The sequence below is a fragment of the Phalacrocorax aristotelis genome, chromosome 6 (genome assembly GCF_949628215.1).
Source record: "Phalacrocorax aristotelis chromosome 6, bGulAri2.1, whole genome shotgun sequence".
Lineage (NCBI taxonomy): Eukaryota > Metazoa > Chordata > Aves > Suliformes > Phalacrocoracidae > Phalacrocorax > Phalacrocorax aristotelis.
In genome coordinates, this window is record NC_134281.1 from 27,289,126 (window position 1) to 27,433,304 (window position 144,179).

Sequence of the window (144,179 nt, forward strand, 5' to 3'; positions counted from 1 at the left end):
TGGACAAGAACAAGTGCACAGACATTGTGGAAATACTCATATTCCAAGAAAATTTCACAACTGAGGGAAAGAGTACAGTGGTCTGCTATCTGAGAAAAGAATTAAAACAGTCAAAGCATTACTGCACACATGATAAACAACACACAAGTCTTCAGATAATGCCTTTGCTCTCTGTTTAACAGGCAGCTTTCCTTAAATCTTGGTCAAAGTATACTGGCTGAAGAGAATTAATTGAAAGCTTAAGTGTGGACAAAGACTGATACGCTCAAAATCTTAATATAAGGACGCAAAGATAAAGCTGAATCCTACTTGAAGTAACCACTTAGTGGGCAAACCTTTTTCACCAATCCTTAATACCAAACACTCCAAAACCCAAACAGAAATCAAAATGCAAATATCTCAGTGAAACCCATATATTTTTCTTTGGATGAAAAAAAATAAATTCAGATGGCTTTCTCAAACAATATAATTCTGTTCTGCCTATCAGTTTACTAAACAATCAATCTGCAGTCCAGAAACTATATGTATTACTTTATCTGAGAATTTGGGACTTGGTGGAAAAAGTCATGATCCATGTTTTATGAACATAAAGTATCCTGGACTGCAGAAAAGTCAACAGAATTGTGTGCAAGAGTGGATCAAAAGAGCTACAGATACATTTGACCTTACATGATATGTTAAGATCTACCCAGCCTACAGCTTGGATCAGGATATGGAGCTAAAATCTCTTTATGACACTGGTGGATGATCTGCCTCCCACCTGTCCCTAGAAAGGAGACAGACATTCAGCCTCATAATCAGAAGGAACTTTTGAACTTTTTCTGCTTTTACAGACACCCTATTGCATTGGCTTTCAAAACCATATGATACAAAGCCTGTAACTCCATAAAAACTCTTTCTTTGGCCCAGTGAAGTACATTAGAGAATTTTTATGTAGACTCATTTGGGCCAGTGGAGCCTTCCCAAGGAATCCAAGATGGTAGAAAACCTTACCATTTTATGCTCTAAACCACATCACTTTGAATCTGTCTTCTGAAGAATCAGCACTCCATCTTTATACAAATATCTAGAAGGCCTTGATTTTAAAAAGACACACACACAAACACATACACAAAGACAGAAATTTTTCTTCTTCCTCCTCCCACCAGAAAAAAGTCTTGTTAAAAATATGACTTCTCCAGACAAAGAAGTATTTCATTGCTCAGAGATCTCCACAGGAAAGGGGAAGGAAAAAACAGCCTGTAACAATTAGTTGCTTCTGTTAACATTAAGATATTGTTATAGACAACAATAAAACACACATTATACGTAAAACCAAGAACTTATCAGCCTATTAAGAACCTTACCAGTATAATCAGTGTTAATATTAGTTCAGATCAAATTATTAGAATAAAAACACAGAGTAGAATACTGCTTGACAGAAAAAAAATGACAACAACAACAATAATAGCTAAACTTATTATTTGGCTTCAGGCAAATGTATGTAGTGAGAAGTATAGCAAGTTATCAGCATCCCAAATCCTTTTCTGGGAGGAATAGGATGTGATTTTTCACACAGACAAACACACACGCACACACACACACCAGGGATATGCGTGGTATTTTCACATTTTCTAACTACCTAATACACGTTGCTCTTCCTTCACTGGTGTGAAAGTTTATATTATATGGGAATTCACTGCATGTACTACATTTTTCATAGGTTAGATACTTTGGTTTTGTTCTCTTCATTACCTCTAAACTATATTAGTCCAACTCCAGGTCTTTGTTTTTTCATTGACTATAGATGAATTGGCCAGTGCCAAGCCTGTGCCCCATCTCTTTTTATCCTGTGCTGACCTGCTCTATACTGCAGCCTGTGTCTCCCTGCCTCAAGGGTTCTGCTGCTATACTGAGTCCGTAGTTCTCCATGCTACATCATTATGTTCAAGGCATGTTCTGCTACACAAAATAACTACTCAATACTATTTATATAAAAACTCTGGTTGTACCATAGAAAAATAAGCAAAATAAAAACAAATTAGCCATAGCCACCTAGTTCCTAGGAAAAAATGTTACAGCTAAACTGAGTAAAATCAAAGCTACTGTCAGTAAGTCAAGAAAGTTCAGACAGAGGAAGCCTGATAAGGCTCAGTGTTAAGCCTTTGCAAACTCAGTACAAAGTTTGTGACCCATTACTATCGTTAGCAATACCTTATTGCAGCGTTACACTTCCTACTTGTCTAGAAAATCACTAAGAATACACAATGCAGTGTAAATACCTATATCTGACTGAAGCTTTTAGAGATTTTAATAATACAAAAAAATTTACTGTAACAGGATTTTCAGTGATACTCTGGTCTACCCTATTAACCCCAAAGGACACATGAAAAGCTTAGCACAATTTCAGTTATTCCAGTGGTGCTAGTATGACAGCCTAGTTTCCATTCAGAAGGACATTGGCTTGTCTTTGTTTTAATTTCTAGAGTGCTTCATTAAGTTTACAAATGTTTCATTAAGTTTTATTAAATTCATTAAGTTGAGAGTAAGGATCTGCACTTTGCACACTGGGTGAAATGGACTCCACAGAAAAAGCCTATTATCAAGACTGATCAAGAGTGATCTATGAATGCTTTGGATAATTTCTGTCTTGAGGAAGGGTGATTTTTACTTGATGTTTATTTAAGAAAATTAATTAATATTTTACCAAATAGATCTTGCAAATAAATAAAACACCATTTTGATTAGCTGTTTTATATTTTTTCTTTTCTTTCTTTTTTTCTTTTTAATTTCCCTGTAACAAATGTATATTCTCCCTGCTAGCAGGCAGGCTGACCTGACTAATTTAGGAAGTACTGATGTTTTACCAAGTCGGGGATTTTACTGTAAGTCTGATGATACCTGCTATATGTTTTAAAGTCCAGGTCTTGGAAAGCTGTCATTAAATGAGTCTTCACTGTGCACACACAAAAAGCTTCTAGTCCTCAAGCTTGACTAGAAATAATTTATAATATAATGGGAATATAGTGGAGAATAGCTTTCCAGGTGGCATATTCCATACCAGGCTCAAGCTAAAAGGAAAATCTGAAGTTTTCCAAGATGCCAAAGCCATCAATGTTTCTGATATGTAATGTCTTCCTTTTCTGTGGTAGATAAAAATCTTCTCACTGTCCTTGCTCTGAGTACAAATGATATCTGTGGCTGAAACTCCCTGGTGTGAAAAATCAAAAACAATACAGTAAACAAGTCCTCAAATTTAAAATGCAGTCTCATGATTTTTAAGCCTGATTAGGAGGTTCAAATGCTTGTTGTTTTTGTTTTATTATGCTAAATGTATGTAGTTAATGCTAATATAGCTCTCTAATTACTGGTGGGTTTTTTTGGTTTGGGTTTTTTTGGTTTGATTTGGTCTGTGTTTTTTTTTTTTTTACTTGGAAGCTCACAACAAATCAAAAGACTCTTTCTATCCTTGGCTGAACTTTAATTTTATATTCAAATTCTTTCACATGCTACAATGTTCTTGGCTCCTTAGGAAGATACTCTTTCTGGAGGACTAAACTCTTTATTCAACATATCCAGCATTTTTGTCTTATGTCATATATACTTTGCGCTAAATAGGACAGAACCTTAAATAGAATTATTATACCAATGGACCACCTAATCTGCACCACACAGAGAAACTATTTCATTTGTTAATGAAACTTTACCATACTACTATTCTGAAAATAAACAGACTGAGGAATAAAGGGTTGCTAACAGCCCTGTGACACCCAGTTTAGAGAAGGAGGGAGAAGAGGTGCTCCAGGCCCTGAAGCAGAGATTCCCCTGCAGCCCATGGAAAAACCACAGTGGGACAAATATCTACCCTGCAGCCTGTGCAGAGGACCCCTGTCACGGTTTTGACTTAGACAGAGTTAATTTTCTTCACTGTAGCAGGTATAGTGCTGTGTTTTGTATTTAGTATGAAAATAATGTTGATAACACATTGATATTTTAGTTGTTGCTAAGTAGTGCTTATACTAGTCAAGGACTTTTCCAACCTCCCATGCTCTTGCCAGGTGCACAAGAAGCAGGGAGGGGAGGGGACACAGCCAAGACAGGTGACCTAAACTGGCCAAAGGGATATTCCGTATCATATGATGTCATGCCCAGTATATTAACCGGGGGGAGCTGGCTGGGGGAAGCAGTGATCGTGGCTCAGGGACTGGCAGTGTTGGTCGGCAGGTGGTGAGTTGTTGCATCACTTGCTATTATTCCTTGGGTTTCACCTCTCTCTCTTTATTATATTTTTTTTACTACTACTACTGCTACTATTGCTATTTGACTTTTAATTATTGAACTGTTATTATCTCTACCCATGAATTTTCTTACTTTTGCTCTTCCATTTCTTTCCCCAATCCCACTTGGGTGGGGGGAATAAGCGAGCAGCTGTGTGGTGCTTAGCTGCTGACTGGGGCTGAACCATGACACCCCACACTAGAACAGGTTTTCCCTGAAGGACTGCAGCCTGTGGAGAGGACTCATGCTGAAGCAGAGGAAAAGTTGGAGGAGGAAAGAACTGCAGAGGAGAACTGTTATGGACTAAGTGCAACTCCCCCATTCCCTCTTCACTGCTCTTGTAGGGAGGAGGTATAGAAGTTTGCAGTGAAGGACTGAAGTTGAGCCTGGGAAGAAGGGAGGTATGGAGGAAGGTGGAAGCTGTTGTTTTAATTTTTCTTTGTTTTGTACTGCCCAACTTTAATTGACCATAGATAGTGTTCCCCAAAGAGTTTTAAAATCAGGAATATACAATCTGACTTCAACAGGGAGAGCAAAGGTCTGGGATTATCTGTGTTTGCTAAATCAAGGTAAAATTCACTAGTAGGTCAATTTGCCAGAAAACTTAATCTTAGTCATAGAATCATTTAGGTTGGAAGATACCCATTCCTTAAACCTTGTTGTCAAATCGCACACAGCTTACAGATAGCACAGACGTGGCTATTATTTACTGTAATGAATTACAGTTCAATGTGAAAGCTTTTTGCAATGGGAGATGTGTGTCTAAGCAAAGTGAAGTGTGAATCATTTAAAATAACTCCATGGCCCATTCAGAACTTCCTCACAAGACATGCTTTTCATCTTCCAGAATGTTAAAAGTTCAAAGAATCTTAAAGGCAGGACATGACTGAGCACTTTTCATCTAGTGGAAGTGTGTGGTGAAGCAGTGCATTTGCATTGGTTTTAACTGTTATGAGAATGGGTAAGAAGTTATCCTTGGAATAGCTGCAGCTTGGCAAGAGCTAAATAAGAACCAGGGAAGAGCTGAGCTGTTACCTCCCCTGATATCAGTGGGGCTATGTTTTAACCATTTATGTAATGCGTACATTGTATATTAAGACTGTAAAGCCCATCTGTAATGTAAAATATGTCTTTTTTGGTTTCTAGATTGTTATTAATTACAGTATCCATACGTTGAAAGGATCAACACTACAACAAATAATAAAGATATTTGTGGTCTTTTACGTTGTGCTTACAAAGCTTATAAACATTTTTATGGTATGACAGATTGTTTGACCACAATAAGCCCCACTGTTACACAGTGTACCTCCATCTAAAATTTGGCAAATTACATAAGATAGAAGATATATGGTTCTTATACATAAAATATCTATATCTATCATATCCTGTATCTTACATCTCACACCTTACACCATGCATCTTATTAAGATGTATTTCTCCAGGCAGTTGGCACTTGAGCTAAATGGAAGGTATTAAATTAGTACTATTCAATCATTGTCATCCATGTCAACTTTTTCTGTCATTCATTCTTAGACAAACACATATTTAACTCATAAACACCTGCAGTGATCTTAGTATGAGGACTATGAATACCAAGGAATGAGCCAGAGAACTGAAAGTTTCCATCAGGTTCTAAGTTACCCTCAGATCTGAAGTGTGTAAGAGAGTAAGAATGTATTAGGTTCACTCCTAATTGTGAATGCTCTTGTATTTAAAGCCTCCTGCAATTTAAGCAAACACACAGAATCACTTCTTCATTGCTTCTGAAGGTTATGAAACCTGTGTACCATCACTTTCAGACTTCCACAGGGAGTAAATTCAAATTCAAAGTGAGAGCCTTTCTCTCTCACTTTCCTCTTCCTCTATGAATCACTAAGCACCATTTGAGCTTGCAAGTCTTACTTGAAAGAATCTGCATTAATTAGTACTCATCAGCCTTAAATACAGTGACAGCTCCTGTTAGCAGTACCGCTTATTTTGTGACTACCTTTTCAGCTCTGCTGCCAAAAGGAGATTTTTTTCACATTCCCAAGAAAACAAGCTTTCTCTGTGCCAGCTGGTGAGAAAAATCTATCCCTCCCCCTTCCAATTCTGAATTCACCACCCTTATTTCCTTGCCAATGAAATTATATCCTTACAGATAGGGGCCAGTCTGGAGGTGTAGGTACAATTCTAGGCTGCTGAAAGGAGAGGAGCTATATACTGCTTCTCAGCTGACATAAAACCAAGAGTAATTCTGCTGAAATCAAAACTCCTTGATGATACATAAGACAGAATCTAAACTCAACTAGGCCTTCCAGATAAATAGTGGGGTTTATTGACAAATATTCCTGTTAGAAATATTCAGTGCTTGCTAGAACAGAAACATTTTAACTCTCTTTTTAAAATACCTGTATGTTTTAAGCCTTACCTAATGAAAAGATCTCTACTGCTTTGATCTCTTGCATTATGTGTTCCCAAGATCAATTTACTTTCTCGCAGTATCCTGTCTGATCTGTAGGTATCTCCATCTCTACAAAAGAGTATCTGCCTTCTCCTTTAGGCTGTCCAGGCAGTTGGAGAGCCAACAGTGCTGGCAATTAGGCACTGTATTTTTAGCAAATGTAACCAAGGTGTGGATGAAACCAGACTGCTATGTATATGTCACACTTAGACATCATTCCCACATGGGAAACCAGTATTAATTTAATTTTAGTAGGTAAACAGAAATCTAAACAGGAGCTCAGGGAATGGCCTCTATTTCTGCTTAGCATTTAAATCACAAATTAGTTGTTTAATACCATCAGATTTATAATAGGTTACTAATAACCACAGATACAGGAGAGATTATAGCTGTCTGCAGTTCATCCGCTCCTGCTGCAAGGGAAGTTTCTGAAACATCTGACTAGTTCACCTTCTGCAGCGGACACTGTGCTTGATTTTCATGTCAGTGTTAAGCCATGACTTACACCATATATTACTGCCTAAATCTCCTGTAAGCTCTTGATAGGTATTGTGATCCAATTGTCAAAAAGTTCTTAATTTTCTGTGACCATCTAGAGTTTACTTTCTACAGAAATATTTCTTATTGTAAAAGTTTGTTCGGAACTCTTTCTACCAACCTACTCATGTGAAAATCCTTTCTGACGGAGAGGCTATTCAGTAACTTCTTACTATTTCTTGAGTAAACTAAATCTGGAAGAAGAGTGCCTGAAAAGCTATAAAACAAAACATTTTTTTACCATCCTTTTTCTGCATATTCCTCATTAAAAAATCTTAACTCTCCTAATTTTCAAATATTAACATCCAAAAAGCTTCAACATTAACTGAAGAACTGTAAATAACATTACAAATATTACCTAAAGTGGAACTCTATTTCTAGATTTCTGTAAGACATAGAAGTTTTTGTATTAGAAATTTCTTAGCATTATTCTTTGCACAGGACTACTCTTAGCACTTGAAATACAGTTACGGATGACAGCAGTTCATAACAGTTTCCCTTGGTCAAACTTTGTCAAAGAAAGAGTCAACTTGACTCTTTGGGGCACCTGTTGTTCCTAGTGTAGGTGTTTTTCCTGGTCTGAGATCCATCAAAAGGCTTAATCCCAAATATAACATCGGGTAATTATTCTCTGAGGAAAAAATCCAGTCCCTGAATGAGACACCTCTGAAAGAGAAGAAGCAAAGATTATGAGGGAATTTAAAGGTCTCAGAAATTAAACAACAGAACCTGCAACCCTAAACACTATTTCATATATGTCTTTTCACTTAAATGATGTAACATGATTCACAAAATAAGAGAAGACTTAGAGTATAAAACATAAGCTCTTGGCCAGCTCCGGGGCGGGGGGATGGGGAGGGAGGGAGGAAGGAAGGAAGGAAGGAAGGAAGGAAGGAAGGAAGGAAGGAAGGAAGGAAGGAAGGAAGGAAGGAAGGAAGGAAGGAAGGAAGGAAGGAAGGAAGGAAGGAAGGAAGGAAGGAAGGAAAAAATAAAAATAAAAGAAAGCTCTTTTAAAATAAAACAAGGGCATATTAATTCTTTATTCCTATATTTATTTGCATGGCTATAGTGAAAGATGGTTCAAAACAAAATTATATTATTTTCCATTTTCAACCTTAAGCCTCTGTCCTAACAACACCACACAATTAAGGTACACTTTAGTAGAACTTCCATTGATTCAAACCACTTAGGTAATTATATTTAGGTTACTAAATAATGATGTAGAGTACGAAAGTTATATGAAAAGGTAACTGGTCTCATATAAGTATCCTTCGTTGTCCAGATTGCTTCTGTCAGTATGATTAGCCTATGAGTGCATCAAATGTATAATATAGGTTGCACCTAAAAAGAAAAGAAAGTGCATTGGTTAAAATCAATCAAGAACATAAAATTGAACAAATCTGTTGAAGATTAATATTTGTTAAGCTGAAAATAAAACTTTTATTATCTATTAAAAAAAGACTTCATAACCTAAATAATCAAGATGAAAAAATAAGGTAATCATTTCTAGCTCTTTTTAATACATGATACAGGGTGTTAGTCAACAGGACTTCCAAGTCCTGAAATTACTAAGTAGCTGGTGGTTGGCAGCTAGTATTGGTTATCCTAATGGATATGAAAAGATATTTTCTATGTGGTGTTTTTGCTGTTATAAGACTTTAAAGGGCTTTTCTTTCAGTGGCAAGAAATATAGAATGAGGCTGTAGACGGCAAATTCTATTAAGCTGTTGCAGTGTGTAGGGAACAACCTGGGCACAGACCACTCTCAGCATGCAGGGAGATCTGGATCCTATAAACATATGATACATGAAATCTTTGGTGGTAGTAGTTTAGCCATAATTAACTTTTTATTGTAAGGGTGGGGGGGTGGGGGGGGGAGATGGGGTGAAGAGAGCAATACTGAGTTCATATATCTGTGTGGTTGCAGCCCACTCAAATAACTTAAATTATTCTTATATCAATGTCAATGTACAGCACAAAGTCAATGACTATATGTAAGCACAATTGTTTCAGCTTTTTCACAGCAGCAATGAGTATGGCACTAGAATTATATCATCCCTATCTACGATATGTTTGTCCTTTCTTTATTCTGCACAAATATAAAGTATGAGATATCTATAGAATAAGAGGTTATGATATCTAATGTAATTATGTAATAACTTTTAATGAGTAATTTGTTATAAAGAATTATATACTATATTATGCAAAGAATCTTATCAATCATTGTAAGATTCTTTTTCTCAAGTTGTGTCAAGTATATTTTGAAATTAGAAAATTTATTTCTATTTTTCACATTTCTTTGGCTCACTAGAAGGTACAAGACAGGTTTATTGTTCTGTATTCTGATTTGTTTGAGTTGGTACTATTGTCTTGAGACACTACTTCACTAAAGAACATGTGAAGAAATACCTGAGACAGAACAGTATACTTGCTGTATTTTAGGACATCTTGACATTGGTGCTATAAATATATTGTTGTTACTCAAATCAGTAACATGTTTTCCATGTGTATTTCTTGCATAAAGGGAGATAGAACTTTAAATATTTAACATTTTTAACATTAATGTTGTTGGCTGTAAGCATCTCTTCTCATGAGGACGCCACAATCCTATCTTTAAGGTACTTTCTGATCTGGATTTTGTGGGGAAAATTATAAAATTAGCTGCTTTTCAGAAATGAATAATTATGAATCTTTGGGGTTTCTAACTACCCTAAGTGGAACTCTAAATTAGATGGGTCAAAGGGAAGAAAGCATTTCTGCACAGAACCACAACAATTAAATGGACTCTAAAAATCATAATCCTGAAAGTTGAAGAGAATGTTGCAGAAAACAGGAGCCTGAGAAACTGTGGGTTGCTTGGCTTTTTGGTGCTGTGGTTTTGGTTTGTTTGGCTTTTTATTTTCTGTCCATGATTTCAGGCAGATATAGCAAATAATTTGACAAATTATTCTATATTCAATTTTCATCACTGTATTCACCAAAGTTTCTACACTTACTTCATATTTGCAATCAGAACTCTATCCTGAAATTTCAGTTAGCTGTATGAGCAGGAAAAAACTCCAAACATCTTGTCATTCCTTGGAAGTGAAAAAAAGAAAGCAGAACAATTAGGAGGAATAATACACCAAGCAGCATGAGACAGCCTTATTCTGCAGTACTTTAGTTTTAATGTGTTTTTGCAATGAGAACTGAGAATTTAATTTGGGCTTTACTACAATGCTGCCTCATTAACTTCCAAACACCTCTAGAACTTTTCAATTTCCCTGGCTTCATTGTCAAATGTTCATTACACTGTGTTAGCCTTTAGTTCAGGTGCAGTATCTACCTCAGTTTACACAGCTGTTCTCTTCCTTTAAAGAAATGCCCTATTTCTCCTCTCTTCTTCCTGACATTTTTTTCTTTCTTGAATGTTTGAGATAAAATTGTCTGTACTAATCCTTACTTTTATATCTAAAAACTAAGTTAACAAAGGACTGCAGGAAGATCCTGTTCAACAGCTATGTGAATAACAGATGGTTAACAGATACAAGAATTACAATTTTTTAATGTTTTAGATTCTTTTTTCATTCTACCTTGGAGAAAATGTTAAACCTTAAAAGGCTTTCAAAAAAACATAATTTTGCAAATATCTAGATTTTGCTCAGAGACATTTGGGTTTCATTTCATCTTCTCAGCCAATGGATTTAGCAGGACCTCATAAAACTTTCTATAAGAAAGGCTGTCAAAACAGACAAAATTCCATGAGATATTTAATTTTCAATAAAATTGAATCTTGTTCTGAAAAAACCTTCTGACTGGCCTCAGCAACTGATAACAACTCTAACAGATATCTCTTACATGGGAAGATATAAAAGAATCTATATACATTCACCTCAGTAACTCTTTGTTCTTGTAGTAACAAAATCTTTCTTATTCCCTCACCAGGCTCTACATCATCACTTGCAAGGAAAGCAAGGTGTCAGTGCCAAACTCAAATCAATAAAGAGCTGAAGTACCTGTAATGGTGCCAAAGGTAATGTTGCAATTAATCTTTCTTAATTAATGTTTGCTTCATTTCCAGGAAGTCCAGAGGCATACGTAATGGATCTATTTTGCACTATTAAAATACTATGAGAAAAATGTTGCTTTTCTAATTTGGATTACGGATCTGCAAGAGGCATTATGTAGGAAGAACACCACCATGAACCAGTTTGATTCTGGGAAAAAAACAGAGAAAAGTGCAGTCTCTTTTTATTCTCTTTTGCAACTAGGTGCAAAAGCAAAAAGGAATATTGTTCCTGTGCTGTACTTTCACCAGGAGCACACAAATTTGCTGCCAATTCAGTCTAAAAGTAATCGCAGACCCTGGCGACTAGTGGATTTGTGGCATTGCAGAGACCTCTCCAGCTGAGCTCCTCTTGAGGTCCTGAAATATTTGAAGTGGTCAATTAGCATCCAAATCAATTGGAGAGAGTGAATGTTGCTCAAAACTGCTGGACACATGCAAGTTCATGACGGTGATTGCAAGAGCCTCATCCCCATGAGCTCTGTATTCTCTTCAGGGAGAATGAGCGACTTGTGCTCTCTTCTCTAAACACAGGGCACAGGCACCTGCTGCCTTTCTCTCCTACACTCTCCTTTATAATAGTTAAGCTATTACAATCTGGCTGTATTTAACGGTGCTGAAGCTTTGTAACAGCACTGTTGATAATGCTGTTATTTATTGGTAATTTCTTCCATTGTGAACATGGGAATGCAATGATTGTTTGCCTGATGCTTGATTGTGATTTGTCAATATGGAGCTCTCACTTGCCAACAACCAAGAAAGTATCTGATTAACTCTTTTTTCTGTGCTGTTAAACATATTTGAGTCTCTCTGTTCTCCTGCGAGGCCAACTAGAAGGAGGGCTCCTCACTACTTCATTCATTGCTTAGAAACAAAACAGCTGTAGGAGTTCAAATGAATGGTTGAATGGCAGAAACACTGCCATGTTGTTCCAGCACAACACCTTTTGCACCTTGTCATAGCAAAATATGCTTGTATGATGCCTGTAAGCAGCATACTGAAGTTACCACTGTGCAATTTAGCTCCATTGGCTGTCAGAGCTCAGTAATTCAATACAACTCATTGTAAAGCTGCCACAAAGAGAGGCAAACGGATCTGAAATGAAAGACCACCTCTGTAATTTCTTATTGATTCATAATGAAAACTTTCCATTAACATAAGAAAAGTGTGCTTTTCTTAAAATATTTAGAGCTTCATTCTTTATGGTCCTGTGTACTTCTGGAGAAGTCGCGAAGAATTTAAGTGCTACAGGCATCCCTTAGTGTCTCTCAGCATCTCATTGTTTGGGGCCTAATAACAGTACAAATGGTGCAAAATTATTCTCTTCTCAGCTATTTCTATTAAGAAGAAGAAAAAAAGCAGGGAAATTATTCGATATGATATGAAAATGCATTCAGAAGGTAATAGAATCTTACCATTTGAAACTGTAAGAATACTTACGTAGTCAGAATATTCTTACTTAAAATTAGTTTCCCTTATAAAGCTGTATGGAAAAGATACCAAAGTCCAGCATACTAATTACTGATGGGGGGAGCTCGCAGAACACACAAAGACATTTATTAATAGGATTATTTTGTGTGAAGCATTTCCATGGTCTCTGAAACCTTTATTAAGGACCAAATCTATGCCAAGGTTTCCTTTCAAGACCATGTACTTCTAGAGGGACAACTCTGGGTCCTCATATTTTCTACCTGATAATCTCAGGATCTCTGTCAGAAGTAAGTAACTGTATTTTAAGTGGTGACATTCTTGTAGAGTAGAGAGAACCTTGTAGAAATAACAGTTCACGAAAGCTGGTTTTTTTTTGTGTGTGTGTGTGTGGTGTAATTGGTTGGGGTTTTTTAAACATCTGTGGAACTTCAGTGGATATTTTTCTAAGGCTCTGTGCAATACTAACAACTTCTGTTCAAGGTACTGATATTTATGAACACTCTATAAATGAAGTTCTCTAACTCAAACTCACTTTAACAGGAATCTGAGCAGGGTTAGGAACAGGATCAGATATTTTCTTATTGATAAAGAATAGTATTTAAAATATAGAAAAAATCACTCATTACTTACAGCCCAGACTGAGCATTATGTGTAATTCTGAGATTTTCTTATGCATTTTTCTTAATTTATCTTATCAAAATTTGGAAAATTATATATAAATAGAAAAATAATTTGAGAGTGGCAGCATTACTACATCTAGAAGATAATTTCCTTTTGTTAGTCCCATTAATCAAGGTGGGATGCAAACCTAAGCCTACAAATGATCAGTAGAAAAAAAAATACAACAGAAAGCAGACATCAGCTTTAATACAGTGTGTTCAAAAATATATTTATAACTTACCAATATGTTAGTCACTCAACAACTATCCCTCTGTGTCTTTTTGTATATAGAGCTGATAAAAGTATCTAATGAATAATTAATTGAAAATTACCTGCAGCACATAGAAGATTTGGAAATGAAATCAATCAATTGGCACCTGAAACTCATGTTATTAAGTTTCAACATCCAATGATGAAGAAGAAAATGGTTTGTGTGTTCCTCACTCAATGACAACTGAATGTACAACCTAGGTTGGTATTCAGCTCAGTCCTAAAACAGCTTCAAACTCAGAATTAGCATAAGGCCAGTATAATTTCTTCACATTTATGATGTTGCCATTGATACCAGAATCTGGCCATAAGAACACATAGAAAACTCAGATACGATATAGCTCCACTGTAGTCTGCAACCCATAAGGCAATAAATGTTTCCTCCAGAACAGCTTCTAAATTCTCTCACAAATAACATTATCACTGTTTGATGAAGGAAGGCTAATAAATTTTAACAATAACCAAAGCAAAAATAATGCCTTAAAACCCAAGCGAATGAACTGTTTCAACAGGGCTGGATGAAAACCAAGGAAACATTAAGCATAAATATAGTACAGTGCAGTACTTAAAAATTTGTGTTACTTCAATCCTCCAAGAACCAATAAGCTTCCACGTTGTCTCCCCTTTATGGGAACAGAAACTCTCATCAGATCTCATCATATACATGCAAATGCATGATAGAACAATAATATTGACAGTTAAGTACAAAGGATATAAAATTGTATTGTCAGAAAGAATGATTTGGTGGTTTGAAAGCTTTAAATACAATTTCGTCATTCAAAAGCTCTAAATATACACAATTCTTTATGCTACATTAAACCAAAACCAGTGCCCCACCCCCCAAAAATATTGAGGCTTATGTCTTGTGAGGGGTAAGTCTTATCCAAAATCAGTAAGAAAACAGGCATTAATTCTTCAGTTGAGTTTGCAATTTCAAACAGGTCATATTGTTATTATAATGAAATGCATCAAGGGACAAATAAAATTTTTTGGCTCCATCTTGTCCATAAAGATTTATCTTCTTGCTTGCACATTTTTTTTTTCATTGTACAGTATCATAAAAAATGACTAGCACATACAGAATCACAGAAAACAGGCTGGCTGAAACATCATTTAGTCCATATTCTTACAGCAAGGCGGCACTAACTGTCCAAATGCAGTTCCTGGCAGATGGTGGTCTATTTTGTTCTCAAAGAACTTCAGTAACTGGACCTCCACAACCCTCCCTTGCAGTTTGTTCCAGTGTTTCACAACTCTTACATTAGCCAGCAGAACATGTTTTAAATATCAAATTCTAGCAAGAAAAGATCATGGTTTAAGCCATATGTTTTTACTTTCTTCACAATGGAGAGGACAAGTGGATAATTTCCTTTCCCTTTGAAGTTTATTATAAAGACCATAATTTTCTTTTCAGAGTGAATATGCAGAAAAAAGTTACAGAATTAATGATCTTATAGTCCCTCTAAGGACTTAGAAATAACCCAGGTAGCTCTCACTAAATTAATTATTGAACTTTTTCTAATTAAAAATTGTTTGTAAGAATGTTTCCTAACAACATAAAGGAAGCTTGACATGACTAGTGAAAAACTGTGCTTCCACCTTCAGTGTTTGATTACCAAAGTTAGATGAACATTTAAAGGCCTCACAAAAGCCAAAACAAAGTGTGCTGGTTTTGGCTGGGAAGGGGTTAATTCTTTTCACTGTTGGGGTCGGATACCTTTCCAGCTTCCTGCGCTCTGCCACATGGCGGGGGGCTGGGAGGGGCAGGGCCATGGTGGGGGCGGCTGACCCTGACTGGCCAATGGCAGGTTCATTCCATACCATGTGACACCATGACCAGTATATTGAGGGGGTGCAGTTTTGCGGCTTAGGGGCGGTGCGGCATTGGGTTGGTGGGTGGTGAGTGGCTGTGTCGTGTGCGGTTTGTTTTGGTGGATAATTACCCTCCCCCCTCCCCTGGGGTTTTGCACCTCTTGTTTTTCTCCTTTACATTGCATTTCTGTTGTTGTTTCTTTTAATTTTAATTATTAAACTGTTCTTATCCCAACCCATGAGCGTTACCCTTCTGATTCTCTTCCCCCATCTACCGGTGGGGGAGTGAGTGAGCAACTGTGTGGGGCTGAGCTGCCGGCTAAACCACGACACAAAGTTTCTCTGCAGATATAATGCAGTACTTTCTCATATTTATTGATCTCAGTGATTCCAAGAGAGATTTCCCTACCTGGTCATTAAAAAAGCTACTCTTTCTTCCCATTGCTAGTCCTGCAAATGATTTGCACCTTCTATAGGCCCATATCCCTGCATTCTCTCAGCCGCGTTTCAGATTTTGTTTTTCCTAGCACAGTTCCTCTAGGAATTATTGATTTTACATGTGGTCAGCATCAACTGTGTCATGTAACACAGAAGGGCTGGGGACAGAGTGGGAAAGGGGAGATTTAATTTTTTAATTATCTCAAGTTCCAAAAGAGGTGCTGTGCTGAAGCTTTCTGGATTTGTAACTACTGCTTATGCTGCTGAATTCTCTAAATTATGGGCAGTATGAAGGCTCAGCTCCCACCAAAAATAAGAATGCACTCTCAAAATTATTGTTCAGCCTTAATCAAGGCTAGAGTAGTATGGCCTGGCCTGGAAATGGAGCAATGCTTTCCTTAGGCACTACCATAGTGCAAGCAGTAAATTTTTATTTATTTATTTTTGGTCATTACTGGTTCAAGTATAGCCAGGACTATGCTAGTTGCACAGATTTGGAGAAGGAAGAAATTTTGGTCTTGTAATTTTTTCAGAATTTTTTTTATTATTAAGCCACATAGAGAATAATACAGAGTTCCTATCCTCATCGATAGAGCAATTTATAGAGATGACTGAGATTTAGACACCTTTTCCTTTTTTTGTTTTTATTAGTCTAATGCTGTAGTACATTGACACACTGGGAAGTCAAGAGAAGGTCTCAGCTGAAACACTGTGATTGGGTATAAATTGCAAGTCAGTACTTTGAAATGTTGCAAAGAATGCCACTACCTGTATATTTAAAGAGTAGGTGGGTGACAAGTCTTATTTAGGGATGACTGATGTGTACATTTGACTGTTCTACTTTATACTTATTGGAGAAAAGGTTAAAAATACAGATAAAGATTAAACTGAATGGAAGCTGGTAGTTTCCCTGTAGTAGCCACAATAGACACATTTATTGAAAGAGCACACTATCTTTTTAAGAAGTTGTCCACATCCCTAAAAACTTTTACTTAGGAACAATTTACATGAAGAAAACTTTTAGTTATCCTATCTTCACCATCAGTTTGGCTACTTGGCTTATAAATGCTGTATAACTGAGAAATAATTGACAAAACGTCATTTTGCTATTTTAGCTACACAATTATTCCTGTAATACACTACAAAAGGTGTTTAACAACACAGCTAAAAAGCCATTGTATTCAAGAATTGCATTTCTTCTTCAATTTCAGGAGAATTACAGTTTTTCCATATGTCTAAGACTGACATCTTCTAGGCTAACATTAGTGATGAGATATATATATATCATTGGTTATAAGAAGGTGGTAAAGAGACCAAAAACAAATGCAAAAAACCCCACATTAGCAAGCACCAGAATATTCAGTTTTACTTTCTAAGTTGAATTTCTTTTCACTACCTTAAAATGCAATTTCTCCTGAAGGAGGGATCTAAAATTCTGCAGTGATTTTATTCCTGAGCAACATAACTCGCACAGTCTCAGCAGTACTCTAGTCTCTTTCTATATACAATGAATGGAAACCTCAGGCAGCAATGGTTTCAATGTATTGTATAAATCATTCTTTTGGTTTATTATCCGTATCTTCAATAGAAAAAGATTGAACCTATTCACACCAGAAATCCCATCTTTTATATTATAAACACTCTAGTCTCCCTTGGGGAGAAGATGTAGCTTCTGAACCTGTTTGCCAAGTCTTCTAAAGACATGAGGTACAGTCACAATTTAGATACTCGTGATTATTGTTGTGACTGAATTAATCAAAATTTAGGCTTACTACCTGTATCAACTAGAGAAAACCTTTGTGAATCAACATGGAATTACAAGAGCATTATCAGCACAAAGGTAAGCTCTCCCTGCTATCCCATTTAGCTGATTTCCTCCTCTGCAAAGAAAATTTTTAATTTTTTTCATACAAATTATTTGATCCAACAATATCATTAACATTTAACAAAATAGCATCTGTAATCGTTTTTTTTTCTGCAAATACTCTATATATATTAAATATGTTTATTAATAGCTCAGATGAAAAAAACAGAGTACAAGTACTCAGTCTGCAATGCTACACTACTAAAAATAATTCAGCTATTTTAATAGGGTTAGTAAAAGAAGTACAAGTAGCACTACACAATTATGTAAACCTTTGTTTGATTGTTCAAAATTTTCCTGAATTATTTCCATCTAAAACACACTGTCAGATTTGGTCAAGCTGAATGTCAAATTAAAGTAGGTTGTGACTTCCCTAAAAGTCATTGGTTACCAGTTCATTCAGGACCTTCCCTGGTAACTAGTGAACAGTTCAATGTTTACTACAGAAATAAGAAATTATTGTCTTTTGGAGGGAGAGGCTGTTTGTTGAGCAAAATATTTCTGTTCAAGTATGCCTGTATTAAAAGAAAAATCATAATAAAAAAAACCATACCCTTGAAAGAGAATGTATATTTTCTACAAATCTCCCTCCTCTTCTAATAAGAATATGATGAAAAGATATATGACAGCTATTAAAAGACTTTTCCACAGAACTGAGGAAGGTGTAGTTTGTTTATGCACCATCAAATTTCCAAATTTGTCACTGCAGGAAAATGTTGGTTTTAACCATTGACACTTCATTTTCAACTGGTTTAAGCAATGGGTTTAGAAAAACATTTATAAAAATATTGTGATTTTTCATATACACTTTATATTTTTTCATGATTGTTAAGCAAGTAATAAGATAGTAAAAATGACATATCAGAATAATATCATAATGGTGTTGGAATGAATGAATTAGACTCTGATATATTTAATATTATGTATTTCAGATAAACCTTGATACAAAAAGATGGTTTTTTTCAGCAAAACAGCAGCTTTTTTCTATTTTAAAAAATATATATTTTGACTCATTATATCATACTATCCCATTAAGTTATAGTATGCACCATTACTATTTTATCACATAATGAAAAAAAATCATTAAATTACAGAATACTAAAAAAATACCCTGGTTTAAACCACAACTTATTCATAGGTACCTAACCATGGTAGTTTCATTTTCAATATGCCATTTTAGCAAGATTTTAATCTGATCCAAAGTAATTTCATTTCCAGTGAGAAGTTGAGTGAAATGCCATTCTGAGAAGTGTCTGTCATTCCTATGCACAAGTGATCTCCAGGAGCTGGTGAATTTTTTTTTGGTAGCTTTCAATATACCTTAGGGTATTGCTTTGCAGAGCTGCCACTGTGTGCTTTGGTTTAGACATATCCTGAAGTATATAAAATGCATTTGTAACTTTTAGGTTTCTTGATAAAGAAAGAACCTTTTAACTTCATTAAATTGTGCACTTCTGTATTAACAAGACTTACTGGTATTATGGTTTAGGCCTGACTGAAAATATTTCAGAGTCAATAGGAGTAATTTCATTGACTTTAAGTGGGATTGTATCACACACTGGGCAAAACCAATGGACTTGAATTCAATATGGTCATTTCTTCTTATGGCTTTTTTTTTAGATTTTAGCTATTCACTTACTACATTTTCTTATGTGTGCTGAAAAGACAAAGACATAGTATTTTTTATTAATTCCCGTGTGTTCCATGATTGCATCCTAAGTCTTCTGTTGGGCTTCCATTCTTCAAGGATTCATTAGTATTTGTACTGAAGCATGACTGGCATGCTTTTTGGGATTTTTTGGTTTTGTTTTGTTTTGTTTTTCAGTCATAGGATTTTGTGATGGAAAGGTTGTGAATAGTATGGAAAAGTTTTCTTACCCTTTATAATTAATATCCTATGATTTATGAGTAACTCACAGGAAAGCATAAGAATAAAGGAGACAGAATTTTATGGAAATTTCACACTCTGGCTTTCCTGATTTAGAATGATGTTAAGGGTATATAAAGAAGAATATTGCATGATAGGTAACATAAACCTGCTGTGAATTGAAAAGTGTGCACATTTATGTAATTAATATAACTAAGTTAGTTTGTCTCAGTATATAGTTATTTATTAACTGACTCAATACAAAGTTATCTTATTGAAAATGGAAATGAACAGAAAAATGTTTAATTGCAGAAGAAAATATTTAGTTCCTTGAGTGAGAAATATGATGGGGGTTTACTTTTTTCCTTCATTTTTCTTCGGGCCTTTATGTTGAGGGGACATTCATATTGTAACTGCTCAACAGTGGTAACTTGTGAACAAAGAATGATCTGGCATGAAGGGCAATAAGGCCCAATTGTAGAAGGGGTTAAACTGGCTTGAAGCAGGAATGCCAGAGACGTTCCTGTAAGGGAGTAAAGTTTCCCTTGGTGATGTGATAAGAAACAGCTTCAGCAATGTGTTGTAACCATCCTGGAACATGTGCCCTCAGGGGCCACCTTTGGGCAGCAGAGCTGGGCTGGGGGATGGACCCAAGGCCAGGCTGAGGCACGCCATAGTGACAGAATTGGTACTGGTGCAAGTGTGTATAAGCTATTGGCTTATGGTTTATCTTTGAATTACCTTGTTGAATCACTTATGGTGGTAGTAATCTGTTCAGTGCATCATTCCTTCCCTTTTCCCTTTTCCCTTTTCCCTTTTCCCTTTTCCCTTTTCCCTTTTCTCTCACAAACACGTGTTTAATTTGCCTCAAGGGTTACAATAAAAATTCCCCAACAGTGTATGCAGAGACTCTCATTAGATTTAGAAAGAGTGAAATTAACAGTAAAGAAAAGAAGATGGAATGTTTTCTCCTGCTTGGAGCTTAAAAATCTCTCCTCAGAAACAAGTGAAAAAGAATTCTAGATACTCTGCCTTCACCTAAGACAGTCTCCTGCCTTCCAGATAACTTTTCTACCTCAGTTAATTAATGGTTCTAATATTTTCTCTCATACTTCCCATTCTAAAGAAACCAAAATAGACTCTTCAGAAAAACAAAGAAATTAGAATTCTGTTCACTGGTATAAAAGGCTCACTTGGGGTAGTGATTTTTCAAAGTAATTTGGAATGTATGCGTAATAACCAAAGCTCACTGTAAAGGCTCAGAAATTAAAGATGAAAATGATCAGATACATACCATATACTTGGGTTTTTCCTTGAACCTCAGATTTGCAGGATGAAATACACTTAATGTGAATGCAGGTTGAGTTCATGACTACTTCAGTGGATTTTTTCAAAATATATAATCCATTTAGTGATCACAGAATCACAGAATCACAGGATGGTAGGGGTTGGAAGGGACCTCTGGAGATCATCTTGTCCAACCCCACTGCTTCAGCAGGGACACCTAGAGCAGGGGGCACAGGAACTGTCCAGGCAGGTTTCGAATGTCTCCAGGGGAGGAGAATCCGCAACCTCCATGGGCAGCCTGCTCCACTGCTCTGTCACCCTCACAGGAAAAGTTTTTTTCATATTTAGGGGAATTTCCTCTGTTCCAACTTGTGCCCATTGTCCCTTGTCCTGTCATTGGGCACTACCGAAAAGAGCCTAGTCCATCATCCTGACACTCACCCATTAGTTATTTATAGGTATTGATGAAATCCCTCCTCAGTCTTCTCTTCTTGAGGCTGAACAAACCCAGGTGTCTCAGCCTTTCCTCATAAGAGAGATGCTCCAGTCCCCTGATCATCTTGGTAGCTCTCTGCTGGACTTGCTTGAGCAGTTCCCCATCCTTCTGAAACTGGGGGGCCCAAAACTGGCCACAGTACTCCAGCTGTGGTCTCACTAGGGCAGAGTAGAGGGGGAGGATAACCTCTCTCGATCTACTGGCCACACTCCTTTGAATCCATCCCAGGGTATTGTTGGCCTCCTTTGACACAAGGGCACATTGCTGGCTCATGGTTAACTTGTCCACCAGCGCTCACAGGTCCTTCTCAACAGAGCCATTTTCCAGTAGTTCAACACCCAACCTGACTGTTCCTCCCCAGGTGCAGGACCTTGCAGGAGCTTGCACTTGCTTTTGTTGAATTTCATGAGGTTCCCCTTGGCCCAGCTGTCCAGCCTGTCCAGGTCTCGCTGGATGGCAGCACAGCCTTCCAGCATATCAGCCACTCCTCCCAGCTTGGGATCATCAGCAAACTTGCTGAGGTTACATTCTATCCCATTATCCAGGTCATTGATGAATATGTTGAACTGGACTGGACCCAGTACAGACCGCTGGAGGACACCACTAGTGACAGGCCTCCAACCAGGCTCTGCTCCATTGATCACAACCCTCTGAGTTCTGTTGTTGAGCCACGTCTCTATCCACATCACTGTCCACTCATCCAACGCACACTTCCTTAACTTGCCTGTGAGGATGTTATAGAAGATGGTGTCAAATGCCTTACTGAAGTCAAGACAGATAACATCCACTGCTCTCCCTTCATCAACCCAGCCAGTCACACCATCGTAGAAGGCTATCAGGTTGGTCAAGCATGATCTTCCCTTGGTGAATCCATGTTGACTATTTCTGATAACCTTCTTGTCCTCTACATGCCTGGAGATGACCTCCAGAATGAACTGTTCCATCACCTTTCTGGGGATGGAGGTGAGGTTGATTGGCCTATAGTTTCCCAGGCCCTCCTTCTTGCCCTTTCTGAAGATTAGGGTGACATTTGCTTTCCTCCAGTCCTTACGCACCTCTCCTGCCTTCCATGACCTTTCAAAGATGATGGAGAGTGGCTTGACAAGAACATCCACCAGCTCCCTCAGCACTCATGGGTGCATCCCATCGGGGCCCATGAATTTGTGAAGATCCATTTTGCATAGGTGATCTCTGACCCAGTCCTTCTTGACCGATGGCAAGTCTTCCTTTCTCCAGATTTGTCCTCTCTCCTCTGGGTGCTGAGATGCCTGAGGCCCAGCCTTAGCAGTAAAGACCGAGGTAAAGAAGGCATTCAATAACTCTGCCTTCTCTGCATCCTGTGTCACCAGGGCCCCTTCCTTGTTCAGCAGTGGGCCCACTGCATCCCCAGCCTTCCTTGTACTGCTGCCGTATTTAAAGAAGCTCTTCTTGTTATCTTTGACATTGTCACGGTTCAGCCTCAGCTGGCAACTAAACACCACGCAGCCTCTTGCTCACTCCCCCAACCCCATGGGATGGGGGAGAGAATTGGAAGAGCAAAAGAACTCGTGGGTTGAGATAAGCGCAGTTTAATAATTACAATAAAATTATCATTATAATAATTATTATTATTATAATAATGACAATAATGATAATATAATAAAATGGAAAAGGAAAAAAAAACAGAAAAACAAATTATACAGCCACTCACCACCCGCTGACTGACACTGCCTGTCCCTGAGCTGCGATTGCTGCTTCCCTCCCCCGGCCAGCCCCTCCCAGGTAACCTACTGGGCATGACGTTACATAATATGGAATACCCCTTTGGGCAGTTTGAATCCGCTCTCTTAGCTGTGCCCCCTCCCCCCCCGGCTTCTTGTGCACCCAGCAAAGCATGGGAAGCTAGAAAAGTCCTTGACTAGTACAAGCACTACCCAGCAAGAGCCAAAACATCTGTGTGTTATCTCAACATTGTTTTCATGCTAAGTCCAAAGCATAGCACTATGCCAGTTGCAGTGAAGAAAAATAACTCTGTCTCAGCTAAAACCATGACAGACATCCCTTGCCAGATATAATTCCAAGTGGGCCTTGGCCTTCCTCGTCATATCTCTGCGTACCCTGAAAACATTCCTATGTCCCTCCCAAGTGGCAGTCCCTTTCTCCACATACTGTCAACCTCCCTCTTCCATTTGAGTTTCTCCAGAAGCTCTTTGCTCATCTATGCGGGTCTCCTGGCTCCTCTGCCTGACATCTTCCTCCTGGGGATGCACGGTCTTGAGCTTGGAGCAGGTGGTCCTTGAATACCATCCATCTTTCTTGGACCCCACTGCCTTCCAGAGCCCTAGCCCATGGGATTCCTCCCAGCAGGTCTTTGAAGAAGCCAAAGTTGGCCCTCTTGAAGTCCAAGGTTGTAACCCGACTTATAGCTCTGTTTCTACCTCACAGTATCCTAAACTTGGCCACCTCATGGTCACTACAACCAAGGCTACCCCTAACTCTCACAGCCTCAACCAGCCCTTCCTTGTTTGTTAGGATAAGGTCAAACAGCACATCTCGCCTCGTTGGCTCCTCTACCACTTGCATCAAAAAGTTTTCCTTGATGCTCTGCAGGAACCTTCTGGATCGTGCATGGCTCACCGTGTTGCTTTTCCAGAAAATATCAGGGTGGTTGAAGCCCACCGTTGAGGACCAGGGTCTGTGATTGCAAGGCTACTTCCAGCTGTCTGTAGAAGGCCTCATTGACTTCGTCTTCTTGATCAGGTGGCCTGTAGCAAACACCCACAAGAGTGTCACCCATTTTTGGCTGTCCCTCAGTTTTTACCCACCAGCTCTCAACTTTTTCTCCTTCCACTGCAAGGCAGAGCTCGACGCATTCCAGTTGCTCCCTCACTTAAAGAGCAACTCCCCTACCTTGCCTTGCTGGTCTGCCTTTCCTGAAAAGCCTGTAGCCATTCACGACCCCATTCCAGTTGTGTGAGCTATCCCACCATGTCTCTGTGATTGCAATGAGATCATGGCCCTGTGACCACACACAGACTTCTAGTTCCTCTGGTTTATTCCTCATGCTGCGTGCATTGGTGTACAGCCATTTCAGAAAGGTACTTGAGCACGTAGGTTTCCCCAGCGGTGTGTATGAGGACCCACTATAGCCATGCACACCTTTGAGGTGGATGGTCTCCTGGTTGCTATTGCATGAGGCCGCTATGGCACCTTTATCACTGCTCAGGTTGTCCTGTCTTATTTCCCCATTGTACATGATGGCATTAGCATTGTCACTTTGGCCCCCTCGCCCTACGTTCATCAGTTTAAAGCCCTCCTCACCAAGTTTGCCAGCCTGCTGCCAAATATTCCCTTGCCCCTTCCCAACAGGTGGAGTCCATCCCTCCCTAGCAGCCTATGGTTGTTGAAGAACGTTGCATTGTCATAAAAGCCAAAACCCTCATGCTGACACCAGCCATGTAACCAGGAGTTGGTTTGCATTATTTGCCTATTTCTGGTCACCCATTTTTCTCCAACACATAGTATGGAGGAGAAGATAAGTTGGGCACCAATATTTTTCACGTGCTTTCCCAGAGCTTTATAGTTTTGCTTAGTTCTACCCAGACTCTGGCTTGCAGCGTCATTTGTGCCCACATGGAAAAATAGCAGAGGATAATAATCAGTGCACTTGACAAGTTGTGGCATGCTCTCAGTGATGTCTCAGATCTTAGCTCCTGGAAGGGAGCAAAACTCTCGTGACTCCCTGTCTGGTTGGCAGATGGGTGCCTTTATTTCTAGGAAAGAGTTCTAGTCTCTATTCTTAGGATCACTCACACTAATCTTTGTGAATGTAATTTTTAGTAATTTTATTTTGACTGTATATTCATGTCATATGTCATGTCACATGTATATATGTGTACAATATAATGTACATAGACATATCAGCACATGATTTCTTTAAGCAATCAATTCAGAGAATACAGAACATAGGTTATTTTAAAAAAAAAAGTTATTTAAACTAAGAGAAAATAGTCTGGAAAAATAAAGATAAGTGTGTGATTTGGTTAGGTTCTTATTAATTTATAACTTTAAAGTTCTAACATTAGCATGTATTCCTTTCGCAGGATTTCGTTTTGACACATTTAAAAAGAAAATTGTTTTTTATTTCAGATTTTTTATTAAAAAGAATATTTTAAAGTAAAACCATTATTCTCATTTCAGCTATAATACAGGTGGTTGTCTCATATTACAATTAGCAAAGTTTTCATTTATTCTGGCTTTTTTTTGTATGATTAGATTTCCCAGTATCGACTGATGGTGTAACCTTGGAGTGAAACTTATTAGGATGAAAATTCCTCATATAATTATTTTATATGGATTCTTTGGTATCTAATACAGTGGTCTTCTTCAATAAGGCAGTACTTAATTTTCTGTCTTCTGTCTTGCCATCTATTTTAGCAAGAATTTAATACTCCATTCTTTCTGCCAAAAACTACTTAAGGTTGGCCAACAGATTGCAATATTTAATGGACAAGGGAAGTCATAAACACCTACATGCAAAGGGACAATACAGTCAAAAGTTACATCTCCTGAGAGAAGAAACAACAACACTAATTTAAGATTTGATAACGCTTCTCTACCTTCACCTCTTGATCCCTACTGGAAAGCATATGAGGATTTAAATGAGTAAGAAAAAACCCCAGAAGAACAAAATATGAAGCTTTCTTTTAGCTGTCTCTCATTTAAAAAAAAACAAAACACAACCTACCATTTTTCCCCTCTAATAAGTAGAAGCAGAGGGGTTTTTTATTTAGTTTTGTTTTGTTTTCTTCAGCTTTGACAGGCTCGCTATTAATGTGTTTCAATAAAATTCTAAATGAAAAAGCAAAAAAAAGATTCCTACACTAATGCTTATACCATAGCATTATGGTGACATCTAGGCACCTACAAGGTCTGTATGTATGAACACAACAAGGGTCCTTAGTGCTCAGAGGTTAAATCCGTAAAGCATACATGTATTACCTTTTAATTTCATATTAGTTTATCTTAGGTAATGAGAGGAACAATAGATGCAGTAGTTAATAAATTATAAATGGGAAAATTCTTACATTTTTCTCATTCAGCTATGTCTCCTGGGAAAAGTTTGTGCTATAGTAGTGTAGAACCACCATGACACTGATTAGGATTGGTTGTCTTGTGGACTGAGTAGATGCCCTATCATTTTAACTTGAGTCACTGTGCAAACAGGTTACAGGAAGGAAAGTGGGAAGACCTACAGACCAAACCTTCCTGCTTGCTGGCAAGGATGAAACAGTTGAAGTTAAGACACATTAGAATCCAGAAATTAACCATTCCTATGCTCAAGGCTACCACTTCAGTCCCACTGGGTACATTAGAAATAAGAGGACAACACTTGTCCTAATACTGTCCAAAGACTAGAAAACCTAGATTCTGTATTCTCCTTGAGGGTCCACATACTTCTTGGTTGGACATAGTGCTCTAGTTCTGTTGGGGAATTAAGTTTTTTGCTTGATTTAGATGCTCCTGCTTATTTTCCATTTAACACAGAGCTTCTATCCTTTTTAGCGGAGTAATTACTCTTTTTTTAATAGGAATAACACTTTCAGTTGCTCTTATAATATTTAATACTTGTATGCAAAGGTTATACAGACTTTATGCAAAATGGTCCACAAAGAAAGATGTTTAAAATTACAGGATGTTTTTGAAGTTAAGCATTTGAATTCCATTCCTGATTTCATACTTCTGCAAAAGAGGAACTTGTGGTTACCTGGCTTTTTAGTACTTTAGTTTGTGTTTCTCTGTTTCTCTTATTGTAGTACCAGTCTGCTTTTCTCAAAATCAGAATCTTTACCAAATCCATACTGAACAAATTCGAAATAAAATTTCTGTTACAGGAAAAAAATAATATAGAATATTTGCTTGCCTGGGGCACTGTTCAACAATGTTAGCACCTTACCTAATACATATGGACAACTGCATTTTCTAAGGCAGTACCAGGCAAATATTGATCTCTCACCATAAACAATGTTCAGTGAAATTTTCGTCAACTGGAACACATATAAACTAAGATAGTACCACTGTATAAAGTCTCTGACTTTATTAAACTCATTTTAAGAAAAAAGACATCCAATAATCCATGATGGTTGCAGTAGGAGCCATTTCTGGGTTCCATCAATACAGAACTTGTCTCCTTTTGGATGCTGCATATATGTGCTTTAATCACTATTATCAACATCACTGTTGCCTCGCCCTGCTGCCTTAATTTAGTCCTCGATTCAGAACTTTGAAAATATATGTGGACTCGAATGCAGTGTCTCAACATCTTACCACATCTCAGACATATCTACCACATCTCAACATCAACACACTTGTACTTTGGCTTCATATCACTTCTGTGAAGGAACATTTTTCTTCCATTTAAGGCATCTCATTTATGACACACTGAGTCAGAACGTCATCCTGGTCTCATGTAGTACGCACATGCTTCCCACTAGTTCCAGTGCTTGTATTTGGCCTTGAATAGCGCCTCCCATGTCATACTGCTTACTTTTGTCTGAGTATCATCTACATCATAACTGATTCAACAGGTATTTGGCAAGGTGCTTCAGGCCCAGGGGAGACTGCCAGAAGTCCATACCTCATTTTTCCAGGCAACTGAAGTGTAACAAATCAAGTCTACAGCTAATAGCAGAAAAGGCATAGGGAACTTGACAGGAAACCCAAAAGCAACCTTCAAAAACGCCTGCTTTCTCTTGTAAACAGAGTAAAAACCCATATCAGGTTGAATTTATTACAACAAAGTAACAAAACAAAACAACAGGCAGACAACTGGTTAGGAGACCTGGGAAGAGTAGAAACAATACTTTACTTTTATTAGAGAGTGATTGTTAACTGACATAACAACAAACCTGATCATCAAAGGAATATATTTGTTAGCATAGCTTATTCTAGCTCCCTGTACAAATTTGGTTAACTGCTAAAAATTCACTCTTTTTTCAGTCACGTACTTTACTCATGCTGTTTATTTCTAGCAAAGATGCGATTGACAGGGAAATGATTTTTCACACTCTTGTTTGACATACTTATACTGGCAAAACCTTCAAGCATAGCTCAAGCCAGAAGAGCACTGAGGAATATTCCCTAAGCAAAGAGTAACTGAAAAGAAAATTAATAACCCTTCTTCAGATAAATTCAACAGAGGACAAGAATTAAATGTTTTTCAGTGGAACGGCTAAAGGAGAGATTCAATGCTTTTATACTATTCAAGGAACATTAAAATAGCCAATTTATTTATTGTTTAGTAAAAGCCAATGCAAGTAGCTCACTGCCTTTAAAGAACATCTTCACATGTACTGGCAGAAACTGAAATTCCCTTACAGCCTAACCCTATCGTTCCAGTTCAGACAAAGTGCCAATTGACTTAAAAGGCAAATTAGAAATACTCTTACCCCTATGTTTGGTGTAAGAAGGAGCAATATTTTACAAGGTCTCTTAAAGCAGCTCCCAGCGCCTTGTGCAATATTTCTGACATGCTATTTCAATGTGATGTTTTCACTGGCACTCTAACCCTTCAGTCAGCCATGAAAAACCAAAAAAATGACTTTGTGCAATTGAAATGACAAATACACATCTACAGGATCAGCCTTCAGCAAGAGTCAATGACCACAAATTCCATGTTTCCATTGTCTCCTTGAAAAATTTATGATGTAGTTTGGCTTACTTTTTAAATGAATTCTGAACACATATCATCAGCAGGATTCCACAACTCTTTAAGCTATAAGACCTTTTTTTTTAGATCCTGAAGATTTGTCCCAGTGGGAAGGTTTGCAGTTTTACATAAGCTGGTTGGACAGCAATTTGTTACTTTAGTTAGGCTATCTATTGATTTTTTTATTGTATTTTAGTTACTTATGATTTATTCTATACCATCTGGAGATGTGCTTCTAAAAGACCAAAGCAATGCTGCTAGACCAAAGCAGTGCTGTGCAAAGCAGCGTGGAAGTTTTAAATCCCCCATATCTTAAGAACTTTGCACTATAAAGATAAAATAATAAGCAGGAAGGGAATACATACAAAAATAGGATAAGATTTTCCATTGATAGGAAAAGGGGAAAAAACCCCAAACCCAAACAAAACCAGGAACGGTCCTAGATCTCACTTCCCATCTCTTCTATAATCATATTCATAATCTATCTGAATCAAATCACTTAGCCCCTTCATGCTTTAGTTCTCTATCTAAGAAACAGGAATAATGGATTTTCTTCTGTCCCAACTGTGTATTTACTGGAGGGAGGAAGGAAGCTTTAAGGATTCTGGTCTTCTTTACTAACACTCCATTTCTCTTCCTTTGCAGTGACACAGGAAACTCACTCATTCCCTCTAACTCCTCTAATATCACACATGAGACAAGGGGAAGCTGGGAAGAATTTGTAAGATGCTCAAAAACCAGAGAGTATGTGCTTTTCCCCATCAGCAGGTCTGCAATATTGAGGCATACTGCCATCACCATAATCAAGTGGAAGATAAGGCTCTGCTTCTCACAGACTGTGGGTTGGCTGTAGGTCTTGGTCTTTTCTGACCTCACCAATTAACTTCTCATCTGCCTCATAGGTTTTGCCCTATAACTACTACCTTGACTGAGCCTATTAGGGACTGTAAGTATAAAAGTACACAATTATTTATACTTTCATGTTCACATCTTCTTTGCCATCATCATCACACTCATTGCCTGATTTCTTCCCTAGTCATTAATTTTAATTTCTGCTTGTAATCCAGGACGGCGCCATTTTGTTTTGTTCTGCAGTCTGGTAAACTGGAGGATTCTGACCCAAACCTTTATTTTTTTTTACATTTAAACATTTTGTTTACATTTTTGTTCACATTTAAATTTTAATTATTCCATTAGTTCTTATTAAATAATGTTTTACCCATTTTATACCTATGCTCTTATGGTATATGTATTTCATTTCTATAGCTCTATAAAAGTACATATAAAATATACACATACATGCATATTAATATTTAAATAAGTTTATAAAATAGTGTATCTATATATAAATGAAATATTACATATTATATATTATATATTATAGATTATAGATTATAGAGTATAGACTATAGATTTATAGTCAATATTAAATTTTAAATATATTATATTTAAATATATTTTAAATATATATTTATACATATTGGTACACTCCTTTATTTCTATATAAACACATACTGTATATAAATCTATGTGTATAAATAAATTTATCTACATATAAAAACCTATTTATGTACGGTTTGTGTATATGAATGTATATATTTTATAGCTTAGTCCTTCCAGGTCTGAAGGAGGTTGGCAGCCAATCAAAGGGCTGCCTCAGAATATGTGTGCTTTTGATGATATCAAGAAATGACCATCATCCTGTCACAGAGCAGTATCATGTTCAACAAAATGGCAGCTCCCTGCTATAAAATGATGAACAAAACAAAAAGGCATCCTCTGTAGGAGTAGGAGTATGTAGGAGAAGGGCCTGGCGTACTTTTGGGTAAACTGGTGGGTGCAGTGGGTCCTGCAGCCAATCGCAACTGACCACATGACTGGAAGAGTGGAGAGACTTCTGGGAATTAGCCCCTGAGGCTGCTGGGAGGGGGTGTGGTTTCTGCTGGAAGCTGGGGATGGGTCACCTTTCACGTCATGGCTTGTGTATCAGTAGTAACTGTACTATGTAAAGTCTTACAACATTTTCCAAACTTGCCAAAGATGCTCAAACCATTTCTTTCTGTATTTCATGCTTTTTCTTTGTTCTTGATTCATAAAGCAATTTATGTCTTTAGAAAGGCTTCTTCTATAATGATTTCCTTTGATTTAAAACAAATCTGGTCATGACCTTCCCTTTATGTCTGTGTGTTTTTTGATAAAAAGCAGCAGTTCAGAGTGTGCTGGAACGTGTCCAGAGAAGGGCAACGAAGCTGGGGAAGGGTCTAGAAAACAAGTCTTGTGAGGAGCAGCTGAGGGAGCTGGGGTTGTTTAGCCTGGAGAAGAGGAGGCTGAGGGGAGACCTTATAGCCCTCTACAACTACCTGAAAGGGGGTTGTAGTGAGGTGGGTGTTGGTCTCTTCTCCCAAGTAACAAGTGACAGGATGAGAGGAAACAGCTTCAGGCTGCATCAGGGAAGGTTGAGATTGGATATTAGGAAAAATTTCTTCACTGAAAGAGTGGTCAAGCATTGGAAGAGGCTGCCCAGAGAGGTGGTGGACTCACCATCCCTGGAAGTATTTAAAAGACGTGTAGACATGACATTTCGGAATACGGTTTAGTAGTAGATTTGACAGTGTTAGGTTTACAGTTGGACTCGATGATCTTAAAAGCCTTTTTCAACCTAAATGATTCTGTGATTCTGTGTTTGTATGTTCATAGAAGATTTCCAGAACATTGACATTTTGGTTTAGTTCTTAAGACAGCACAGCCACATGTAAACATATCATTGTTCTCTTTTGATATGGGGACATGATAATCCCATAGAGACATTTATACCAAAAAAAATTAAACATTTCCAGAAGACATTTCTTGGCATTAGAACTCAATCCTTAATGTTGTTACACTGGTAGAACTGCTTGTTACCAATGTGGTATGGACCTCATAGCAGTAGCACAAATAAATCCTGACCACTGTGAGTTAGCATACACAAAGGATCCTTACTCAGTTAAGACAAATTCAACTTATTTTACAGCATGGAGTTCTACTACCAAGCATGCAAGCAAATCCAGCAAATTTCCCTGAACTTGTCTAATCTACTAGTGTAGACTATTTTTCAAATAGTTACCCAAACATTTGCAGATATTTAAAAAATTCCATTAATTAGAATTTTTTTCCTAGTTCTCCCTTCAGGGAGCTCAAGCTGCCCTTGAGGTTGTTTGTAACATCTCATTTGACTTGATAATGACTATCAGTATAACTGGATTCACGCACATCAACTTTAAAAAAAATAATCCTCAGTTCATTGAAACATGATATAAACTAGAGAGGTAAAATTTAAAACTTTAGAAACAATATTGCAACCATCACTTCCAAGCATCCTCATTTGCAGTATAGTTGCTTCTGCAACTGTAACTTTAGTATGTTTGTTTCCTTCTATTTCAATTTAACTGGCATACACAGATGAGAAATTGAATTTACTAGTAATTTTCCAACAGACGCTCATGATCTTTAGTAGAAAAGACTTATTTAATTTAGAAGAAGATTATATAGATATTGTTTTTTATATATATATGGTATTACTAAAAAAAAATGTACTGATTATTTCTGTGAACTAGAATAATTCCACAAAATTGATTTGAAGAGGATATTTTGAGATCTGATCTTCATGGAAGTTGTTTCTGTAAGACTCCTGACTAAGATTTCTCTTGCTGACACTACATCTTTGGCCTCAACTCAGGAGGACAACCAAACTTGCTTAACTTTAAATATTACTACTAGCACCACTGATGGTACTGTTGGTATTTAGACCTTGGTAAATCAGGTGTTCTGGGCAACAGAATGGAACTGTCTGTAGGTTTTAGACATATAAGCACTTAAGGCTGACCCAAGAAACCTCAAGGAGATAAATTCTGTGTCAAGGTAACTGTATCATGTCAGTTTCTCAAGCCCATAGAGAAGTTGGGGAATCCTTCAAAGTCATCACACATGAAAAAAGTAGATAAGAGTAACAGGGGGTCTTACATATTTGCTTATTTGCTGCTGCCTTTCTGCTCATTGTCAATACAATTCCTTTTCTCATGAAGTGTCGGTCTCACTAAATGCAAAAGACTACAAAAACTGGAATAGCTTAGCAGGTTTGATAATTTTATCCTCTCCTTTTTGTAGTACAGTTGTGTACAGCAGCAGCTGAAAAACCATAGACTGCTGATAATTTTGGGGAGTGGGAGGAGAGCAATATGTTAGTGTAACATAAGTGAGAAAAACTGGTTACCTTATTTTCTTATTTTAAATACAAAAGAAGGCAAAGAAAAACTGATATATGGCACATTCTGCCCTTGCCATATGTTCACTTCTCGTATGAGCATTGCCATTATCAGTGTCTTTGGTCCTCTACTTGCTTCTTTGGTAAAAATATAGAGAGAATGAGGAGGTGCCGATATTGCTGTAGCAATAATTTTCTTACTCTTTTAAGTTTATGAAGGAAAAGTGAAATATTGAGAGGTTTTGATATTTTTAATTCTTCCCTGGCTTATAAGTTAGGTTTTTTCCCCTGGTTATTTATTTGATTATTTATTTATTTTCTCCTTACAAATAGAATTTTTTAGCACTATTCTAATAATTCCCATTTTTTCTTATCTCAGAAATAATGGTTCATAATGACAATAAATTATAGGGTTTTGCCACGTTGTCCCCTATGTCTAAGGAAGTTCATTAATAACTCATCAGAGCAGTCAATGAAGGGTATCATAAAAAGCTGGGCAAGTGTCTTTAAAAAAGTCCTCTGATGTTTCTTGAAATGATTCTGTGTTTGAAAAGAGAGGATAAAGCAGAAAGGACAGACCTCATAAAAGCAAGACAATTTTTTTGTGACTTGGCACTACTTGTAAGCGTGTTATAAATTAAAAAACATATCTCTATTTAACTCACTTGTTTTAATGGGCTGCTAATGTCTATCACTTCTGAAAGTGATGCATAATAGGATATTTGACTTTGCTGTTACAAGTTTTAAATCAAAAAAGCCAACACATGACATTTGAAAAAGCAGGTAACATACTAAATTTGGAAGGGATTTCTAGGGAAATGAATTCTGTGTGGTGCTTATGTGTAGATGGACCAACAAATTAGGAACCTGGAAACGTAAAAATTAACACATTAAGATTACTGAAAATATGTGACAATTCTAACACTAGAATGTAAACTTTCCAGCTGATTATCATTTAAGCTCTTAAAATGAAGTTTGATGCTTTTTACTCTGTTTTGCCTTGCATAATTTTTATGAAATGTGGAAGAATGAAACTTAGAGGAATTCCTCTACAGGGAGTCCTTCAGAAGTTTTCTCTATTATAGGACAGGATGCTAAATACATTTTCTCTTAATTTTTTCCTTTTATAATATTTAACAATATCTAATATGCAATAAATCTATAACACAATACATTATGTTATATTATAATACTAATTTTTGGCATGTATATTATTGCAAATGTATTTTAGAAATACCTATGTAAGTTTTTCTTATTTAATTCAATGTAAATTAGGAATGCAAAGGATTTTCCTAGGTGAGAATGTTTACAGTTAATATAAATATTTAATGGAACTCTTAATCAAACCTTTTCTTTTTAACTTGCTGATGCATACTGCAGATAGCATTTTACGTAACAGTTTATGTGACCTTTGATTCCCCCACTGTTTCTGTAAACACATAGCTAAAAGAAACTCTTTTCATATCTTGCATAGATGTTCCCTGTGTACATGTGTGCAAAACAATTGTCTCAGTGAATGATTAGGGGTGTACACATTTTAATGACATTCACTAACATGTAGCAGGAGATATAAGATATTACTGAGTTAAATGCTGCTGAACTGCATGTTGCAGTTAGTATGCAATAACCAAAGGAATTGTATTATAGTCATGTCATTAGCAAGATAATTTTTTTAAGTACTTGCAAGGTAGTAACTCTATTTTAAAAATGTACAACGAAAAACAAATACATTTGTAAAGAGTGAGATAAGAGCAACACAGAGGAAAAGCTGGCTACATAAAATAGTGATGGGCTTTCATATCAAACATGCTGAACATACTTTAATTAGGTGCTGAGACTAAAAACTATAACCTTTGAAGAATTTGTGCGTTGCATGCTCACAGCTGCTTGGAGGAGTGCACAGATGGACATACAGACTGTTTTCCATCTAGGCTGTGGGAAAATCTGCAAATTAAGCATTTGGTTACTGTTTCTAAATATGGAATATGCCTGTCAATGTTTATTTTAATGGGCCTTTACGTTCAGATCCCATTGGTGCTTATGAATGGGGATGAGCTGAGGAAAGGTTGGGATGTCAGCCTGTGGATGGTGGCCAGGATCCGACCCTGTGAGGAGTGCCAGGGTCAGACACAGACTCAGGACAGCTGGCCAGGGCCATAGCAGGACGTCAACCTGTGGTTGGGACCTGGTTCAGCAGGTCCATGGACAGGCAGGGCAGGGCGGTGACAGGGCTGGAGATCAATAACACTTTTGGACAGTCCAGAGAGGCTGGCATGTGGTCTTGGGCCCAGGGGTGGGTTTTGTGAGGCACAAGTGGGGATGATCAGGGCTGATGAGGCTTATTAGTGCTCTCATGTCCCTGACAGTAGCCTCTCAATGCAGCAGTCATATTTCTTCCATTAATTGGAGAAAAGAGAAAAAACCCTCTGAACAGAGCAGTCATCAGAACAAAACATCCCTCCCTGACAGGTTTGCCCTTCATTCTCAGCCTAATGGCCTTTTCCATCTTCAAGGTCTTTGTTATTCTCAGGCGCTTACAAGTGAAATAAAAATTCCAGTTAATTTCTGCTAGTTGCACGACATCTCAGTAGTTTATGAAATTATCTTTCTCTTTTTCATTATAGTATTAATCAGAATACTCTTTTCCTATTTGATGTTTCTGCCTGATCTAGCATATATTGCCAACATCGATTGCTAAAAGCCTTATATTGTCATTATTATTACATATTTCAACCATGGTGAAATCTAAACCCTCATACTAGGGTAGGAATCTTGTATAGTGGCTGCTGTGAAAATACAGAAGAGGATTTCTGGAGTTTCCTTTAAAGTTTCCTCTGTGCTGATTATCTAGACCCTTCATCCAGTCAAAAATAATATTGCTGTTTGAAAGTGGAAGTAGTTTTGATGACAATAATAACCCACCTGAAAAACCTGAGAAGGGATTCTGTAATAATTAGTGTGCTTCCTTATAGCTGATCATATTCACGGTTTTTATATACTCTACTGTAACAAACACAGCTCTTAAGAACACTTTAACAGCATGACATTTCCCTTAAGATGATGATATAGCTGAAGAAGAGAAAACTTGTCTTGCATAGACTATAGCTTATACGGTCTCCCTAGAAGATATTTGAAACATTTTGTTGCTTCTTCATATTACTATCTCAAAATCAGGTACACAATACTTTTTAAATAATAGTGGCTGTTAAGACTAACTTACTTTCAGAGATCAGTTCTGCAGTCTGACATAAGGAGTATGCAGTCCTCTTTGCAGCAGAAAGCTGCCCTGCAGATGTTTTGAATGATCACTGAAAGATTCATAGAAGAGAGATTCCTTTGAAGATTAACATTTGGCAAGTGAAGGCACCCTGGTAGGTACCTTTGGAATCTCACTAGTTCTTACCTACTGGCACAGTCCACAAAAGCTCTTGACAATTACTATGAATTAAAATAATCAGTTTTCCCTTACCAGTGCTGTAGAAGGGACCAGTTCCTGAACACATGCTGTGCTGGAATGAACTTAAAACTGCCATTACAGATTTCTCCTCAAGGTACACAGAAATTACAGTTTAAATACACAGCACAATAGATGAAGTTTAACACTCAACATATTTAAAATAATTAAAGAGAGAAGAAGAAAATTATTTCAAATTTTAAACATTCAGGAACTCTGTGTTCTTTTTGTAGTAACAGGAGAAAGACAGGCTTCCCCATAGTGTAAACCAGATCAGGAAGCTAACTTGTGTATTTTAACATGAAAACTTCTTAACTGAGTTATTTATGCTAGGAGTCTAAAATTTGACAATATGAATGTCTGCGCTATACCATCTTGCTATAGACCATTGGAGAAATGGTTAAAAAAGTACATTAAAAAACTTCCTGTGACTGAGGATATGTGTGAGTAGCTCTCAGCTTTAGCCTACTATTCTCAAGCCAATGATAACATTATAGAATTAATGCTTCTATAATACAACATATTAGTTGCATTAAAAACAACAGTCCCAGAACAATGTATCATTTTTATTTGCATTTCCTGCAGCCTTCTGGCATCTTATTATTCCCCTAGACACAAGGTCAGTAACCTTAATGAAATACCAGAAGTTATGTTTTATATACAATTCTAGCACTTCTAGTTTAAGAAAAAAATGCTGTAAACTTCTTACTGCAGAACAGATTATTAACCATCTGTAAAGAATTCCACTTGGGAAAGCAGCTGATGCATCAGTGAACCCAGTGTCCTTGACTTTGTGTGTAACCTATTATTTTGAGATGCTGTTCTGAGATACAAATAAAGAGCAGACACTTTTTGGAATTACGACCAGGATTAATAATCACTAACAGAGTCTCAACAGTTATCCAAATATTTCACATGTATTGCTCAAAATATTTCCTCCACCTACTGTACACATATACATGAAATCACAAATAATCATATTTGCTAGGTCAATACCAACTTTGGTCATGTGCAGCTTGCCTGGGGGAGCAGACCCTGGCTGAGATACTCTGCTTGTGCTTCTGAAAAGACAGCGTGAGTGGCATGGCATATAGGGTGAAGGCAGCTGCTGTAGGAAGAAGCTGGGGAGAACAGTTTTAAGTACGGTAATCCTGGTTCCCACAGTCTCCCACCAGGTCTCCCATCCAGCTCTGATCTCTTACCCTGTCCTTTGATGTTCTATGCCTAGTGCTTGCTCCTCACACTTTCAAAGTGTTCAGAATTAATTAGATTTAATTATGGCAGCGACTACTAACTGACTCAGACCTGGTCTGGGAATAGTAAAAGTTTCAAGCCCTAAATAAGGTGAAAGCTAACAGATAGAGAAGTGACACTGTCTCCCACACTATTCATCTAGAGAAGCTGGAGGCTCATGCTTAGACAGGTGTACTCTTTGTTGTGTAAAAAAGCTGGCTAAATGGCTGAGCCCAGAGAGTTGTGGTGAATGGAGCTAAATCCAGTTGGTGGCCGGTCACGAGTGGTGTTCCCCAGGGCTCACTGTTGGGGCCAGTCTTGTTTAATATCTTCATCAATGATCTGGATGAGGGGATCAAGTGCACCCTCAAACTGCCCCCTCTTAATATACTGGTCATGGTGTCACATGGTATGGAATGAACCTGCCATTGGCCAGTCGGGGTCAGCCGCCCCCACCATGGCCCTGGCCCTCCCAGCCTCCCACCAATGCGGCAGAGCACGGGAAGCTGGAAAGGTAACCAACCCCCCACAGTGAGGAGAATTAACCCCTTCCCAGCCACAACCAGCACAGGGTGTTGATCTGCTCAAGGGTAGGAAGGCTCTGCAGAGAGATCTGAACATGTTGGATCCATGGGACAAGGTCAACTGTATGAGATTCAAGAAGGCCAACTGCTGGGTCCTGCACTTGGGTCACAACAACCCCATGCAATTCTACAGGCTTGGGGAAGAGTGGCTGGAGAGCTGCCTGGCAGAAAAGAACCTGTGGTGTTGGTCGACAGCTGGCTGAACATGAGCCAGCAGTGTGCCCAGGTGGCCAAGGTGGCCAACAGCATCCTGGCTTGTATCAGAAATTGTGTGGGCAGCAGGAGTAGGGACGTGATCGTGCCCCTGTACTTGGCACTTGTGAGGCCACACCTTGAATATTGTGTTCAGTTTTGGGCCCCTCAGTACAAGAAGGACATTGAGTTGCTGGAGCATGTCCAGAGAAGGGCAACGAAGCTGGGGAAGGGTCTAGAAAACAAGTCTTGTGAGGAGCAGCTGAGGGAGCTGGGGTTGTTTAGCCTGGAGAAGAGGAGGCTGAGGGGAGACCTTATAGCCCTCTACAACTACCTGAAACGGGGTTGTAGTGAGGTGGGTGTTGGTCTCTTCTCCCAAGTAACAAGTGACAGGATGAGAGGAAACAGCTTCAGGCTGCATCAGGGAAGGTTGAGATTGGATATTAGGAAAAATTTCTTCACTGAAAGAGTGGTCAAGCATTGGAAGAGGCTGCCCAGAGAGGTGGTGGACTCACCATCCCTGGAGGTATTTAAAAGACGTGTAGATGTGGCACTTCAGAACATCGTTTAGGAGGCATAGAATCATAGAGTCATAGAGTGGTTTAGGTTGGGAGGGACTTTTAGAGGTCCTCTAGTCCTACCCCCCTGAGTGATGTCCCCCTGAAATGGGACATCTTCAACAAGATCAGGTTGCTCACAGCCCCGTCCAACCTCACCTTGAACGTTTCTAGGGGTGGGGCATTACCACCTCTTTGGGCAACCTGTTCCAGTGTTTCACCACCCTCATTATAAAAACCTTTTTCCTTATATCCGGTCTAAATCTACCCCTCTTTACTTTAAAACCATTAACCCTTGTCCTGTCACAACAGGTCTTGCTAAAGAGATTATCCCCATCCATGGTGGTGTTGGTTTGATAGGTGGACTTGATGATCTTAGAGGTCTTTCCAACCTTAATGATTCTATGATTCTATTATTCTATGATTCTATGATTCTATGACAAGGCAAAATATGAGAACTTGCAAATGTTTTGCTATTAGTCATGCCACAGTCCACTGGAGCTACTATGCATATTGCATAGAGAAATGTAATTTATGCTGTGCTTCATTTCTTTTTTTAAAATTTTGTCTTAGAGACTGTAATCAAATGCAGCATCTCAATGACCTATGCAAACACACTGTAAATGCAATCTCTACCCTTAAAGTGTCTCACATATTAGAAGAACTTCCATTGAGCTGCTTGTGAGTTATTACAATTTTGTAGCTGAACATTTCAAGTAAGTAACTCTCTAACTTTATGGACAAATGATCTCATATTTCTAAAATGAACTCTTTATTCATTATGAATGATTTACCAAGCTCTGTTCCTGATTACCAGCGCCCTGAAAGTCACAGCAAGCAAACTGTGACACAGCTTCATTCTTTTGATGAAATCTTTCAATAATCACCTTTGCCACTGGAAATTTTTTCCCCACACATACTCCATTCTCCCATTAGTTTCTGGATTAAGACCAGATTCTTTGTCAGACAGTATTTTCCAGGATCTCATCTGTAATACTCTGAATTGGCAGACTTCTTTGATACCAAATGAGGTCCTTGATACTAGTAGTCTCCTAAGAACATTGTCATACCCTTCTCTAACAAATTTCGACAGGCATTTTGTTACCTTATTGCACAACGAAGGGAAGCCCAACAGATTTTAACACATATAGAAATTTTTTAATTATGTTTTCCATTTTATAACCTTTTGCATGAGAAAATTTTTGTAATGGAAATGCACATCTTGGGTTTTTGGCAGTCTGTTAAATAGATAGGTGCTGAATTTTGAAAGGTCCTGGAGAAGAAAAGTGTCCTTTTTTAAAACTGTAAACCACCTTTTGGAAAATTAAAATCAACAATGGATTTTTCAAATAATTAATTATATTTTGGAAAGGCTTTAAAGCTGATTTGTTATTCAGAATGACTGACCTGCTGCACTTATTCAAACTGAGCATAGAAAATAATATAACTGGGCTTCTTAACAATGGTATTTAGCATCAATATACAGTTAGAGTCTTCATTTCTTAAGCTATGGGTAGAAGTGACATTGTAGTACTCTATCACCATACTACAGTTCTACAGAACATTTTAAAGTTTAACTGCAAAATAACAAAAAACAGTGTATAGAAAATCCATTAAGGCTATACAATACGTTAATGAAAATCTGTTTACAAAGGTGCTACTAAGAATGTGGAAATACTTCCCTTTATTCACAATTCAGAACCCAGAGTCAGTGCATTTCCGCACTGCCTCTTAGCCCCTAACCTTACAAACATCAAAATAGATTTTCCTCTTATGTCCTTGACTCTGCAGTCTGCTTATAACTGTGCCTTCAAAATGCAGCAGTGAATTTCACTGTTTAAAAGAGTATATAACTGCTGGTTCTAGCATTTAGCCTTGTTCATAAAGCACACAGTCTATAACCTATCCTGCAATTTAAATGCAAATAATATTTAAACAAGGCTAATCTGGAGGGCTTTTGTGTATAGAGTGATATATGGGAAGGAGCTGTCTAAGGTGCAGTAGTTTACCACTATGGTTTCCTTTTCACATCAATCATCTCTCCACATGGTTCAATTTTTAAAATGGTTCATGACTGCAGGGACTATGACAAACTAACTTCATCACTTAAATACCCATGATAGTACCTTCGAGCATAAGAAGCAGAATAGAGAATGAGAAAATGTTAATTATAAATTGTAAGCAGAATTAAATACCTCTATTAATCAGCAACCTGCTCATTATAAATAGAGTTTGCTTATACACCCAACATACATAAAGCAAAATATTCCTGTGATGGAGGTTGTTCTTATTTATTAATTTTCAGTATAAATCATACATGGCCGTATCCACTCGTTGCTGGGAGAAATCCATTTTTACTTTTCTTTCTCATCTTGGTAGAAGGATAAGGTAGAATAACTGTCACTCCACCCAGAGAAGATATCAAAAAGTTTATCATGAAAGTGGGATTTTCATCCTTTCATAAAACAGTATTACAATGGATATGATCAGCCATTTCTGTGAAATGCGCTTCATGCTTTCATCCAGTTCAAAAGGGAGTGCTGACACTTACTTTTCTATCTTCCCAGGTGGATTCTTAGCTTTGCAGTGTCAATTTAAATTGATGCTGGCACAATCCAAAGAGGGTGGTTTTTCCCTGTCCTGCAATCAGGATAGTGATTCTGAATTGTGTTTAAAATGATTCTTCACTTTCATTTCCCTTGGCTGTAAACCAATTCTCATTATTTTAGAGTACACTGTGACCATGTTCTGAAAAATATCATGAGTCACTTGGATGGTCTATTTATCTGAACTGTAGAAATTAACAGTAATATTATAACAGGAATTAGAGGTCTACAAAATTACTTTTTTAGAGTTTAGAATTGTAATATTTTTTTTTAAGGTAAAAATGTAGACCTTATTGTAAACACATTTATATTATTATTCTATAAATACAACCTTATTTGCTACAGGAGTATTTCCCTGGTGCATATTTTCATGTTCAGTTACATAAATTGATATTTAATCTATAAAACAAAGTGACTTTTTTCTCCCAAGCAACACCTTTGAGCTATATAACTTTGCCTTATTTCTCAACTGCTTTTTTAACTTTTACCTCTACTCTTTTTTTTTTTAAATGAAACTCATCACACTTTGCTCACAAAAGCACCGTTCTGCCTATGATCACTTTCATTTTCCAGTTCTCCCTTTTTCTTTCTATAACTGCTTTCCCACAAACTAATCAATTCATGGAATATAAGCATTAACATTTCCATGCTGCCAAATCCAAGAGTTGTAAGCTACCTGTGAATCTTTGTTTCTTACAAGCAAGATGATAAACCAATATACAGCAGTAGGAGTTTTCAGGCATATACCCTTACATTTGAAACCAGTACAATAGCAGAGGGAGTTCGGAGAAGAATAGTAACAATGAATAAGCAAGAAAAATCACTCTACAGCAAAACACTATTTCAGGACAGTATAAAAAGGAAATGAGAGCTCAGAACAAAATGGAGGACAAGCATTTCCTTGCTTTGCGCTCAAAAACCTTTTTGTTCAAATGAAGAAAAAAGTCAAAAAACATAGAAAATCTGATTATGAAATGTAGTCTGTTCATTATAGAGTTTTTTTAAAATCATCAATCATTTCTGAAGATAATTACTTTTATTAAGGAGTACATTTCATATTAAAACTACCTATTTGATGCTGCCAAGGTTTTTACCTTAAGTGTTTTGAGATGACAAATCCTCTAAGTTGTTTGGCTGTTGGATTCTTTGGGAAAGGAAGTGAGATTGGTATGTTGGATTCTTGTTCCTTCATTACTGCCTCTTACATGTTGGTCTGATATTGTTATAAACCTGGTAGCAGCAACTTGTTCAAAATATCTGTGGAATCCATTGACATCACAGCTAATCACAAACTTACTGTCCTAAAAAATAGACAGAAAAGTCACTTCTGCAAGTCATCATTCCTACTTTTAGCAGTAACTGAGAACAGATGCATTCACTAATGTGAACTCAAATGTAAGAAATATGCATAAAAATGCCAAGTTTTGCAAACAGGGAAAATTTGATCACAGAAATATGTTGGGATACATCCAGTATCATGTAAATTGTTTAGTGTCCAGCTAATATAGCTGGATAGTAAGGCAGTTGTCTAACATATGTAATCAGTTGTTATTTAGGCTGTTAAGACACATAACCTTGGACGAATACTACTAACAGAAAGTCCATAGCACTAACCCACTGGTCTTCCTGAAGTAGAAAGGAAAACCAGAACAGGTGAGAGAATCTGGCTGTCTTTGGAGATTAATACTAACCTACATATTATGAACGATCAACACTACCAAGATTTTGAGAACTGAGTTGATGTGGACCTGGGCAGAGGAATTAGGATTCTCCCTCCTGCACATAACAAATACTGTCTGCAAAACATGTGCTTTCTGAACAAAGATTATTGTTTAGACATGGAATCATGAATCTGGTCCTGTGTCATTAGTCATTATTCATGGAACATTTAGTTTGGGGAAGGTTATTTTGAATACATTAGGTGAGCCGCCTTGTCTAGTATCAATATAGAATTAATATGGTGTTTTTGCAGGTAAGCTGAGAATGAAGAAATGGATAATTTAAAACACATTTTACTTAAAGCACAGCAGGCTTCTTTTTTTATTATTTTTCAAGGAGCTCTGAAAACAAAGAGGATCACATGGATTCTGTTTGGATATGGTTCACTTGCAGAGCAGCAGCTTTTCCATCCTTGTTTTTTTTTTTAATACTCAAAAAATAAAAGATGTTCTTATATTCCCATCTGATTCCGAACTTCTGCAACAGAGGATTGATAATTACATCATCTAGCAGTGGATGCACCTACCAGTGAAATAATTAAAGGAAATCACTTATCTTTTAGTGTTACTGAATTAGGCACAACAGAGAGAGACTAACCTTAAGTATCAGTGCAACAGGTGCTTCAAACTGTGTCCTCAGAAATGAAATGTTTATTACCTTCACATTTAACATATTGACAAAACCAAGTTAACTGTAGATATGATCTAATAACTACCTTCTGGAATATTCACTTTTAATCAAGTAACTTTGCTGGTGTCCTCTAAATAGCCATAGAATCATAGAATCAGTTAGGTTGGAAAAGACCCTTAAGATAATCTAGTCCAACCATTAACCTAACATCAGTAAACCATGTCCCTAAATGCCATGTCTACATGTCTTTTAAATACCTCCAGGGATGGTGACTCAACCACTTCCATGGGCAGCCTCTTCCAATGCTTGACAACCCTTTCCCCTTTCTACTCCAGACAGAGCTGTAACATCATGGGCATCCGGCACAAGTATAATAAGCCTCCTGTAATCTACCAGGTTAGTTTCTGAAAAGATTATATGTACTTATCAAAAGGAAAATGTTCTGGTTTCAGCTGGATGGAGTTAATTTTCTTCATAGTAGCTGGTATAGTGCTGTGTTTTGGATTTAGTATGAGAATAATGTTGATAACACACTGATATTTTAGTTGTTGCTAAGTAGTGTTTACACTAGTCAAGGGCATTTCAGCTTCCCATGCTCTGCCAGGTGCATGAGAAGATGGGAGGGAATATAGCCGGGACAGCTGACCCTGACTGACCAAAGGGATATTCTATACCATCTGACATCATGCTCAGCATATAAACTGGGGGGACTTGGCTGGTGGGGCAGTGTTCACTGCTCAGGGATGAGAGGCATTAGTCAGTGCGTGGTAAGCAGTTGCATTGTGCATCACTTATTTTGTGTATTCCTTTATCATTATAATTATTATTATTTTCTCTTCCTTTGCTGTCCTATTAAACTGTCCTTATTTCAAACCATGGGTTTTACTTCTTTTTTCCTACTCTCCCCCTCATCTCATCCCAGGCGGAGTGGAGAAGTTGAGCGAGTGGCTGTGTGGTACTTAGTTGCCGATTGGGGTGAAACCACAACAGGAAGATAGAAAAATCCAGGTAATTATTTTCTGCAAGTTTTATCTTTGCAGTTTCATCTGCCAGTTTTAGCCTGTTACAGAAAATATATTTTTGGTCATCATCTTCTGGCATCTGTTATGTTCAGAATCTCGAAATAGCTAATTGACAACTATTCATTCCCTTTTGTTCTTGGCAATTTGAGCATAAGTGTCTAAGCACGTTTAGGATCTTGTTCAAACTGAACAGCGAAATCTAGTGTCTCAAGATTTCCAGTGGGGCCACCTTGATAATGAAAGGAAATGAAGAATTAGAGAAAAGTAGTTCAGAAATGGGGCACATGTCTGGTCATAATATGATAACAAAACCAGTCTGCTAAGTAACCAAGAACTCCACTAGATGTATAGAGAACATCTGTCAAGAGCAAGTGGGAAGCCAAAGGAAAGCTCTCATTTGCCCTGAGTTTGCTTAAATTAGCAACATTTTAGGGTGCTTTGAATTAATACAGTCTTCAGGTGTATACAGTTGCATCTGAAATCAATGATTAAATACCATATTTAATACATTTTCTCTGCTTCACAGAACCACACAGAACCACCTAACGTTTGAGGTTGGAAGTGACTTCTGGAGGTCATCTAGTTCAACACTCCCCTGCTCAAGAAGAGCCACCTAGAGCCAGTTGCCCAGGACTATGTCCAGACAGCTCTTGAATACTTCCAAAGATGGGGAATTCACAACCTCCCTGGGTAACCTGTGCCAGTGTGCGGTCACCCTCACAGGAAAAAAGTGTTTCCTGATGCTCAGCTGGAATCTTCTGTGTTTCATTTTGTGCCCATTGCCTCTGGTCCTGCCACTGGGCATTACTGAAAAGAGCCTGGCTCCACACTCTTTGCACCCTCTCTTCAGGTATTTGCATACATTGATAAGATCGCCTGGAGCCCTCTCTTTTCCAGGCTGAACAGTCCCAGGTCTCTCAGTCTTTCCTCAAAGGAGAGAGATGGTCCAAACCCTTAATCACCTTCGTGGCCCTTCATTGGATTCTCTTCAGTATGTCTGTGTCTCTCTTGTACTGAGAAGCCCAGAACTGGGCACCGCACTACAAGTGTGACGTCACCAGGGCTGAGTAGAGCAGAAGGATCCTCTCCTTCAACTTGCTGTCAGTGTCACTCCTAGTGCAGCCCAGGTTACCATCAGCCTTCTTTGCTGCAAGGGCATGCTGCTGGCTGATGGTCAACCTGGTGTCCACCAGGACCCCCAGGTCCTTTTCTGCCAAGCTGTGTTCCATCTGGGTAGCCCCTAGCATAAGTGCCTGGGGTTGTTCTTCCCCAGGTGCAGGACTTTGCATTTCTCCTTGTTGAATTTAGTGAGTTTACTGTCAGCCCATTTCTCCAAGATGTCACGATCCCTCTGGATAGCAGCACAAGCCTCTGGCATATTAGCCACTCCTCCCAGTTTTGTGTCATCTGCAAACTTGCTGAGAGTACATAATCTTCCCCATCATCCAGACCATTAATGAAGATATTAAACAAGATCAGACCCAGTATTGACCCCTGGAGTACAGTGCTAGTTACTGGCCTCTAACTACACTTCATGCCACTGATCACCACAAAAGTTGGTTGGCTTTCAGTGCAAAGTTCTTCATAAACACAAACTTTGTTGGAGGTCAGGGAAGAGATTTAAGCAACATTTGCCTTTGTAAGAGTAATGACGAAAAAAGGGAGCAGTATTTTCCTATATAACCATACATGTCATGAGACATCTGGAAAGTGTTGGGAGAAGAGTATTTTCCCTTGAGTAACCTTTTATGATAGTCACGACATGCTGTTTCCATTGTTACACTAAGTCAATGATAAAATATTCAAATTCAGAAAGTTCTAAAACATTAAGAGAAAGCACGTCATATCAATTATTTACAGTCTATTGGGGAAAAAATTCTTTTTAAACTGAGAAGGGTCTATGGCATAAATATAGAAATCAATATACTGTAGTCATGAGGAACAGTCAGTATGCAGTATGTTGAATATTTATGAGCTTTCCAGAATGAATGAATTCTACAAAAAGTGAATGAATTCTACAAAGAGTGGCTGTGATCCATGAGTGATCCTGTGATTTGTTCTTGTAATCACAATGTTTGAACATGAAAGTATGTGCTGTTATAACTCAATATTCATCAAACTTGACAAAAAGCAGTAACTGAGGGAAATTTTTTATCTGAAATGCATTCTTCTTAAACTACCTTTTCATAAATGGCTTTGTGCCCCACTATTACTTGTAAGCCAACTTGATGTTTTCTTCAAAATGAAAGCATTTTCATATGATGAAGTTTTTCTGACTTGGGACAAATGCCTCTTGATCTAGGGCACCTGCAGATGTAGTTATTCCATATTCACGTTCCTTCAAAACTGACAAAAGAACTTAGTTGAGATTTGGCTGCTACTGTCTTCCTCCACCATTTTGCTTCCCAAGACAATGATGCTCTAAGAACCTCTGCTTTGGCCATACTTCAGTGAGCTGGAGATGTGTAGGTATTGACAGTGAGAGGTATCTTTTTGACACTAATCCAGCAAGCTAGAGATGAGAAGCTGGTGAAATGGCCTTTGGCTTAGCAGAACATCAGAAAGATGGAATTTCTGAAATGTAACATTGTACTCCAGTGTTACAAGTGCTGACCTGGTAGTAACTGGTCAGAAAGACCTAGCCTTACCTCACTCTCAGAATGTCATAGTTATGTTTTTGACCTAACAGAAGATTCTGTCATGACATCAGGTCTCCAGAATGAATGAGAGAGACACAGAAATTTTAAATAAGCCTAATTTGACATTATGTTTTTAAAAGCCTGTGACAATAGGCCATCACAGAACTGTGATTCATAATCCCAATTTTCCTGCACTAGGGAAATATCAATAAGCCTGTATAAATTACCTTCCCCCCATATAATTTCCACCAATCCTCTCTAGCCATCAAACACATGCAAAATGGGAGATTAGATGTTAAGTGCAGCATTATATTTCTATGAAACTTTCTTTTTTTTATTATTTCATCCACATCATCTTCCAGAGGATGTGCATCTGTGGTTGGGAGGAGTGAAGAAGGACTGCCTTTTTGAGCCCTTTCTCCCAGGAATTTTCAGTAAAACTGAGAATTTATGAACAATTTACTGAGCAGTGAACAGAGTAAATGTTTCTCACATTCATCTACATTTTAAGTGTGTTGGAAATTCAAAAGAAAAACAAGAAGGAAACAAACAAATCAGCAATTTCATTAAGTCCCTAACTTTTGCAAAATAAGCTTTGAAAAGGTAGAGTACTGTTCAAAAACGTTTGACTAAGTCTGATCTTGTGGTTTTCTTTGTCTTCTACCCTCCTCCACGCTTTTCCCCCATTTATTTTAAACTACACAATGCTCCATTAGTAAAAATTCACAAGATTTTCAGTGAAAGATCTAATATAAAAATGGGAAGTATGCATCTTTTGGAAACGAAATGTAATTGTTAGGTTGTGTGATTGAAGGCAAATCACCATAAACATAAATCCCATCAAGGATCAGAGGAACAATGGCAGGCAGGGGAACCCTAGCATTACTGCCTTTCTCCACTCCTCTGGGGCTATCTGGAGAGAATGACCCCTTGTCACTGCTGGGAAACACACCAAGATAAGCCAACCAAAGAAACCCCCAGAATGTGTTGCAGGCACAAATGGGTTATTGCCAACAGGCTTCAATATGGGATACAGGAGAAGAGCATTTGGGGGTGTACAAAATTTACCGTGGAATTTATTACAGGTTTTGTGGGAATGTAGAATATAGTATGGGATATCCAGAACAACAAAAGCCAAGGAAGTGGAAAGATCAAGATGTACTGGGGGATGTGTGGGGGACAACAAGCATGGGAAAACTGCTGAGAAATTTCTTATACTACTTGCTGTGTGGGTGCCCTTTGTTCTGAATGGGTGTGGGTGAGTGCTAGTTAACATCAAGCAGAAACAGGCAAAGAGTAGGACAGGAGGTCTGAGTGCAACCAGAGTGTGGCAACAAACACTGGAAGCTCATGTACTCACATACTAGGAACTGGGAAGTTTATGGGGTCAGTTCAGGGCCTGAATCCAGCTACTGGAATGTTACCAGTTTTGTGCAGGTACATGTATATCCCACAAGTGGACTTCAGTGCTGATTAGTTAGAGGGAAGGAACAGGGTCAGGCCATCCATGCTGCATGTAAGCAGGGTGTGCGTTTACATCAGTGCCAATTAAGGCACAGTTTTCTGTCAGTGTTGATCAGCGTGGCTAGCCATTTGTGTGTGTGTGTGTGTATGCACCAGTGGAGAACCTTCTCAGCCTTGCCAGAGGCTTCAGCTGGAGGCACTGAGCCACTACAACTCCACATCTATCATGCTACCAGACTGAGCAACCCCTAACAATAATCAATATAGCCTTATCTAGAGCTTGCTCTTGTTGCCAATGCTAGCCAGCAGAGATGTGGTAAAATAGCTTACCTAACCCCAAGGTAACTGCAACAACGCATACTGTTATAAAATGTATGCAAAGACCTATTCATCATACATGGAGCACACCACAATGATTCCTTTGTTATATCTCTGCTTAGAAATTAAGAGTGATGGTAATTCAGCACATAGCAGTGATCTGCTCGTGCCTGGTTTAACATCAAACTGTCTCACCAGCACTCAGAAGTTTCCTTTTAGCAGCTCTTAAACCCTTTTTAGCTTTACTGAATGGACCCCAACAGCAGCATGAGGAAGCCTCAGAAACCTTTTGTTCCTCTAGCCATCTGCCTATTCTTGAAACCAGTTTCTTCAAATCCCTACAGTTATTGCCTTTTGTTACTGTTGTGGGTTGTCACAGGTCCTAGAGTCTTCTATGAAAGTTCTTCTATAGGGTATGTTAAATCAGTTTCTGGTTTTGTACACCTGCTGGATGTCTTCCCCCATCACAGAAGAGTTGAAAATTAAATAGGTAATCAAGTATCTTTAAGACATATGTGCCAGACTAGTTTACAACTTCTATTGAACTCATTTCTTTTTATGAAGCAAGTCTTTGAAATTACTCTCAGCTACTTCTATAAGAGTAATGACAAGCCTATTAAGCGATTAATGTGATCATTTAGCTAGAAAGTAAAAGTTTACCAGGTAAGGGGACATAGAATACTGTATTGTAAGAGAGATCTCAAGATTACAAAGGTGAATGTTTCTATGCTGCCACTGTTTAGAAACATGCAGCTTTAAATTTAGACAAAAATAAGGTAAAAATATCTTTTGTAGAACAGTTAATCCCAGCGTGGATGAATAAACAACTTTCAATTAATAAATGTGAAAAGAATTTTATTTAGAGCCATGATCTATTCTTGAAAATATTAGAACTATTTTACAAAGTACTTTATTTGCTATGCCGTAGACACAATTTTTAAAATGGCTTTCTTCAGATAGAAGCAGTTTTCCACCCAGCTCTTAGTAATTTGATTTTCTCAGATGAGGACTTCCTTTGTAGGCTGGACTTTACCAAGGAAGAAAAATAAGTAGGAATCATGCTACATAAAAATGTCCATCAATTTTAGTAGAACTGGTGGTTTTTTCCAGTTGTCTGTAGCAATCCCTAAATATAGCAGTCCAGTGCAGTTTAAAAATCATGTTTCTATTAGAAAAATATTATAAATTATCAGAGATACAGAAATAGCTTTGAGAAAGATGCTTCAGGAGGTCATATTCTTGCATCCTAGGCAGACTCCTGGTGTACAGACTTCCAATGTAGCTGCATTAGAAACGGATGTGTTCCTAAACAAGGATCTCTGGTTGCTTATTCACCCTTCATAAATCCAGAGTCATATTATTACCCTTTCCCATTAAACCTTCCAGATCCTGGTATGGCAAAACATAACCTTTGAGTTGCAATGCCAGGAAATAAAGACAAAATCTCTGATACTTCATTAATGTTTTGACCTGAGGGTTCTAAAATCACATCACTCAAGATTTCTTCCGTAAAATCTCTTTGAACTATTTAGCATAAAAGGGATGATTTGAAAGAATCCTGGAGATGGTATTGACACTTAGCTTCTTGTGTGTATTTGATAGGTACTTTCGAAAACCAGATTAACTTTCTCTCACTCTTGGAAATGACAATTTTCACTTGTTTAGAAAAAAACCCTTAGCTTTCTTAGTCAGTAAGCATAAAACTGGCCTTTTATAATTAAATTTATTTGCTATTAAATACACAGAGAAAAACACATTACCCATTTGGCAGACAGCTTATAAACATGTAGACTGGTAGAGAGCTGCACAGTGCTAGAATAAGGTTATTAGCAAAACCAACTATTTTCACCCTTGGCTCCTTTTGTTCTGTATACTCATAAGACATGTTAACGAGAAAACCAGAATTTTTATTTTCTTCAACACACTGAAATTCCATAGGCAGTTTAAAAAACTTTCAGTCAAGTAATTTGCTGAGCTCTTTTTCCTGTGTATTTATCAAAAGTAAAAAATGTCTGAGACTAATCTGTACACCTCTGCTTCTCAGGATAATATTGACAAATGAGATTTACTATAATGTGATATAACATGTTAAATCAGACAAAGATTCAAAAAATCAGTTTGCAGCAACTATTGGCTATAGCTGAGAGGGTATGGGTTTTCTTTTAATTTTTTTTAAAAACCTCTAGAATTCTTTTGAATATTTTCTACAGTTTCTGCAGTAACTTAACAGTTCAGTAAGACTTCTGAGCTTCAGATATGCACAATCGTCATTAGACTTTCCATATGAGTTATCATGTTACTTAAAACTACGAACAGAAAAAGAAAAGTTGAACTTACATTCAATCTAACAAAGAAAGTGAATTTTAAATAAATCTATTAGCTTATTGCTTTTTTTCTCTAGCTCATATCTGCCTTTTTCTTTCCTGTTAAAGGTCTGCTCCAAAGCCTGTTCCAGTCAATAATAACCTTTCCACTAATGTCGGTAGACAATGCTTCAGCAGTTAAGAGTGTTGTTGATGCATTTGCATTTTCTGATCTAAATTAATTGCTTACAGCTAATTTATTGCAGTCATGAAAAACCAACAACTTTCCAATTGTTGGCTTTTATAGACCAGCTATTTTGGATTGAGAAGATAATAGCTGTTAAAGAATCAATTGGCTGAAAAAGTAGAATGAATGGAAAAAACATTAGGAAAGCTCAATCATCTACTATGTTACCATTAAACATCAATAAGAACAAAGAGGCAAAGTACACACAGATTTCTCTTATACTAAGGAAGGAAGAGGATAAAACCCAAGAATATAAGAGACATGGTTTAAACACCTTAAGTCTGAAAACAAACAAGTAAGGAATCTTTTACACACTTTGAGTAACCATTTTTTCTTCCTGCTTGTATAAGAAAAAAAGATTATAAATTTAAAAGCTTCTTTTAAATATTGTTTCTAAATATTATTACTATATTTGTGAATCTTCCTGACCTTACAGCTAGCTACACATTCACCATCCTATGCATGCTGATACTACCTATTTTCAATTTAGGGCAAGACAAACTTTTTTACATTCCTTAATTAGCTGTAATGAGCTAATGGCAATAGCCATCCGCTCTGTGTAAGTGAATCAGTTACAAGAGCTGCATGTATGCACCTCATGTTTGCTCAGTGATCTTAGGTGTTGCGTTGTAAAAGACCTTATCAGAGAACTATTTCAATCTGTCCTGGTTGAAAACATCTAGTACAAGAGCTTTTCAGTGAGAAGTTAAGTGGCCTTGCACTTCCACTTGGGATTAAGTTTGAAGGAATAGGGGAGCTGCTCAGCATCAAAATCATAGCTGCCTTACCTTGCCTTTTCATAGCTATTTAAGAACCAAAACTCCCGGTAGTTCCTTAAAAATCTTTGAGAATCTGTACTTAAATCAATTTTGTAAATAGACTTCAGAGCCTAAAACTACCTTTTTCGGTACCAGTGAGAAAAGTTAGGACAATGGAGTTTCAAAAGTCTTTTTCAAAATTTGTCATGCTGTTTTCTTTGTAGGTAGGTAATAACAGAATAAACCTGTTAATTCACACTGAGTGGTCAAATTTACACTTTGGTTAATTCTTTTTCAGTTATTTCCATATATTATATACTTAGGATTTCATTTTGTAAAGATTACAATTTTTACATGTTTGTATATAAAGCATATGTAAATTTTACAAGTTTTATTCTCAGTAGGAAAAAGATACCTGCCAGGTGCAATTACATAGGAAATGGAGATGAAGTCTAAAAGGTTTCATTTTATTCCTGTCTCTGTTAGTGGCCTACAAAATGTTACATGAGTTGCTTTCTATACCTTAGTTTTCATTCTATAGTAAACTGGGAAAACATTTAATTCCTGTATAAGCACTTCACCATTTATAGAAGCTAATACTTCTTGTCAAGAAACTGTTAGGAAAATGTCTTAGTTGCATTTCTTTTCTGTGCAGCCTTACATTTCTTATGTATCCGGAATGCTGGAGAAATGGAAAGATGACTAGACCCTGGAAAATCAAGGCAATATGTGAGTTACTCTTGGATGTGCTTATTTTGGTGAAGAAGGTGGAAACTAATCTTAATCTTCCCCAGAAAGTATAATTTCTTGGTAATTCTTGATTCTTATTGCTCCAAGATTAGGATGATAACTACCAATTAATACATCACCAGTGACAGTTTGGAGCTTTCCAGTGTGCTGTAGTGATTTACAGAGTGGCAGATATTAAGACTCTAGAACTGTATTTCTAATAAATAAATAAATAAAATTGTTAGAAAGTCTAAAAGGAGTACAGAGATTAATGCAATTTTTTTTTTTTGACAAAGCATGTTCAACAGGAAAAATAAGAGGTGACACTAACAACTGATTCTTATTACGTTATTCAAAATGTGTTTCTCTGGGCATTAGCATCTGTAGTCTGGGTTGCTGTTACTGCATATAAATTATTAATTTATCTTTACTGAATAAGACCATTTAAGACTTTAAATTACACATGTATAATACATATGCAACCATACTCAAATGGCATATTTATTGCCTGCATTACGTAAGAGAAATTAGGTTCATGGACTGTGTGCACTGAAATTGTAACAAGCAATATTCTGCTTCAGGGCAGTTAATGTAAAGTCAGATCTTAATAGGGAGGAAATTCTTGGTTGTCTCAGTTCGTCACCTGTAAAATATGAAATTAGGAATGTTCCTTTTTAATATCTTTGTTTTCATATTTGATTAGGCTACAAATAATTTGGGACACACTTTATCTGTAACATTCACAGTACAACTGATTTTAGGTGGAATTAGTAGATGCTACCATGGAAAACATAATTCATAGAATAGTTTGGCTTGGAAGGGACCTTTAAAGATCATCTAGTCCAACCTTTCTGCCATGGGCAGGGACATCTTCCACTGGATAAAGTTGCTCAAAGTCCTGTCCAACCTGACCTTGAACACTTATAGTGTTTGGACATCCACAACTTCTCCAGGAAACCTGTCCCATTGTCTCACTACCCTCATTGAAAAAAATGTCTTCCTTACGTTCAGTCTAAATTTACCTTCTTTGGGCTTAAAACTGTTGCCCCTTACCCTGTCACTCAGGCCCTGATAAAAATTCTCTCTCCACCTTTCTTAAAGCCCCCTTTATAGATTGAAAGGCTGCATAAAGGTCTCCTTGAAGCCTTCTCTTTTCGAAGTTAAGGAACCTCAACTCTCTCAGCCTTTCTGCATAAGAAAGGTGTTCTTGCTTTCTGATTATTTCATTGTTTTAGATGACCCTTAAAAATAACATCAGTGTATGGAAACAAACTCAAATTCTATATTTCACCCTGGTCTAATACAAACCAGCCAGTTAATCTTTCCACTCCTAACAAGATGCTTTTTCTCAGCTGAGGTCTTGAAAACATTAATTGCTGAAGAGTTTGCACCTGCCTTTGGTGAGATAGACATTTTTCTATAGGAAGGCAGCTACAAAAAGCAGGGTCATATAAATAACTCAAAACAGAAGTGTACAATAAAAACTCCTCTGTTTTCATAACTGTACTAACCAGCTTCTCTCGTATTGCTATAAAAAAGAATGTGCACAAAGACAGAGAGTTATCCATTTACCTTATTAAAATTGAGGTGTTTTGGACATAATTCATAATTAGGAACCCATCTGAAAAAAAATCATGCATTCACATTTTTAGAAATTGACATTAAACCACTGAAACATTGTCTTGTTGATTATTACTTATTTTTTAAAATAGTAAACACTGAATCTATTAAATGCAGCAAAAGACAAAGATTTAATTATATTTCTCTGACAGTAATTAAGCTGGTGACAACTGATTTTTGGAGCCCTATTGGACATTAAATGAGTGGATACAATTTTGTGCAAAATTTTTGTAGGCGGGGTCTGGATTTGGCCCTAGAATATTTACTATACTAAGGCAAGAAGGAATCTGTTTATCAGGTGATATTTCATTAGACCCAGCAGCAACTCTGTTTCTACAGAACACTTAAATTGTAAATGATCATGTATTTCAGAGATTACATATTTCAAACAACAAAACAGTTAATTTCAGTGTGACATAAAAGCTTCACTTAGTTACACGATTACAGAATCTCTGAGAGAGAATAATAAGTGGAGATACTAAACAGAAATACTTATTAAAGAAAATACTTGTAGAAATAGGTCAGTATACAAAGGTGGCCTTCATTTAAGGAAACACCAGTCCTCCAGCATGATATCAAAACCCACATCTTCAACTCATTGTAGAAAATAGCAAAGCAAAAGAGAGATAAGAGATTTTTTTTCCTCTAAGTATTATGTCTTCAAAAGACAAAAAGATTTCCCTAATGGTTTATCATTAAGAACACGTCAATTGCTAAATAATTCTTATCTTAATACACTCTCTGAAATTCAGGCAGAAATAACACTCCCTTGTGGAAATGGAGGAAGGAAATCTGAAATCAAGTAAACCCCCATGATTAAGTAATTGGGTAGAAATAAGTTTCTGATTTCAGATGGCTACAAGGCAAATTATAACCTCCGAAAGAGTTTGGATAAATTAATTAAAATAAACATCTTTAATATCCATTGAATACTATTCTGCTGACTTTGCTCTAGTATTCTCTTGGCAAAAAACTTGAGTAATTAAGACTAAAGCCAAATATCACTTCCTCCTTTATTTGACATATCATTTTGGGCACTATGTGTACTGGATGTTCAATATCAAGTAAAAGCAGGAGTAAGGACAGAGGGTGGAATTGCTTCAGGTTTAAGATGGGCTTAGACAGAATGTTAGCACCTGTACTTAAAACTGAGATCCTAAGTGTTCCCCCTTCACCTGTAACAAAAACTACTGCATGCATAAATAAGTTTAACATCTATGTTTTGTATTACAGAGTTCTCTGTTTACTTATATTTAGGTTTCTATGCATGTTAGCTCTGATCTAAATTCCTTCACAAATCAGGCATCAGGATGATTTGTGCCCATCCTCTATTTGTATCCCTAAGAGCAATGTTCAAGGCATGTCCAACACAAAGACACTGTCCCTTTCACTGAAAACACAGCCCATGATGGGTTATACTTTTCTGAAAAAGTTTCTCTCTGGAAACCCTCAATTTCTGGATCCTTTGAAACCTATGAACACCTTACCCTTCAGAAAAATGACATGGTGACCAAACTATCAAGTGATCTGTGTAGAGAGAAACTAGACCACTGTGCCACCAAGAGTGTGAGAAGGACAGGAAGGAAAAGGGAATCAGACTATGGTTTAGTGATTACGGCAGTTAGGACAAAGTTAGTCTTGTCTTCTGGTTCTAGATTCTTAGGATTACTTTTTAATCTGACTGCCTACAGCTCAGAAGTCTGGAAAGCAATGGAAGACTTCAAATACATGTAGAAAAGGAATATTAGGGGGCTTCAAAACTGTAAAAGTGACTCACATTTTATGAGATTTTAAATTTCCCAAATGTTCATGAGAAAAGTGATGTGTTGATGTCACAATATTATTGTTTGCGGTATGGTATCCCATAGTAAAATGAATACTACAGAAATGCTGTAAGCCCTTGAAAAAAAGATCTTGAATCTTTGGAACAAAATATAAATTTAAGGAGTGAAAGCTGTTTTTTTCAAAGAGTTTCAGAGAAATTATTTTGCTGTGCATACATTATATTTATTTAAATTGGTAAGAAAAGGCTTTCATATGAACATACAAAATGAGTTTTTCCTTTTTAATTTTTTTTTATAGAAAGAAACTTAATGTTCTACACTATTCCTGAATTGGCTGCAACATTAAAACACAGTAATCAACTGAAGGAAGATACTGTCAGGGTACTAAACACAGGAAGAGAAATGAAGCAGCTGCTATAGTGACCAACAGTATTTACATTTTTGTCCCAAAACAGATCACAAATGAGATAACCTTAGCGAAAGGAAGACAAACTGGTAAAGTTAAACCAGTTTTCTAAAGTTTAATATAAAACTTTTTAATACAACATCACACTGGCATGTTAGTATGTGAAATTTAGTGTAAAAAATCAGCATCTTTGTGATACTAAAAAGAAATTGAAAATATTGGTTAAATGTTTTTCCAATATCTGACTTCACCAGTGGTCTGATAGTGTAGTGCTCATGATGTTTTAGACATGAGATGTCCTCCGTGACTTCTTTACACTCCAGTCAGATATTTGAGTCCAACTATTATATCTGACAAATTACACCTTTTAGGATTCTGTAAATGTTAGAGGCTGCAGAAATAAGAGTTTATTTGTTTTCATGAAAAAAAGGAGTCACAATTATTTTACTCACAAAGGCTATTAATATTCGCTCAAGATAGTCATGTGACTTTTTTAATACTAAGAAAAATCTTCATAAAGTTGAAGCACTATTTGGATTTCAGGACAGCAAAGCATTACAAGAGATGATTCACTTAGAGCTTTCAGAGAATTTTGATTTGTACTGCAAAAATCCTCCTTTTAGGAGGTTAGACACTATGCTTTTCCTCTATGACAGACACAGTGCCATAGAATCATGGAATATTCAGACAGTATTGTGTCAGAGTCATAAATTTATAACTACCTTTATAGGTTTGCTGGTTAAGATGAAGAATACATCCCGTAGAATCTAAAGATACAACATATTATTAATTTAAGTACATTCAAAGGTGAAACAATGCTGGTACCAAGTCTTCTGAAACTTCACTTAAATGAGGAAAGATTTGCTTTTGTAGACTAAGTATTTAAACTGTATAAAATTGAAATCTTGATTTAGGGAAGGGCAGATGTCATCATTAAATGTGCATAGTCAGAAATGCTTGCAAGGATCTGCACATTTGCATAGTCCACACTATCTGGGTAGATATTGACACACTAGAAGTGATTTCCTTTAATTATTTAGCTTTCATAGGACTGAGCACTGTTTGTTCAGAGTTAAAATATTTCAAATTGAAGCTTTGCCTAAACTCTGTTCCCATGCCTGGATGAGCATCCTGGCGTTCACAAAAAAGCATACAATCCAAACAAAGTCTTAATGCTTTTTTCTGGAACTTTAATGTGAACATTTAAGGGATTAGGACCAGTAAGCATGCTGTGTCTCATATTTTTTATGTTGCATGCATGACCCTGTCATTATGTCTAGATGAGCTAATTATTTGGTGCTGGCTTCAGACTTGTGGGGTTATGATTTTGAATTGACAATTTGGCATCAGTGAAATGTACTAGTTCAGAAGTAGAGGATTGTGAGTCCCTGACACAGCTTTGAGCATACCCACATGCCCTGTCAAGGAGAAGAAATCAGCATCTCCCTCTCCACTTCCACATTTGTTCTTGTTAAATTTCATCCCATTGATAATTGCCCAATGCTCCAATCTGTCTAGATCCTTCTGCAAGGCCATGACACCCACTACAATGTTACCTGTTAAAAATTTCTAGTCTGTCCTTGGAGTTTCCAAGCACTGCAACAATTAGTGGCATAGAGAAACATAGTTCTTCCTTTTGTAATCCACTCCATCCCTAGAAACCTTCAAGGTGAGGTTGGATGGGGCTGTGAGCAACCTGATCTAGTTGAAGGTGTCCCACTTAAGGGGAACATCACTCAGGGGGGTTGGACTAGATGACCTCTGAAGGTCTTTCCCAACCTAAACCATTCTATGATTCTATGATTCTAAGGTGTTTCTCACATATACATCTTTCACTGAGTCCTTCTTTGGCTTTTCTCTACCTAAAGCCATCAAATATTTTGATTTTGTGTGATGGCTTTACTGTCCTTAAAAGACAAAAACAAAACCTTAAATATTCTGTGTGCTGTTTGTCAAAGTGAGTTGGTCTTCACAGGCCTGTTTATAGGAAATGTTTTTGCTCTCTGCAAGTTGGTGATTTCTCTCATTAAAGTGTATATTTTTAAATGTATATTCTATCACATTGAAAACACAAGGCAAAAATGGCTTACATTGCAAAAGTTTTGGAAAATACTGAATCTGCTTGTGAAATGCAATGTACATCTAGCAAGAACCCTAAAGATTACTTCAATAAACCTGATTGTATCAGTTTGAAGGGAATCAGCATCTAACAACGTCGTTTACACAGAGCACAGGATTTATCATTTATATCTTGACCAGAAAGACGTTACAATGATATTAGGCAGATTGTTAAAGTCCTTATAAAGAACAGGTATTATAACCTTTGCAGGAAATTTTACTTGAAACAAAAGAATTTGGTTACTAATAAAGGCAATTTTTTAAAAAAAACTAAAAAAGCCCCCAAAAAATGGCTGCTATAGAAAATTCTTAAATAAAATTTGTAAAACCTTTTGTAAGAATACCCAATAGCCAGGAAAATTTGGCTTTATTAAGAATTCACTAGAAGTCTAAGCACTTAAAAATGTTTTATTATTAGGCATGGCTCAGCCCTCTGAAACCTTGAATACTAAAGATACTGTACATAATGATGTAGTAGGTGGCCAGCTGAAAATTTCAAACAATCCAAAACTTCTACAAAAAAACCTTAAGCATCTGAGGAGGATTTTGAGCAGAATAGAAGCCCCTAAATCTAAAACATATATTTTACATGTATATATACCTGTGACATAAATCTCAACTCCTCCAAGGATGCAAAGTTCCAAATCTTCAAAATCTTAGTCAGACATGTTGGCTAGCTCTGGTAGAGCTATATAGAGTTAGAATTGTCTATATAAGTGTGTTTTCTGTGGTTTAGACACATGCTAATATTGAACTAAATCATAACTCTTATGTCATCTACAAAGTGCTTCAAGCAAAAACTAAATCTCAGGACTCAGTCTTCCAAAGCAAAGCTTATTCTTACTCATTCCTAGTCTTTTTAGGTGCTTGGGTTTTTTTCTTGGGGGTAGTGTGGGGGTGTGTGTTTGCTTTTTGTTTGTTTTGTTTTATTTCTTTGTTTGGTTTTCTTCTTTCCTCTGAACAGGAGGAGCTAATTGTGCTTATCATATACACAACGAAATCAGCTGGAGGCTAAAGCCTGGTGAGTTCCTGTGGCAGTCACACTCTTGAAACTCTTCAGACAGTGAAAAATTTACCCAAGTTCCACCAGCTCCTGAGTAAGAAGTCTAAATGCTTACTTACAATATAATGGTATATTCATTGGACCTCCTCTGACCATGTTATTCAAATAAGAGTAGTCTCCAGTGTGTTTCTGAGAGGCTTGAGTTAAATATTTACTTGAGGGAGGGAGATTTAGGATATGGAGGTGCCTTTTTATTGTGCTCAGGTACCAACGATGGGACATGTCAGCAAGCAGGGATAGAATATTTGAGGGGCTTAGCTTTTTTTGTGCACAGTGATTTAGAAATGTTTAAGGGGCAAAGATATCTGCACAAGAAGATGATCTTGTTTTAGTGGAAATAGATGTGCAATTGTAACACTGCTCAGCTACACTGAATACATACCAGTTTTTACCCTCACTTCCGCATTGTTCTGTGCTGAGGACTGCATGAAATGTATGGATTTTTCTTTACAGAAAAAAAATAAGAAAGGAAAAATATTGAAGGGAAGAGCCTAATTTCTTTGTCCTGTCTTGGTGTCCTGGTAGTTTTCATGTTAATATAACCACCTGATAATTGGAGTGAAAATGATCCTTTCTATGACTCATAGCTTTTCTAAGAATGAAGTTCTGCTGTGCAGTAGTGACACAGTTAAAGCAAGTCACAATATAAAAAGCTATCAGTTTTCCTCAGATGACTTAAGGTCCACTTGATACTTAGTTACACCAGAAAGCAGATTATCAATTATATTGATTTATCTGTCAACTTGATATAATGCCAAGATAGCTTAGAACTGAACACAGATTGTTATCTTATCTTAAAATTCTTATAAAATTGATAAAATATTAACAATAATGAAATATTAAATATGAAGGTAAATATTCCTTTCTCTCTTTACTATATAAACATTAACAAGTTAATGGCATTTTGAGCTATTACTAAGAGCATTTATGTTTGGATAGGGCAATCAAAAAACTGTGGTCATATGTAGAACATGAAAATTCCTTGTACTGTAAAGAATTAAACATACTAAGACAATTTTGTCCATATAATTATTTCCTCGTGGGAGAGATCTAGCCTACTTTACTCCCATTTGAATGATCTCTAAATTAGAATCAAAACAGAATGATTTGTAAGTTCTGATAGCATTTTTCTTCTCTGATCATGTATTTAAAATGAAAATATCAAGCTTTGCACGAATATTATTGGACAGTAAAACTAATTCTCAATTTAGTAAGAAATTTCCATAACTGATCTGATTTTTACAACAAGCTGAAATATATTAAAATAAATAAAATAAAAACATAAGAATGTTTTCATCTCTCAAACTATGACAAAATTTGTACATATTCCTTAGTAAAGTCATAAAGGAATGAAGTAACTTATCATATATGTTATTCAGAACAAAGTGTATCTTGTAAGATCTGCATGAAGGAGACTGATTTTTAAATTGTTTTTGTTCTGAAAAAAGGACTTGTAACATCTATAATGTTTTTATCCTGGAAACTTAATATGTAACTATGTTCATATGCTGAAACATGGAAGTAGTTTAATTCTTTAGTTACACCTGAGAAATATCTTGCACTTTTGTCAGATCAATGTAGCTAATGAGTAGTATCAGCAATAAAGTCAATTTTTTTGTGATACGTGAATATTGAATGATCCATGATCCTTGGAGTTCAGTTTCTCAGTAGGGACCATCAACAGCATTTATGGTAGAAGCTATGGTTAAAACATTATTTCATATAATCTGTAATGTGTTTATAACCAGTATTAGGCAGATTTTTCACAGAATTATGGAAACATTATTTTGATCCTTATAATCCTTTCTCTAAAAAGCAAGTACTGGAGTAGATTTCATATAAAAATTGTACTAACTCCTGTCAGTGTTGAAGCCTGAGAAAACAGATTTCTTGCTGCTTGCCAGAAAAATGTCTTTACCATCAAACACAATGTTAATAATCCTGTATGTATTTATATTTACATAAATATTTATTGAATACAGCTCATTTAAGCTATTTCCTGTTATGCTTCTGTTCATAAATCCTCTTTTGCCCTTGCAAATTGTAGGAGGATAAGTACGAAGCTAAAATGTACTTGCCCTGTGTCTTCTGAGTCTTAAGACAGTTTTCTGTAAGGGTTATGAATAAGTCTCATATATGCACATGATTATTAAATTTAACTCAATTTATCTTATGCTTGTATTGTTTGTTGCCATTTCTCAAACTTACTTGGAAATATGTAACAATTATTAGAAATCTGTTAACATTTTCACAATGTACTTATTGGATGTAGGGAATGTGGTATTTCTCTAAACAGAGCCACTGTTCGATTCTAAAGTAAATATTTAGTAAAGTCAGTTTGAGTAAAAACTGTTGCTAAAACTGGACTTTCTTAACAGCTGACATATCAACTTTAATTTCCCTGTTCCTGCTTGCATTTTTAATGGTTGAGAATTGCATTACTGAAATAGGCTGAGATTAGTAAATTCAGTTAAATTCTTCTTTTAGAAAAATTCCCAAATTCTCACTAGAATTATTTTTTGAGACATTAGAAGAAAAGAATTTGCAAAAGATTTCTACAGTTCTCTTTGTGTACTTTTACTACTACATCAGAAAAATATAGTAAAAAACAGACTTCCTTGTTGTGTCATATCAGACACTAAATTATTCTAATTTCCATACTGGGATCTGGCAAGGCAATAACTCTGGTTGATATCTTGAATTGTGATAGGCCTAGGGGAAAAAATGAAAAAAAAAATGCAAACAAAAGCAACAAAAACTATTTACAAAAAAAGAAAAAAGAAAAAATATTTTTTTGACTGTTCTCTGGGAAAACAAAAAACCAGGCTTATGAGTGTTAGATAATAATTTGCCTGTGGAGTTAGGACAGTTAAAAAAGTGTCATCCTGCTTTCATCTCAGTTCTTTTAATTTTGACCTAAGATCATTTACATTAGTTCCTTTTTTTTTTTTTTTTTTTTTCTCTTTTTTGGGTATCTTTTGGTATATGTAACATAATTTTACAGAACTACCATGTTTCTGATAAAAACAGCCAAATGAAAAGTGAAAAATAATAAAAAAACTTGTGAGAAATCTGATTAATTTTGTGTGCTGTAAAAAAACAAGCTACTGTCAGATTCTCATATAGACCCCACTAATAAAGAACAAAAGCATTCAGGAAGAACATTTCTGCTCAGTTGCAATGAAAGCTTAAATTTTTTTTTTCAGTAAAACTAAAGAAGCTGTCAGACTAAATACATATTTATTCATGTAAGCATATAAAGGTTAGACTGAGTGATGAATACATTAAATACAAAGTTATATTTCTTACAGAAAAGAAAACAGGACTCAGAAGTTTAATTCTATGAGTCTTTTGCTTTACTAGCTTGTTTATGATTTTTTCCCTCATCCTCTCTTCTCTGCACGCAGCTCCCAGTGCAATTAATTAAAAGAATTAAAAGCAAACAAAAAAATACCTGTAACCTATAAAGGGAGTAGAATAAATGAATCTCTTCCTCTGATTTTTTATTCTTCTAATTTTAAAAGTTAAGGATATATGAACAAGTACTGAATAGTTTGTACATGTGAAAAAATCAACAATAGTGTGTAGAAAACTACAAAAAAATGTCAACAGGTTAATGAAAGATAAATTTAAAGTTCTAAAACACTTTTTCTCTTTTTTTGGGAGGAGATCTCTCTGCTCAATCTCCCCTTTCATGTAGTGGATAATTAATTATATGGTAATAACTAAGCAGAAGTGCAGAACAAGCAGCTTATAAATCCTAATAATGCATATTGTTTTTCTAAAGATTCCCTCTCTCCATGTTGTCATTAGGAATTTTAACTAATTCAATGTGAATAGGGAGTAGGATTTCATTATTTGTTGTGCACATAACTGCTGCGTTTTGGCAGGTAGTAAAGTAAATTAAAAAAAACCCAACACCCAAACAAAATCAAAACCCTGACACACTACACCACAGGCTTTCTTAAAGTCACAATGAGATTGAATAGCAACAGTATTTTCCACATTACTTATTTTGATAGGATGAAACAAAATGAAATTATGTTTAATGTTGTTCAGTTATTGTTCTTTATTTCTTAAAATTCTGTTTTACAGGTGTTGAGGTGCTTTTCTGATAAAATTTGGAAATCCCACAATAGACTTTATAAAATCTGATTATAAAGCATGATTATCCTATTTAACATGCACAGTGTGTGCTCCCAGTAGGGTCATTTATTCTATAAACAGGATCTTAATTACTATCTTTATGCTGATGACATCCAAATATAATAGGTATATCAAACAGTTCACAATGACTTAGATAAATCTGTCTCTCGTCTGGAAGGATACTTATTAGACGTTAAGTGTTGAGTGTCTGCTAACATTTGGTGCTTAAAAGAGAATTGATTTTATTTGGCCCATTGCCTGCCAAATAGCAGTTCCTCATTTATGGTACCATTTGCTGGGAATATAAAATTGCCTCCTCACTGAATAATTTTGGTGTTATATTTGACCCTGAAACTTGTTCTGAGGGCCATATTGTTAAGCCTTCATATTTACACATCAGGAATTTAGCAAGGTTAAGGACATTGCTGTTTCAGCAGGATCAACAGCTCTTGATTAATGTCCTACTACATCAAGGTTGCAATGCTATAAATTATTTTTTGCAGGCTTTTCCTAGCTGTTTGTTGTACACAATTCAGCTGTATAGAATTAAACACCTACAGCATTTGCTAGATATCAGCTACAAGAGAATATCTGATGGGTATGTTGGCTGTCTGTTAAAATGATTCCGAGATATTTGTCCACATTTAGAAATCATACCGCTGTCCTGGTTTCAGCTGGGGTAGAGTTAATTTCCTTCCTAGTAGTTGCTATAGTGCTGTGTTTTGGATTTACCATGAGATTTATGTGGTACCACACTGATGTTTTAGTTGTTGCTATGTGGTGTTTATACTAACTCAAGGACTTTTTAGCTTCCCATACTCTGCCAGCAAGGAGGTGCACAAGAAACTGAGATGGAGTATAGGCAGGACAGCTGACCCAAACTGGCCAAAGGGATATTCCATACCATATGACATCATGCTCAGTATATAAGCTGGGGGGAGTTGGCTGGGGGGCAATGATCACTGGTCAGGGACTGTCTGGGCATCAGTCAGTGGGTGAAGAGTGGCTGCATCACTTGTTTTTCCTGAGTTTTGTTCTTCTCTCTCTCTTGTTTTAATTATTGTTATTATTATTACTATTACTACTACTACTACAACAATATCTTAATTATTAAACTTTTCTTATCTCAACCCACAAATTTTCTCACTTTTATGCTTCTGATACTCTCTCTCTTCCCACTGGGGGACAGTGAGCGAGCAGCTGTGTGGTGCTTAGTTGCTGGCTGGGGTTAAACCACACCAGCCACTCAGAATTTATCTTGTTTAGAAAGTAGAGGCAGTTGATGTCATCTAAATACCTAAAGCAGATTCTTTATAGAAGCTTGATAATTTTTAAAAGAGTGAATCTGTATGAATTTTCAATGTTTCTCTGCATGAATTCTCCAGAATTCCCTATTCTTTTCTATAATATTTTTTTAGTTATTTTGAGGAATTGCTTATTTAATAGTTTATTTAATTCCTTCAGAAATCTTTCACTTGTGCTGATAGGAATTGCTAAACCCCTTGAACTACTACTTGGAAAAGCATTTATTTAATCTGACTTAGATCCGAGTATGTAATCTGAATTTCCTTTAGTTTTTGTGAAATCCCACGGTGTTAGGGAATGAGCAATGGAGTTGAAGAATGATCAGCTGATATTCAGCCTTGAAATTCAGGAGAGATAAAGATTGATAGTGGTTCTCAGTGTCATTATTGATCACAAAATGGTGATAAATTATGCAGTGTTATACTTTCCAGCAGTCAAGATTTACTGCTCAGAATGCTTTCCAATTTTCTATTTATTTTCTAGTAAACTGAATGGATAGACTCCTGCCATTATTCCTATTGGGCCTATTTATGCTAAATTTTTATAAAACCATGTCCTACTGTCAGCATTGTTCACTGTTGGGTATGTGATAGAAAGTAATTTTGTGGTATTTTGATAAAGGATGGGGCATATGTTTCTGATGCTGTGTGAATCAGGCCACGACCACGTCTCCCCTACACTCTCCAGAGTCATGGTACCCACCAAATGACAGGCTGGCAAATGTTGATGACTTTGCTAATCAAGCTGCACATTGTCACAATCCTGTGACAGGCAAAGGTGAACTTACATTTGGAGCTAAGAAATTACTTTTAGTGCAGCTAATGTTTTAACAGTGTAATTAAACACAAATAGTTATTGTCCAGTATAATACTAAAAATACCCTTATCCCAACTCAGTATAGAGAGGCCTCATTAGTTGTACGCTTATAATTGTTATACATTAAAATCTACCTACACCTACACCTTTATCCTGATATTATACTCATCCCTCCAGTGTCCCTGTGGGTCCTGAGGCTGAAACTGAAGGCATCCTCCAGAAGAAGAGAGGAGCAGGGAAACATGAAGAGTTATCAGCATCCTGATATCTTTGCCAGGAGGAATGTGATGTTCATGGTGATGGGAGTGCCTTCTTCCTCAGTCCTGGGTCCACTGGGATTACTTTTATATATTCTTAACTCAGTCTTTTTCTTTCACATTAATGCCAAGCTGAAATGACTAGCTTCCCTCAACTTTAGCTGACATCAAGGATTGTTGTTCATTAGAGTGGCTCCCTGTCTTCATCAGGCCATTTTCCTAGATGACATTCACAATGCTTACACTTAGAGAGTTATAAAGTCAGTCATTCGATCATTAGACAATTGTTACAATAAACAAAATCAATTATGTTCAAGACAAGCCCAGAGAATCTTGAGGTCTTGTATGATCAGGTCAACGCAGAGCCCACAGCCTTCTACTAAATAAAACAAAGGTTGTATTTATAGGACTACAACAGACAAGAGAGGAGACGATGGCTGCAGCTTTCTTTCTGAACAGTCTTGAATGGAATACTGGTTGCATAATAAGGGAAATTCATTCTTTCATGGGAGTCAAAACTTTCAGAGCGAGACCTCAGAAAGAAAGTACTACAGCAAAGTTGGACTTCTTTCTTGGCATTCCTTTTGATGGTATACAACCAAAAGCAAGGGCTGTGCTTCCTACTTAAAGACTAGAAATATGATAAATTGAAATAAACTGAAGCCATTCTAGCAATGTTTTCTCTATGAGATTTTGCTATTAATATTGAACAAAACCTTTGAAATAATGAAGTGAAATAGTTAATTTGAAACCTTGCTTATATAAAGAAAATTTGATCTAAATTACATCCTTGAAATGTTTTCAACTGCTAACATTATTTCTTAAGGGCTATTGGAAAGAATGTGTCTAATTCAAATGTGTTCTCTTTCTTGTTGAGTGCAACTAGCCACTGAAACAAAACAACTAACAATGACAATATCAATATTAATTAATGTTTATCTGATTTTAAAAGTTTCCTTTTTACTGCCATTGAAAAGAATAAGAGATTTCCTCATTTATACACGTTACATCAGTCTTTGATTCAATAAGGTGTGCTTATGTAGAATAGATGTCGCATGTCTATTCATAAGTTAAGCATGTGCTTTATTTTGACATATTTTGAATTCTTTTGAATTATATATGAATTATATATCCACTTTGTACATAAATAGATTAAAGAAAGTGTTCGATTTCTTTCCTGAGCTAGGATATCAATATATATGATTTTCTTAGCAGATACTCTGTGACCTAAATAGAAAACAATCAATCTTTAAATGTTTTAAATGTCATGTGTAATATTGTCTAGAACATTGTTCCAATGAGTCAATACGCAAGCTATATTTTTTTAAGAAAATGTATTACATTACACTTAACATGAACATGTAAACACTCGACAATGTATTTAATGCCAAAAAGTTTAAATGAGGTCTATACTCTTTTTATTTCCAGAAATACTGGTAGCATACTAAAATAAGTTAAAAAATTTTCTTGCATCCTTTTTCATTACCCAGGCGATAGAGCACTAACCTGTCTGTAAATGAACACAATCCTTTTCTTTAGAAGAACTTAAAGAAAGAACATTAGTACTTTGCTATTCAGCAATGCCAGAAGCAACTCCATGGGAGCACTGTTAAACAGTAGAGACATGTTGTCCTTAACATTACACAGAAGATTAATTTTACTGGCATTATATTCCATACTGAGTATAAAATCTTTGGGAACCCAGAATCAGGTACATTCACAGAGGTATTTTTAAAATAAAGGTGAATATTACATCTATGTTTAGCTTAATATTGAGAATACCATATGAACATTATAATGAAGGTAACACATATTACTGAAGGTAATTTATTAGAAATGAGACAAAATTAATATTTAGGTCTCCCACATCTTTCTATATTGTGGCTTATAGAAATAGTTAAAAAAATATCCTAGAAGACAGACCTAGCTATTGCATTAATTAAGTTCCTTCTGCTATGGAATGGGAAATAACATGCCTAAAATTTGGCTTTCTCAAAACACAAGAGACTTGAAGTGCAATAACTGTTTGTCAGTAAATCACTGCATGGAAGTTATCCACTCACCTTCATTCTTTGAAAAGTTGCAGTCAATTTGAAGATGTTTTTCAAACATACAGGAGTTAAATATGGGCATGGAAATTGCAAGAAGTCTAATAAATATATGAGAAGAATATTTATGCCCCCTATGTAATTTTTGGCCACTGAATGCAACTGCAGTTGAAAATCAGTACTTTAGCAACTATAGCTATGCTAAACTGACTGACAGGGGTGACATTGTAAATATAGCAGCCACAGTATCTCTTTAAGGCAAAATAGCCTCAAGACATCCAGAAATTTGGGTATCTCTGACTTCCACTATCAAAAGGAAAAAAAAGTCTCAACGTCATCGAAAACCAGTCACATGTTCATGGTGACTTCTAAATCTTACCATAAACATGTGCCACATTTTCAATAAAAATATTGGCAATGAGCTGTATTACTTGTTAATAGTAACCCCACAAAAACTGATCTGACATATTTTCATTTCCTGAATCAGCACCATTAGCAGCACAGACTTCACATTAACTAATCAATATGTAAGGACCCTCAGTTGTCCTCAAATAACACAATGAATTTAATGAGTGAGGCTTAGTTTTTCTGATGCTGATTTTTGTTGGTTAACTCATTGAAGAAATAAATAATTTCTGGAACTAACTGAACATGGGAATTCATCATGGAAATCCAAGGGAACCTTGCATTTAATTCATTAATTGACATTTGATTTTAATTTTTCTTAATTAACTATAGCAACATTACTACCAGTGCAAGAAATGGACACCAATCACCAGAACATGATGTTGTTAGTTATTGACCCAAAATAAAAATTTGATATTTTTCTAAGATGCATCAGAGATGACCTAGGAAAAATACATCATGATTTTTTACATTTGGAGAAGAACGTGAGACTGACATATTCAGGGCTATGGCAGAAAGTGCTCAGGTATGTAAGAAAAAGACACTTCCTAAGAGTAGTTAAGAATTCCTGCTAGGTTCTTCAGATTTACTGATCCCCATGCCTCCTGTTTTGTGCTGACACCTTTTCCGATGAATGCTGTCCACAAGAAGGCCATGTCACTAGTAAACCCTGTGTCACTGTCAGGGACAGGGGCCTCTGCAGGTGATTCTTGTATAAACCTTATCCAGGATTACACAGCTGAGCACGAGCACGGACAGCTAAATGTTCAGGAAAGTAAAGAGCTGCAAAGCCTTTAGGTGCACACAGTGTCCTCACTCTACCAACCCTCTAAACAGTCCATGCAGGTAATGGGGTCTTTACGTTGCTCTCCTTTTAATGTGTCAATTAAAAAAGAGAACTTTGAGACCTTGTGCTCAGAAACCAAATAATCCCTTAATGCAATTTACATTCTAGGCAAGAAGAAATCTTTGTTGAGGTTTTCAGATGTTATCTTCAGCTATTGACTCTTCCATGTGTCAGCTTATATAGATTACCATAATATTTACCTACTGCAGATATCTACCTTTGCTAACAACTTTTCCAACAGTATTCCTCGAGAATCTTTAGGAACAATTTCCCTGTACTTCATCTTTCTGAAAAACTTTCTGGGCTAGCACTCAGTCTAGTCTAAAACGAATAAATACACAAACATTTCCTACTTAGCCCAGCATTTTTTATTTAACATCCTATTGACATATAGAACTAAATCATAACATCATATAGGAAATAGTGAGAATTATATAATCAAGTCATGCATCTTGGCAGTAGTTCTTGCATGTTTTCTGTAGTTCTCATTCTCTTATCTCAAAGAGGATGCAATCGAACAGAGAAAAAAAGGTTCTGAAGACATACTGAAGGTCTACAAGCTAAGAAGTGTCACAAAAAGGATAAACAGAAAACAATTCTTCACTGTCTCTGCTAAAACAAAAATTGAGGAGCAGGAAATTGAGGATGCAGAAGGTAATCTTGCCACGAAAGATGAGGAGAAGGCCAAGGTACTTAATGCTTTCTTTGCCTCAGTCTTTAATAGCCAGACTGGTCATCCTCGGGGTTGTCAGGCCCCTATGCTGGGAGATGGAGCTAGTATGCAGAATGAAGTCCCAGTTGTTGAAGAGGTGGTAGTCACTGACCTGCTCCTTCACCTGGATGTTCACAAGTCCATGGTGCTGGATGGGATCCACCCAAGGATACTGAGGGAGCTGGCAGAGGAGCTCGCCAAGACGCTCTCCATCATTTATCAGCAGTCCTGGTCAACCGGGGAGGACCCAGACGACTGGAAACTAGCGAATGTGATGCCCCTCTACAAGAAGGGTCAGAAGGAGGATCCAGGGCACTACAGGCCTCTCAGCCTGACCTCGGTGCTGGGAAAGGTCATGGAGCAGATCATCTTGAATGCCATTATGCAGCACATGTGGGACACCCAGGGGATCGGGCTCAGCCAGCATGGGTTTATGAAAGGGAGGGCCTGCCTCACTAACCTGGTCTCCTTCTATGATAAGGTGAGCCACTTAGTGGATGAGGGGAAGGCTGTGGACATTGTCTGCTTGGACTTTAGTAAGGCCTTTGACACTGTCTCCTACAGCATTCTACTGGAGAAGCTGGCTGCTCACGGCTTGGACAAAAACGGCTGGGTCAAAAAACTGGCTGGATGGCTAAGCCCATAGAGTACTAGTGAATGGAGTCAAATCCAGTTGGTGGCCGGTCACTAGTGGTTTTCCCCAGGGCTCAGTGTTGGGGCAGGTCCTGTTCAGTATCTTCATTGATGATCTGGATGAGGGGATTGAGTGCACCCTCAGTAAGTCTGCAGATGACACCAAGCTGGGTATAAACGTCGATCTGCTGGAGGGCAGGAAGGCCCTACAGAGGGACCTGGACAGGCTGGATCATTGGGCCGGAGCCAACAGTATAAGTGTCGGGTCCTGTACTTTGGTCACAACAGCCCCACACAATGCTACAGGCTTGGGGAGAAATGGCTGGAGAGCTGCCTGGCGGAAAAGGACCTGGGGGCGGTAGTTGACAGCCGGCTGAACATGAGCCAGCAGTGTGCTCAGGCGGCCAAGAAGTCCAGTGGCATCCTGGCTTGTATCAGGAATAGTGTGGCCAGCAGGAGCAGGGAGGTGATAATGCCCTTGTTCTTGGCACTGGTGAGGCCGCACCTCGAGTACTGTGTTCAGTTTTGGGCCCCTCAGTACAAGAAGGACATTGAGGTGCTGGAGCATGTCCAGAGAAGGGCAACAAAGTTGGTGAAGGGTCCAGCGAAGAAGTCTTATGAGGATCAGCTGAGGGAACTGAGGTTGTTTAGCCTGGAGAAGAGGAGGCTGAGGGGAGACCTTATTGCTCTCTACAACTACCTGAAAGGAGGTTGTAGTGAGGCAGGGGTCGGTCTCTTCTCCTTAGTAACAAGCAATAGGATGAGAGGAAAGCTGCACCAGGGGAAGTTTAGGTTGGATATTAGGAAAAGCTTCTTCACCGAGAGGGTTGTCAAGCATTGGAACAGGCTGCCCAGGGAGGTGGTTGAGTCTCCATCCCTGGAGGTATTTAAAAGAAGGGTAGACGTGGTGCTTGAGGATATGGTTTAGTGGTGGACTTGGCAGTGATAGGTTAGCGGTTGGACTCAAAGATCTTAAGGGTCTTTTCCAACCTTAACAATTCTATGATTCTATGAAATGGTGCTAGAAGATATATCAATATACAAAAAGAGAAGGTTCTTCAGTTCAAAACTATGATTAAGCTTCATAATTCCTTGTACCAGGATTTTATAGATGCTAAGACTTTATACAGGGAAGTCTAAAGAAGTAAATGAAAAATAAACCTTTTGAAGAGAACTGAAACACATATCTTCAACTGTTCAGGAAGTCACTGCAGAGCACTGTAGGTTGGGAGAGTACTTGACAAAGTTTCACTGTGTGCTTTCACTAGGCTTATGAAGTTTCTGAAGCTTCTAGGTTTTGGACACTGTTTAGAAAATTTCATCAGACTGTTTTTATGGCTGTCCTTTTGTTCTTACTGAGATTTCCATTTTGCCTTTTTCCTGCTCCTGAGTGCTAGACTCCAAATATATCACAGTTTCCATCTGTAAATCCATCTCAGAAGCTACTTCCCCAAGGCTTCTGAGAACTTTATTGCAAACAACCTCTTCTATTACCTTCTCACAAATGTTTTGGAATTGTACAGTATTACCAAATGAACAATTGTGTCTTCTCTTATTGCCTCTGACCTTTTATCCATATACTAGCATAGTTTGGAAGTTTAGGCAGAGGCTTTTGTCAGAGTCCTTCATTATCCATGGGCTAATTCTTGCAGTGGATCTTCTGCCACTTTTTTTCTGGAGTGAGTCAAAACTTCCTAAGTGTCACGATCCACTGTTGGGTTGCACAATTTGGCAGAAGTTGAGCCCCCTTGCTTTCTAACCAACCTCAGATAATTCTGGGTGGCTAGAGGCGGCTGGGCTTAACTTCGGAGTGATGTTCAATTGGATGTGTTATCGTGACCAGGTTTGTTGTGTTCTCGGGAACAGAATTAAGACTCAAACCGGAGTCAAGTGCCAAGTCCCTTTATTTGGCCGCCAACAAGTACGCAAGAGAAAAGGAGAGAAAGAGGAGAAAAAAATGAAAAAGAGAGACAGAGAGCTACAATGTCTCTGCAGCGTCCCGTCAGTCCGATGTATCTTCAGTCTGGTGGGGGAACATTCCAACTGGTCTCCGCTGGCTCTGCCTTTTATAGCATTGTCCCGTTGCATAATCAATAAGCTGGTTTGCATGACCACACCTCCCACTCGGCAGTGGGGCGCATAAGCAGTATCGTCACTAGAGGGTGCTCGACAGTTCCAGAGGGTTCCAGGGGGTCCAAGCCCCGCTCCCATATGTTGTAAGATGACCCTGGGGACAGGTGAATGTGCAGAGGATTGGGCCTATGTGCTCCAAGACAACAAGATATAGCCTGTTGGGTAGAACTTCCTCAGTTGTCATCGTGGTGAAGCCTTGGTAGTCAAGCCATTCTGCCGACAATGTTGAGACAAGTTTCTAGTCCCTTACACTAAGGAAAGACTTTCTTAAGTACTCCCCTTCCTCCCTAAACTGAAAACTAACAGGACTTCACTGTCCAGATTGAGGTGTAAAGAGAAATCTTGAAGCCTGCTGCAGCTCTGTGCATGCTCAGATACTGTATGACTGATGAAGGGGGCAAGGTGCCAAATTCAGAGCCTGTCACAATGAGACAATCCTAAAATGATAGTCTAGGTCACTTTGAGTTCACTCATCAGTTTGTTGCGACTCCCATTTCTGATATGCCTTGTAATTTCAGTGCATCTTTTTCTTCTTTCTCATCTGCTGTGGTTTTATTTTAGCTTTTATACTTTATTTTTTAATCAAACTGGAATTCTTCCCATAGACTAGCTGCGTTTAGCTGGGCTGTATCTAAGGACCAAAACTATTCTGACTGACTGTTCCAAAAGGAAAATGGACTGCTGGCTGGAGGAAATTAACTACCCAATAATCTTTTCATAGTAATGCTCTTTGAACAGTGCTCTGAATTCTGTTGCCTTTCCTAGTGTCATATGCCTCTCTCAAAGCAAAGATTTTATACTCATGTCTGTCAAACTCAGTCTTTGCTCCAGACTGATTCATCAATGACTTCTTCAGCTCTTTCTACAAGCATTTAGTTGCTTTCCAATTTTTGTAATCCTGCAGTGTCCCAGGCTTCCTCTAACAATTTTCCATAGGAAAAACAATGCTTTCCTGAGGGCAGTCCTTTCTATTCTGTAGACATTTTGCTCCTGAGAGAAGTGTTTCTGGTATATACATATATGTGTGTGTATAAAAATTTCTTAATTTAAAAAATCAACCCTATTGACCTACAGATTTTATTATTGCTTGGAATAACTTATGGACTGGAAAACTGCTACAACCTCTGACTCAGTTGTGCCTCTAAATTCTATAAGCATGCTGTCTCATGTTACATGGTTGGTGCTAGGCATGTGCAAAGGCCTCCAACAGGTTCCAGAGTTACTGGTTTGCCAACTGGGTCATGCAGTAAATTGGAAGGACATAGCCTCTAGGTACCCTGGAGACTTAGTATTGGGATACTGATTACTTTGAAGGGGCTTCCATTTTTAAAGATTACCGCCACTGGAGGAAAAGATGACTTTGATGTTAGTGTATTATATCAAAACAGTTGGAGATACAATAACAGCCTATCAGAAAACAGCATCGATACATGGCAACCTATACATCATCAGGTCTCAAGACAACATTTAGCCAAGAACCAGACAAGCCCAAGGCTTCTTTTTCCTTAATTAAACTTAAAATTAGATTGTCTTTCTGAAGTTTCTTCACAAAGGAATGATTGGAGCTGATGGAATAGTGAGTGGAATTTTCACCGAGTTGTTTTCAGAAAAACTGCACTTACAGCAGGTGGGTAAAACTGTTTCCAGAGTCATTCGTTCCCACAGGGGGTGTAGTTGCTCAGATGTAGGGTGGTTTTGGGATGTCTTGCACTTGCACATATCTTTGTGAACATACACAAAAGCAAAACAGATTGTTTCACTTAAAAGTAAACTCAGAATTTCTTACTATCTCAACATCTCTGTCACTGACAGAATTACTATTCTGATGATTTATCCCTTACCAATCAAATGTTAATTTCTGATACTTGTGCCATATTCAGATGGCTTTCATACATATTCAAGAAAGGAGTTTGTTTTGGCATACCTCCTGATTGCCATCTCTCAATAAACATCATGATGTTTCCATTATTAGGTCACAATTACCTTTCCTCCATCGTAAAAGTCTTCTATTTGCTTAAATGAAAATGAGAGCGCAATTATGTGTATATATAACTATGCATAATACAAATTTTAACAGATAATCATGGAAACATAATGATGAATTTTGTCTTCTGGCGATCCAAATGTATGGCTTGCTAAAAATACTAGCATTCTATTCATGTACCCTTGTATACTAATATGATAATTCAGTCATTGGGCATTGTAAGAAACAGCTTCTGCTGTTATCAGATGATAAATGTTTAACACAATAGACATTAGTACAGATTGAATAGCTTTAATCTGATAAAAAATCTGTAAGTAACTTATTTATGGTTTCTTTATGTTTTCACTTATCTAAAATAAAGTCAACATTAGGAAGCTACTTTCTGTAGGTTTTATCCAATTTTATGAATAATTCAAATTTGTTACACAGTAAATGTGAATGATATATTTGATTGCTTGAAACTGTTAGTACAGCAATTCTAAAAGCCCAAGAAGCAAATAATATACACAGTAGAAATAGGAAAATTTTATACATTTGCAAAATTTCTTTTCTCAGTGTTTCACAAATAACTTCAGGATTATTGATGATAAAACTTTTATGTTCAAGTGATAAACTGCATGATATAATGATAAGTAATTTGTATTGCCCTTTTTTTGGTAGTACGTTTAAGAAAAGAAGTAGGTAAAAAAGTAGAATTTCCCATTTGAAGTCCAACAGAAAAATTGCAGGTGTGTTTTCTATTCTGCAAAAAACTGGGGAATAAATCAATTTTGAATGGCTCTACTTTTTTTTCCCTCAGAATATTTTGGCACAGATCTGGAATGAATAAAGAGGAATGAAAGCAAAGGAGGTGATCACAGATAACCTGTAGGGTTTTGTTCTTAATTTTCCTTTTTATTCAGTGAAACCTTTCTGTCACTTTTTTTCCCTTTTAGTTTAATTCTGAAAGAGCCTTTGAAAGCTTTAATGACTAAGTAGAAACTCTATGCAGTTAGCTATCTTCTATTACATAGAATGATTCTTTTCCCTTTCTTTTGGGGTTTATTTTGAGCATCACACTTTTTCAGAAGTACAAACAAAATTTTGTATATGTTAAAGAAAGTCTGATATGGAAAATGGTCTCAGCAATCAATAGAATCAATGTAAGGTTGCAGATTAAAACAAACAAACAAAAAATTTCATCTGATCAAGGTACCTGCTATTTCTAGAACATACTTTGGTCCATGAAATGTTACAGTGAAAATATATAAAGGGAGAATGGTCTATGTTGTTTCACACCATGACATTATTCAGTAGCCAAACTCAGTATTTGGAAATTAACTTACACTACAAATAAGTGTCATTCTAACCATAGGAAGAGAAAATGACTTTGCCTTCCCTTTTGTTTCAGAGGTTGTTGCTCATTGTCTGCACATTTGAAAGTAAGGTCATAACCTTTCTGAATTTGACTATACAGTACATCGTAACCTTCAGCTTCGCTCTGTTTTCAGGGTGGATCCTGGGGTCACAGCTTATCCAAAACCAATAATTTTCTCTCTACTTTTAAGGCAGTTGTTTGTATCCACAGCTACCATCTATGCCCAAGTTTAGACTAATGTCTTGCATGAAACTGTAATACATGATCTCTTCAGCAGCGTAAGTCTAATTGCAGCTTCAGTACTAAAAAAAATATCTATAACTGTATCTATTACTCATTCCCACAACCCTCCTCTCCTCCCCTGCCTCCTTTATCATGCAACTCTTGCTTCTGTTTGGAGCTTCATCATTTCAAATTATATATTTGAATGGTGAAATACCAGAGGCAATTTCACACCCTGTTTCATTGCACTTGTTTTCATTATTGTTTTTACTAACAAATAGTCATACAATTTCCAATTAGAGTTCTTCTTTCAGAAATTTACTGGGTCTGTAACTGCGGCTAAAATAACAGAAAAGGCTATTTGATTTATGAGCTATTCTTAGCTCATACTACTGGGTCCATTATACTTCAGCTTATAGTTTAAAAAATTTAAATATTGTATTGATGGATGATAGCCATAATATAATTATGCTACCCTTTGAAAATCAAGGAATGGTTGGATGAGACACAATCCACATTACTAAGTGGAGAAAACCCATATGCAGCATGAGGAACACACAGGAGGATTTTGACATCTCTGTGCAGTTACAGGGCATGATCTCATTGGGACAATGGACATATGGTGGGATAGCTCACATGTTTAGGGTGTCACAACAGATGGATCAAGGCTTTTCAGGAAAGACAGACTGGGTAGCTGAGGAGGTACCAGTAAGGTGAGAGAGCAGTAGGAATATCTGGACATGGCTGATAAGCCAGGTGAGAGTTTATGGGTTGGGATTAGAGGGCAGACCAACATGGACAATATTATGACTGTGACAGACCCCCTGATCAGGAAGATTTAGGTGAGATCTTCTTTAGACAACTGGAAGAAGGCGGATGTTCACAGGCCCTGCTTGGGCTGAGGGACCACTCTAATGGCTGCTGGAGGGATAGCAGAGCACCAGCAATCCAGGAGATTACTGGAGTGCATTAATGATAACTTCAAAACACAGGTGATTGAGAAGCCAATGACGAGAGTTATTCTGCTGGACCTCATGACTTTCAATAAGGAAACACTAGCTGGGGATGTGACGGTCAGGGGCATCCTTAGTGACAGTGAAGTTCAGGATTCTGAGAGGATGGAACAAGGCAAAAAGGAGAACCACAATCCTGGGCTTCAGAAAAGCAGACTTAGGCCTGTCTAGGGATCTGGTTGGAAGAATCCCATGGGAAACAGTCCTGGAGAGAAAAGGGTTCCAGGAGAGGTGGTTGATTTTCAAATATCTCCTCCTCCAAGCTCAAGAATGGACCATGTCAACAATCAGGAAATCAAGCAAAGATGTCAGGAAGCCTGCATGGATGAAAAGAAGCTCCTGATAAAACTCATATATGAAAAGGAAGCATATAAGAGGTAGAAGAAGGGTCAGATGACATGGAAGGTGTATGGAGACACTGTCCAAGTCAGGGATGGGGTTAGGAAAACCAAAACCTACCCGTACTTGAATCTGGTCAGGGACATGAAAGGCAACAAGGAAGGCTTCCACTGGTACATCAGTAACAAGAGAAAAACTAGGGAAGATGTTTGTTCACTTCTGAATGGGGCTAGGAAACTGGTGATAAAGGATATCAAAAGGGCAGGGGTACTCAATGGCTTCTTCACCTTGGTCTTTTCTGGTAAAACCTGCCTTCAGGAAACTGAGACCCCTGAGACAAGAGGGAATGTATGTACTAAGGAAAACTTACCCTTGGTGAAGAAATATCAGGTTAGAGAATATTTAAACAATCTGGACATGTACAAGACCGTGAGCTCTGATGGGATATTGCCAGGAGTGCTGAGGGAGCTGGTTGATGTCATTGCAAGGCCACTCTTAGTTGTCTTTGAAAAGCCATGGTGTTCAGGGGAGGTTTCTAAGGCCTGGAAGAAGCCTGCTACAACAAGATCACTTGCTTGATGGATGGGGGCAGAACAGTAGATGCTGCTTATCTCAACTTTAGTAAGGCTTTGAGCACTGTCTCTCATAACACTCTCATTGACAAATTGATGAAGTACAGGCTAGGTAACTGGATAGTGGTATGGACTGTAAACAGCCCAAATTGCTAGTCTTAAAGGGTTCTGATCAGTGACACAAAGTCCAATTGCAGGCCAGTCACTGGTAGAGCAGTCCAGGGATCAGTCCCGGGGCCAATATTTTCAACATCTTCACTTATGACCCAGGTGACAGAAAAGTTCACAGATAATACAAAATTGGAACAAATGGTTGATAAACCAGATGGGTGTGCTGCCATTCTGAGGGGTCACATCAGGCAAGGGAAATGGGCCAGAAATTATCTTATACAGTGCAAAAGAGGGAAACGCAAAATCCTCCACCTGGGGAAGAATAACCCCAGGCACCAGTACAGGCTAGAGGGTGACCAGTTGGAAGTCAGGTTGGCAGAAAAAGACCTGGGGGTCCTCACTGACATCAAGCTGACTGTGAACCAGCAATGTGTCCTCACAGCAAAGAAAGCCAACAGCCTCTGGGGCAACATTAGATAGAGCTTTTCCAGCAGGTAGAGGGAGGTGATCCTTCCTCTCTGCTCAGCAATGGTGAGGTCACATCTGGAATAGTGTCCAGATCTGGGCTTCCCAGTCTGAGACAGGCATGGACGTACTATATAGAGTCCAGCAAAGGTCAACAAAGAATTTTAAGGGTTTGCAGCACCTGTCATACAAGGAGAGGCTGAGATAGCTGGGACTGTTCAGCCTGGAGAAGATAATGCTTGGGGGGATCTTATCTATGTGTATAAATACCTGATGGGAGGGTGGCAGTACAGAAGTAGCCAAACTTTTCTCAGTAGTTCCCACTTTCAGGACTGGAGGCAATCTGCACAAACTGAAGCACAGGAAATTCCATTTAAATGTAAGAAAAAGGTTTTGGTTTGGGTTGAGCTTTTTTTTTTTTCTTCTTAACCTGTGAGGATGTTTGAACACAGAAACAGGCTGTCCAGAGAAGTTGTGGATTCTCTGTTCAGCGGGAGGGTTGGTTTATATGATATCCACAGGTGCCTTTCAAACTCAGCTCTTCTAGGATTCTGTGTCATAGATGATACTTTCCAGTTCACAGAATCACAGAATCACAGAATCACAAAATCACAGAATGGTAGGGGTTGGAAGGGACCTCTGGAGATCATCTTGTCCAACCCCACTGCTTCAGCAGGCACACCTAGAGCAGGGGGCAATGGAATGCATCCAGGTGAGTTTTGCATGTCTCCAGGGAAGGAGACTCCACAACCTCCCTGGGCAGATTGTTCCACTGCTCTGTCACCCTCACAGGAGAAACGTTTTTTCTCATATTTAGGGGAACTTCCTGTGTTCCAACTTGTGCCGATTGTCCCTTGTCCTGTCATTGGGCACTATTGAAAAGAGCCTAGTCCCACCATCCTGACACCTACATTTTAGATATTTATAGGTATTGATGAAATCCCTCCTCAGTCTTCTCTTCTTGAGGCTGAACAAACCCAAGTCTCTCAGCCTTTTCTCATATGGGAGATGCTCCAGTCCCCTGATCATCTTGATAGCTCTCTGCTGGACTTTCTCAAGCAGTTCCCTGTCCTTCTTAAACTGGGGGGCCCAAAACTGGACAGAGTTCAAAGTGAAATCACAATTTAAAAGACTTCATATATCTACAAAATTTAAAAACACAAAAAAAAAGTATGGTAAGTGATTAAAAAAACCCCAAACTTTCTGAGATTCTTTTAACTTTCAATTGGATTAACATGTACTTTGCTAGGAAGTCCTTTATGCTATTCCCTTCTGATATAAGGCCAATCTAATTCCTGCAACTGACCAACACAACATATACCCCTAAAAATGACTTTTGTATTTAGTGTTCCAATTTGGTAGCTATCAAATGTCATGTTTTTGTTTACATATACAGAATCGTAAGGGCTGCACCAAGCTGTATGTAGGTGTAATTTTCCATAGGTACATAGCCCCTCATACAGTTAGGCTAATCAATACTTTCAGAGAAACTACCTTTTTTGTTTGGTTTTTTTAGAACCAGTGTTTTTATTGTAGAATTGTTGAATTATCATTCAACTTCCACCTCCTAATATAACCTAACCTTTCAAAGGTCTCTGAATGAACTAATTCAACTGAAGTTCAAAGCATCTTATTGTCATGTATTGCTGTGTCAAATTGATTTTCATTAGGTAATGTTTACAAGCACCTGAAGTTCTTAATATAACAAAAGATTATTAAAATTAAGGGTTACTTAGTGGCAAGTGAGAAACTTTAAGTTCCAAAATATATATGCTAACATTACTTATTCAAAATGGATACTCCGTTAGCTCAAGCCTTTAATTTCAGTTTCACATAGATTTTGGCAGGATACCAAAGTTATTTGAATTCAACAGAAGACTTACATTGACTATGACAGATAATGATTCAAAATGCAAAAGATTCATCCTGAACAGCACAGAGTGCCTATAATCCTTAGTACTGTAATGGCATTTAACAATGTTATCCTTTTTTCTTTTTTTAATGTCTTCCAGAATGCAAGAGTTCTTTTTCAACTCAGTGACTTAGTACAAATTTTCTGCAAGTCCACAGGTGGACAACAAAAGAACTGGTTCAAAGCTTTTACTATCACTACAAGTAAGGTCAGGTTCTCTTCTGTAAATCTGGTTTGTAGGCTGAAATCAATTTCCAACATATCCAGGAAAGAGTTCTTCAAAATGACAAAAACCTACAGAGCAGTTCCCATAATGATCAGTGTAATATTAAAGGGTATGCCAGATATTTAACCTGTTTGAGTTCCAAGCTTCAAAATATTTGCATTAGATTAAACTTAATATTTTTCCCATTTTCCTTGATTTAATAATTTTTCCTCTTTCCACCTGATTTCTATATGTATTTTGGTTCACAATGGAGATAGCTAAGAATATTTATTGAGTATCTCAGAAAGACACAGAATTCAGTTTTCTGTATATTTTGTTTTAATCTTATTTCTCAGACCAGACCTTATCAGTGCACTTAATGCATCTGTTCCATTGTAAAGAAATAGGAGATAAGGAAAGGTGAAAGTGACGCTGGAATGGGGGCCTGGACACAATTTGCTTGCAACCAGGGGAATGAAAAGTGGTTTTGTGATGCCAGCTAAGGAGGGCTACTTACCTCACTGAATGTTGCTCTGTACATTGCTTGCAACGTCATCTGCAGATGTGCCTTTCTGGGATCAAACTATAAGGAAAATAAATAGGAACCAAAATGAGGAATATAGAAATATACTGATAAACAGCTGTTGTATTGTGTTTTGTTATTTTTGTTTTTCATTTTCTTTTAAAATCATCTTGCAGTTTTAATTAATAAACAGTATATGCCTATTGATATACCATAGTGGATGTAGTCCAGATTTCTATCTGGCACCGATATTGAATAACTTGCAGAAAGTTGAAGGCTACTCAGCTCTGAAGATTTGATTCAGCCCTACTTGTAGATATCTGTAATAAGAAAGCTGGAAAAAAAATAGTATTGTACTACCTTACCAAAAATAAAAATAAAAGTGAAATCTGATCCTTAGTATTGTAAATATGTGAGGATCCTGCCTCCCAGGAAACCAAAGGAAAGATTCTACTTATTTTTAGCAGAGCGTGGTGTAGGTTGTCTGCTAGCTAAGATGAAGAGTAAATTTAAAAATTACAGCTAGAATCTGAAATAATTTGAATAAAATATAAGATTCTCATTCAGAAACACATTAATGAAAATAAATAGTAACTAAATAAAATAAAAAACCCCATCATTGTGCATTTGTAATGGCCTGACAGAGGTTTCAGTTCTCCTTTCTATCTGTGCTGACAAAGTCACACCAATTTCAAATTGATTGCCTTTTCCTTTGTGTCTCCACAAGGCCAAGAAAAATTGTCTTTGGCTTCCACAAATTGCCATCTTTAGATACATTTGAGACAGAGTTAAAACTCAAAGTACAAGTTGTTTTGTCAGGTACATTGCCTGATACAGGTGTAGCTGCAAAGTCTCTCTGGCAAGGACTAAGGACAAGAGTCCCAGCTAAAACACAGCTTCTGAAAAAAATGGGGTGGAGGGGATGTGGACTGCTCACAGACTCTCCTCTCACACTAGTCTGATTCAAGGCTACCCATTTGTACCACATCAGAGTGGGCCTTAAGAACCAGCAGCTGAAGATGAGGGTTAGGATGAGGATGAAGTAGAACTGCATTGCTGAAGACCCTGACAGAAGGTAGGTGTTACATTACATTTAATTTCATTACATTACATTTCAAAATCTGTGAAAGATTTGCATCCAATGGTATTAGAACTTCAGCCAAGGAGAAATTTATATCATTCATGTTTATTACTATGAAGTCTTAGAAAACTGGAGCAACTGAAGGCTTAGGAAGTTAATGTCACACAGTATTTAAAAAGGGAGGGAGAGAAATTATATATCTGTCAATTTTAAGTCAGTTACTTGATGCTAATCACAGGGAAAACAATGCAAATAATATGGAATGCACTGTACAAAAGAATGAGTAGTTTCATCATGAAAGTCAATCACATGGTTTTGTATAACACAGCTCTTACACAGTATACATATATAATCATACTTAACATGTGTTAGTGCATGTATACCTAAGTGTTATGCTTTAGATTGTAAATTGGTTTGTTTAATTTGTTTAAATATCAAAATTTGTTTGATGCCCACAGAAACGTGTAAAAAGAAGTTAAGTACAGCTCAGAAACTAGTTGAAGATGGTAGATCTTCAGATCTGGGAATTACTAGTGGCAGGGCTATGGTGAGGACAGGGGGATCTGTTCCCACTAGCACTTCATCAAGGGTCACCTTGGTTGAGTCTTTCTATCCTTCTCTTTTGCCAAGCAGGAACTGCAGAAGTGGATGGACAATAGAGGATATTATTAGGGAAATCATAGTCCCAAGCCCAATGCTATACCATGCATTCTTCTCCCAAGTTACTAGTGATAGAATGAGAGCAAACAGCTTCACGCTGCATCAGGGGAGGTTTAGATTGGATATTAGGAAAAATTTCTTCACTGAAAGAGTGGTCAGACATTGGAACAGGCTTCCCAGAGAGGTGATGGAGTCACCATCACTGGAGGTATTTAAAAGATGTGTAGACATGGCACTTCAGGGCATGGTTTAGGAGACATGGTAGTGTTGGGTTGACAGTTGGACTCAATGATCCTAGAGGTCTTTTCCAACCTTAATGATTCTATTACTGTATGATTCTATAAGAAGTCTATTTTGTACTAAGTGTCACATCAGGTTAAAAAGATCAGAGCTCTTGTCTGAGCAGTAGGATCACATAAGGGTCTGAGTTGTGCCAAAAATATTCAGTACAATTTTAGCAGCCCTGAAGGAGGTAAGATCTTAGAATAAATCATCTTGGAGAGGATTTCTTAAATTCACACAGTCATAGGAAAAAATAAGGCTAATGTAAATATTGATTACTATGAGCACAAGTGGTGTTGAGTAACAACAGGGGAGTGGTATTCTCTTGATAATCCAGTCAGATTGTTACCGGAATATCTTTAATTTAGATTCCCAACCTTCAGAAATAATGCTGAAAAAGTGGCTCACCTGAGAGTGATTCCAAAGCCTAAAGAACCAGAGATGTAAAACTCCTGAAGAGCATGCCGTAAGTTTTAAGAAACCAAAGCTGTGTCATTTAATTTACAGACAGTTATAAAGTAGCTATTTCATGTTCTATAAATTTGAACCATAAAATACAAGTATATAACCCATTTCTGAAAATAAGATTATTCGAAATTTAGAAGAAAAAGATACAAAAATTCGTTGGGTAGATATTGAAATGAGATCTATCAAGTCACTTTATAGAAGATAAAATACTGGAAAAAGTAAACAAGGAACTCATTCATAGAAGTGAAAGCTTTCCATGTCTCCAGACTAACAGAACACCTTTCTTAATAAAGTATGCTATCTGACACTATCAAGTGTTTCCTTAGTGTCACTCTTATGCAAGTGTCACGAATGGCATTAAATTTGATGACTGTTGATGGTGAAAACTCGACAAATTCTGAAATACCAGTTCCATGGGAAATGTCAGGTACAGATGTGATTTTCATCTAGCATCAGAAAAAACCCTTCAAAATAAGAGCTTTGAAGCTTTTATTTCATGTAGCAACCAAAATGCCAGCTTTAGTTATAAGTAATGGAAAAGCAACCAATAAAAAAAATCCTGTCTGTTTCAAGAATTAACTTCTTTTTTTTTTTGATTACTGAAACTCTTGGCTATTTTTTCTCTTTTGTAAAACTGAATTGTCAAAACAGCTATTTTTTCAAGAAGTATGTACTGTTTTATGGTGTGGCATTTTTGGCTATTTTTTAGCCTTTTCTGAATATCAATAATAACATCTTAGGTTTATGTTTGATGATGGGTTTAAATATTATTTAATTATTAAATTATTTTCAAATATTACAGAAACTGAGTATGATTACAAGTTTTAGATGGAAATTCTTTGTATATAAAATTCTATATTTCCGTGTCAAAATGAAAACATGTATCCAGAAATTAAGATGCAGTCACTGTAGCCTTTCAGAATTCTGATATAGATTTGCCTATCTATATGCTTAATTGTTTTTAGTTTTGTTTGTTTGGATTTTTTTAGAAAAGAACTTTGCATTTGCTTGTGTTATTTCTGTCGATCATATCTCAGGATCAGTTTGAGAAAAATTTGTTATTTCCCATGTTATTCTTCTTAGTGCAAATAACATTTAGAATTATTTTTTGTCATGACCAGAAGGTTTCCTATGTCACAACAAACTTAATATAATAAAAATACATTTTTACTTGTCTACATGCTAATTTTACTCTAACCAGTCAAAATGTGATATGACAGAAGATTCAAGCTTCAACTTTATCATTGTTAGACTTGTTTTCTGCAAAAGGTTAGTTTTTCCATAAAATTTTCCCCAAAGGCATTTGTTCTTCCCATAGAAAACTCAGCATTTAAAGGCTAAAAGAAACTAGTCCTAGATTGGTTTACACAAGTGCAATGCACCTTTTTGTGGTGTATTTTATATATATATACCAACCGAGGATTGCAATAGTTTAATTCTAAGTAGTCGTGATTTAGCCCCAGCCAGCAACTAAGCCGCACTACACAGCTGCTTGCTTACTCCCCCCCAGTGGGATGATGGAGAGAATCAGAAGGGTAAAAGTGAGAAAACTCGCGGGTTGAGATAAAGACGGTTTAATAGGTAAAGCAAAACAGTAACAGTGCTGGTGATAGTGGTAGTGATAGTGATAGTAATAGTAACAATAATAACAATAACAATAATAACAATAACAATAATAATATAATGAAAAGGAAAAGGAAAAGCCACATGCACAAGCAAAACAAAACAAGAAATTCGTTCACTCCTTCCCATCAGCAGACAAGTGTTCAGCCATCTCCAGGAAAGCAGGGCTCTATCATGCATAACGGTTACTTGGGAAGACAAATGCCGTCACTCCAAACGTCCCCCCCTTCCTTCTTCCCCCAGCTTTATATACTGAGCATGATGTCATATGGTATGGAATATCCCTTCAGTCAGTTTGGATCCGCTGCCTTGGCGGTGTCCCCTCCCATCCTGGCTTCTTGTGCCCCAAGCAGAATATGGGAAGCTGCAAAAGTCTTGACTAGTATAGGCACTATTTAGGCACTTAGCCACTACTTAACAACTAAAACATCAATGTTCCATCAGCACTATTCTCATATCAAATCCAAAACACAGCACTATATCAGCTACAGTGAAGAAAATTAACTCTACCCCAGCCAAAACCAGCACAGAAATAAAGCCAGAACTTAAAGACAGAAGTACTGGATTATTTTGGCACATTTTATTTCAAAGACGACCTTAATTTTGTAATTATACATTAAACAGAGAGAAAAACAAAGTGAAAGCATTACAAAACCACAAACCCCTCTTTGCTTTAATATAATTTCAAAATAAAATAATAAATTCATCAGTCTCGTGGTTAAAGAATAAAATGACCTATCAGGTGTTGGTATCTTGAACTTCTCTGCTAAGCTTACTATTTTCCTCTTGAAATGGCTTTCTGCTTCCTAAACATTCTCCCTGTTTACAGACATGATGTGCTATTAGTATAATTTAAGTATTAATTATAGATCCATTAAATCTGAGATAGTTCATTATTATCAAATGGCATATCATTATGATGATTCAAAAATGCTATCAAAGTTACAGTTTCACACTTGGAAACTGATGTATAGAATTAAAGAAGAAAAACCCACTTTCTTGTTTTTATACAAAACACACGCTGGATCTGTATTAAAATACCCAGTGTACATACTGTGAATATAAACCACCTGTATTTTTTCTATTTTTAAAACACAGTCTGACGGACGGAACTCTTCTCAGAAAAAAAACAAAAGCAAATATGCTGAGGGACAACAACAACAAAAAAGAACTATACAAGATGAAAGTTTACCATTTCAAAACAGAGTTTGATAAATAATTTCAGTTAAAGAAGGATTATTTGCAGATTAATTAGAGAAGTATTATTTGGCTTCGGTTAGTATCTGCAGGAGTGCACATTATTTGCAGATACACTACATATTAGAAAGGCAAACCTTATCTCTGTAAAATACATATCAGCCAAAACATTCTCATGATTCACTGATTCACTGTCAAAAGCTGGATATCCTAATATGGTGATATATTTGGTTTTGATATCTTTATTAAGCCCAACATTTCATATACAGATAGCATATTTTGAAACACAATTTTGTACAATTCAGAGTTCACTAGACTGTATAGACATGACTCAGCAGATATGATAGTTCTATGTTGAATCATGTCTGAATAAACATCGCAAAAGCAGAAGTGCCACACAGGGGATGACATGGCTTAAGGAATTAAGGAAATGTAATGTGTGTCATAATATGTGAGAAGGAAGAGAAACAGCTTGGCTTTGAGAACACAGGATAAATTTGAAAGAAATTAGTATATATTGTTATTTGTAATTTGGCCATATTCTGTATTGTATCACTGTAAAAATAGAAGCACAGAATACGGTAAGGCCATCTTTAAATCCAGCCTTTAGAGTAAAACTACCTTAAAATATATTCAATTTCAGTGATGTGTGGGTTATCAGATATACTATGGCACATTATATCAGCCTCTGAGACAGACTATATATTATGTAACCTGTGGTCACCTATTCAATGAAAGAGAAAGGGCACATTGAAGAAAGAAAGAAAGAAACAAAAAAATAATGTCAAAGGATTTTTAAGAGGACAAAGCCAAATAATAATAAAAAAGATTGACACTAGACACAGAAAGAAGAAGGCAAAGGGTCTGCGATCCAGCATGTCTATACATGCCAATATGACTTTCAGTCTTCTCAGTCTGGTACACTTAATGCATTTTCTATTTGTTATTCTATTGGCAGCCCAGCTCCTACACCATACATTTGTCAGCATTGAATTGCATTTGCTTCATGTCACAAAACCATATATAAAGGCCTTCTGCTATTTTTTGTTGTCATTGCTTGCCACAGCTCTGAACCTTAGAGTATTGAGTGTGCAGGGAATATGGGAATAAGAATGGTATATTTTAAAGCTTCATCAAAGTGAGAAATGTTGCCTTTGAATTCATTAATGAGTGATTTGTGTGGGGCATTTCCAGAAAGCTGGTTTGTTGGATCTTTTTTGCTTTCCTGTACAACTTCATCTTTTCCAATATTTCTGCAAAAAATAAAAGGCTACCTATAAAGCAGATACCCTTAACTTTCTAAAAGCTCCTTTTGCTTCAGAGGATTCTCTCTGCACAGAGTATCACCTTCTAACATTACCATATTACTGAGATTTAGTGGAAAATGCTTTAGTTCTGGATTTGAAAAACAGCAGGGATTTAAAAGGTTCCAAAGACTGTCAGGTCACCAGACATTGTCTTCCGTGTACATGTTTGATAATAGGTCTAATAATGAGCTAGTCTGTTATAAAGAAGAATCAAGACAGTGAGTTAAATCCTGCCTTCACTGCTGTCAAGGAGAATTTGGTTATTGTCTTCAGCAGGCACAGGTTCTTCATCCAATTACATTTCTCATAGGAAAAAAAGACTGCATTTTTCTATTACTGAATGAAAAGAGGTTTGTTTATAGTGTGTAGAGCGAGGCCTGTGTTTCCAGCCCATGCTTAGGAATGATCAAAACTGTCAGAGAAAACAAAATAATAACAAAACAAAAACTATACCCTCAGCCACTGAATCTACCCAATATTCAGGAACCAAGGTAAATTAATTTACATGAAGTTACTCACTATTCAGACTACTGCCTATATTGGAGCTAATTCAAGTATCTCCATGTGCTACCGCAGACTTAATGTAGAGATTATGTCAACAAGCTTGACATAGCATTTGATATCAGGTATCTTGATCCTGAATATGCTGCAGTACCCTCTACCTTCAGAAGAAACTTGATGTGCAGAAACTGCAGAGAATCAAGCAAACTCCTGCTTTCTCTTTGGTTGTAAGAAATATGTCAGTGGCTGTCATATACAGCCTCCACTGCAAATTTTAGTTTCCGATTTAGCAAACTTATAGTGATTAGCTTAGAAGTTGATTATTCCTGTGTAAAATAGGTAAAATCAATCAATGATGTAATTGGGATGATTGAGTTGATGCAGCCATCAAACAGAACCACCACATTCCTCAAAGGATTACATTACAGCAGAAAAAACTACTTTGAAATTAAACTGACTTCTTTAATCTTCACTAAACTGGCCCAGTATTTCAGGTGTCTGAAAATATCTATGCAGACAGTTTAATAAATTAGATCTAACAAATCTTTTTATGATAATAAATTGTATCCATTCTATCAGAAGATTTCCAAATAGTCTTTTTTCACTGCATTTCCTAAATTTTGGTGTTTTCTTTAAGAATGAGGATTTTTTGCTACCTGATTGTATGGAAGAATAGAAATATTGATTTTAATAACTCTAGGATTTGAAAGTTTGCCCACATTCAATTTACTAAACTCAGATTTCGTAGCAACACTGAGCAGACAGTAAAAATATGTTTCTGTTTCTAGGAGTAATATTAATATTTAATGAAAAATAGATATAGTTTTTATTGAAAATATTGCAATTATTTATTGCAAATATTTGGTAATGTAGTCAGTAGATGAATTTATGTAAGTATATACATACATAGAATGTGAATATGGATCATAGACTCAAATCGTGGTTTGGATTGGAAGGTACCTTTAAAGATCATCTAGTTCAGTCCCCCTGTCATGGGCAGGGACATCTTCCACTAGATCAGATTGCTCAAAGCCCTGTCCAACCTGGCCTTGAACACTTCCAGTAGTGGGGCATCCACAGCTTTTCTGGGTCATCAGTCCCAGTGTCTCACCGTCCTCACTGTAAAAAATGTCTTCCCTATATGCAAACTAAATCTACCTTCTTTTGGTTTAAAAATATTCCCCCTTGTCCTGTCACTGCAGGCCTTGGTAAAAAGTTTCTCTATATCTTTCTTATAAGCCCCCTTTATTAAGTCCCCTTTTTTATTAACATTGTGCGCATCTTTAAAAAGGGTAAAAAGGAGGACCTGGGAATCTACCATCCTGTCAGCCTCACCTCTGTACCTGGGAAGATTGTGGAACAGATCCTCCTAGAAGCTCTGCTAAGGCACATCGAGGACAGGGAGGTGATTCAAGGCAGCCGCTTGGGGGTACTGGTGGATGAAAAGATGGACATGAGCCAACAATGTGCGCTTGCAACCCAGAAGGCCAACCGTGTCCTGGGCTGCATCAGAAGAAGCGCGGCCAGCAGGTTCAGGGAGGTGATTCTGCCGCTCTACTCTGCTCTGGTGTGACCCCACCTGGAGTGCTGCATCCAGCTCTGGAGTCCTCAGCACAAGGAGGACATGGAACTGTTGGAGCAGGTCCAGAGGAGGGCCACAAAAGTGATCTGATGGCTGGAGCACCTCTCCTGTAAGGACAGGCTGAGAGAGCTGGGGTTGTTCAGCCTGGAGAAGAGAAAGCTGCAGGGACACCTTATTGCTGCCTTTCAGTACTTAAAGGGGGACTACAGGAAACATGGAGGCAATCTCTTTAGTAAGGCCTGTAGTAACAGGATGAGGGTTAATGGTTTTAAACTAAAGGAGGGTAGATTTAGACTGGATATAAGGAAAAAATTTTAACAGTGAGAGTGGTGAAATACTGGAAAGTGCTGCCCAGAGAGGTGGTGGATGCCCCATCCCTAGGAACATTCAAGGTGAGGTTGGACGGGGCTGTGAGCAACCTGATCTGGTTGAAGATGTCCCTGCTTACTGCAGGGGGTGTAGGACTAGATGAACTCTAAAGTTCCCTTCCAACCTAAATCATTCTATGATTCTATGATTTATACATTGAAAGGTTGCAATAAGGTCTCTCCAGAGCCCTCTTTTTTCCAGGCTGAATACCAACTCTCTCAGCCTTTCTTCATAGCAGAGGTGTTCCAGCCCTCTGACAATTTTCATGGCCCTCCTCTGGACCTGCTCCAATAGGTCCATATCTTTCTTGTACTGTGTACCGCTGAGCTAGATTCAGACATGCACAATATATAAAAATACATGGAAGCAAATATAGATCAGAGAAAAATATTTGTGATATGTATAATGTGCAATAAATTAAGCATAATATATTTTCTTCATGATTAAGACATTTGAAGAAAATGTGTGCTTGCTTCTAGGACTAAATATGTTAAGTAACAGGCATAAAACTAAAATGTAAGAAATGAACACCTCTCCCCCCTTATACTTAGTACAAAAAGTAAAAACAGTAACAGCATTTTTAACATTCATTAGGTAGAAAAGGTTTTAAAGTGTCCTTTTCACCTGGGTTCTCATTAGTTTAAGAGGTATCAATATGTTATTAACTCATAAGATACCACTATTTTTCAAACTGGCTAAGTAGCATTTTCTTAATTCCTCCACATCATGTCATAGGAAATATATGCAATACTTTTATAAGAAATATTTGCATTGATGACAATGTTTAAACAGCATGGGGTCCTGAAGCCCACATCGTCAAAGATGTTTATGTACCTAACTTCCACAAAAGCACATAATACTCACTGAAATCAGTCTCTCACAGTAGATACTACAAATGAATGGGATTGTAAAGAACTAAGGGATTTATCTAATTTCCTTATAAATTAATCTCCGTATAACAATTATTTAGATTTAAACTCATTTATGAAATGAAGGGTCTCCTTATTTTCCCCTAAAATAAAGCTAACATATATAAGAAGTTTGTGATTCACACTGTAAGTGGCATTTTCTAGAAACTCTAGCAACTTGTACTTTAAATGCTTTATTATCTGTCGTCTTCTCTCTTCACCCATTCATTTTGCTTTCTGGAGTCATGCTATTTACTCATTGAAGAAAGAGAGAAAATGAGCATAAGGAATGCAGATTTCCTCATTTCAGTAAACACTGTCCACCTTCTGCTGCCTGTCCCCTGAGTAAACTTTTGCATGAAACCACTTGCTGTGTAACATCAGTAACGATACAGACTAAATATAACTCTAACATCAGATTGCACATCCTGTCAGTAGTTTACTAATATGTGAAGTCTTAATTTTCCTTTTGTCCAATTCCAGCTTACTATGGAGGAAGAAGAGAGACATCCCCCTCCCCCCTCCCCCGAATCAAAACCCTAAATCAATCAAACAAACAAATCAGCAACAAAAATCCACCCATGATTTTACACCTTTCCATTTGTTTGTCCTGCTGTCATGGAGACATCACTTCACAACCATCTTGGACTTATTCCTCTTTATAGCATCCATATGAAAAATACTGCAAATACTTGCAGTGGTAAAAAAAAATGTTGCAATCACATAAAATCAATGCATAGGTACAGCAGATACTAAGCTGTGTAAGTAAGAATTAGTTGAGTAATGTAGGAAATATGCCATGTTTGCATAAGCAACTTAAGAAATTAAGTGAATCAAATAAGAAATGTATAGATTTGTAGTTTGAAAAAAAAAAAAAAGTATTCCACTGTCTGGTAAGATCTCTTACATTACATAAATATTAAAACTAGTGGTAGTACACCCTAAACCATCAAGCCTGTGTTGTGTTGCTAAATCAGAACAGCTTATTTTAGAAGGTCATACTAATTTAAGCTTTCAAAGTGACTAAGAATATGCCTGACACCTTGGTTAGGATTTATCACATTGCTAAAGAAGCCAAACCCATATTTTTCTTCTAGTGTTGATTTTTTTTCTAGGTAAAAACACCCTGCTCAGGAAGCATTCAGTGGAAAAATATGTTTATCAGTACATTATTTTTGTTAGTAGTGAAAAGGTGATACAAACATGTAAGAATGAGTCCTTCTTTTGGCTTCATCAGGGTTTGTAAGCTCAAGAATGCACAGCAACAACAGCACTCGAAATTTAAGACTGGAAATTACTTTTTCATTTTTGGCTTCTTACATGGCAATGCAAAAGAACCCTTATGGATGCTAAAATAGATAAAAAGAAAAATGTATGCATGTGTACAGACACAGAGAAACACACACACAAACACACACACACACGTGTTGTAAACTGTCAGGAAATAGGGTCAGTTTTTGCAGCATAACATAGATTACTTCTGAGATATATATGTAGAATTTGCCAGTCCTTAACTAGAAAATTCACAAAAGTCTTTAATTGTCTGTTTAGTGCTGTACTAAAATAGTAGTCCACGGAAGAAGTTCAAACATTCAGCATTCCTGACTCATCTGCCCGCAACAAAACAAGAGCAGATTTCCCACTGACTATCAGACAGTTACCCACCTCCAGTCTATAGTTATTTCATCTGTCCTCAATGAGTCAACAACAAACTTGGTATTTTAAAAACAGTTACATCCATGTGATAATAACATTCAGCAGCTCTCTGGTCCTTAGAAAATGAAACACTGGGTACAGGCAGATGCTACCAGTGCAGAAATAAATGAAGAAAAAATATAAGTAAATCTTTAAAAATAATTATTTGAAATAGATGTTCTTTTTAATTATTTCTGTTTTAGTAAGCCTTTTTAGAATGCTTAGTGTTAGCATAAACTGTTGGAAACAAATTGCAATTTGTATTAATACTCAGCTTGGAAGATTTTATCAAGATGATGGCACAATTTGATATAAATTTCAAACCTGGAGGCAATTTGCTAGAAACAAAACTAAAACAAATGAACAAACTAACAAAACCCCCTCTAAAATGCTGCTCTGGCAGGAAACCACCACTTGATAAGCCTTTAAATACAGGAACATGACTATAGCATAAGTATGATCTTTTGCTCTGATAAACAATACATTTGAGAATCAGCAAAGCACTTGCAAAAGTAATGAAGATGCAGTGATTGATGAGGATGTGTGCTTAGAGTGTGCTAATGAACAGCAATCCATTAGTGTAAACATATAATTTCTCAGTCATTACCTGTACATTAACATTTGATTTCACATCTTGTCAACATCAAGTGGAAACTAACGCATAGCTGAGGAAAATTTCATTTGGATGACTTCGTAGAAGAAAAAACAGCTTATGTCTCAAAAGAGCATAAAAGGACACGTTGATTTTCACCCTTCCAAGAGCTGTTCTGCTGAAGGTTTGGTAGTTGCCTGGTATATTGGTAGGGCAGCTTGAACTGTGTCCGCCTTCCACATGATTGCCAAACCTTATTTTCTGTTGTTGAGCCTCTTTTAACCTCTGGAAATGCCAATTCCTTTACAATATCTGTAAAGCAAAAGTGACAGAGGCAAAAAATGCTGTCTAAAACCAGTAGATATTGAAACTGTGAAGATGAATATATACCCTAAGACCCTTTATTCGTGGGAAATAATACTAGCAGCAATGAAAGTGAGTAACAGATGGGATTACAAGTACTGAAATTCAGCTACTGACAATAGATGTTCATAATAAATGCTGTAAAGAAGATATGAACAACCAAACATGGGACTAGATTGTACAGTACATTTTACAGCATAAAAAGAGCATTAATATCCCGAAGACTCCAGATTTCTTTCTTTCTGATGCTGCTATGTAGTAAAGCGGAACAATTTTAATAAAAATTTACTCGTCACTGTTAATATCCTCTGTTTCCTGGGTGGCAGGATCATGGCCTTTACTAACATTACATACAAGTGATTTTTCCTGCAAGTCACTATTACAGATTTGAACAAGGCTAGATATCCTGGGAATGAATGACTGAAACACTTAGTGACTCCAAATAATGAATTTTTAGTTGTTAAAACACAAATTTTGAGATGCTGAATATATAAGAAAATCAGTAATTGTATTATATATACAACGTCCAAAAGAACTTTAAAAGGGAATACTTACTATGTTGTATACAGTCCTGTACAGAGGACTGCATTTGTCTGGTTTTAAACTGGTTTTAAGCACCCAGAATTTTAACAGTGATCCAAGAAATCCCAAAATTTGCACTGTTAGGTAATGATTGGTACATTGCTGTCATGCTTTTAGCTGGGATAGAGTTAATTTACTTCACTGCAGCTGGCATAGTGCTGTGCTTTGGACTTAGTATGAAAATAATGTTGAGATAACACACCAATGTTTTAGTTGTTGCTGGGTAGTGCTTGTACTAGTCAAGGACTTTTCTAGCTTCCCATGCTCTTCCGGGTGCACAAGAAGCTGAGAGGGGAGGGGGCACAGCTAAGAGAGCGGATCCAAACTGTCCAAAGGGATATTCCATATGACGTCATGCTCAGTATATTAACTGGGGGAAGCTGGCTGGGGGAGGCAGTGATTACAGCTTGGTGTGTGAGGGATTTTAGATGATGGTCCATGTAAGGCCACTACAGAAAATTACAAGCTGAACACAGCTGTGAGAACGTGACCTTGAAGAAGGGAACTGGGAGGATTGTTATTGAACAATATGTTTTTGCAATCCGGGACCAGCTGTTAGCCGCAAAGCAAACACCTGGTAAGCCTTGGTGCATGCGCTGGCCATGTGTGCAGCAACACCTAGTCAGTACTTTTGCATTGAATCTGCTGAGGGTATAAAAAGGGGTGGCTCAAAGCAGAGAGAGAGAGGACACAGAGCATGTTCTACGAACCACAGGGGACACCCCGAAGGTGCCGTGCCTACCTCCCTCCTCCCTGATAACCCCACTAATGGTCACTTTCCTGCTCAGCTGTGTCTCAGGCATAGCTGGGTCAGTAAGACTCTCATAAAGAGAAAATAATATGCCAGTAACTGCACTGGGTGTGTCGGCGAATTTTGTGCATAGGAATCCTGCGAACCTGTTATACTAAGGGATTGGCAGTGTCGCTTGGCGGGTGGTGAGTGGTTGCATCGATTCTTTTTTCTTTTTCCCTTTTATTCCAGGGTTCATTTCCCTCTCTCATTATTTTCCTTTTTATATAATTATATATAATAATAGATAAATAATATTATATATTATTATTATTACTACCATTATTACTATTACAATTTTATTTTAATTATTAAACTGTTCTTATATCAACCCATGAGTTTTGTTGCTTTTGCTCTTCGGATTCTCTCCCCCATCTCCCACAGGGGTGGGGGGAAGTGAACGAGCGGCTGCGTGGTGTTTAGTTGCCAACTGGGGCTAAACCATGACAGTCATTTTTGGTCCCCACCGTGGGGCACAAAGGGTTTGAGATAATAACAGTTGCTGGCCACAACATAGACTCTGTTCTTAATATTAGTTTATCCGATCTGCACCATGGTTTTGTATTTGCTGTGTCTGTTAAAGATTGGTGTTGGTTTTTGTAGTCTCCTGTGCTCTGTAATGATTAGTGATGTTTTGCCTGGGAGAGTTGTTTTTAAAACACTGGCCTTGAGTTTTATTTGGTATTTGAAGTTCATATTGAAGTCATTACTGTACTTCAGGTACCACCTCACAGAGATAATTAGCAATTATACCTCCTCCTCTGAGAGGTTTTTTATGGAGGAAATACAGAATGGCACCTTAGCTACCATCTTCTATTATGTCTCCTCCTTCATTACAACTTTTCAGTATTTTGAACATCCTTGGGTAGTTAAGATACATCTATTAGTATTTCTTTGGCAGATTGTTTATGTTTTGTCTAAGGTTAATACGCAATTTAAGAATATCATCCAGAGATCTGCCCCAAGGCTCGATAGGTATGAGTGGCAGGGCATGTGGGATAGTATGGGCAAACAGCTAGGATGGTGGGCATCTCCAGTGTTCTAGAACCTCACCCCTGAACAAGTGTAGAATCCTGAAAAACTATAGTAGAGTATTCAGAGAAAGTATGTTGTCAACCCAGCAACTCGAGAGAGACACAAATTACTGCAATGGGCTGGGGACTGGCCCATGCCTACCGAGCCTTGTTCAACAGTATTCAGTTCTCCCAAGGGGAATAGAAAACCTCTGGACCTAAGATGACAAAGTAAAAGAAAACAACAGGCACTGAGGCTATTCCAACCCCCAAGCACAGCTAAGAGAGCAGATCCAAACTGGCCAAAGGGATATTCCATACCATTTGACATCATTCTTGGTATATTAATTGGGGGGGAGCTGGCAGGGGGAGACAGCGATTGCAGCTCAGGGACTGGCAGTGTCACTCGGCAGGTGGTGAGTGGTTGCATCACTTCTGTTTTCTTTTTTCCAGGCTTCATTTCCCTCTCATTATTTTATTTATTTTATTTTATTTTATTTTATTTTATTTTATTTTATTTTATTTTATTTTATTTTATTTTATTTTATATCATCATCATCGTTATCATTATCATTATTACTATCATTACCATTATTACTATTACTGTTTTATTTTAATTATTAAACTGTTTTTATATCAACCCATGAGTTTTGTTGCTTTTGCTCTTCCGATTCTCTCCCCCATCCCACAGGGGTGGGAGGAGTGAGCAAGTGGCTTTGTGGTGTTTAGTTGCCGACTGGGGCTAAACCACAACTGTTGCAAAATAATTTCTTCATAAAATAGAACTTTGTGAACAACACCATCATAAGGATATTTTAATTTTCAAAGAAATTTACTCTTTTGGGTATTTGCTTTATTTCCTTTCTGATGCTAACCTGGTTTCTTAGTAAATGCTCTTCAAAATCAACCCTCTTTTTGTAGCCTCTGTTGGTAATTACTAGATCCCTAGTGATCTCTAGACCTCTAGAATTATTTATATTTTAAAAAACAAAAAAATCAATTAAAAAACCCAGCCTTTTTCTGAATTCTTTTCTAATTCTTTTTATACTATCTTATTTTTTAATCTAATTTTGTTGTGTTGCAAAACCTGCCTTTTAGGCTGGAACTTTATTAGTGAACCTCTGTACTTACAACTCCAGAAAGAAAATGTAAAGACCATGATTAAGCATATTCTTTCCAAATTCACCATCATTAATTGCTGAAAAGATTTTTTTACAAATGGAATTAAATGTCTTATTTATTTATCTATATTTGTAGAATGCCATGGAAAACATTTATTTTGGGGACAGTTATTAAATACATTACTGCAACTATATCAGATGGAGAATCAGCAATAGTTAAAATCAAAGTTAATGACACTGTGTGAAAACAGTTTTCTTAACAGGTCATTGCAGCCATAAAATTAAATCCTTTTTTTTAAGCAAAGATATTTTTTGGAAAAAAAGAAGGAAAAAAATACCTCACCAAATCTGACTAGAACATCATTTTGGGGGCATTGGAATTCCTTTGCAGATATTACAGTTCCAAGAATCATGTGGCTGAGATTTGGAATCAAATATGCTTAATTTTTCACAGATGGTTTCTTGAGCAAAGAACTTAAGTCACAATTTGGATTATGGCTGATTTATTGTTTTGTAAAGGTTTTATAAACTATTTGGATTAAAGATCTTTTATATAACTAGAAGGAGGGGATTCCAGAGAAATATGGATTACAATGAGATGTGTGCTGTATCAGTTGTTGAATTCTTCTTCAGTGGGACAGTTGGTGGACAAGTGGAACACTGGGCTTGTTTGAGGGAGAAAAAAAAAGTGATACAAGACAGAAAGGAAAGAAAGGAAAATGCAACTGAAGTGATTTCTTATGTGAAGTATTAAGAACAGAAAATCCTTGAATTGCTAGAGCAGCTGGAGGAATATATCAATAAAAATAAAACCAGTCCATATTTTAAGGCTTTATGTAGTGTATTTGTAATGTTTTCAAAGATTTTTCTAAAGGAAAACTTCTTTACCACAAAAGTTAGATTATAATTTAATACAGTACATACAGAAATTTTATTAACAATTTGAATTAATTTGACCTAGCTATATTGTAAATTGAATCAAAAACTATCATATGAGAAAACAGTGATAGGTCTACATGCATGGAACTATCCAGAGTAAGTAGCATTTGTAGCAAAAATCCTCATGTTACATATTGACTTTTTAACTTTTCTGTTGGCAATACTATGAGAAGAAACAAAAACTCTACTAATTGAACAGGCAGTGTTTACTATAACGCAGAGAGTCATGAATCCACGGATTAACTTAAAAAATTAAAAAACAGTTGGCAAGAGTTGATGTGTAAAAAAATCATTTAACAATGCAGTATATGGAAGATGATACAGCAGATAATAAATAACTGCTATTAAGACTTTTGAAACAATGACCATAGGAAAACATGGATTTTAAGTGCAACTAATTAGTATACAAGGAGCTTAGAAGAAAAGAAAATAGGCTGTCTCAACTGTAATGCATACAGTGCAATTGTGTGTGTGTATACACTGCAACACAATGCAATATAAACACCTTCAAAAGATAATGACCATTCTGAAGACATTTTTTGGACTACCTTAAATTGTCATTTTAATATTCTGCTTCAAAAAGAGACTATGAAATTAGAAGGAAGATAAGAAAACTAAGTATCACTTAGGGCTCAAACAGAAATACCCATGTGGAAAAAAATTATACAGAAAGCCTTCTTTCCAACCAACTTTGTTCCCACACCCCACTGTGACAGCAAAGTGAGGTACTTCAGACTGACAAAAACATAATGTGAAATGGAGATCTGGAAGTTAAAGAACACTATGTAAAGAAAAGAAAGTGTGTCATACACATGGCAGAAAAAACCACTAGGTTAAATGAAAAAGGAAAGCTGAAATCAGAAGTCAAAATACCATGAAATACTGACAACAAAGGGGAAAAATGTATGTAGACTTGTTCTGGTTACAAAGAGAAAGCTGGCAACTCTACTTGCATATAATTCCATATCCAGACTCAAAATCCAGTTAAAGTTTCCTGCAAGTTTTCAGTGACACTGTGTCACAAAGAGTAGCAGCAGTGTAAGACTTGAAGTGTCTGGCTCAACCAATAAAGAAAACATTCCAAATACAGCAGACAGAAATTATGCTGAATTGAAAGCTTGTTATTTATAGTACCTAGTAACAGATGGTCAAACAAACAAACAAAAATAATAATAAAAAAAAAAAAACAAAACAAACCCAACCTACTGACAAATTTTTGTAAATGCCAGTAGTGGCTTGACCTTAAAAACCTGACAAACTTTTCTTTTTATAGATTAGCTACTTTTCTATCTTTATTCAAAACCAATTTTTATTATTTTAGAAAGTAAAATTAAAGATTAAATAACTCCTGGAATTAGTATTCAGGAATTAATAGTTTGAGCTGGCCAACATGTTTTATTTAATATATTGCAGCCCTCAGAATGATTCTGTTCTGGTTTGAACTAAGTCAATCTTTTTCTGATGAGACCTCTGAATAAAAAAATCTATCAGATATTCTTCCACCTCAAAAGAGTTGAGGGGTTTTTACTCATCAGAAGGTAGTATTTTCCAGGAACAATTTCCTAATGGTCCTTCTTTTAAAAGAAGTGTTTTTCCATCATGTGAAATGATGCAGGAGATAGCAGGCATGATGTACCTTCTGTGTAAAAAATTTCATTCCATTTGAAGACTAAGAGAGTGCCACTTGCCATAAAAAAAATAGTTCAAATATAATTAAATATTTTAATTTATATCTTGGAAATAAAAGAAGTTCCTGTGTGAATTTTGATATTAATTTAATATCTATTTGTAGTAAGACATTAGAAAGACCTAAACTGGATATCCACAGGGGAATAAATTATTTGGTTTACAGTGTTTAATGATTGTTTTTCTCCTTAACAAGATACATGGAAGAAAATAGTACTTTCACTTTTGAATGCATGATTTATATAAAAAGTTTATTTTGTTCACTTTTTTTCAGTACTGCTAACAAATATTTATTGTATTTGTTGTAGTTTTTTTTCAAGCTCCTATGCACATACTGTGGCAAATTGTATAAGTTGTATATTCTGATCTTGTACCTAGTAAAATAACCTTAGGACTTTCTTGTCAAAGAGGAAAGATTAAAGCAAAGACACATTTTAGATTTATGGATGTATTTTTCAATGTGATAAGAATTCACAATAAAAGCATGGCAGGTGAAGCCTCTAAATTTCTTCAATTAACACAAACATTTCCAGTTAATTGTTAATACAGAACAGCTGGTCATCGGAAACATGGGAAAAAAGGCATTGAAAATAAGCCCCATTCTCTGTGAAAAAATGTGAAAGAGGAAGGCAGTGGATTTATACAGCAAGAAAAATATATTAGGAAAATACAAAAAGTAAAAACAAGTGAAGATATTGCTTGTCATTAATAAACTATTAATGAGTAAGATCATAGGCTTGACAAATTTTTTTTTATGTTGAATGGAAAAAGCATATGCTACTATTGGCAAGCGGAGATTCTAAGGTTTAATCTGCTTATAGATACTCATGTGAAATAATTTAATGTAAATTATCACATGAAACAGCATCACTGGAAATACTTGAAGTGAAGGCATCAAAGAAATAAAACCCCAAGAAACAGGACCTCTTAAGTTGCATAAAACTCTTTACAAATAAATTATCTCTTGAACAAGAATGTCACTCCAGAGCCTGTGATTCACTCCATGAAAGAAATTCTGTGACCTCTTAATAGAAATAACTAAAATATTTTAAAAAAGAATTTAAAGATGTAAAAAGAACTCACTTCTAGTACTTTAAGGAATGATCCTTATGCGCAAGAACGTGAAACTAATAGTGAAACACCACTTTAGCCACGTACCCATCCATTTAGTATCACTTTCACAGTCACCTTTCTTAAAACATGGCTCTCTGGAGTCTGAGAACATCAAAATATAGTGTCAAAGAATCATGACTAGCAAGTTGGCATTCTTCTTCCCTATTTTAAACCTGGTCTCGTCACATTGCAGCATGCAACAAATTAATGGGGGAGTACTACCTTGTGACATCTGAGAATTTGTCTTTTTATGTCATTACTACTATATTTTTGGCACTTTTCTGTGTTTGGATTAATGTTTAAGCTGTTTCATCCTTTGTTTTCTTACTCTTAAAAACCTTAACCTACTTATTAGTGAACATTAGCTGTTTATAGAGTCCTATAGAAATTGACTTTGAAACTGTAGGAAACTGAGAATATCTATGACTTACATGGGATTTAATAAGAACTCATTGCAAATGTACAAGCTATTATCCAAGTATTCCCCACTACTGTGCAAATATTAATAAATGAAGCTTTGTGACATTCAAATGTCATACAGACGGTGGTACAGGAATGTTCAAGCGAATGAGTAATCTCAGATTGTGATTCTGCACAGTTCTAATTATGAAATGTCCTTATTATTTTCTGTAACATTTTATGATATGGTAGTATTTGGAAAATGACTGTATTGAGAGCATGATATTTACAGAAGTAAATAAGCTTTTCATATGTGAAGTAATTTCACTGCAGGTTATTGTGCAAAATAGAAACTTCAGAAGCAGAGATTAGTCAACTTCTTTGACGCACTACCAAGCTAAAGCTATTTTTATTAATTTATTATATTTTCACATCGATCTATTCAAATGGGAAATAAAATATACAACTTCCTTCTACAATCTTATGTTTTTTCCCCTTTATGTTATGGTCTTATGTGGGTTTCAGTCCTTGAACACCATTTTACTTTGTCTGTGTCACGAGTGGTTTGTCAGGTTATGTTTGTTTTTATGTCACTCAGCCCTGTTGATTAATGTGTAATTTGTTAAGGATACATATCGTATGACTTTAAGGAATTAACAGAATGATGTTAGTGAGAATTTTTGTTTAGTTGTGGTGAGTTGATCATGGCCAGCTGTCAGACGCTCACCCAGCTGATCTTTTAGTCCTCCCCTCCCCCCAGCAAGACAAGGGGAGGAAATAAGATGAACAAGCTCATGAGTCAAGATAAAGACATGGAGATCATGTACCAATTACCATCATGGGCTAAACAACACAACGTGGGGAAAATTAATCTAGTTTATTAAAATTATAATTGGATGGTAAGAAACAAACAAAAACTAAATCACCTTCCTCCCACACCCCAGGTTCAACTTCAGTCCTTCACTCCTAGCTCTTCTACCTCTTACTCCTGTGCAGGGGTGATGGGGAATGAAGGTTTGCAATCCATCCATAACAGCTCCTCTCTGCTGCTCCTTCCTCCTCACACTTTTCCCTTCCTTAAGTGTGTGACCTTTCCATAGGTTGCAGTCTTACTAGATAAACCTGCTCCAGTGTGAGCTCTTTCCAGGATGCAGTTTCTTTCTAAATGTATACAGTTTAACCCGTGTCTTCTGAAATACCTATAGCATAGAAATACTTATACATAGAAATACTTATACAGTTGCATTTGGACTAGATAATCATTGTAGGTCCCTTCCAACTGAACTATCCTATTCTATTCTCCAGGTATTGCTCTGATGTACTGTTGTTCCTTAATTTTTTTAGAGTCAATTTCTGGCATGCTTATTCACAATAAATAACATTTTGCTGTATAATATAAGAAGAAACTAAATACAGTTGCATGAAATCTTACAGAAACAAAGAGCATATTAGTCTCCCTTGAAAAGCATAGCCAGCTCTCCTAAGTTGTTAGTAATGGTTTCAATGAAGTTAAATCTTACTGAGATTCTTTTTCTCTTTTGATAATTTTCATTTCTAATCTCTCACGAAAGTAGGAATCTAAGCTATCTGAAGGACTAATATAGCTATATAATATTGCAAGTACAGACTGCCTTTTCTGCCTTGATTACAAAAGGAATCAGGTCATAATCATTGATTCCTACTTAGCCTCTTACTCCAACAGGCCTCCCTCATTAGCAGCTTTTGCTGGTTTTGTTGATTAATCATTGATATTCTTATTACATTCTCAGTTTTTATACAGAATATTGCAATAGTCCTAACTACATATTTGAATGTTTATTTTTAAAGTGCTCATCAAAGATATGTAAAAAGTTAAGTCTAGTAAAAATGTATATCCATATATTATTTTCATTAAACATTTCACAAATTTTTGAGTATCAAAACCAAATTAAAAGAAAAATAAAAAGATTATTGTTGCTTTATACATATTAATGGAAAAAAGTTCTATTCCAACATCATATTGAAATCACTGGTATTTTAATTTCTCTCAGTGCAAGTCGTATAGCAAATGCTTCTACCACACTATACTCTATATCATTATAAGCAATACTCCTGTAAGTCCAGTACCTAAAATCCTCACAAACTTAAATATACTTATTTTGTATTATTTATTTTGAGGGAGAATATGTATTGCTAGAATGAACCAGACAGATTAAAACACAGGAAACCGATGGTCATGTCAAAGACTGAAGCCAGGATTTCCCTGTTCTGGGACAAACACTCTAAACACTTGACAATCCTTCATTCAGCAGTTAGTACCTGGAGCAGTTAGACAAGTCGTTTTCGTATAAGTGTTTTTTAACAAAAATGTTTATTTAAATGTTTTTGAATGATTTGAAAAGTTTCCCTCTGTAGACACTCCCTTTTCTTAACTTCAGATTTTACTCTTTTAACCCAATTGTCTTTCTTCCACTTTCTTGGTCCTTTCTATCAGTCATTTTATTCTTGGGTCCAACTGCTGGCAGTTGGTAGATATTCACCTTGGCCTATTGTGCCATGGAAATATCATCCCCATACTCTTCCACTTAAAAAAAAAACAAAACAAAACAAAAACCACAAACAAAAAATCAAACCAAACCAACACACAAAAAAACCTGATAGAAAATTAGAGTTCTAACAAAACATAACAGATACTAGATTTCTAATACTAGGTTAATTAAATCATAACAAGAGGGAAAATATCACTGGCCTGTTTTGTCGAGCAATATTAACAGCAGAAGAGACTGAAAGAATAAATAGGCAAAGTAACTGAACTACTGTATCATATATAAAGAAAAATCCATGGTAGTCCTGTCCTGTTCTTACAGAGTGATTCTATCAAGCCTTGGCTCTCATCAAACAAAATCAATTACTGTAATTTAACTAGTAATAAATCTGACAGAATTGTGCAACATGTTTCATTTGAATCAGCTGATCAGGAAGTAACAAATTATTATAACTGGAATATTTGTACTTTCAAATAACATCAAATCAATTGTTCCTCATACAGTTCTAGTAGATTTTGCAAAGCATAGATATGTTTGAAATGAGGAATACTATAGTTGCTCTGTACGTTAGAACATTTTTAAGGGGAATATATTCCTCATTCTTCATCTATATGTCAAACATACCTTCTTTTTTCTCTTTTTTTTTTTCTTTTTTTTTTTCTGCAAGTGCCAGGTCTGCTCAGAATTTCTAAACACACTCCTTTCCTTAGATGTTGTGGACTTTGAAACTGTTTACTAGATACCTTTTATGGAGCTCTTAAGAAAGCAGTTATCAGATGGACTATTTAGTCACTGTTGCCTAAGTTCATTTTACACTGGATTTCAAGAAAGAAAAGGTTAGCGAGCCTTGCAGTAAACTGCACTACAAACTGTTTATTGAATTGTTTCACGAAGTGATGATCTCAGTTTTTCACATGGAACTGTATAGAAAAATGGATTGGATCATGTTCATTGAAGATACGATTGACTTTATTAAATACCATATAATCTGTAATGTTCTTATCTCTATAGAATACATGCAAACTGCACCATAGTTGAAACAGTATAAATTTTAAAATACTACTAATGGAACATATTGTGGATATACTTAAAAAGTTTTAAATATTTCATATCTAAGGGGTTGTAGAAAATAAAGTATAAAATTTTATGTAAGATGTGGCAAAGGCTAGGTTGAGAACATTCTGGAATAATGAAAGGGCGAATTGGTCAATTTTCCTGTCAAAAAAAGGATTAACCAATTTACTGGAATAATTAAAATTTCTCCAAGATTTATGATTACAGAAAGATGAGTTTAGATGTCAGCTAAAATCAGTGTTAGTTCCACTACTTGAAAAACAATGTAGGTGCTCAACACTGCCACCATAGGAGTGCCACAGGAGCCATGATCCAGCTAAAACTAGCAATCAAAATTTGTTTCTGCAAAAGGAGACATCCCAAGATGAGTACCTATTCCCCTTATATTCCTTAGGGCAATCTCTGTTCTCTTTGTAAGGTGACAAACACTCTAAGGCATGGAAACCTGCCTGAGGATATTAACAATTGCAATTACTTCTAACACAAACACAAATATTTAAATATTGATGCAAAATTTTCTTTAGGATTACTCAGCAATGTGTCACATGGCTGAAAATTGAAAACAGTGTCAAAAGCATTCTTTTTAATCCAATTCAGTCTGTTTCAATGATGGCTTATCACAAAGGCTCTAAACATAGCTGTCTCAGGATTGGCTGCTGGCTATAACACAAATTTCCTGCCACAAAGATCATTCAGAGCAGTGACCCCTAGGTAACCTGCATGCAGATGTTAGTGCTAGGCAATTAAATGCTAATGCAAAATCAGAAAGAAGAAAGAATTGAATACAAAGCAACTTTTCCTTGTCCACCAGGGTAACCTGCTTATGTTAAGGCATAATGCATTTTATGTTGTGTCTATTTCTTCTGTGAAAAACAATATGTAAGAAAAGAGTTACTGATGGTATTGCTTAAAGTACAAGCACTGCAACGGGGCAGGGTTGCCCAGCAACAGTAAGTAGCACAATTTAGAATGAAGGGGGTCCAGCTAAATGGAAAGATGAGTCAGAGGCATATTGAAATGAGCAAGAGAAGGCTAGGTTTTCAGTGAACTATAATTAAAAACAAAACAAAGCAGAGCAGCCCCAAAAAACTGCCTCTTGCCCTTAACTCATAAGATATCATCAGATATGAGCTTCTCACAAGGAGATTGAATAAAGGGTAACTACACAGTGACTTCAAGTTACACTGCCAGGTTGGAGTTCATGTTCACATGGAATAAATCTCCAGGAAAATGTTAGTACTCAGAGATATATCTCAATTATGACAAGGCTTCTCCTAACAGCAACTGCAGCACAAGCAACCTTTCCATACTGCTTCTACAATGTGTTTCAAATTTTTCCTGTTGGGACAACAGAAAAGAAGAAAGAACCTTTAATTTTCCTCATCCGTTAGATCTACCATGCAATGGCCAAGTAGCTGCAATTTATGACTACATAAAAATCAACCATGGAACTGCAGTTTTCTTTTCCAGATATTCATTCTGTCATGGATGGAAACTCATCCAAAAGTAGCAAAGTGAGTGTAGGTCCTAATAAAGGCAAGTCATGGAGTTTCCATATAAAATTACCACTGAATACAGGGTAACTAATAAATACAAAAAAGGAAATCATTCCATTCAGAAATTCTTACTGAAAGCCTACATGTTTAGAAAAGTATAGAAATAGAGTAGAAAAGAGCAAATAGACATAAGGCAATAAGATTACCTACCAAAATTAATTTTTTGTCTCCTATGAACTGAAATTTAGTAGAAATATTGAGAAGGAATGCCAAATGCAAAATAAAATGAAAAAAGATAGTTAGGAGTGGACAGGTTAAGAAACCTGCCAGTAAAACATTTTCATCTTATATCTCTAGAAAAAAAATTTATTTTGAAGTGTCAGGAAGCAATGTTTTAGAAGAGAAAGCAAATAACACAGGAAAAAGAGCAGATACTCCAGTACTAGCTGCAAGCAAAGACAAGTTTTGAATCAACTTGCACAAAGGAGGAATGAATAAGGAAAAAACAGTAGTGGTGGTAAGAGCTGTTATTACAACCAATTAGTGTCACCTTCTTATCTCTCTCCCAAGTAATTTTTTTATCCAGTAAAGATTCTGTCTATGTATAGTTATAAACCTTTAACAAAGATGTGTTTTCCTGTTATATTCATGCAAAGGCTACTGAAATTATCCTTCAAGGGCATTTATGAATTTCATCTGAAATAGAATTTAAATTGAGTTTTGGTAATCTGAGTTAGCCTCCTGGAATTTATATGATATAATTTCTGATGGGAAATCTCCATTTTGAAGGCAAAAAACCTAGTAAATACAGAGCTAGATATCATGAATTTAAGGCAAGCCAGAGCCAAGCCCCAATGCCCTATGACAGTTTAGACAATTGAAATAATTTGCAGGTTCTTTTAAATCTAAGCTAAGCACTTGTTTAGGTTATCTTAGAAGAAGCAAGTTGCTGAGTGCTATGCCTGTGCTTAAGCATTTTCCTAGATAGGGGTTATTATGATGAATTCACCTAAGTCCAAATAGTCTATGGACAAAATAATAACATTTCTTTCTAGCTACACAATGTGTCAGATTTCTGAATGTAGTAAGATGTTCTCAGAGATTAAGTCTTAGGTCAGTACTCAGATAGAAGATGCTTTTACTAAGAATTTTCTTTCTCATAGAAAGTGTATTTGTGAGTCTGTGTATGTATGTAGAGGTGTTTGTATGTACACATAAATATACACAAATACTATAAAAGCACATGGAATATACAAAGAATTACCTCATGTTCTCTACTTTCCTTATTTCAGCTTCAGCTACAAGCTGGAGAGGGCAAAGAATGTGGGTCAATGTTATTATGGAGGAGGTGATTGCAAACAGCTGCATTTGACATTGCATTTTCACCGTACCTGCATTGCATTAAATGCTGAGTATACTGATTTCCCATCTACACCAATGGCAACATGAAGAACTAATCCTCCAGTTATAAATAGTCTTAGGAGAGCAAAAATGTAATATTTGCTTGTGTTTGATATCCTGTTATCCTCTTGAGCTCATTGAAGATGCTGAAAATTCAGCTTCCAGCCATTATCATATTTATCATTGTTTATATTGGTCAATATAAAAACATTTTCCCTTTCTATTATTTAAAAATATTTTTCAGTGTTAAATCCAGAGAAAGCAATTTCTACAGACATATCTCAGTGCCCCAAATAGATATTTCTTTTTGCTCCATGCCTCTTTTCTTTTATAATTACTAGTATTAGTATATTTTAGCATTAACATTAGTATTAGTACTATTCTGAAGCAAATTATTGAGCATTGCTATGGGAGGGGGGCATGCCATAACAAATTTTCATCCAGATCCCAAAGGTTCTTTTTACTGAGGTTAGACTGCAGTTTGCCATATGGGTTCTTTTCCTCTACCAAAAACTCCATCCTTTTTTAGCAAGGTAATATTAGAGTGCAGGTGGACTACAGAAATGCTATTTATTGAGATAGGTTTTGTTTCTTTGAAAGTAGCTGATGTTATCGTGTTTATACAGAAAATTTTATTGTCTGTATAAAACCTGCTCAAACCAACAGATAAAATGCATAAAATACAATAAACTTGCTTCAGTGTTCCAACTTGTTCTATTATTCATTGTGATCTTTTTTTTCTTTGTTAGAGATATGGGAAAAGAAAATAACCAAATCTTATGCTAGGCACTACTGATGGTTCCCTTCAAATATATGAAGCTCTGAATAAAGCTTAACAAAGACAGCAGGCCTTGTTAATGAACAAATATATTTTTTATAAATTATTCAGAATTACAGGAATTCAGGGAACCTAATGAGATAATGACAAATCTGAGTTGAACTGGTGCAAATGGTTGTAAATAATCAATTATAGTTGTGCTTTCAGTTTAATGAGCACTTTAAAAGGATGAAGAAAACTTAGCCATCTAAGTTCTGGACTTGGTTAACAGAAAATAACATGTTTTAAAATACACCTTTGCACTTTTCCCCTTCTATAACCTCTTTGCTGGAAAGTTTTTGTTGAATAATGGGACATAACAAAATTCACCTCTTGAAAGAGGCAAAGCACATATGTTCAAGTTATAGCAACCAAGAAAGAAATAGAAAAAATTTCTGGAGTAATTTCTATTTTTAAGGTATAGTCAACAATAGTAAATGCGATGTTTAGTATCTCTCAGAAATCTTGAAGGTAGAGAGCTCCCCTAGTCTTCATGGCCCTTAAATGTTACGCATTCAATAGATCCCACATGGTGGCTTTCACTATACCAAAATTAAGTTGAAGAAAAGATCTCAACGGGTGTGAGTGAGACCAATTGTTTCTTAGCAATTTTATGACCCACTAAATATTGATCATCGTGTTTCTAGTTGTATTAGTCAGAATTTGGGCTCCCTGTCCAAGAAGAAATATTCATATTACTGATGGCTATAAAGATTCAGAGATAAAAATTATTTCAACATTATAAGACAAGAATAAAATACATAATCTAATATTTCCAATAATAAATACATACATTCTCATAACAAAGGTATCATCTATGATGTTATGCATTACTCATTTCAGAGTATGACATTTCAAAAGGTTGACAAGGCAGGTGTTCTCAGAAAAGTAGAGAATACATATGTGTGATAACACCTTTTAGCAGAGACATTTAAATATAAAATGCAGAGTGCAAATTCTGTAGAGTGCAGACATTTTACAGAATACCCTGACAAGTGCAAAATCTTCCCAAAAAGATAAAAACTCTCTAGCGGCTTCAGCCAGCTGCTTAGTTATGGAGTCACAGAAATGAGTGTATAATTTAGGTTGCATGGTAAGGAATACTTTTACTATTAATATGACTCTCACTCACTCCTACTCTTTCAATTTAAAAAGAAAACATATTTCAACATGGTATATTATTTATCCAGAAGAAAATTGTCTAGGAGAGTAACAACTTAATTAGATATTACCTATTTGAAAATTTTAAAAGTGAAAAGTTCTTTGGAATTGCGAGTAATCATTTAATTGAAACTATAGATGGAAAGCATAATCTGGAAACTACAAATTGTAAACCTGCTTAGAAGTTATGGTATAGGACAATATTTACCATGGATTTCATCCATTTCCATCCTGGAATGGAAAAGATCTCTGTTTAGATGGCTAGTAGAGAGCATTTACAATTAAATCTTCAATATCCTTAATATTTCCTGGATCAAATTACATAGTCTGATGAAAAATAGTTAAATCTATTTAAAAATAGTTAAATATTCACCTACTTCAGATACCAACCTGGTTTCAGAAACCTCTAACCAAGTGCTTATAAAGAAACACAATTTACTATTTTCAAATGATGTATCAAATAAAATTTTCACCCATGGGAAGCTGATAAACTGCTCACTTAACCTGTTTACAATTTAATACACTTTAAATGCAATTAGTCAGCATAAGTCATATGTTTTGACTGAATGAAAAATTTCCTAGAAAAAAAAAGAAGAATGGTGAACAGCAAATAATGAATTCCATTGTAATTCCATTGTTTAAGCAGACATTACTTTGCGTGAATATGAATTACAATGTCCCAAAAAGAAAAATTTGTGAGCAAAAGATGCAAGCAACTTAGCTAATAATTGTGGCTCACCTTCTGAGCATAGCATTCCTTAAATCTTTGTGTAGGCAAGGATTTGAGTGATTGGTTAGCAGTTAATGATTAAGGAGGCCATATATTAAAAATAACCATTTACCTAACATTTTTGTATTTTTTTTCCAGTTTTCTGCCAGCTCTACTGGTAATGAGGAGGTTGGAAAAGATAGTGTAATTTGGAAATGTGAGTGACTAAATTGGTTAAATCTTTAGCACGAATAGAGTCTGTCCATTTCTACTCATCATTATTTGCTGCTGTGTGACTATGTGCTCTACAACTTTTACATACTGAGCTGTTAGTTAAGCAGAAGCTGGTTTGAAAGACATTTGTGAACATTTAGAAGATAATAATGACATGACCATTTTAGTGTTTCAGCCCTATTTCTATTACCAAAAAAGATTCTGGTACTAAGACAGGAAATACATTCAAGGCTCTTGGCAAAACCAAATGTGTTGTGGAAGTTAAGAAGAGATGCCATGTCCTATGAACCCTTAATAAATAACAGATTCTAGGGAATTTTTTTAATATATATATATGTAGGTAGCTACATATGTACATGCACATGTATACGCACACACAAACACACACACATATATATACACATCTATATGGAAATATATAAATAAAAAGAACATTAAAAAATGAGAATATAAATAGTTGAGAATTTTTCCTCTATCACCCTGCCAATCACTGTTGAATTAGCTATTAGGTTTAACAGAAGTAGAAGAGAAGTAAGTTTCCATGTCCTTTTAAAGCCTAATTTACTGGCAATGCCAGCACATCTGGCAATAAGCTGCATTTACAGTGAAGGCATCTGTCTTGATGAAATGGATGAAGATGGGCAATAAGTTTAATCTGGGTCGCCAAGGAATAGCAATCTGTAAACAATATAAACTTTATTCAAATTACATTGACAGATAAAGCTTCTACCTTTCTTTACAAAATTAAAAAATAAGTACATAATTCTCAATGGTAAAGAATTTTGAATTAATGAAACTCACTGCTTTGTTATGCACTTCTAAACTACAGAGTGCAAAATATGTCTGCTATATTAGCAGCTTGATCAATATTCAGTACACTGGACTGGAGTTTCCATAAGTGACTTCAAAAACTTTTATCTTAAACCTTTAGAGTACATAAAAAAATTTGTGTAAAATCATTGACAAAAATTACTGGAAGGTTTTGAAAATAAAAATATTTCTCCGGAGTCGCTTAGGGGTGAGGAGATAAATAACAAACTAATACTGATCTCATAATTGTGATTCCTTTGTCACAAAGTTCTTAATTTGTATTGTTACCATGTTCAATATTCAGTAGGTCTTCCCGGTTGAGATGGCAGTTCCAAGAGCTTCCACAGAGAAGTCCAGACAGTCTTCTGCAGTCAGAACTTCAGGTTACAGGTTTCAGGTTACAGGATATGGTCCTAGAAAATGGCATTACCAATCAGGAAGAAGAAATAGTCAAGCACGACTCAGAAATTACTTGGTAGTAATATGCAAAGAGATTAGAGAGTCTGCTAGAGAGCTAATAAATTTGTCTTATCTCTCCGATTCAGACAGGGACACAAAATATTTTTAATCTTCAGACCTACATCTCCAGAGCCAAACCTGGCCTTTTGTTACATGCAAAAGGAACTGAATAATTTTAAATTACCTAAACCAGCAAGACCTGCTTTCTCTCATTCTCCTTGTCACCCTCAGTCCATTACACTTCAAAACAAACCAACTTTCAGACCTTCACTTTAAAAACTGTCTTTGTTGCTTGCACAGTTTTCCTGCTTGTCCTGATTTGTTGTATGCACTTTGTTACCCATCACTGTATAAATGCTATGGAATTACATCAGGCAGAAGACTTTATCTTTTGAACTAAGAGGGCAAATTTTTTTCCTAGTTTAAGCCTATTTTCTGTGAATCAATAAAATGTATTAGCAACCTCTGAACAAGATTTATAGTTATTTAGTACATTTTTGCAGTTCAGGTCACAGGGCAATATCAGTTTATGTCCCCTGCTAATACCACACCATGTATACTCAGTAAAATTCTGAAAATTTATTTAGAAAATAATAATAAAAACACAATACAAAAAAGAATCAGGAAACAAGGAAAATCTTCGGTTTATATTGCAAAAGTTTAAGATATGCATATTGAAGAAAGCAACTTTATTCCCAGAGAGGCAACGACTATACTAAGAATATTTTGCTTTTCCTGTGAGGTTCAATAACCCAGAGAATAACATGCTTTATAAATCAGAAAATGTGGGAATCTAAAGCTGCTTTACTCTCCATGTAATATAATTTCTAAATATGAAATTCTAATTCTCTTTTTCCTACCCAGTAAAAGCTCCAGATAAATGTTTTGCCTCAATTAGAGAAAGATTTAGGAGTCTGAACTGGGAAAGAGATAAAGAAGATGACTAACCCAGGGACGACGTTAATTTAGGTTTTATTAATGTTGCCCCAAAGAGTCAAATTTAATTTGTTCCTGTGTTCTTCATCACTCCTTATCAAAGCTACAATGAAGGGTCAAAATTTAATTTCATCAAATCTTCAGGTTTATTAGAATAGTTATCCCAGATATTGGATTATTGTAACCAGCCAATGGAAATTATCCTCTGAAATGTTCAATGTTGGAAGATAAAACTACAGCCATAGAACTAAACTTGTATAACCCATGTCCTTATAAAGGCAAATGAAAACAATTCCTCACCCTCAACTGACCAATGCTCCGCAAGTCCCTGTGCAGTGGTCCCCGCAGCCAACCTTCCCCCTAGTTTATTGCTGAGCATGACATCATATAGTATGGAATATCGCTAGGATCAGTTGGAATCAGCTGTCTCAGCTGTGTCTCCTCTGAACCTTTTGTGCACCCTCAGTCTACTTGCTGGCAGGGCGGTATGAGGAGCAGAAAAGGCCTTGACTTGGTGTAAGCACTGCTCAGCAATAACGAAAACATCTCTGAATTATCAGCACTGTTTCCAGCACAAATCCAAAACATAGGCCCATACTAGCTACTATGAAGAAAATTAAGTCTATCCCAGCCTAAACCAGTGAAGGCTTTCTCTTCCCTGAGAGCCTCTATGGTAGAATCATAGTATCATAGAATATCTTGAGTTGGAAGGGACCCACATGCATCACCATCTCCAACTCCTTTCCCTGCACAAAACAACCCCAAATTCACACCATGTGTCTGAGGGCACTGTCCAAGTGCTTCTTGAATAACGTCAGGCTTGGTGCTGTGACGATCTCCCTGGGGAGCCTGTTCCAGTGCTCCACCACCCTCTGGGGGAAGAACTTTTTCCTAATATCCAACCTAAACCTCCCCAGTACATCTTTCTGCCATTCCCTCAGGCCCTATCATTGGTCACCAGAGAGAAGAGAACACCACCTGCCCCTCCTCCTCCCTTTGTGAGGAAGCTGTAGGCCGCAATGAGGTCTCCCCTCAGTCTCCTCTTCTCCAGGCTGAACAAACCAAGTGAGTTTAGCTACTACTCACGTGGTTTCTCCTCTAAAACCTTCACCAGTTTTGTGGCCCTCCTCTGGACACTCTCCAGTAGCTTTATATCCTTAACATACTGTGGTGCCTAAAACTGCACACAGTACTCGAGGTGAGGCAGCAGCAGTTCAGAGTAGAGCGGGACAATCACCACCCTTGACTGGCTGCAATACAGTGCTTGATGCACCCCAAGACACAGTTGGCCCTCTTGGCTGCCAGAGCACACTGTTGGCTCATGTTCAACTTACTGTCAACCAGAACCCCCAGGTCCCTCTCTGCAGAGCTGCTCTCCAGCCTCGGCCCACAGTCTGTATGCATACCCAGGGTTGCCACGCCCCTGGTGTAAAATCCGACACTTGCCCTTATTAAACTTCATATGGTTGGTAATTGCCCAGCTCTCCAGTCTATCCAGATCCCTCTGCAGGACCTCTCTGCCCTCAAGAGTGTCACAGCTCCCCCTAATTTTGTGTCATCAGCAAACTTAATAAGTATTCCATGAAGTCCTGTATCCAAGTAATTTAAAAAGAGATTAAAGAGTACCGGCCCCAAGATGGATCCTTGTGGAAACCTGCTCGTGACTGGTCACCAACCTGATATAACCCCATTTACTATGACCCTTTCAGCCCAACCCATCAGCCAATTGCTCACCCACTGCATTATGTGTTTATCCAGCTGTGTGCTGGACATCTTGTCCAGTAGGATACTGTGAGAGACAGTATCAAAAGCTTTACTGAAATCCAGAAAGATCACATTAACTGGCTTTCCTTGGTCAGCTAGGTGGGTGACCTTGTCATAGAAGGAAATCAAATTTGTTATGCAGGACTTTCCCCTTGTGAACCTGTGCTGGCTAGGACCAATGACTGCATTGCCTTTCAGGTGTTTTTCACTAACTCTCAGAATAAACTTCTCCACAATTTTACCAGGCATAGAAGGGACACTAATAGGCCTATAGTTAATGGGGTCATCCCTGTTGCCCTTCCTGAAGACTGGGACAACATTTGCCAGCTTCCAGTCTACTGGGACCTCTCCAGATTCCCAAGAGCATTAAAAATTCATTGAGAGAGGTCTCACTATGACACCAGCCAGCTCTTTAAGTACCCTTGGATGATTCCCTTCAGTCCCCATTGATTTATAAGGGTCTAGCCGGTGCACCAAGTTCTGCACAAGTTCAGGGTTTATCAGGAGTTTATCATTCCCACAGTGATTGTTCCCTAGCCCAGGGTTCTGGGAGTCCTAGAGCCTACCATCAGTGTTGAAGACTGAGGTGAAGAAAGCATTAAATGTCTCTGCCTTATCTATATCCCTGCTTGTGAGGTGACCATTCTCATCAAGTAACAGACCAATGATATTTCTGGCCTGCCTTTTGCCACTAAAGTATTTAAAATAGTCCTTCTTACTGGCCTTCACAGTACTGGCCAGCTTCAACTTTAATTGAGTTTTGCCCACAGGTATTTCCTCCCTGCAGTGACAAACAGCATCCCTATAGTCCTCCCATGTCACCTGACCTTGCTTCCACTGGCTATATACTTTCTTTTTACTCCTTATTTCAAGAAGAATATCCCTGGTCAGCCAAGCCAGCTTTTTGCCTCACCTGCTTGACTTCCTACGCTTTGGGATTGCCTGCTCCTGTGCTTTTAGGACATGGTACTTAAAAAGCAACCAGCACTGATGGACCCCAGCACCTTCAAAAGATTTTTCCCAGGGGACCTTTCTAAGTAGTTCCCTGAGCAACCAGAAGTCTGCTCTCCTCATGTCCAGAGTTGAGGTCTTGCTGGAAGCTTTCCTCCTGTCACCATAGATTTGAAACTTGATTGTTTCATGGTCACTGTGGCCAAGGCAGCCCCTGATCTCCACTTCAACCATGAGGCCCTTTCTGTTAATAAGCAACAGATCAAGGAAGGTACCTTTTCTCGTTGGTTCCCTTAGTACCTGTACCAAGAAGGTGTCATCCAGATGGTTTATGAACCTTCTGGACCTGTTTGTTCTTGCTGGGTGGTATTCCCAGTTGATATCTGGCAAGCTGAAGTCCCCCATAAGGACACTTATGCGGATGACTTAGAGGCATCCCTTAGTTCCTTAGAGAATAACTCATTGGTGTCATCCTCCCGGCTGCGTGGTCTGTAGTAGACTCCCACAACATCTGCTTCATTTGTCTGTCCCTTAATCCTTACCCAGACACTCTCAGCTGTGCCATCGTCAGTTGCAAGCTCCCTGCGTTCCAGCTCCTCTGCTACATACAATGCCATCCACCCACCTCGCCTGCCCTGCCTATCCTAAAGAGCTTGTAACCATCCATCATGGCACATGAGTTGCAGGACTCATCCCACTGGGTTTCACTTATGCCAATGATGTCATATCTCTGGGACTGGGCCAAGGCTTCCAGCTCCTCTTGTTTGTGATATTGTTGAAGTGATATTGTTTGGGGACTATCAAAGCTTCTGACTTGTTCTAATTTATTTTGGCTTTAACTCAAAAAATTAACAAAGAGACAGGCTTAATGCACTGTTTAACATAACTTTAAATTGTGTTTCATTCAACTATCTTCAGCAAGATTTAAGCACATACTTAAGTACTTCTTTGTATTAAGAAAGGAATTTCATATATGTTTTAAGTGCTTTGCTGAAATGGAAACTCTGGATTTAGTCTGATCAATTAACTTAATAAGGTCAATTTGTTATCAGAATGTGCTGGTAGTATTATGAGAAGAAGTATGTTATAAAAAATATCACTATGTCCCAGGTGACTATATATGAAGTCATATTATTTATAACATTTTGTGTAATTAAGGTATAAAGAGAATGATAAACTGTGTGTTATTAGAATATTTCCTGTCGTCATTAAAATCTTTCTTATAGTTCTCTTCTTACTATCTTGATTGTAACTTATTGTGTTTTGAAGATATTTGTTGATTCTTTTAATCTTAAATGTGATCTTCCACTTAAAACATAAAGTAGGTTTCTAGCCCTTATTGCTGTAAATGGAAATGAAAAAGTTGTTTTCTATTTCTGTTGTAAGCCAGCAGAAAACAAACAGGACAAGATATAATGAGGTAGAAGAAAATTGGGAAAAAGTTCAAACTGCTGGGTTAGTGAGGCATTGTAGTAGGCTGCCTGGGAAAATTACGGGGCTCTGCAGTGACGTAAGTATGACCAGGAAAGAGGACCTGTTTTTTCCTAAAGGATGAAGAGATTGACATACATGCACAAGGCTTCATTAGCAGTGTCCATAGATGATGGCACAGCTCAACTCTAATAGTGAAATTTTCTTCTGTGGGAGGGGGAAAAAAAGGACTTTGTTACAAGCTAATGGATAAAGAAAGGAGGAGTAACACACCATAACAACCGTATCAGGATTTTCAGATGTTAGGTCATGAGAACAACAGCACAAATACAACATCATGAGAACAAAAAGGGAAAAAGATTTCCACAGAGACTTTGAAAGAGCCCTGCCAAAAAAAAAAAAAAAAGAGAAAGGATACCAGAGATGCAAGCCAAAGGAGACTACAGAATGGCAAATGGCAAGTAACAGGCCCTCAGCATTAGAAAGGCTAAGGTTACCTGGTGCACAGTGTAGCCTTGTGATGTATCAGATTAAGTTTCAGGGTTTTTTCCCAACTTGTATTCCAGAACAGAAAAACTTGCAGGATTTAAATTTTCTCAATTAAAACATAGTTGTGAGTTTTAAAGGATGCTTAATGTTTAACAAATTAAATACAAACAGATTTAAACAACTGTTACTGTCCAGACTGGGCTCAACATTCCTCAGAACCATGACATTTTTAGCAGCTCAGTGGTCTCCAGTTGGGACAAAACAAAAACAATAATCAGACACCAGAGAAGGAAATACAGGACATCCAGTGTATGACTTTTGATTCAGCTGTCACTTGGTTAAACAGTATAAGTTGTTTGCAGGTTGGGAAGCCAGTCACCTTCCAGTGGGAGTGGGTGTTCTCTTTCTCTGGGTCTATGGTGTGGTCTCAACTGGACCACAGGTGCATGGCCTTGACTGATGAGACTTTGTGTAACAGAACCAATCACTTCATGTCCTGCCTAGCAGACAAATGTTTGATTATATGTCACTGAGTAGTGTGGTTCTGCATCCAACCCACCTGTAATTCCCTGGTAACACTTAAATTTCAAAACTGTAAGAGAAACTTTTTGCTGATGTGGTGGGTTAGCCTTGACTAAGAGCCAAGCTACCAGTAGCTGCTTGCTCATTCTCCCTTCTCAGTGGGACAAGGGGAGAAAAATAGGAAGAACAGGAATGTGAAAGCTCATGGATTGAGATCAAGACAGGAAGATCACCAGCCAATTGCCATCACGGGCAAAACAGACTCAATTTGGGGAAATTAACTTATTATCAATTAAAATATATTTGGGTAGTAATGAAGACAAAATTAAAACACTTTCCCCAGCTGCCTTTACCCAGGCTCAACTTCACTCCACTTCTGACTTTTCCCCACGCAAAGCAGTGCAGGGCAGAATGGCAGATTATGGCTACTCCACAACAGCTTCCCGCTGCCCTCCCTCTCCTCCTAACACTTTTCTACTGTTTCAGCATGGTTCCTTTCCACAGGCTGCAGTCCTTCAATATGAAACCTTCTATGTAGTCTCTCCCACAAACTACAGGAGAATCTGCTCTGGCACATCTGCAGCATCTCCTCCCTCCCTTCTTCTCTCACCTTGGTGCTCGCAGAGCTGTTTCTCATACTCCTCCCCCACCCCCTTCTCTTCTGCCTGTATGGAATTTTTGCCACGCAGGCAAATATGCCTCTTCTAGACATCCTTTGATTAGGCAATGATGTAAGAAGTATACCTGTTAGGCAAAGAATAAGAAAGAGACAGTAGGTGTAGGTTGACAGTGGGGAAAGTGTAAGAGCAAGACCAAGAGCTGTTTAGCTTTTAAATATACAAGTCAGATGCATAGCTAATTTATAGGTGATGGCTGTATACAACTGATATATACAAGCTGATATGTGCAATTGCGCATTTATTACCAAGAACCATTTGTGGAAGAATTAGTGAATAAATTAAACACAAGCTTTGCTGACGATGTAATTTGAATTTCCTGCTCACGTAAACAGTGTGTTTGTGAAAAATGGGCAGATACATTGGTGACCTTCAAAATGATGTATTAATGTTTTATTTGATTTGCCATCTTTCATTACATGGTGGTAAAATGTCCTTCAATGCCAGCTTGTCATTTTTACTTACTATTCCTTTGAGCATCCACAGACTGAAGTGGCATTCTTCACCTAAATCACTACATTTAGTAAACAGAAAGGCTGGGATTAAAGAAAGACATGGTGTTTCTAAAATAGTATGATTCTCTTTGGAATGTGGGTACTTACATCTCCAAGACTTCTTTCAAAAACTAATAAAGTGTTTTGAAGGTATCTGAGGACAGCATATACTCGTGGATTAGGGTTTACTCTTTGGCTACAAAAAATGTAAAGGATGATTGCTAAGTCTTTCTGTGAGAAGAATCAGAAGTACTGTAAATGTGTCAGCAAATATTTTAAATCACTTTTACTGAGGATGGAAAATTATAATGGTGATCTGTCCAATTTCCAAAATACTACCATTCCCAGAGGCATAACTCTGCTGCCAGATGAAGAAACAATTAATGCACACATTCTGTTTCAGGTACTGAGCTTGAATTTTATATTTCAGAAAATCTCTACAGAGATAACAAGTCATTCATCCATGCAGGCAGGATGAGGGACAAAGACAGGACTAAATCTCTATCGTTGAAACTTTTGCCTTTTATTGGTTTTAAACTGAAAGGGGGTAGATTTAAATTCAACAGGAGGAAATTGCTGAGTGCATGAGACACTGAAACAGGTTGCCAAGGGAAGTTGTCGATGCCCCATCACTGGAAGTGTTCAGGATCAGGCTGGATATGGCTTTGAGCAACCTGATCTAGTGAAAGATGTCCCTGTCTATGGCAAGGCAGTTGGACTAGATGATTTTTGAAGGTACTTTCCAACCCAAACCATTCTGTGATTCGATTAAAATATCTACCTGAAGAAATACAGTTAACCAGGAGGTTGGATTAGGTGACCTCCTGAGGTCCCTTTCAACCTGAATTATGGTCACAGGCATAGGTCTTATACATATGAAATGGAGGATATTGTTATATAGTATGGGTATACCAACATGAAAAAAAACCCCAAACCAACCAAAATAACCCCAAAACAAACCCACAAACAAAGAACAAACAAACCCAATGCTCTCTATCTAGCATCTAGCTAAGACAGTGTGTATTCAAGACTGTGAATAATCACTGGAGGTGACTTAGAAATTAAACTTATGTTTTTAGAAAAGGTACAGCATTGAAGAAGCTTTCAGGATGGAGTGCAGCTGACATTTGAGGAATCCATTCCATGGAAGTTCCCTAGGAACCTTCGATATTGGCAATGCCAGGAGAACTTGATGTACTGACTGTAAAAGGAGTTGTACGGAGGGTGGAGCGGTGAGGAGGCATCATAGCCAGGCTCTGTGATAAATGGAAACTTGAGGTACCATGGAGCTGGTACGCTGTATATTTGCCACCCTGAGCCAACAGTCCATCATACTTTTGACAAAACACTGTCCTTTTGGTGAGCTTTGCTCATTATAATATCATTATAATACCAAAACACACCTCCATCCCAAAAGCAATCCGCCTCTAAGGTGTGACTAGCCCTCACTGGGTATGCGCTTCAAATTTTTCTAGTCTACACCTTTAAAAGCAAAGCAAGGAAATTTTAAAACAATCATAATAAAGGTACATATGACTGGAGTCACTCAAGCTCCACCTAAAAGGTAAAAAAATAATATAAAATAGTTTAAGAGAAAGAGGGTGTTAGGGAAGATACCATCGTGTACCACTCCGACTTCTGGGACCAGTCGATGGGCTGAGCCTCTCTTCCTCCCCACCGGGATGCCTTTGGGTGAGATTTGAACACTTGGTTATACCAAGTGTTCGTGCAAGAAAACTTAGAATCCTATACATAGAGTCACTTTAAATCTCCAATGCATTAGAGTCACTTTATATTTATTTTTTTAATGCACTTGTAGTTGTGTGCCTTGTAACCAGCAAATTTATCACTGGTAATCTAAGAACCTGTGTATCAGTTGCTTTAATTAATTGTACTACTCATTAATCTAGCCATGATAGTTCTTAGTGAATGCGACCAGCAGTGTTACATATAATCGGGCATCTGCCAAATTAGTTACTAACAACAAATACTCTGAGAAGTGGTTACATCTACAATCCTTAGAAAGTAAACTGTTGACCAAGTCTGAGACTAAGCCACACCGAGACTCCTCTCTAAGAAGTTTAGAAAGCAAGGGGGTCCTGTCTGAACCTCGTGACTCAAAGGGAGGGTCCTTTCCACTCCTCAGACTCCTACTATTAATGCAAAAAAAGACATGGGCAATAATTTTTGAACATTATAAAGGGAAAAGTCCCTGAACTACTTAATTCTACTTTTGTTGTAATTTCTACTCACAGTAAAAGAGATGACAACTTCAACTGATTCCAAAATACTTCTCAGTGGGCCCATTGCCCCTTGTCCTGTCATTGAGCACCACTGAAAATAGTCCAGTCCCATTCTCTTAACATCCACTCTTTGGATATTTATAAGTATTGATAAAATTCCCCCTCAGTCTTCTCTTCTCCAGGCTGAACAAACCCAGGTGTCTCAGCCTTTCCTCATAAGAGAGATGCCTCTCTTCCCTGATCATCTTGGTAGGTCTTTACTGAACTTGCTCAAGTGTTTCCACATCCTTCTTAAACTGGGGGGCCCAGAACTGGACACAGTACTCCAAATGTGGACTCACTAGGGCAGAGTAGAAGGGGAGGATAACCTCTCCTAATCTGCTGGCCACACCCCTTTTAATGCATCCCAGGATACCATTGACCTTCTTGGCCACAAGGGCACATTGCTGGCTTGTGGTCAACTTGATGTCCACCAGCACTCCCAAGTCCTTCTCAACAGAGTTGCTTTCCAGCAGGCCAACCCCCAGCCTGTACTGGTGCATGGGGTTGTTCCTCCCCAGGTGCAGGACCTTACACTTGCTTATGTTGATTTTCATGAGGTTCCCCTCAGCCCGGCTCTCCAGCCTGTCCAGGTCTCGTTAGATGGCAGCACAGCCTTCTGGTCTATCACCACCCCTCCCAGTTTTGTATCATCAGTGAACTTGCTGAGGGTACACTCTATCCCATCATCCAGGTCACTGATGAATATGTTGAATAGGTCTGGACCCAGTACAGACCCCTGGGGGACACCACTAGTTACAGGCCTCCAACCAGACTCTGCCCTGTTGATCACAACCCTCTGAGATCTGTCTTCAACTGCTTTCAAATCCCCAGTGCAATTCCAGCATTGTCCAAGATTTTAAAAATATATTGAAAAAAAAATTATGTTGCTAAAAGTTCAAAACATCACTTACTTTTTTCCTGAATGCTAATACTGATTCTAGCATTCACAAAATTAAGTATTGCATTTGACTGAATTGCAAAGTGAAATTTAAATTCTCCTTCTAATTTAGAACTCAAATAAATCATTCATTGCTTCCCCTCCCTTTTTTTTTTATATATTGAAGTAGTCTCTTTGTAACAATTTCTTTAAGGAATGAATTAATGCAGACACATCTATTTTAAAAAAGAGAATGGTCAGTTGCTGTCCAACTCTAGTGAGCTACTCCAAATCATCTGGCTTGTTCTTCCACTCACTATCTATAAGCCAATTTGAAAAGCATATTTTATCACAGGTCTTCCATAAACCTTCAGACATGTATTCTCACTGCCTGCGCACAGCAAACAGATTTAGCTATTGGTCTACAAGGTGACATGGATCCAATTCAGTGTCTACGGTTTGCAAGAAGGTGTACAGTCGCTGAGTTTCAGTATAGCTTTAAAGGAGGATTGTAGGGTTAGAAAGTCTCTGTAGCTGTGAAATTGAAGTTAAAAGGATATTATGGTATTAAGCAATTGGAATTAGAGCTCAATGTATTAATTACTAATTTGTTTCAATTCCACAAAAGCTGTGCACTGAAGATGGTGCAAAGACAGTCTGAATGCCTGCATCAGGGAAAAAGAGCCCAACAAAATCTGGTTTATTTGCAATTTTATCACGTATTGTCTAGTGACCTTGGTCAAAATATCAAGTCCTGTTGTATTGTTGTCTCTACATCTACTAATAATGCTTGTCTCATCTCTAAAGTGACTAAAATATTTTGGGTGGGAAGCAATCCACAGGAAATATGCAAAGCCACAGCAAATAGAGGATTTGGCTGGAAGGAAGATTATAGCAGTTTTCCACAGCTGAGGATACACTACAAGAGTCCAAGAAATGATGAGATAGGCTCTTGTAAATACCTGGATACAGAGAGTTTCTGTAATGAAATTATAATTATTCTATATTTTATAAATATCTAATTCAATTCATATATATATATATGTAAATACTGCACATTAGTTTCTTAGTAAAGCAAGATATGCAATGTCTAGAAATCACTGTGTCTCTGTTTCTACATCTCAAGCTTGTGGCAGGGGGGATATGGGTGGTGGAAAATCTGTAATTTACGTTATATTTCAGCAGTAAGGGCTGTGTTGAAATCTGCTGAGAACATATTTTTAAAATATTTATAAAAACAAAATTCTCAGGCTAATAAATACAAGTTTAGCTTGTTCTGCTATTTATTGATTTCTCCTGCAAAGAGAGCAGGCATTTAGTCAGCAGAAAAATATATTTCCTGTGAGAAAATATATACATAAGGAAAAAATAGTACATTTTTTCCAAAGTTTTAGTAATGAGGATTGAAACGATCTCTGCCAAACAAAATAAAAAAATTCAGGAGGATTTAAGGTCAAACTCTATGATTCCAGTGACACGAATGAAACAAAGCTGTGTAATATCAGCTGTGGATTGACTGTTCTACATATGTTAATGGCAGTTACAGTTCCCAGAAATTTGTGTCAGCTGCGTCCCTTTCCTAGAAGTAGAAGCTTGGCAACACATGTACATACCCAGTTATTCAAGCATTCAGGAATATGAGAAAAGCTGAAAAGGACACATGTGACATAGGAAAGAAAGAAAGATTGCCAAAATACATTTGAAATTCTCAAGTCTTGCTCAGGTAACTGTATATCGCTTGACAACCACTTTTATGGTCATGCTAAAGCATAAACTAGGACGTTCTCATAGATTAATGATTATGAAGATGTACAGTGCTAATTGTGGAACTAGGTGTATGAACAGAGCAGTAAAAAATTATAGCATTACAGAAACAAGACATTTTCCAGGTGTACTCAGATCACAGACCCACAGCTCTATTGATGTGGAGACAGTCAGTCACCTGAAACTCATCTTACTGTTCAAATGGTTGGAGAAGTAAACTTGTATGGCAGTTTAGTACTAATTCTTATTTTGCTTGATTTTACCAAATACTGCCTTTTACAAGATTCATGGTTCAAATAGAATAGTAAATAATATAGTAAATAAAATATAGAAATGGAAGAGAGAAGGTTGCAAGGAGAACATGGTCCATGCAAGTATGGAACATGGTCTTTGATCAGGGGTCCAAGTTTAGCAGCCTTAACAGTAGCTCGTATTATATTGTGAGGATGTAGGTTTTCCTGAGGTAAGTTCTTAAACCAAGTAGTGCATCTTCTTTGCTCATTTTAGGAATTCCCTAATTATTTCTTTTTAAAGGATGTTTTTTTGAATACCCTCTAAATGAGGAGTAACTTCTGTTCTACTAACCAAGAGAAAGAAAAGGGTCCACATTGTTCACAGCATGTGTATGGGGAATAGTCAAGCCTGAATCATTTTATACTTCTATGAAATATTCACTTTCTAAAAACTGTGGTTGCCATAGCTAAGATTCCCAAAATATTTTTAAAATTAGTATTTATGGAGAGAGTCAAGTGTGGCATGTCAGATCAAACACTAAGTCATAAACAAGTTGAGATGGAAAATGACAATTTGATGCAGGCTGACTTATTTGGAAACTGTTTTAAGGAAAGCATGTTTATTAGAAATGTTAAGGAATGATCTGGGGCTAGATAAAAGAATTAAGAACACAGCTATGTTGAACACTTGCTTCAGAAGTTAAAATCCTGGTTAGCTACACTCTCCCCTGACAGCTTTCTCATGTACCACTTATTTCAGTACCTGACTTCCATTAAATCAGAGTTCTCTTGACTGGAATTCGTTGTCATTAATGTTTTACACAGAATTCTTATAATATACATAATAATTTTATTACATTAGTGTATTTCTTTTGATTGTTTTTCATTTAAATACAAACCAGAAGAATTTCTGCTTAATCTGAACTATTTTCCTCATAAAACCAAAGACACTCTCACACATTGATGCATGGTAGGGGAAATAAAGTACGTTGGTCTTTAGGACTCAGGGGATCCCTCCTCTTTGTTTGCTGCTGTTCCCATTTCTAGGTCAAGCCAATAACAAGGTTGAGCGTTTAGTCCCACTGTTCCCTAAAATCCAGCCTGCACTTAAGTGCTTTTCCCCCATGGACCCCATATACTAGATGGATTTGGCGGTTAATTATATTTTGGTAGTGGGGGGGTGCAGAGGGGTACCTTTGTGAGAAAAGGCCAGGGGGTGACCTGAGCCAGCATCCAGCTGGCTCTGCAAAGGCCCTGCCACAGCTGAGCTAATCAACTTTGCTGGTGGTGTGTCCTGGTTTCATCTGGGACAGAGTTAAATTTCTTCATAGTAGCTAGTATGGGGCTATGTTTTGGATTTTTGCTGGAAACAGTGGTGATAATGTGGAGATGTTTTAGTTGTTGCTAAGTAGCACTTACACTGGTCAAGGACTTTTTCAGCTCCCCGTGCTCTGCCGGGTGCACAATAAAGTGGGAGGGGACACAGCCAGGACAGCTGACCCAAACTGACCAATGGGATATTCCATACCATATGATGTCATGCTCAGTATATAAAGCTGGGGGAAGAAGGAGGAAGGGAGGGACATTTGGAGTTATGGCATTTGTCTTCCCAAGTAACTGTTATGCATGATGGAGCCCTGCTTTCCTGGAGATGGCTGAGCACCTGCCTGCCAATGGGAAGGAGTGAGTGAATTCTTTGTTTTGCTTTGCTTCTGCGTGCAGCTTTTCCTTTACCTATTAAACTGTCTTTATCTCAACCCATGAGTTTTCTCACTTTTACTCTTCCAATTATCTCCCCTGTCCCACCAATGGGGAGTGAGCGAGTGGCTGCCTGGTGCTTAGTTGCTGACTGGAGCTAAACCACAACATGGTGCTTCTGGGAAAATATATTTAAGACAGGGCAAAAATGCTGGACAGGCAGAGAACTAAGGAAGAAAATGTGAGAAACAGCCCTATAACACATAGATGAGAGAAGAAGGAAGAGAGGAGGTGATGCAAGTGCCCCTGCAGCCCATGGAGAGACCATGGTGGAGGTTATCCACACTGCAGCCCATGGAGGACACCACACAGGAGCAGGTGGATAATTCCTGAAGGAACTGTGGCCTATGGATGACCCATGCTGGAGCAGGTTTATCCTGAAGGACTGCAGGCCATGACGAGTCCACCTTAGAGCAGAGAAAAAGTATGATGAGGAAGGCTACTTATTGTGGCTAAATTGTGGCTACTCAATTAATTATGCTCTTTAGCTTTAGAAAAGTTTTTAAGGATGTTTGTCATTTGGTCCTGAGGACACTCACAGACTTCATGGGCCCAGACCCCAAGTCATCCCTACCGGGACCTCAGTACCATCACAGCAACACTGTAGGATGTCCACCTCTAGCCCCACCACTGCTGAGCTCTACTGGGCCCTGCTGAGCCAGGCCTGGCCCATGGGTCAATGTCTCATCCCATTGCTGTTGCTATGGATGTGCTCAATGTCTGGGGTTGGGGCTGCCACAACCCCACCCTCAGCTGTCCTGTTCCCTAGCTGGGGTGGTGGGACAGGCCCTAGCCATATGGTCCTGTGGGGATCCCCCTAGCTCCTGGCCCTGAGAGTCTTCTGGCCCCAGCTGTGTCCTAGCACACAACTAGCTTCAATGTATTTTAGTCTTGTTTTCCAGACCAATATGTAATATCCCACAACATTTTTTTAAGACTCTAAACCACTTAAATATTTTTTTAAAAAATCAATAATAGCATCATATTGTCTCAAACCTGCATGTGAAATGATAATTATATTTTACTTGGGAAGCAACTGTAAATCAAGCTCTTAATTATTTAAATGGTAAGGTGTTGAAGGCTGGATTTTCACTACTCAGCAGTTCTTAAGCTGAAAAAATACCAAATATTTCCAGATCTCCAAATCAAAAGCAGAAATCCTTGCTGCTTCTTACTCATGGGATTGAGCCATTATTTTTATATAGTGATAGATTAATGAGCAATAAGTTTAATTGTTACTGTTAACCTACCCTAGATCAATCATAGGATCATAGAATCCTTTAGATTGGAAAAGACCTCTAGGATCATCAAGTCCAACTCTCAACCCAACACCAACATGCCTCCTAAACCATGTCCCGAAGTGCCATGTTTACAAGTTTTTTTAACACCTCCAGGGATGGTGACTCCACCACCTCTCTGGGTAGCCTGTTCCAATGCCTGACCGCTCTTTCAGTAAAGAAATTTTTCCCAATGTCCAGTCTAAACCTCCCCTGACACAACTTGAGGCCATTTTCAATGTTGCAGATTGCCTCCAAAGGAGAAAAGAAAAATGTCTTGAGTGTAGACGAAAAAAAAAATAATTTTCTATTATTTTCATGTGTACATGAAAAGACAGAATGATCAAAAAAAAAGCTTAATGATATGCAAAAGTAAGAAACCTAAGGTTTTTGTGTAGTTGTCTTTATTCTCTGAATTAGTAAATTCTGAAGATGTTCTGAAGACATTCTGAAGCTTATCCTGTTTTTGGAATGCTTATGGAGGGCACAGGATTCCCCTCATTTAACAACTATCCCATTTTCACTTGGCATTTGGTGAGATATAAAAGCTCCATCACCATGAAACACATAGTTGAAACTATTTCAAAGGATTTTTGGGTGAGAGCATGGTCATATACACAATATAAACATCCTTCTCTCTAAACTGGAGAGATACGGATTTGATGGGTGGACTGTTCGGTGGATAAGGAACTGGCTGGCTGGTCGCATACAGAGGGTAGTGGTTAATGGCTCAACATCCAGATGGAGACCGTTGATGAGTGACGTCCCTCAGGGGTCTGTACTGGGACTGGAACTGTTTAATAACTTCATCAGTGACATAGACTGTGAGATTGTGGACACCCACAGCAAGTTTGCTGATGACATGAAGCTAAGCGGTGCAGTTGACATGCCAGAAGGATGGGATGTCATCCAAAGAGACCTAGACAAGCTGGAGAGGTTCAACAAGGCCAAGTGCAAGGTCCTGCACCTGGGTCAGGGCAACCCCCAGTATCAATACAGGCTGGGCAATGAAGAGGTTGAGAGCAGCCCTGCAGAGAAGGACTAGGGGATACTGGTGGATGAAAAGATGGACATGAGCCAACAATGTGTGCTTGCAACCCAGAAGGCCAACCGTGTCCTGGGCTGCATCAGAAGAAGCGCGGCCAGCAGGTTCAGGGAGGTGATTCTGCTGCTCTACTCTGCTCTGGTGTGACCCCACCTGGAGTGCTGCATCCAACTCTGGAGCCCTCAGCACAAGGAGGACATGGAACTGTTGGAGCAGGTCCAGAGGAGGGCCACAAAAGTGATCTGATGGCTGGAGCACCTCTCCTGTAAGGACAGGCTGAGAGAGCTGGGGTTGTTCAGCCTGGAGAAGAGAAAGCTGCAGGGACACCTTATTGCTGCCTTTCAGTACTTAAAGGGGGACTACAGGAAACATGGAGGCAATCTCTTTAGTAAGGCCTGTAGTAACAGGATGAGGGTTAATGGTTTTAAACTAAAGGAGTGTAGATTTAGACTGGATATAAGGAAAAAAATTTAACAGTGAGAGTGCTGAAATACTGGAAAGTGCTGCCCAGAGAGGTGGTGGATGCCCCATCCCTAGGAACATTCAAGGTGAGGTTGGACGGGGCTGTGAGCAACCTGATCTGGTTGAAGATGTCCCTGCTTACTGCAGGGGGTGTAGGACTAGATGACCTCTAAAGTTCCCTTCAAACCTAAGCCATTTTATGATCCTAGGATTCTATGAATATAGTGATATTAATTTTTATTTCATCAGATGTTCAGGTAAAAAAAAAAGAAAAATATCTTCAAATTTTATTTTCCTGCAACTGTCTTGGTCCTATTTTTTTTCCACATAGTACTATTACTTAATGGCCTTAAAAAAAAGGGACTATTCAGAAGAGCACATAAAATGTCTGTCTCTACAGTTGTCAGATAGTAGCACAGTGTGATCCTAAAATTTTACAGTAAAACCAGTTGAATATCTTGTGAAAATCCTAGGTTTAAAGATTGTGCCTTATTTCTGATTCATGGAAGCATTTTGTCTTATTACAGGAAATTATTGCTGTGCAATAATCATACATTTTCTTTCTATTGTACAATTACAGTTCTTATATCACCTTAGGCTTCTTAACCTATGTTTTCCTCCATTTCCTTGTCTATTTGTAATGTGTCCTCTAATCCTAACATTGTTTTCATTGACAGTTTGGAATAAATAATTTGTCTTTGATAAAACTACAAAAGATTAGAATGCGATGTGGAAATGTCGGGGTAAAAAAACACAAAACCTTTTCTATGAACATCAGTTCAAGGTCTGTATTGGGTTTATGTGACAAGGTTTTGATAGGAAAGGTGGCTGCTTTGAGAAGAGACCAGTTCCAGCCGTCTCTAAGTCAGGTCCACTGCTGGCCAGCTGAACTGGTGGTACCTTTGTGATAACATATTTAAGAATGGGTAAAAAATACTGAGTAGCACCTGCGAGAGAGGAGTGATAAAATGTGAGACAAACTGTCCTGCAGAGACCAGGAAGAGTTGCTCCAGACCCTGGAGCAGAGATTGACCTCCAGCCTGCAGTGGAGATGATGGTGACACAGGTTGTCCCTCTGCAGCCCATGGAGCGCACTGCAGCTCAGGGAGAACCCCATGCCACAGCAGGTGGATGTGGCCTGAAGGAAGCTGCAACCCATGGACCAGAGCCCACACAGGAGCAAGTTTTCTGGCAGGAAATGTGGCCGATGGGGGGCCTACATTGGAAGAGTTCCTGAAGGACTGTACCCCTAGGAAGGGACCCACACTGGAGCAATTTTTGAAGAACTTCAGCCCATGGGAAGGACCAATGTTGGAGAATTTCATGAATGACTGTATACCATGGTAGGGACCCTGTGCTGGGGCAGAGGAACAGTGTGAGGGGGAAGGAGTGGCAGAGAAAGAATTATTATGATCTGACCACAACCCCCTTTCCCCAACCCCTGTGCCACTCAGTGGTAGGAAGGGAAGAAACAGAAGACTCAGGAGTGAAGTTGAGCCTGAGAAGAAGGGGGGAGTAAGGGAGAAGTTGGTTTAATTTGTTTGTTTGTTTGTTTCTCACTATCCTAATCTGTTATTAATTGGCAATAAGTTAAATTAATCTTCCCCAATCTGAACCTTGCTTATGATAGTAATTGGTGAGTGACCTCCCTGTCCTTACCTAGGCACAAAGATCATATTTTCTCGCCCTCTCTTGCTGAGGAGGGGGAGTGAGACAGGGGCTTGGTGGGTACCTGGCAGACAGCTAAGGTTAACCCACCTCAGGTTATATTTACAAGTCAGTTTTTATTGCTTTAAAATAAAACAAAACCAACAACCTTCAGGCAGCTGGAATAAGAGGCCATATATTTGAAAAGGTACACAGCTATTTGTGTTTAGTATCCCACCATGTAGAATATAAAATCTAAGTTCCAAAATCAAAACATTGATGCTTTTAAAAAATATTTTTGACAGTCTGAGATTTGAAGCAAACATTTGGTCTGTGAAATTGTGTTACTCAGATGATAACAGTTAACAATTTTTAATGATTCATAAGCTCTGTTCCTTTATGACAATTGGAAGTATCTTAAATTACGTCAAATTATTTCAATGTGAAAAGTAATAGAGACTACTAAACCTGAGCAAATAAAAAAGTTTAAATACTGAAATTGTAATATCTGTGAAGGAACTGATATCTCCAGGCACAAAGATAGCACATCTTTGTGATACAGCTTTCACTTTAATTATTGATTAAATAATTTATGGTAGTAAGTAAAAATTACAATCTGTTCCTAAATAATATATTTATTCCTAAAAATTCTATAAAATGCTAGTGGTTTAATGCAAAGAGAAAGATTAACTTCAAGAGAAATGTGCAGGGGAAATTGAGTCTTTTTTCTGTGTAAAATAATTCCCTTAGATTGGTGGTTGCAAATTTAGTAACATATTGCAGGTGACATGACTGAAAATGAAAGTTATTTGGGTTGTGTAATTCTGTGTAATTCTTCTCTGTAATTCTTTGCAACAGCTTTCTCCCTCTCCTCTTTTAAAACTGAATTACAAGTCTGGGGCAACACAGAAAATCACAAGTGGAGCTACCTAGGAGTCACTTGGTGTCTTACAACATACACAGCTTTGCTTTTCTTGAAACATACTCCTGGGCTGAATCCTCTCCCACTCTCTTTTTTTTTTTAATTTTTTTTTTTTTAAATAGACATGCCCTGTTGGCTTTTTTGCCTGCCTGTCCTCTCAAGGGATCTGTGAAATAGTCAGCTTTCCAAAGTAATGGAAGTTTTATTGGCCAGGAGGAATACAACACTTGAAAAGATCTGTGCAAAAGCCACCACATTTCTTGATAAGCCAATCTTTTCAAGGAGGCCCAGCTTATTTCCAAGTTAGGAGTACTAATTTTCTGCCATTTCTGTATGCCATCTTTGCCCTGCCAGTGTCCTCTCTGTTTTTCTCCTGGCAACTATTCACATCTGGCTGCGTCTGCACTGACTACAGTGCGCTGGGGCTCACCCCAAACTTTCTGACCTGTCAAACATTCTGCTTGGGATCTTCCTGGAAAAAAACATAGCAATTTGGATGCACAGGCCAGAAAGGGCGATGGTAACAAATGAGAGATCTGGAATAGGGATGCAAGCAGGGTGCACAGTCAGACCTGGGAAAGGGGAATCACCTTTAGGCTGCACAGTACAGGCATAACTTCATTCTTTTCTCTTGGTCAGAAGCTAGGGGATCCCTCTTTGGTCTTTGGTTGGGAATTCTCTTTGAACAACTGGGATCTTGAAGTATTCAGCCTCAGGAAGATTGTAGAAAACCAGGCATGAAGGAGCCCAGCTGAGATTCTGCATCTTCATGTCTTCCTATACCTTGTTTCTTTAAGGTGCCTTACCTTTGTCTTTCTGATTTGCTGTCCTCTTAACAGTTTCCTTAGGACTAATTTCTCATTAGCTGCAGGTCAATTTTGTTTAAAAAGTCTGAAGGGCATGAAAGTCACATTTATGCCTCTGATCTGTCTGTTCTTAGCACAACTATTTCCTGTCCCTCTTGGCCTAGCCTGGAGAGGGTCAGCTCAGCCCTTTATTTTCTGGTGACACCCAGTTACATCACTTATTGAGCATATCCTCAGAGATCCTGAAGGTCAATATTGCCACCAAACCCCATTAACTCTAACTGATATGCAAGATCCTATCAAAGATAATCTGTTATCTCCTGAACTAGGTAAGTAATTTATCGGCACTGGAATTACTTTTCTCTAAGGACTTTAGCTTCATTGAGCACTACTAGCTGTCAATAAGTACAGGAATAATAATTCATAACATAACTACTTTTCACACATAGCTCCGCCATCTTGTCAAACCCTGATTGATACTGTGTAAGTGTGCTGGTTTTGGCTGAGAAGGGGTTAATTCTCCTCACTGTGGGGGTCGGCTACCTTTCCAGCTTCCCGCGCTCTGCCGCGTGGCGGGGGGGGGGGCTGGGAGGGGCAGGGCCATGGTGGGGACGGCTGACCCCGACTGGCCAATGGCAGGTTCATTCCATACCATGTGACACCATGACCAGTATATTGGGGGGGGGCAGTGGCAGCGGGGAGGCGGCACGGCGTCGGGTCGGCGGGCGGCGAGCGGCTGGGGCACGTGCACTTTGTTTCGGCGGTTCATTCCCCCTCTCCCCTCCCTTCCCCCCTCCCCCGGGGCTTCGCGCCTCTTGTTGTTCTCCTTTACATTGCATTTCTACTGTTGTTTCTTTTAATTTTAATTATTAAACTGTTCTTATCCGAACCCACGAGCGTTACCCTTCTGATTCTCTCCCCCATCTACCGGTGGGGGAGTGAGCAAGCGACTGTGTGGGGCTGAGCTGCCGCTAAACCACGACAGTAAGTTACAGGAAAATAGAGTCCAGTGCCTACTTTTAGTAGTTCTAATACAGATTCTTATATATATATCATTTTAAAGAAAACCAGTATTTTGACATTATCTTTTTAACCTTATTTATTCAATTCCTCACCATGTCTTGGAAAAAGATGCTAGCTGGTTTGATTACAATATGTGACCCAAAATAGATTAAAAAAAATTCCCATTCACATAAAATTTCTTACAGATTTTTCTTTGTATTTTTTAAAATTTATTTTTATATAGAAACCATATACCTTCAAATGCAAAAAAACCACCCCACTGTAAGGACATTCTCTAACAGGAGGTAAAATAACATCAATGAAAACAAAGTTCCTTAAGTTTCAGTCTAATAAGTATAACAGTATGCTTCATAAGAAGACTAGAATAGATAAACATAAATTCTAAAGCTGATTGCACCAGCCTTGAAAATCTGTAATTAAGGTAAAGGAAGTTCAGGGAATGATCTCTAAGGAAATAAAAATAATGAATGAAAGAAGAAACCATTTCTCTACTCTACATTAATCGACAATAATTAACATTTTTTAATCGCTGCATATATTTCTCCAGTTAGCTATCTGAAAACTGGGGTCTAAGTTAATTGATTCTGTTATACTTGTGCAAATCTCAGCTAATTCAATATGCTTCAGAAAAGCTGCTCTGGTGTAGCTGATTGCAAGATCTGGTCATCCATATGGACTGCTTTGATCATTCTAAGCTGCTCATTTATGAATGTACAGTAACTAATACAAAGTAATACAAGCATTTATCTGCAAAATAATGAAAATAAAATATTTCCTACCTAACTATGTAAAAATATCATCTAAGCATTTTAATATATAGGTATATATAAAGATGTGGAATAATAAATTTTGTTTTAGAAGTTTATCTTTAAACCAGCTCATTTCTCTGTCAGAACTGACATTTTATTAAGGCTCAACATAGGCAATAGGAACAGCTTTTCAGGTGACTGAAAAGGTTAAAAGTACTACAGTAAAACACATGTCAATAGTTTAAAGGACTGACAACGTTTTGCAAGTGTTTCTTTTATATAGGAAAGACCAAGACAAATATAGAAGATGGCATAACATAGGAATGATATGTATACTGGCAATGGTATTACTAGCAAATTTATCAGAGAATATTGAAAAGGATATGTTTTCTTAACCTCCATTGACATAATAAAACTGAACTTGTCTTCAGCTGATACAAATGATTGATTTATTGAAATTCAGTAATTTGATCTATTTCTATTTTTATGATTTTGATGAAAATGCCGCTTTGATGTGATTTTTCTGATATTTCAAAATCTTTAGATACATTTTTGTATAAAGCATAAAATTATAAGCTGGAAAATTCTGCTGGTATTTGTGTTTTTCATCTCAGACTATGGACTACTTTAAGAGAGCTCAGAAACATGTAGTTTTAAAACCAGCTAAATTATGTTATTCTGTGATAAAATACCTTTTGAAGAATATTTTGAAGAGTTTTCCCCTTCAAGTATTCTTTTATTTAATTAACTGGAAAAAGGAAACAAAAGTGAAAACACACAAAAAAATCCATAAAACCTCTGAGTTCAGTGCATACAAATTACTCTGCCGCCTTTCTTTTTGGCAGAAATATATTGTATCTCAGATTTCTACAATGAAGTGCTTAAAGCTGTCAGACTCAATGGAGATTAAACCCATCTCTAACTGTTCCAGAGAGAGCTTAAGGCTTCTTAGCAGTCCAGATAAAATTAAATGTTACGGTGGCAACTAAGCGGGCTGAAAGTGTGATGGCGAGATATTCAGCTTCCAGTCAGTATGGATTTGGAAGGCAATGTGACAAGTGGGGCTGATGTGGATGGTAAGGACCAGTAAAGGAGAAGACACTGAAGCTTTATGGAATAGAAATTGGGGTCTTGTTTTCTTTCTTGGTCCTCTTTCTTATATTAGTTCTACTCTTCTCCAGAGATTTCCTGTAAAATGCCTCCTTTTTGAACAACCTAACCAGCAGCAGAATTAATTTAGAACACTGGGGTTTACCACAGATGTGATTTTTGGGACCAGATCTAGTAATAGTCACATGTAGTTATAAAGTTGTTCTTCAACATCTTATTATACAAGTACCTTTTCATGACATATGCTCTTGTTACATAAGACTGACCCAGTTACACAAAACCACTTTCTAAATTAATATTGTTTCCATTTTAAAGAGAAAAACACAGTTGCTCCTGTTTATTCCAGACAAATATATTATAGACATCAAAAATGCAGGGCTATCAAAGTAAAAATCTGAATGAGAATTTTCTTTTAAACATTAGCTTGCATACTATATTGACACAGACAAAAAAATCTTCTGAAGACTGTTTAGAAAATAAACAGAACAAAAATTAAAAACAAATAATTCTTCCTTCAAACTATATGCCAGGTTACAGAGTGTTATAGCTGGCAGGAAGCCATACAGTTATGGACTATTAATATAATTTGGTTCTGACCATAAATAACAGGGGTTGGTTTGTTACTTTAAAACTGCTAAAGCAACAGAAAGCTTCAAAATTCAGAAATAACCTCAACTGAATTCCAGATATTCTTACTGAAGTAAGCATTGTAGGCCATTTTATGATCTTACTTCACTGCAGCCATTATCTGCCTTATATATTGATTTTCTTAAGGACCTGTGGTGTTTCAGAAGATACATTGATGGAGCTCCTAAATAGGGAAACACACAAAATTAGGACCAATTACTTTGGTTGTTCTGTGGGAAATTTAAGCTTGTCATTGACAAAATATATTCACTGTTGTGTTTTTGTAACTTTTGGGTTTTTTAGTGGAAGACAGCCTCAAGAAAAAAATTGTTCCTTTACAAGAGATCAGTTCTAGTAAGGCCTATAAATATACCTTTAAAACCCAGATTAGATTCTCAGAGCTCTCTAGTGTCAGTGAACTCCCACCTATAGTTAGTGCAGGGTCATCAGAGACTAAACTTTTCCACTACTACTTGCAGCTGGAAATGGTTGGTCTGTTAAAGAGTATGAAGGTCACTTCTCCTAAATGTCAAAGGAGAGGTCCAGCTATAAGGAAGGAGTTTAACATATTTTTTCCGCTATTTAACAGTTCAGAAACAGTTGTATTTAACAGTTTTAACTTTGTGACATCCAAAACTCTGGCATCCAGACTGCAATCTCAGGTATGCAACATGCCAGGAAGATCCCTTGGAACAATTCTCTCATATGGCTAATATACAATGCTTAATACATTCATGTAACACTATAACATAATATTTTTCCTTTCAGTATAAGAAGAAGGAAAAAAACAAATGTTATCTGGCTTCCTAAAGCACCCTTTGAAGGAGCTAGCAGATTTTTGCTGTTCTCCTCAATGAGGAAACAGTCCTTTGACTGACACAGTGCATTAAAAATTAACAGTCCTGTACCTGGGACCTGGTACTTAATATAAAACTGGGATTCAAAACATGGCTTTCAGTATGTTTGCTGAATATCATGCTGACATATGTTCTGTCAAAGTCTGTTGTACTTGGTCTTTCAATGAGAAAACTTCATGAATTATTTATACCTTTAAGTTTAGCGGGGGGGGCGGGGGGGGGAGGGGAAGAACAAAAAAAACCACCCCCAAAACCATACTTCTTTTAATTCCACAGGAATTCAAATATTGACTGTCAAAGGACAGAATTTATTTACTGAATGTTAAATAAGTTCACAGAATGCATATATGCACATTTTCAAGGCCAAATACTGCATTTTAATTCTTTTTTTTTTTTTTTGTGTATGTGCTAAATCAGAATTTTTCCAGCAACAATCCAAACTGAACTGAGCAGTCTACCTAAACCAGGTGAAGTTTGTGATGTTTAGAGAAGCTTATATCATCCCTTAGAAAGAAGAAATGTTTTGTGGATACAGGATCCTTCTTAATCCAGGCTGGCACGTGGGATCTCAATCCTTGGAGATCTTCACAGCTCTAGACAACAAGGTTCTGAGCAACCTGTGCTAGCTCTGGAGCTGGCTCTGTTTGGAACAGGGGGTTGGACGAAAGAGATTCTCCAGAGCTCCCTGCCAACCCCATTTATTTTAGAATTCTGTAATTGCTGACGCGGAAGTCACGGACACCGCACACGACCAATATGATCAAGCAAATGCCAGTTTATTACAAACACAGCACGCTTAATATAGCTCTGTAATCACCTTATTACACACAAGCCTATTGTTTATTATACACAAGTCTATTGTTAATTGTACACAAGCCTTGGGCTTCATCATAAGGATAGCCACTAGCAGCATCAGCAACTCCTGAATGTGGATTGCCCTGGTTTTGCTACGCTGTAATGAGACACTCCCACTGGTGATATGGGATGCGGCCCCTGTTGACAGAGTAGCGCCTGTGGCCAACCTTGGAATTTGCAACTTATTAGGAAGACGTAATGCCATCCTGCACGTCCCCACAGTAAGTTTGTACAATGCCACTTTGTAAGTCTTGGTAAATACAAAATCACATTTGTTAGTAATAGCTACATACATTAGTTTTAACTTGCAACATCCTTGAGGCCTTCTTGTTCACAGGCAGGTTAAGTCCACACAGTCTGAGTCTGGATTGTTCACTATGTGTCCTTTGCTTTCCAGATATCCCACATGTAATTAGTTTTTAGTAGTTTTAGAAATTAGAACAGTATTCCTGCTGGCTACTTGTGAGGAATCCTAGGGTTTTTTCAAAGTCCTTTTTTTACAGATCTGGTGGCATTAATGATCTGAATATTCAGTTGACAAAAGTCAGCCAACTTTATTGATGCTGGTGGTAGAAAAGCCTAAGCTGATTTACACCACCTGATTTGACCTTTGTTTTTTGATACAAGAGTTTCCTTTCCCATTTGGGACGTGATCCTTAAGTGAAAGAACAGGCTTTTTTATGTATACACTGTAAGTGACAGTACAGTCACTATGTCAGTTGGATGGATTGCATGCAACATGCCAACCTCCCTATATGGGTTAATTGCAAAATGAATGCATACAAATCTGTTCCCTATAGTTATTTTCCAATGCATAAAGAATGCCCCCATTTTTTACAGAGTTCTTAGAAATTTAATGCTCATGATAGAAATATCAGGTCATAATTATTCATTTCTGTCATTTAGATTTTCACCAAAGGAGCTGTATGATATCATGTTGAGCTATAAACACTAAATGTAGCTTTTTTTCCTCCAGCCTCCACTGTCTCCAGGAGTTTAATTGGGACACAGTACCCCTGCTGTGAAAGTAAGAACAAGAGGCAATTTCACCCTTCTTAATTATTTTCTTATTCCCTTCATTGAATTGTGTGAAAGGAACAACAAATATTACTGGAAGTGTGAACTATATAGAAAAAATTATGCCTAACCTACCTGACTGAAATAACAGCTTGATAATTTTAATAATTATAATTTTTGTTTGTTAGAAATCGAGATGTAAGGAATAGCTACTGTAACACATTCCAGAACTAACTAGAGTTGTAGTTATGAAGAGGCTTATTTTACAAATATCTTGCACTTCACTAAATTTTGGACGAAAAAGGTTTCTATCAGGTTATATATATGTACAAAGATCCTCCTTGGAAAGCTTCTCTTAGCCCCTCCCAAAGTCTGATTCATTTTTCCATGCTGTATTTATTCATCTGTCTAATCTGCTTGGTGGGCATCCAACCTCATGTTCACTTGCAGCTGTGTCCTCAGTTCCACATCTCCTAACCCTACATCTCTACTCAAAGGTAATGCAGCATCCTGTTTCAACTCACAGGGCCTTTAATATAGGAATTATTTGTAAAATCTTGCAGAAATGATATGGCAACATGACCTCCTGAACACACACCTTGCTAAATTCATGCTCATGAAGGAAACATCAAGATGTCTTTTTCTCTTGTGGTTTTCAAAGTCACTGCTTTTTCCTTGGAGCATCCATGGCCATTCTGAAAGTAATACTTGAAGCTATTCCTAGCCATCTGTAGCAGCAGTTCATGAACCTAGAAAACATCAGAAAGGCTTAAATTTTATTTAATTATCTTTCCCATAACTCTTTTCCCACATTATATATTTTTGAAGCAAGGAAATTAAAATAGTATAAAGGAGGAAAACTAGACTTCCTTTTTTATGTTTGTTTTTCTGGTCTGATGGAAGAGAATTTATGAGATAGTAAAAATAGAAAATGGCAGGAAATATTTTTCACCTTCCATTACTTAAAGTGTTTTATTTTCTTTTTTTTTTCATAATATGAGATGTGAAGAGGGGAAGGGGCCTAAATCAACATAGGAATCAAAATTAAATTTCCTACTGTTCTGTGAAAGATAGCTATAAAAGAACCAGCATGCAATTTGGTTAATGACAGGTCACCCTCAAAGCTGAATTTCCTTCTGCAAAAATCAATTATCAGAAATATGTAATTTATTTAAACCTGTGTGCCAAAAGATTTCAACTAAGCCCCATCCCCGTTCAATCCAGAAAGATATAATTTTACAGATGTAATTATTTAGTAGTCAGTTAGTCTGAGTAGAAGCTTAAAGGAAGACTTTCCAGTCTAGAACACTTCTTCATGCCCTCCTCATTTATTGCATCGAGGTAGATTCATACAGTTTTCTAAAGGCATTTTATTTCCATTTCTTTACTTGTTCAATGTTTTCTTAAAATTACTTTCTTTCAGGACCTGATGTTACTGCCTTCCTGTGTATGAAGTGTTGTGCTGAAGGAGCTTATTTTAGACAGAAGTAGGAAAGAAAATAATAAGCAAGTTGAATATTCTTTAGGACAAAGTGACAAAACCACAATCTTATGTCACTTGCAAATCAATATGGGCGTATCATACATTAAGTTGTTTGCATGTATGGAAAATAAAGAGAATGGGAGGCAATATACCTGTTGTTGTATACAGGAACCACTGACTTTGTTTTCCTATTATTTCTTATTGAAGATACCACCCTTTTCAGTTTGCGTTTAATGGTTACATTTCTGAGAATAGCCTATATCTGTGTGACTTTCCAATGCAAATGGGTGCATTCAACACTCCTAAGCAATTTTTAAGTACACAACTGACAAATATATTAATCTTAACTTCACTGAAGTTACAATTTCATTCAAGCTTCTGTAATACCTATGGAAAATTAAATCAGATTGAAATGTGAAGTACAAGGCATTAATCTGAGGAAGTGTCCTATATTTCTTTTATTCTATAATATATACTTTTTGCTAAAACTTGGTTTAAGTGATAATAATCTTTCTAATACATCTCGGGAAAAAAAAAGAAAAAGCTTGAAAGCAAACTGAGAATTTTTGCTGTTCTTAAAACTGGGTTCCATTTTAAGCCTATGGTCTTGTTAAAATTGATGGCACAATATACTTTCGTCTTGAAGCATCCTTAATTGTAGTCAGAAGAAACAGAGGTTGAATGTATTTTGCGTAAGCAGCGCTACTAGAGGACAAAAAGTGTGAGTATATTAATACTACAATTAAATTGATGGTATTTTAAATAAATCATGCCAATTACTCTTTAACTGTTTTGAATTATGAGAAGTACTTTATACTATATATGAGAAGAAGTACATATGTTTTGAAGTATATGAGAGTATGCAGAAATTTCATGCCCTCAGTTTGGAGAGTCTATTTTTTACCATATCAGCTATTAAAGGTATGTCAAAATCAAAACACAAAATTTAACTTAAACAATACTTCACCACAAAAAAAAGTAAGTTACTTCTAGATTGGGGCTTGAGTTAACTTTCTTGACATTGTTTTGAAAAGCAAATCAAACCTATACTGTATTGGAATTGCATTAATCTCTGAAAAAATTGAATTCTGGAAGAAAAAGGGAACTCTGGGTAAATCCGTACATGCTGTGGCAGTGGCCTGGCTACTGCCCACTCACCTGATCTATGATGACGTCAGTCAGTCTTCTACATCGTTGATGTGTAATAAGAGTGGAATCTCGTTCTCCATTTGATGCTGTATTGTAAGGCAGTACTAAAAAGAACCTATTTACAGATGAACATATTTAGAGCTAAGAAACTCTTTCTCTTACTCCAGAGAAATTAATACTATTACTAAAACCAAGGTAACATTCAAAGGCAATCTAATAAAACACAATGACTTTCTGAGTGTGAGGGGTTTTTGTCACGGTGGCATACACATGAAGATTTGATCAGATCTGTTTTGGAGAGAAACATTATTAAGTTTTCAGATCATCTTTAGCTATGCCAAGCAAATTCATAAACCATAACTAGATGTTATGCTATCTGCATATGCTACACATGCTGTAGCGTGACTACTTAGGAAGTGGCTACGTGAGAAGAATGGCTGAAAATCAAATACATAGATGATTTTCCAGGATATTTTCCAGGATAAAAGGTGAAAATTTTATACCTCACCGATAAGTTAACCGTTTACCATTCTGGGGGTCTGAGGTCCCATATGGTCTTACAGATGACTTGCAAAAACATCAGATAATCTTGTTATCATGACAAGACTGAATATTCTCTGTCCTATACCTCAGAACACTATCACATATGGACTGGTTCAGAGGGGAAAAAATGAGTTATTTATCTCGTGTGTCTTTTAAACTGCCACGTGTGTTTGAAGCTGTTGGAAAGTCTGAAATGGCATAAGTAGCTCTGCAGGAGATGGATTGGTAGGCGGAATGTAAGCAAGGCTGCCCAAAATACAAGATTAATACAATTTATCACTAGCTACTGATTTATTACATGATTTTCACCAGAACTGGCAGAAAATCAGAAGAGAAACTGGTTAGTGAATCACCTAGTGAAGAAAAGACAAATTCAAAGCCTTTCCTTCAATCTTGGTCTCCTGATCAAAGTATGGAGCACAGAAGAGCTGAAATTCTGAGTATCTGTTTTTCCTTCCTATGGAAAAAAAATAAAAAACCCCAACACAACACCACCAAAAAAACCCCCAACACAATCCAAAACCAAACAACAAACCCAAAACCCAAAAAACCTAAGAAATGGAGGATGGATTTAGCAAAAAAACTGTATCCTGTCCTTAGAAGGAGTAACGCAGTAAGGAGTAGCATAGGTAAGACTCACACCTGAATCCTGAACTTCAGATAGTGTTCATTTGTTCCTAGTTT

At 37.2% G+C, this 144,179-nt stretch overlaps 1 long non-coding RNA gene across 2 annotated transcripts; it reads left to right on the forward strand.

Annotated features, from left to right (window-relative positions):
* The first annotated feature begins 11,166 nt into the window (after positions 1-11,166).
* On the forward strand, positions 11,167-61,581 carry LOC142058350 (uncharacterized). Of its 2 annotated transcripts, XR_012660926.1 has the most exons (6): positions 11,167-11,249; positions 44,645-44,705; positions 45,232-45,317; positions 45,858-46,181; positions 53,716-53,789; positions 60,682-61,581. It is a non-coding gene; the product is annotated as an uncharacterized LOC142058350 (long non-coding RNA). The 2 variants fall into 2 exon arrangements; XR_012660927.1 differs by lacking the exon at positions 44,645-44,705.
* The last annotated feature ends 82,598 nt before the right edge of the window (positions 61,582-144,179 follow it).